Source organism: Melospiza melodia, chromosome 28 (assembly GCF_035770615.1).
Source record: "Melospiza melodia melodia isolate bMelMel2 chromosome 28, bMelMel2.pri, whole genome shotgun sequence".
Lineage (NCBI taxonomy): Eukaryota > Metazoa > Chordata > Aves > Passeriformes > Passerellidae > Melospiza > Melospiza melodia.
In genome coordinates, this window is record NC_086221.1 from 5,451,863 (window position 1) to 5,592,011 (window position 140,149).

At 46.1% G+C, this 140,149-nt stretch overlaps 5 protein-coding genes and 1 long non-coding RNA gene across 8 annotated transcripts; all 6 read left to right on the top strand.

The window, feature by feature from the left end:
• Positions 1 to 444: 444 nt before the first annotated feature.
• SLC26A9 (solute carrier family 26 member 9) lies at positions 445 to 27,549 on the top strand. Its single transcript, XM_063178012.1, has 21 exons — positions 445 to 507; positions 7,538 to 7,664; positions 8,248 to 8,387; positions 8,535 to 8,645; positions 8,809 to 8,984; positions 10,477 to 10,641; positions 11,804 to 11,956; positions 12,278 to 12,360; positions 12,997 to 13,144; positions 13,793 to 13,906; positions 14,308 to 14,385; positions 16,012 to 16,107; positions 18,914 to 19,020; positions 20,778 to 20,847; positions 20,927 to 21,019; positions 21,434 to 21,550; positions 22,353 to 22,697; positions 23,295 to 23,349; positions 23,736 to 23,881; positions 24,669 to 24,746; positions 25,243 to 27,549. The coding sequence occupies exons 2-21, from the start codon at positions 7,540 to 7,542 to the stop codon at positions 25,288 to 25,290; spliced, it is 2,448 nt and encodes an 815-aa protein (XP_063034082.1). The 5' UTR covers positions 445 to 507; positions 7,538 to 7,539; the 3' UTR covers positions 25,291 to 27,549.
• Positions 27,550 to 28,353: 804 nt separating this feature from the next.
• PM20D1 (peptidase M20 domain containing 1) lies at positions 28,354 to 49,232 on the top strand. Its single transcript, XM_063177799.1, has 13 exons — positions 28,354 to 28,549; positions 30,368 to 30,454; positions 31,108 to 31,340; positions 32,685 to 32,771; positions 35,446 to 35,579; positions 36,010 to 36,129; positions 36,885 to 36,960; positions 37,158 to 37,219; positions 37,463 to 37,541; positions 38,548 to 38,619; positions 41,054 to 41,222; positions 44,573 to 44,672; positions 45,879 to 49,232. Exons 1-13 carry the CDS (start codon positions 28,354 to 28,356, stop codon positions 46,006 to 46,008), a joined length of 1,545 nt encoding a protein of 514 aa, XP_063033869.1. The 3' UTR covers positions 46,009 to 49,232.
• A 2,797-nt stretch (positions 49,233 to 52,029) lies between these two features.
• LOC134430269 (uncharacterized) lies at positions 52,030 to 56,194 on the top strand. Its single transcript, XR_010030784.1, has 3 exons — positions 52,030 to 52,246; positions 52,352 to 54,310; positions 55,867 to 56,194. It is a non-coding gene; the product is annotated as an uncharacterized LOC134430269 (long non-coding RNA).
• A 1,070-nt stretch (positions 56,195 to 57,264) lies between these two features.
• SLC41A1 (solute carrier family 41 member 1) lies at positions 57,265 to 77,109 on the top strand. Of its 2 annotated transcripts, XM_063177721.1 has the most exons (11): positions 57,265 to 57,352; positions 57,637 to 58,709; positions 62,981 to 63,088; positions 67,776 to 67,847; positions 68,795 to 68,939; positions 69,032 to 69,178; positions 69,933 to 70,080; positions 70,156 to 70,235; positions 71,060 to 71,194; positions 72,527 to 72,675; positions 74,563 to 77,109. In XM_063177721.1, the coding sequence occupies exons 2-11, from the start codon at positions 58,374 to 58,376 to the stop codon at positions 74,746 to 74,748; spliced, it is 1,506 nt and encodes a 501-aa protein (XP_063033791.1). In that variant the 5' UTR covers positions 57,265 to 57,352; positions 57,637 to 58,373; the 3' UTR covers positions 74,749 to 77,109. The 2 variants fall into 2 exon arrangements, with proteins under 2 accessions (XP_063033791.1, XP_063033792.1); XM_063177722.1 differs by lacking the exons at positions 57,265 to 57,352; positions 57,637 to 58,709 and adding an exon at positions 59,036 to 59,045.
• A 2,555-nt stretch (positions 77,110 to 79,664) lies between these two features.
• Positions 79,665 to 91,156, top strand: LOC134430378 (ras-related protein Rab-7L1-like). Its single transcript, XM_063178003.1, has 5 exons — positions 79,665 to 79,803; positions 82,464 to 82,535; positions 85,826 to 86,007; positions 89,287 to 89,408; positions 90,396 to 91,156. Exons 1-5 carry the CDS (start codon positions 79,680 to 79,682, stop codon positions 90,511 to 90,513), a joined length of 618 nt encoding a protein of 205 aa, XP_063034073.1. The 5' UTR covers positions 79,665 to 79,679; the 3' UTR covers positions 90,514 to 91,156.
• A 10,634-nt stretch (positions 91,157 to 101,790) lies between these two features.
• On the top strand, positions 101,791 to 123,606 carry LOC134430382 (nuclear ubiquitous casein and cyclin-dependent kinase substrate 1-like). Of its 2 annotated transcripts, none has more exons than XM_063178007.1 (8): positions 101,791 to 101,881; positions 110,355 to 110,404; positions 114,356 to 114,461; positions 118,403 to 118,458; positions 118,725 to 118,877; positions 119,690 to 119,842; positions 122,148 to 122,297; positions 122,874 to 123,606. In XM_063178007.1, exons 1-8 carry the CDS (start codon positions 101,865 to 101,867, stop codon positions 123,071 to 123,073), a joined length of 885 nt encoding a protein of 294 aa, XP_063034077.1. In that variant the 5' UTR covers positions 101,791 to 101,864; the 3' UTR covers positions 123,074 to 123,606. The 2 variants fall into 2 exon arrangements, with proteins under 2 accessions (XP_063034077.1, XP_063034078.1); XM_063178008.1 differs by having other exon boundaries at positions 122,151 to 122,297.
• The last annotated feature ends 16,543 nt before the right edge of the window (positions 123,607 to 140,149 follow it).

Here is a 140,149-nt window from a genome sequence, read left to right on the forward strand (position 1 = left end):
GTCCCTTTGAACCTGGGCTCCGCTCGCCGCTGCCCAGCGCTCCCCTCCGGGGCCGGGCGCTGGCACAAAGCGCCCCATTGTCCATCCCGGAGCTCAAAGGCCGGGCAGACGCTGCCCACAGCCCCCACCAAAGCCTGTCCTGCTGCCCCCGGCCCGTGTTAGCCGGGGAAGGTGAATATGGGTTATTGTCACCCCGAGCGCCGAGGGTACCCGCTCAGGGGATCAAACAAGCCAGGCCGGAGCGGGAAGGGGTGGGGTGAGGGGGGACATCCAAAAAAGCTCTTCACCCTCTTCAGATCTCCCCTTATCTCCCCTGGCTATCTCCTGAGCTTAGCCTGGGTGTACCTGCTCGCAATTACCTCCTCAGGCCAATCAGGCGCCGAGCACAGCCCTCGGTCCCCTTGACTGAGGTGATTTATAAATGACTCACGGGCTGCTCTGAGCGCAGACCTCTGCTCGGCTCCTGCAGCACCTCTCCTGCCACATCTGCACCCTCCCGAGGCGCAGGTAACGCCAACAATCGGCCTCTTTGTCTGGGTGGGCGTGGGGGATTTACACTCCGCTTGCACAGCCACTGGGTGTGAAACGCCCTATTTGGAGAACTGGTACTTCTATTTTTTCTCTTTTTATTTTTTTCCCCTTCCTTTTTTTCCCCCCTTCTCTTTCCCTCCCTTCTCTGTCCCTCGCTTCTCTTTCCCTCCCTTCCCTTTCCCTCCCTTCTTTCGCCAGGGGGATTTACAGCGGCAGATTTACTCAGGAATTAGCAACACCAACCATCCAGCAGCTTGATTTACTATGAAGAGAGAGGCTGGAAGAGCCAAACATGTGAATTAATTATTGCCAGAATAAATCCTGCCATCTTACACTGCTGAGATGTGTGGAGGGATTTGCCTGATATAGGGCAGGCAACACTGATGAGAAACACTCGGTTTTTGGACCTTTGTTGTGGCCAGAACTTTCTGTGCATGGGGCTGTGGAAAGTGAGGATGCTGCAGCCCAAATTGGGTGTTGCACATCCCGGGATGGAGGGGAGGGATGTGGAACCCAGAGCCTGTGGTTGGGAAGCACAGGAATCCAGCCCAGGAAAGGGATTTGGCTGCGCAGGGCATCCTGTGCTCGCAGTCAGGTTAGGAGGGAATCATCAAGCTGGGAATGAGGAGTGCTCCCAGACTGAGAGCCGTCACACTGACAGCTGTGAGCCCTGCAGGGTCTCCATCTCCTCCAGTGCCCTTTCAAGGGATGTTTAGCTCCAGTTTGGGCAGGATCCTTTGTATATAAACAAGAGGAAATATCCCCTTAATCTTGCCCCGTGGTGGAAAAGTGCAGCTCCCACAGCTGGGATGCTTTTTGCTCTGCCCTGATTAAATTTGTCCACACCTTGTTTGTAAGCAGGCTGGAACCTGGAGCTGGGGACTGTCCTCCTTTCCCTCAGAGATAAGTGACATTGCAGTCACTTGTGACATTTGTCCTGGTCACGCCGTGTTTCTGCCCTGCCTCAGAGATTCCCAGCACAGAGATTCTGTCCCATCCTCCTCCTCCAGGACAGGACGGACAGGCTGACCCCAGGGGTGTTTTTCCTTCTCCCAGAGTGGATCCACAGGGGAGGGAGCATGAGGAGGAGTGAGCTCTCAGCAGGAATCCCAGATCTGTGCTGGCAGGAACGCTGCAAACTTTGTAATTCCTTCAGATTTGCATTCCCCACCTGCTCTTCGAGGGTCTGTGTCAGAGACAGGTGAAGAGCAGAGACCGTGGCACTGAGGGACAGCAAAGCCTCGCTTCTCCTTCCTCTAAATGCCCTTTCCAGTTCACTCCTGCCCATCCCAGCTGCCTTTTCCATGGGAAGGGATGGACACAGCACTCCCAGGGACTGGGCTGAGAGGCTGTTGGGGTCAGGCACTGCTCTGCACACTCACCAAGGTGGGGACAGCCGGGCAGGGAAGCTTTTGGGATGTCCATACAGACACACAGACCTTGGGATGGACATCCCCCAGCAGCACCCCAGGCCATGTGCCCGATGCCTCACCCCAGCCCAGCCCTTCCTCACAGAGCCACGGAGCTGGGGTGGGGTTGGAACAAGTGGGCAAATCAAACAAATCCCAGGAAAGTGGGTCCAAGCTGGGCTTTGTGCCCTGCTGTCAGTGCGGGGCACATCCCCGTGCCCACAGTTTGCTCCCTGACAGCAAAGCCCGGGAGCTGAGCTGCTGCGTATAAACATTTCACTTAACAAACACCCTGCGAGCCAAACACCTTGGCTTCACCCTCAGGAGCTGGCAGATGCCTGCGGATTTGATTATTCTGGTAACCAGGCACAGAGCTAGTTTGGTTAGAAACTCGTGTGGAGTGGGACATCAAACATTGGCACCGGCCCAGCAGCACAGCACGAGAGCTCTGCCCTCTGCCTGAGCTGGGCCGGGTCACTCCCAAGCAGAAAAGGACCATCTGCTCATGGAAACCACCTTGGAATGCTCCAAATATTGCATCTGAACGGAAAGAAAGCGTTGGTGAAATGGCTGCTGTTCCCTGGTGCAGGTGCAGGAGTGGGGAAGGGGCTGGGGGATGCTGGGGGGCACGGGGATGGGAGGTGGGAGCTGGAGGCAAGCAGAGATGTCTCCTCCTCAGGACCCATTCCCTGCCTGCCCAAGATCCACCAGAGCCCCTCAGCACCTCCCCGCACCCCCTGCCCCCTCTGGCTCTTATTCCACTGTGGTTCCTCCTGGAAAACGGACTGGAACAGCAAAGCTTTGACTGAACTTTATGGATTCTGGCATTCTGCCTTTTCTGAGGCATGGATATTTTTCATAACTGATTTATATTCTGGTGTCTTGCTCTTCTATTTCTAATGGGTAAAGGTTAAGAAAAGGTTAAACCCCAGTGTGTGCTCAGTGCATGGCATCAACCCCCTGAACACAACCCCTGCTTCTTCCCCTTCCCCAGATTACTGAGAACAATTTTTTCCCCCATGCCAGAAATGTGAGACTGTTGATGTGCCTTTATCACAGCCAGATTTTCTTCCTGAATCAGTTCTGTTGTAGGTGAAGCATGTTACCCTCCAGAACCAAAGGTAAAACAGAACTAAATCAAGCAAATTCTAAATGTGAAAAAGAATTTGTGCCCAAGTGGCCCAGCTGAAGGCTCTGGGGTTCCTTGGTGGTCAGTTCTTGGTGAGGTCCATCAGCTGGACTGGGTCCTGAATAAACCCCTCCTTCCTTTCTCCTGCTTCCTCCTCTCCCCACATTGCTGGGAATGATTTTTCCCCCAAAATACTCGTGCCACAAATGTGAGACTGCAGATCACTGCCAGATTTTCTTCCTGAATCACTCAGTTTGGAGGTGAGGCCTGTACCATCCAGAGCCAAAGGTAAAACAGAACTAAATCAAGCAAATTCTAAATGTGAAAAAGAATTTGTGCCCAAGTGGCGCAGCTGAAGGCTCTGGGGTCAGTTCCTGGCGAGGTCCACGAGCTGGACTGGGTTCTGGCACATTCCCAGTGCCAGGAGGCTGCAGGGAGTGACCAGGGAGTGCGGGGGTGGATCTGCCAGTGCCCATGGCAGAGGTGAATTGTACAACATCTCCTGAAACACCTGAGCTGAGTGAGTGGCAGCAGGAGCCTCCTGCTCCTCGGGCACAGGGGAGCTGGTGTGGGGGAGAGTTCAGTCAGGGGGAGCACCTGGGGCTGCAGAGCCTGGCACTGGCACAGCTGGCACTGGCACAGCTGGCACCCAAAGCACAGCTCTGTGCCAGGCAGGTCTCAGGGAGGAGCTGAGGCTTCCCCTGCTGACCCTGCAGGGCCTGGGGGCCCTTTCTCCCCTGTGGCACCTGAAGGCTCCAGTCCAGGGCCATGGGATCAAGACCTTGTCCTGGTGTTGCAACCAAACCCTTGCACCTGCGCCTGTGCTCTGCTGCTCTGGGGGACAGGGGGGAGCTGCTTTTATGGCCCTTTCTTGGGCAATGGGGCCGGGAGGGGGTGTTTGGGATGGAGATTCACACGGGCTTGGGAAGAGCTTGGACCTCTGAACCCAGTCCTGAAGCAAACAGCACCGAGGGCTGGGTGTGCAAGGAGAGGGGGATGGAGAGGGGGCAGGCCAAGGAGGAAGTGTTATTTCTACAGCACTGATTTTTCATCCCTAAAATTAAGAAGCAGCTGGCTGAATGGGATATTTGTCCATGTCCAGCACTGGGATCAGTTTGGGTCACGCCTAAGGCAGGGGTCAGGTGGCTCTGCCACCAAATTTTGACTCATTCCTTGGACTGGAGCTGCTGTTCTGTGCCTACGTCAGTGCAGGAAAGTGGCTTCGTGCCAGGGGCTCCTATCAACACCAGGCAGGAACCTCAATGTGACTTTCCTCTTCCCAAGCACAGCTATCACCAGCACGGGGCAGCAGATAAGGGCTCCCTGAGTGTGTTTGCAGAATGAACTCTGGCAGAAAAGGTCTGGGCCTGGCATGCACAGCCTGGCCTGGGCCTGGCAGGGCTGGGAGCAGCCAGGCCTGGACCCAGGGGACACCCATGTCATGTTGGGACAGTGTTGGTCACCCACATCACGTTGCTGGAGCAGAGCAGCTCTGCTCTCGGGTGTTGTTTGCTCTGATATCACATCCCATTTGTGTACCCAATGAGGTCAAATCTTACATTTCTGAGCATCACTCACTGCAGGGATGGGCAGCCTGAACACTTGTGAGCTCCTGGAGCTCCTCTCCCATACTTTGTCCTTTATTTCCACGCTCAAACTGGATGGGAGATCTGGAAAAACCTGGTCCCTGCAATGCAGCAGCTGTCTGGCACTCCGCTCTCCCCTCCACACTCATGGAATTGCTCTAAACCAGCTCTGCAGCTTGCCTTGGGCTCATCCCAGCAGCTCCAGGCCCAGCTGGATTTGCCTTTTGTTCAAGGAGCAGCTCCTCGTGCTCTTCACTGCCCAAATCTCCGAGGTTTCAGCTGCTGTTTGATCTGGGCAAGGCTGTGATAAGCCAAGTCAAGAACTTGACTCTGTCCGGGACGCTGACATCACGAGCCTGTTTGTTTAAGATGGAGTTTAATCATGGGGATATTTTTTCCCCTCTATACCCGCTCTGTTGATTATTTTTTTCCCCGATTGCCAACACTTTCACTCAGCGGGGGAATTTCATTAAAGAGCTGGGATTTAATTGGCTGCTTGGGTCTGTCTGGTGGCAGAAGGGATGGAGACCAGAGAGACCACCAGGGACTACCAGCCCTCAGAAACTATTGCTGAGTCTGGATTTACAAAATATTCACCAGGGAGAACTGGAAATTCTGAGCAGAGCTGTGGGGCTGGGAGGAAGGCTGGGAACAGCCACAGGATCCTGGGAAATGTGGGAAAACCATGATTATTTATCAGGCAGGCTTTTGGCATGAGGGACAGGGAAAAGCCCAGGACACAGAGTTATTATCCAAAGGCAAAGTTTATCCTTGTTCTTGGAGGGAATCTCCCACTGGGGTGGGATTGTCAGCCCTCAGAAACTATTGCTGAGTCTGGATTTACAAAATATTCACCAAGGAGAACTGGAAATTCTGAGCAGAGCTGCGGGGCTGGGAGGAAAGCTGGGAACAGCCACAGGATCCTGGGAAATGTGGGAAAACCATGATTATTTATCAGAGAGGGCATGAGGAACTGGGAATAGCCCAGGAGACTGGTCAGAGCTGTTATCCAAGGGCAAAGCTTGTCCTGGCTGTTGGAGGGGAATCTCCAGGGGAAAAGGAGCGGCAGGGATGCCCTGCAGAGGGCACTGGATCAGGCACCGGTTCGGGTTTCTCCTTTGGTCCCGAGCCCCGCGGGTGCAGCTCAGAGCTGGAATCTCAAACACCGCACGGCCGGGGCAGTTTTCCAGCAGAGCGCTCCTGATGGCCCCTGTGATCTCTAAAAGGCTTGATGACCTCCCTTTCCAGAGCCATTAGCTGCTATTTGCATAATGATGCTGTTGACCTAAATTCTCCCCAAAGTTTCGGCTCCTGCACCATCCTTTCCTTCCTGCCCTGCTCTCTGCGATCCCCTCCCGTTCCCCACTCCGAGGCACAGCCAGGGCTCTCTCCAGTCCTGTGCAAGGACATTTTGCTCATCCCAGACAGGGGAGGGGAGGCTCTGGCGCATCCAGATCGCTCCGTAACCTCTCAACAACCTGGATGTTGCTTCTCGATGCATTCTCCTGCCTGAATCACCAGCTTTTCCCACCCCCTCTTCTCCTCCCGTGTTGGGCAATGACCCATTTAGATTCACACCAAAACACAAATAATTACCGAGGTGCTGGCTTTGTATCTGACCACATCCTCCCCTCCCAGCCCGGGGTGATTCCCCCTCTCCTGGGCACGGGAAAATCAGGGATGTCTGGGGTTCATCATCCCTTTGCTGAGACCCAGATACCGGGCAGGACAGGTCTGCCGGGATGTTTGGGCATCTCCATCACTGCCCGTGAGTTAGCAGCAGTTATCACCCCGAGCATCGCTTCCTAGAGGAGCCCGGGCTCTCACCCACGGCCGGGAGCGTCGGGAAGGTTCTGGAATGCTGGGCAGCGTGGCAGGAACACCTCGGCAGGGATGCAGCCCTCAATCACCCCCTGTGCCAGTATCAACCAGCCTGGCAAAGCCTCGGTGGTGAAACCGAGCCGTGGGAAAGGTCAAGAGCCCCGCCCGAGGCAAAAAGGCACTGCCGGAGCGGGGAATTAACAGCTCTACCCCTGATCTGGGGTTAACCCTAACCCTAACCGGGGATTAACACCCCTAACCCGGGATTAACAGCCCTAACCCTAACGTGGAATTAATGCCCCTAACCCGGGATTAACAGCCCTAACCCTAACCTGGGACTAACACCCCTAACCCTGATCAGGGGTTAACCCTAACCCTAACCTGGGATTAACGCCCCTAACCCTGATCTGGGGTTAACCCTAACCTGGGATTAACCCTAACCCTAACCTGGGATTAACACCCCTAACCCTGATCTGGGGTTAACTCTAACCCTAACCCTAACCAGGGATTAACCATAACCCCCCTAACCCTAACCTGGGGTTAGCCCTAACCTGGAATTAACACCCCTTACCCTAACCTGGAATTAATGCCCCTAACCCTAACCTGGAATTAACACCCCTAACCCTGATCCGGGGGTAACCCTAACCTGGAATTAACAGCCCCTAACCCTGATCTGGGGTTAACATCCCTAACCCTAACCTGGGATTAACCCTAACCCTGCCCTACCGCCGGGCAATCCAGGGTCCCTTGGCAGGGCACCGCTCATTAACACCGCTCATTAGCACCGCTCATTAACACCGCTCATTAGCCCCGCTCATCAGCATCACCTCCGAGGAGCCGGGAGAGCAGCAGCCCCTGGAGCTGGGAGAGGCCACTCCCAGGACCTGCCTCTCTGCCACGGGGAAACTATTTAGGGTGGAGGAGCAGGGGAGGGCTCCAGACGCTGGAGGTGTCCGCTCTGGGCCAACTCCAGCCGCATTCTTGCCTTTGCTATTTCTATTTTTTTAATTTTTTTTCCTTTTTTTTTTTTCTTTTTTTTTTTAAAAATCCAAATGATGCAGAGATGAGCCAGGCCAGGCCTCGCTATGCCATCGAACGTGCTGCCTACTCTGTCAGCCTCTTTGATGAGGAGTTTGAGAAGAAAACCAGAGCTTACCCCGTCGGGGAGAAACTGAGAAACCTTTTCAGGTAACAGGGAGTGCTTATATTATCATACCTCTCCAATTCCAGATTTAGTCAGGAATTGGAGGGGTATAATTCAGACTGGGAATCCAGATCCCATTTTTATCCTGGGGAACAGTGCTCTTCAGGGGTTTGGTGGATGAAAGGTGTGGGAGAAATGCAAATTGGGCTGAAGAAAATTAAATTAGTGTCTCTTTTTTCAGCACAACTGGGTGCATTTGGGTTTTGGGATCCCGTTTCCCTGTATTTTTAATAATGGGAAAAGCACAATTGGCGATGTAGGCACGTGTGGATTATTTTATTATGTTTTCCAGCTGAGATTTCCTTTTCTCAGCTGTCTGATTGAAGCCAATGCCACCTTAAAGAAAGGCTAATAATTCTGTAAGCAAAGGTTAATAACCCTGCTGATGAGTTCCTTGGAATTCTATCTCCATTCCTCAGAAGAAGGAAGGAAATAATAGAGAAAAGAGAGGGCTCAAAACCTGGTGAGGGAGAAAGGCTGAGACATTCCTGGGCAGATCCTTCCTTATTTCCAGTTCTCCTTTCATTTTCAAATGCTCCCCCTTTCATTTTTGCACCTCCCTTCCAGATGTTCAGCCTCCGGGTTCAGGCTCACCCTCTTCCGCCTGTTCCCCATCCTGGGGTGGCTGCCCAGGTACAGAATCAAGGATTACATCCTGCCTGACGTCCTCGGGGGGCTCAGTGCGGGGACAATCCAGGTGCCACAAGGTGAGTGGGGGCCCAGGAGGGAATGACAGCTCCAGCAAAGCTCTGCAGGTGATGCTGGTGCCCAGTTGGGATGGATTTGTGTTTTACTGGTGACCCCAAGCTCTCCCTCCAGCCTGGAGCTCTCTGTATTCTCCTCGTGTTTTGCAGGGATGGCTTTTGCCCTCCTGGCCAATCTGCCTCCTGTCAACGGCCTCTACTCCTCCTTCTTCCCCCTGCTCCCCTACTTCTTCCTCGGGGGCATCCACCAGATGGTGCCAGGTGAGGAATTGCCCGCTCGGGACAGGGAAATGCTGCCTGGGGGTTTGTGGGGTCGCCGATTCTGTCACCCCGATGACCCTGACCCTGCCAAGGGCCGAGTGGAGCCCAGGAGCTTTCCAGGAATGCCCAGAGGGAGCTCCTGACCTCCCCGTGCTGCCCGCAGGGACCTTTGCTGTCATCAGCATCATCGTTGGCAACGTCTGCAACGAGCTGGCCCCGGAGTCGGACTTCCAGTACTTCAACCAGACCAGCAACGAGAGCAGAGTGAACACCACGGCCCTGGAGGCGGCCAGGCTGGAGATCTCTGCCACCCTGGCCTGCCTGACAGCCGTCATACAGGTGAGGGCCCTGCTGTGTGCCTGGGAGCCAGGCTCTCCATGGAGCAGGGATGGTGGCGGCAGAGGTGCTCAAAGAGGACAAACTTCTGGGTGGATGATGGCTCAGAATAGAGATTTTGGGGGGGGGTTTGGTCTTGGGGTGGAATTCTCCATGTGGACAATCCATTAGCCCTGAGGGGGAGCGGATTATGGCTCAAAGTAGAGATTTTTGGGCATTTTTGGTCTTGGGGTGGGATTCTCCACGTGGACAATCAGAGAAGGGCACTCAGCCCTGAATGCAGGTGGATGATGGCTCAAAATAGAGGTTTTTGGTCTTGGGGTGGAATTCTTTATGTAGACAATCCAAGAATGGCACTCAACCCTCAATGTGGTTGGATGATGCCTCCAAGTAGAGATTTTTGGTCTTGGGATGGAATTCTCCATGTGGAAAATCCAAGAATGGCACTCAACCCTGAGTGGGGGCTCAAAATTGAGATTTTTTTGGGATTTTTGGTCTTTGGGTGGAGTTCTCCATGTGGAGATTCCCAGAATGGCACTCAGCCCTGAGTGAGGGCAGATGATGCCTAAAAATAGAGATTTTGGGGGATTTTTGGTCTTGGGATGGAATTCTCCATGTGGACAATCCAGGAATGGTGCTCAACCCTGATTGGAGGTGGATGATGCCTCAAAGTAGAGATGTTTGGTCTTGGGGTGGAATTCTCTAAGTGGACAATCCATTAGGCCTGAGTGGGAGCGGATTATGCCTCAAAGTAGAGATTTTTGGGCATTTTTGGTCTTGGGGTGGAATTCTTTATGTAGACAATCCAAGAATGGCACTCAACCCTCAATGTGGTTGGATGATGCCTCCAAGTAGAGATTTTTTGGTCTTGAGGTGGAATTCTGCATGTGGACAATCCATGAATGGTACTCTTCGCCCTGAATGGGGGATCAAAATAGGGATTTTGGGGGATTTTTGGTCTTGGGGTGGAATTCCCCATGTGGACAATCCAGGAATGGTGCTCAACCCTGATTGGAGGTGGGTGATGGCTCAAAATAGAGATTTTTTGGGATTTTTGGTCTTGGAGTGGAATTCTCCATGTGGACAATCCAAGAATGACCCTCTTTGCCCTGCATGTGGTTGGATGATGCCTCAAAGTAGAGATTTTTTGGGATTTTTGGTCTTGGGGTGGAATTCTCCATGTGGACAACCCAAGAATGGCACTCTTAGCCCTGAGGCGGGGTGGATTATGCCTCAAAGTAGAGATTTTTGATCTTGGGATGGAATTCTCCATGTGGACAACCCAAGAATGACCCTCTTTGCCCTGAATGTGGTTGGATGATGCCTCAAAGTAGAGATTTTTGATCTTGGGGTGGAATTCTCCATGTGGACAACCCAAGAACGGCACTCTTATCCCTGCTGGGACACCCCTGTGTGTTGTAGACCCGTGTGTGCTCTCCCAGATGATTCCCCCTGCCCCACACGGGCCCTGACCACATCTCCTCTGCCTCTCCAGCTGTGCCTGGGCTTCCTGCAGTTTGGCTTCGTGGCCATCTACCTGTCGGAGTCCTTCATCAGGGGCTTCATGACGGCGGCGGGGCTGCAGATCCTCATCTCCGTGCTCAAGTACGTCTTCGGCTTGACGGTGCCGTCTTACACCGGGCCCTTAGCTATCGTCTACGTAAGTGGGGGCTCTGCACAGCCACCTTCCCCCCCACCCCTGCCCGGGAAACGGGGCCCAGGAGAGCAGGGAAGGGTTGGGGGGAAAGGGGGATCCCTGCCCCAGCAGCGTAGGTTGGGTGGTAAGGGAATGGTTTTTTTACAGAAAGGGTGGTAAAGTTCTGGAATGGTTCTGGAGTCGCCATGCCCGGGGGTGTTTAAAACAAGACTGGGTGCCAGGGTTGAGTTGAGATGTTGGGGCTGGGGTGGTCATGAAGGTCTCTTCCAAGCTGGTGGTTCTGTGATTCTGTGTTCCCCAGCGTTATCTGAGCTTGGATGTGTTTAAAACAGCCTGGATGTGGCACTGGGTGCCAGGGGTGAGTTGAGGTGTTGGGGCTGAGATGGATTTGATGATCTTTAAGGTCTCTTCCAACCCAGTGAGTCTGTGAATTCTGTGAATTCAGGGAATTCTGGGAATTTTGGGAATTCACAGGGACTGAGGATGTGGTGGAGTCCCCATCCCTGGGGGTGTTTAACAAAGCCTGGATGTGGCACTGGGTGCCAGGGGTGAGTTGAGGTGTTGGGGTTGGGTTGGACTGGATGATCTTGAAGGTCTCTTTCAACCTGGTAAATCTGTGATTCTGTGTTCCCTAGCCAGCATTATCTGAGCTTGGGTGTGTTTAAAACAAGCCTGGATGTGGCACCAGGGTTTAGTTGAGGTGTTGAGGCTGGTTTGGACTGGATGATCTTGAAGGTTTCTTCCAACCTGTTCATTCTGTGATTCTGTGAATTCTGTGTTCCCCAGCAGCATTATCTGAGCCCTGCCTGTGGTTTTAGTGAGGATTGATGGAATGGGACTGGGATCTGGGGGCTGTGAGCTGTGTTGATTTGCAGCAGCAGTCTTGCAGAGTTGTCAGCAGCAGGAACATTTCTTCTGAGCAGGTTTGGCCATTTCTGGGATTTCCTGCGTCTTGCATGGGTGCATCCTGTGCTGATGCAGCCAGAACTGCATTAAACCACCAGGCCAGGCCCAGGGCTGGGGGCTGACCCCTCAGCAGAGGCTTTTTAGCACTGCTCACATCTCAGGGTGTTGATTGTGGTAACAAGCGCTGTCCGTTGTTCTGTCCATGTCGTCCAGGGTGTCTGGCTCGCGGTGACCCCTCCTCCTGTTCTCTCCCCTTCAGACATTCATTGACATTTGTAAAGGTCTGCCCCAAACCAACCTGGCCTCCCTGGTCTATGCCCTGGTCAGCTCTGTGCTCCTGATCCTTGTCAAGGAGCTCAACCTGAAGTACATGAAGAAGATCCGGATGCCCATCCCGATGGAGATCATCATTGTAAGTGACACCTGGGCTGTCCCTGGAGCCTCCCCTGGCCTCACAGCCCCTGCTCTCAGCAGGGCCACCATGTAGAGCATCTACACAGTGAGTGTGACATGGTTTGGGGTCACAAACTGGGCCAGCCCCATGCTCATCACTGCCCTGCATCCTGGTGATGCTGATGGTGAAGGAAATAACCCCTACTCGAACTGTCCTCACCTTCCCCAGCCCAAACGTGGTGCTGGTTTTGTTCTGCCAGCTCTGGTAGCGTGGCAGGGTGAATGCCTGGAGCCAGCCCAGCTCTCCCTGCTCACAGCCCTTCGTTCCCTGTCCCTGCAGGTGATCGTGGCCACCGCAATCTCCGGCAGCTTCAACATGCCCGACAAGTACGGGATGCCGATAGTGGGGAAAATCAGCATGGGGTAAGAGCTTGTGCAGCTCTGACTCACCTTCCAGACAGCTTTCCTTCCTCCTCCTCCTCCTGCAGCCTGGAAAACACCTCACTCTTCCCTGCAACCCCAGAATCCCCTTCCTGGAGTGTCAGCATGCCCTGTGACACAACCACCCCCATCCTCTGCAGTGTGGGCAGGGGTTGTGTCACCCCTGAACCCTCCAGCCCTTCAACCAGCACTGTCTTGTGACGGTGTTCACAGGGGTTCTTGGATGAGGGAAGAGATGAGAATGTTGACTCTATGTTCAGAAGGCTTGATTTATTATTTTATGGTATATGTATATGACATTATAACTGTACAAAAAAGAATAAAAGGTTTCTTCAGAAGGCTAGCTAAGAATAGAATAGAAAAGAATGAATAACAAAGATCTGTGGCTCGGACAGAGAGCGAGAGCCAGCTCTGCCGTGAGTGGTCACTGAATCTGAACATCTACAGGAGATTAATCACAGATGCACCTGTTGCATTCCACAGCAGCAGATAACCATTGTTGGCATTTTGTTTCTGAGGCTTCAGCTTCTCAGAAGGGACAAAATCCTAAAGAAAAGGATTTTTCACTAAAGATGTCTGCGACACTGCCACAACCTCTCCCCTGTGCTCTGCGTGCAGGTTCCCAGAGCCCACCCTGCCCCTGGTGAGCAAGTGGAAGGACATGGTGGGCACGGCTTTCTCTCTGGCCATCGTGGGCTACGTGATCAACCTGGCCATGGGGAGGACCCTGGCAGCCAAGCATGGCTACAACGTGGACCCCAACCAGGTACGGCGGGGCTGGGGCAGCCAGGGCCTGCTGCCTTTGCTGTCAGGCGTGAAGGGAAGAGCTCACAAAGACGCTCAGACGTGCCGGGCTCGGAGCAGACGTGCTGCTCCCAAGGAGGCTCCGTGGCTTTGTGCCACGCAGGGGGCGAAAGGACACGGCGGAGCCCCGGCCTGTGTGCTGGAGAGAGGCTGGAAGAGGGAAAGGAGCTTCAGGCTGGGCTCTGTGCCTTGCTCCCCCTCCAGACCGAGTGTTTTGGCAGCTTGAGGTGCGTGCGCTGCTCAGGGAGCAGAGAAAGACCTGGATTCCTGGTGTGTCACCCAGATACTCTGAGAGAGAGGCAGGCCATTAAATAATCCTCTTTTGTCATCCCTGGCACGGTGGCAGCTTTCAACAACAGCCACACATACCACATGGAGCCCTGCCCTGAGTGTGTCAACAGATGACAACGTGTTTATGTGGAATTGTGCTTCCAGGTTTCCCTGCTGCACCAGGGCCTGGCCCAGATCTTACTGGAAGGAAAAAGTCTGGGATGCACTGCAGGAACCCAGAGCCTGCCCTGGCCACATAAACCAGCCTCAGGCCCTCTTGCCATGTGTGTCAGCGGGAAGGGCAGCTGTCCTTTCTGATTCATTCTCCACATCTCCACAGGAAATGCTGGCCCTGGGCTGCAGCAACTTCTTTGGATCCTTCTTCAAAATCCACGTGATCTGCTGTGCCCTCTCTGTCACCCTCGCCGTGGATGGGGCAGGAGCCAAATCCCAAGTTAGTTCCTCTTCCTCCTCCTCCTCCTCCTCCTCCTCTCCTCTCTGCATTCCCTCTGGATCACAAAGTGCTGTAGCTGCCACACGTGCAGCTCTGGAGAAGTTTCACTCACAAGTGCTTCGGGCTGCTGCTGTTAAAGCAGAATTTCCTCCCTCCCCGAGCCCATTTTGAGCCCTGATTTGGGCACAGAAGCAGAGCTCTCAACCTGCAGCCCCACTCTGGACTGGGCAGTGAGGGAAGTTCGGGGTTATCTGTGAGATCTGCAAACCCCCTGCCTGTTTTCAGAGGCAAACATCCTCTCCCATAAAATGCTGCAGTGCCCAGTTGTGCCCCTGACCTCACCCGGGGGAGCTCTGAGAAGCCCTGCTGTTTGCAGAAGTGACTTTCTTCCCTCTTTGCAGGTGGCAAGTTTCTTTGTGGCTCTGGTGGTCATGGTGACAATGCTGTCCCTGGGAATCTACCTGGAGCCTCTTCCAAAGGTAACACAAACATCTGTGCAGGCCGAGCCATTGCAACACCCATCTCCACACCCAAACACGGGCACAGCCTGGCTCCAAAAAAACCCTGATGCAAACAGGAGCACGGGACAGTTTGTTCCTGGCCTGGGGAGCTGTCTGCTGGCTGGAATCACACAATCAGTCACACAGTTCCAGGCTGGTTTGGCTTGGAAGGGACCTTAAACCTCATCCCTGCCATGGGCAGTGACACCTTTCACTGTCCCAGGCTGCTCCAAACCCTGTCCAAGCTGGCCTGAGGCAGGGATGGGGCAGCCACAGCTTCCCTGAGCAAATACAAATGTAAATTATGGTGAAAGAATCATCCAAATGGCCCTGTTCAGATCCAGGTGAGAGCTTTGTCAGCATCACCCTTGTGATGGGGCAAATTAAATTATAGTGAATTAATCGTCCAAATGACCCTGCTCAGATTCAGGTGAGATCTTTGTTAGCATCCTTATACTCTTGTGATGGAGCAAATATAAGTGTAAATTATGGTGAAATAATCATCCAAATGACCATGCTCAGATGCAGGTGAGATCTTTATGAGCATCCTTGCACCCTTGTGATGGGGCAAATACAAGTGAGCAAATAAGAGTAATATATATATATATATATATATATATATATATATAATATATACATATATTACACATAATTTATAATAAGTGTAAATTATGGTGAAAGAATCATCCAAATGACCCTGCTCAGATGCAAGTGGGAGCTTTGGAGCATCACCCTTGTCATGGGGCAAATATAAGTGAGCAAATTGTAAATTATGGTGAAATAATCATCCAAATGCCCCTGCTCAGATGCAAGTGAGATCTTTGTCAGCATCACTCTCGTGATGGAGCAAATATAAGTGAGCAATAAGTGTAATATATATATATAATAAGTGTAAATTATAGTGAAATAATCATCCAAATGACCCTGCTCAGATGCAAGTGAGATCTTTGTCGGCATCACTCTCATGATTGGGCAAATATAAGTGAGCAAACAAGTGTAATATATAATATATATAATATATATAATATATATAATATATATAATATATATAATATATATAATATATATAATATATATAATATATATTATATATAATATATATTATATATAATATATATAATATATATAATATATATAATATATATAATATATATAATATATATAATATATATATAATATATAATATTATATATAACACATATATAATATATAATATATAAGTGTAAATTATAGTGAACTAATCATCCAAATGACCCTGCTCAGATGCAAGTGGGAGCTTTGTGAGCATCACTCTTGTGATGGGGCAAACACAAGTGAGCAAATACAAGTGTAAATTGTGGTGAAAGAATCATCTAAATGACCCTGCTGAGATCCAGGTGAGGTCTTTGTCAGCATCACCCTCGTGATGGGGCAAATATAAGTGAGAAAATTGTAAATTACAGTGAAAATATCAGCCAAATGACCCTGCTCAGGTGCAAGTGGGAGCTTTGTGAGCATCACCCCTGTGATGGGGCTGGCCCAAGGCAGGCAGGTGCTGCAGGAAAGCATCCACTGCCAAACGCGGCACATCCAGGCGTGGCTGACACCTTTCCCTGTCCTCCACAGTCCGTGCTGGGAGCCCTCATCGCTGTGAACCTGAAGAACTCCCTCAAGCAGCTGGCTGACCCCTTCTACCTGTGGAAGAAGAGCAAGCTGGACTGTGTGAGTGCCTGGGCTGGCGGGAGGCATCACCTGGCCAGGGCTGGATGAGCAGGACAAACCCCAGACAGCCTTTAGCGGGGTTTTGGGGGTGTGAGCCCCTCGCAGGAGGAGGGTTTGGCTCTCTGGGTGAGATGGTGCTGCCCAGCTGAGCACGCTGCCGCTCAGGGCACATATCAGAGAGGCCTGAACTCTTACCTGCTGTGTTTAAATGCCAATCAGGAGCGGAGCCTGTTTGCCCAGAACTCGCCAAACCGGCCCTGCTCAATGTCTGCGAGTCACGACTTAAAAACTCACACAATGGCCCTCCAGGGCGAGGAGAGCCCTTCAGAGTGATAAGGACTCCAGGCACTGGTTGATGTATAAACCCAGGCAGGGGGTGGCGGGGGAGTGGGAACGGAATTTGGAAATGTCTGACATAAAAAGAGAGTGTTTGAACAGGACTCCCACGGCTGAGTGCCGTGTGTGGACACGGAGCCAATATCCTGTCAGGGCCCAACAAAACCCCTTATCAGGGCAATCAGGAGGAGTCCATGAAGAGCTTTCCCAAAATCCTGCTCAAACAAGTGCTGGGGAAGAGCTGGGTTATCAATTCGGGCACATCTCTGAATGGGTTTTGCTGCTGTGGGGCTGAGAGGGGAGCTCTGTGGGCTCGGGCAGCTCAGCTGCTGCCCCTTTACCAAGCACAGATGGACCCCACAGGCTTCAGAGACCCCAAAACCTGGGCAGAGCCCTCAACATGGACTGGTGGAGATGGATGGTGCTGCCTGAGGAACATCCTGGCAGATGCCAATGGAGTGAACGGGATTCCCCTGACCTTAATCTCCTTGGAATTTGAACTAGATTCAGTGTCCTGGCCCAAAATGGGGAGCACCATTCCTGGGTGATGTCAGAGCATTGGTGTTTATCACCTCAGTGCTGGTTGTGTTTCAGGACAGCTAATTTCAACCAATTCTAATTATAGATGGATGCATGGATGGATGGATGGATGGACGGACTCATATTCCCATCCAGTTTTCCCATCCACTTTTTCCATCCATTTTCCCCATCCATTTACGCTCAAAATTAACATAAATTAAGATATTTAAGTCATCAAAGTCACCCTAATTCATCCAAGGTCAAAGCTAGTTTTTATTCACGTTGAGGATGGGATTAAAACAAGCTGGTAATGATTTTCAGAGGGGATGTTTCAATGCAGGGCAGGACTGATCTCATGTGGAGTGAGATGCTTGAGTGCTAACAGATAAAAATGAAAAATGGCAGAGCTCTGAGCTGGAGTGGGGCAGATTTTGGTCTCCTCTGTCACTCCAAACCCTCTCTGTGTTCAGGCCATTTCCAGCAGGTGCTCAGGCAGTTTTCAGAGAGAGAATTTCTGATTTTTTCTGAACTGCTCTGGCTGATAGCAGGAGCTGCTCAGGGCTGGAGCAGGGAGCAGCAGATGGTGGGATCTGCAGGAGCCCCTTCCTGAAGAGCCAGAATGATCCTTTTTGGGTAGAATGAGTGGGGTGGGCGCTCGAGCAGCCACGGAGAAACACCCTGGCTGCTTTTGTGGCTGAAAAGGAGCTGGGGCTCCTGGCAAACTGCCCAGCGAGGACGGTTCACTCTAAAACATGCAGCAACGGCAGCGTTAGAACAGCTGCAGAATTCAGGGTTTGGCCTATTCATGTTGAGCTGGGAGGGTCTGAGAGCCCAGGATAGCAGCACAGAACCATTCCCCATCCATTTTTCCCCTCCACATTTTTCCTCTCCATTTTTCCCATCCACATTTTCCCCCTCCACTTTTCCCATTCATATTTTTCCCCTTTACTTTCCCCCTCCATTTCCCCCCCTCCATTTTTCCATCCACCTTCACATCCACTTTTTCCCATCCATTTTTCCATCGGCTTTTCCCATCCATTTTCCCATCCATTTTTCTTATTCATTTTCCCATGCATTTTTTTTCCATCCATTTTCACACCCAGGTTTTCCGTCCGTTTTCACTGTCCATATTTTCCCCGTCCATTTTTTCCATCCACTTCTTATCCACTTTCCCTCCTTTTTCGCATTCCATTTCCCCATCCACTTTTCCCCATCCACTTTTCCCCATTCATTTTTTCCCCTCCACTTTTTCCCCTACCTTCACATCCACTTTTTCCCATCCATTTTTCCATCAGTTTTTCCCATCCATTTTCCCTCCTTTTTCCCATCCATTTTTCCCATTCATTTTCCCATGCATTTTTTTTCACCTAGGTTTTCCCCATCCATATTTTCCCTGTCCATATTTTCCATCCACTTTCCCTCCTTTTCCCCATAAATTTCTTTCCATCCATTTTTTCCCCCCTCCACTTTTCCCCCCTCCACTTTTCCCCCCTCCACTTTTCCCCCTCCACTTTTCCCCCTCCACTTTTCCCCCTCCACTTTTCCCCCTCCACTTTTCCCCCCTCCGTTTTCCCCCCTCCGTTTTCCCCCCTCCGTTTTCCCCCCGCCATTTTTTCCCCCCGCCATTTTTTCCCCCCGCCATTTTTTCCCCCCGCCATTTTTTCCCCCCGCCATTTTTTCCCCCCGCCATTTTTTCCCCCCGCCATTTTTTCCCCCCGCCATTTTTTCCCCCCGCCATTTTTTCCCCCCGCCATTTTTTCCCCCCGCCATTTTTTCCCCCCGCCATTTTTTCCCCCCGCCATTATTTTTCCCCCGCCATTTTTCCCCCGCCATTTTTTCCCCCCATCCATTTTTCCCCCCCATTTTTCCCCATCCATTTTCCCCCCCTTTTCCCATCCATCTCCCTCCACATCCCCACGCTTCATCTCCTCTCTCCCTCCTCTCCCTGCAGCTGGTCTGGCTCGTGAGTTTCCTCTCCGCGTTCTTCCTGAGCCTGCCCTACGGCGTGGCGGTGGGCGTGGGATTCTCCGTGCTCGTCGTGGTTTTCCACACCCAGTTGTGAGTACCTCGAGTACCTCGTGGCCCCCAGAACCACGGCAGGTGTGCCAGGGGCAGGAGGAGGGACGGGTGATTTTTTTAGGAGCGACCTCTGGCCCGCGGAACGCGCGGCAGGAGCCCCGGGGAGTGCAGGTGTCCCGGCCGGAATGCGCAAACAGGAATGGCAGGCGCCAATTTACTGCCTGCATTCCCGCTCCCGTGCGCATCCCAGGGCAAGGGGGAGCCTCGAGGGATTTGCTTCACCCCACACAGTTCCCAGCTCACAAAAGGAATTAGTCCTTGTGGGAACCCAGCGCATTCCTCTGGCTGTCCAGGATGGCCAAGACCCCTGACAGGGGGCTCAGAGACCCTGGCACAGAGCCCAAAGCACCTCTGGTTTGGTTATGACCCATGGAGCAAATTACCAACTTTACATGAAGATCTGCAAGCCACAACAGTTAAGGTAGAATAATAGTGAAGGTATCACGGGGTGGAAAAGTAGATTTTGGGGTTTTTGGTATGGGAGTTCAGGGGGCAAGATGGAAGGAACTGAGTGTGTCCAGCCTTTCTCCTTCTTCTTCTTGGCCTCCATCTTCTGCTGTGATGGTGACACCTTTGGATTGGTTTAGAGTAGAAGCTCACTGTCTAACATGAGTGATAGGTATTGGGAAGTAATTGTAAATATTGTATATGTAGTTTTTAGTATAAAGTCATAAAACCACCCCAAGGGCTGGAAACAATTGCCAGCTTTATTTGACGAGTTACAAGGCAATAGTGAATTAATAACAGGGTGAAAATGTAGAATTCTGGGATTTAGAATGGGGGTTCACGAGGCAAGATGGAGGGATCTGGGTGTGTCCAGCCTTTCTCCTTCTTCTTCTTGGCCTCCATCTTCTGCTGTGATGTTGGCACTTTTGGATTTGTTTAGAGTAGAAGCTTACGGTCTAACATGGGTGATAGGTGTTGGAAAGTAATTGTAAATATTGTACACGTAGTTTTTAGTATAAAGACATAACACCACCCCAAGGGCTGGAAACAATTGCCAGCTTTGTGTGAGAAGTTACAAGCCACAAGAGTTTGAGTAGAATGATAGTGAATTAATCACAGAGTGAAAATGTAGCATTTTGGGGATTTAGAATGGGAGTTCACGAGGCAAGACGGAGGAATCTGGGCATGTCCCGTTCTTCTCCTTCTTCTTCTTGGCCTCCATCTTCTGCTGTGATGGTGGCAATTTTAGATTGGTTTAGAGTAGAAGCTCACTGTGTAACATAGGTGATAGGTATTGGGAAGTAATTGTAAATATTGTACAGGTAGTTTTTAGTATAAAAAGATAACACTGCCCTGGGGGCAGGCAGAATGCCTGGACTGTCTTGCTGGACAGACCTCGGAAGGGCAGGAGAAAATTTTTATAGATTATATACAATAAACAACCTTGAGACAGAGAAATGAAGGGCCCTGACTCCTCCTTCAAGCGCTGGGCTGGGAAAAGAGACTTTCTAAATTTTCTCGGAGTCACTCTGACAAGCTAAAGATCCCAACAAGTCCTGTCTGTGTGCAGGGCCCTGGTGTGAGGTGCTCTCACAACTTTTAATCCATTAAAGCCCTTTCTCAATATTTCCCAGTCTGGCATCTCAAAAGGCTGACACTTTTTTTGCCCTGTAGACTCTGCAGGGGTGAAATGTAAGAGTTTTCACAGAGCAAAATGTTGAAATCCTGGGGTGGAATGTGGAGCAGAAGCAGTTTTCTTTCCCTTAATCCTGATCCCTTCTTTTCTGCAGCCGCAACGGCTCTGCCCTGGGCCAGGTGACTTGCACTGACATCTACAAGAACCCCAAAACCTACAACAAGGTGAGCTGCAGATAAAACCCCCTCAGAGAAAATGCTGCTCTTTGCCACTGTTTGCTCTGAGCTCCTGTCTCTGGTGCAGGTCCATGAAGTTAATGGGATTAAAATCATCACCTACTGCTCGCCGCTGTATTTCGCCAACTCAGAGATATTCCGGGAGAAAATCATAGCCAAGGTGAGCAATCCTCAACAAATCCCTGCCTGAAGCCAGTCCCAAACCACCCCTGCTCTCTCCTGTGTTGCTACACAGGGTTAATTAAGCTGTGGATGATCATGGACAATGGTCACATCCACTCTCCTCAATCCTCTCCCTGATCCCCAGGGCTGTTTGCAGAGCTCATTTTAGAGGTTGTGCCCAAATCCTGGCAGGTTCCTCCTCCAAGCTCTGCCAAAACGGGGACATCCTGCTATTCCACGTCTCTCCCTGCATGTGCAGGTTCCCTGAGTTCCAGGAGATGTTTGGATGCCATCAGGATTGCCCCACTCCAGTGCCCAGCTGGTGCCCCAGGCTGGGAAATGCCAGGGAAGGGACAGCAGCTCCTGACTCTTGGAACAGACATTTTAAGGGAAAAATTTCTCTTTCCCACAGACAGGGGTGGATCCTGGCAAGGTGTACTTGGCCAGGAGGAAATTTGTGAAACAGCAGGGGAAGGGCACAGCGCAAGCACCAGCAAAGCTCCCAAAATTCCTGCTGAAGGAGAACAAGGTAACTCAGCTCTGAGCTCCCAAAAGGGTCCCTGTGTCCATGAGTACAACCCCAAATCCCATCAGACAGCTCCTCTTGACATGGGATTTCCTGCACTGTTTTCCTGGCCACATTTCCCATCTCTCATCCCCTTTCCTCCCCACCTACATCTCCATTCCTCCCCAAACCTGAAGGTGCAAAACTGGGAATGACTGGGAGGCTGGAGAGGAGTCTGGAATGGGAACATGGGGAACAATCTGCAGAAACCAGGCAGCTTTGGCTTCTTTCTCTGGGGCTCTGTCAGCAGTTCAGCCCTTTCAAAGCCCATTTCTCAGTCACCCCATTTGCTTTGCAATTCTGAGCAGTTTTGAAATAAACGAATAATGTAAATTATCCTAAATCCAGCCCCAAGGGACAGCCAAGTGTGACTGTGCTCACAGGGGTTCTTGGATGAGGGAAGAGACGAGGATCTGACTCCGTGTTTCAGAAGGCTGATTTATTATTTTATGATATATATTACATTAAAACTAAACTAAAAGAATGTAATTGGCCATTAATTACAAACATCTAACAAGGGTCAATCACAGATCCACTGTTGCATCCCACAGCAGCAGATAACCATTGTTTACATTTTGTTCCTGAGGCCTCTTAGCTTCTCAGGAGTAAAAATCCTAAAGAAAGGATTTTTCACAAAGGATGTCTGTGACAGCCAGGCTGGAGTTAGTCCAGATTAAAACCCTTCATATCAGCGGGCAGAGGTGCAGTCACCTGCCAGGACCCCACCTGTGCCCTGCCCTGACTCTGCCCCTCTGCTCTGCCTCAGACCTTGTCTTTGCAAGAGCTCCAGAAGGACTTTGAGAGCGCCTCTCCAACAGACACCAACAACAACCAGACCACTGCCAACGGCGCCAGCATCTCCTACATCACATTCCGCCCTCCTGGCCCCGGGGCTGGGCCAGGGCAGAGCCCTGGGGAGCTGGGCAGCAGCAGCAGCGCCCTGCAGGGCACCAGCACCACCCTGCAGGGTGGCAGCACCCTCAGCGTCCTGCCCGCAGCAGACACCGACCCTGTGCTGGCGGCACCGCCCTACGTCAGCTTCCACACCATCATCCTGGACATGAGTGGGGTGTGCTTTGTGGACCTGATGGGCACAAAGGCTCTGAGCAAGGTGAGTTCTGCGCAGGGACCTTCTGCTGTCTCACATAAAGGTGTTTGTGTGACTCAATTCACAGAACTCACAGAATCAACGGGTTGGAAGAGTCCTTAAAGATCGAGTCCAACCCAGCCCCAGCTGAACCTCAGCTGAACCCTGGCACCCAGTGCCACATCCAGGCTTGTTTTAAATACACCCAGGGATGGTGACTCCACCACCTCCCTGGGCAGAACATTCCAGAACTTTATCACCCTTTCTGTGAAAAACTTTTTCCTGATATCCAACCCAAATTTCCCTTGGTGCAGCTGGAGGCTGTGTGCTCTGGCTGTGTCAGTTCCTGCAGACAGAGCCCAGCCCCAGCTGAGCACGGGCACCTTTCAGGAGCTGCACAGTGATGGGGGCACCCCTGAGTCTCCTTTTCTCCAGGATAAACACCCCCAGCTCCCTCAGTCATTCCCCACAGGGTTTGTGTTCCCATTGTGTGGCTTTTCCTCTTCTACACCTCTGATTTTCTCCTTCAGCCCCAGCACTGATAAAAGTCTTTATTCATAAACACAAAGCTGGAGCAGCCGTGTTTTTAATCCTCTCTCTCTCCCATCTCATCCCTTCCAGTTGTGTTCCAGTTACCAGAAGATTGGGATCAAAGTGTTCTTGGCAAACGTGCATGGTAAGAATCCCCAAAAAACACATTTCCATGGGATCTCCCCCCATTTCTGAGCTGCTGACAAACAGCAAATCCTTTTCTGTTCTTTATTCAAACTGTGAGATGTCAGTCCTTTGCTGCACCAGCCCAGAACAGATAAAAAGAGAAAACAGAAGAAAGGAAAGAGAATCATTGTTCTCTCTGTGTGTGAAATCAATGCTTTCATTTGGGAGGTGACAAAGCTGGAACATCTCCACACTCAGCATGCAGGAAAACAGCTCCCCACACTCATTTCTGCTGCAAAGCTGCTCCTTCTGAGCCTTGCCTTGGCTTAGAGGACCCCAGACCAGCCACACACACCTCCAGAATTCCTTCTGTGCTTTCTTCATTCAGCTGTCTCCTTTCTCCAGCCCAGGTGTACGACGACATCAGCACAGGGGGAGTCTTTGAGGAAGGAGGTCTGGACCCAAGTCACATCTTCCTGACCATCCACGATGCTGTTTTGTTTGCACTGGCCAGTATCAGAGAATTTGTCCACCCACCCATCTTGGAAGAGGTAAATTTGCTCCCCAGCCCACAGGATTCTCCTGTTTGGCTTCCAGGCTGTGTCAGCACAATGAAAAAAATAACATTTTATTGCCTAAAATAACATTTTATTACCTAAAGAAGCTTCATGTTTATCTCAAGTGGTAAAGGCCTAAATCCAGGACATTATTTAATATTCCAGTTGTGTATGGGCCAAGCACCTTGGGATGGAATGGATTTCCATGGGAATTCAGAAGTGTCAATATTTTAGTGCCAATTTGTTGTACACAAACCTTTGGCTGAGAGATGAGTGCTGTGCCAGCCTGGAAGAGCCAGAGGAGCTGTTCCAGCACTGTGCCCTCAGTTTGGTGCTGGGTGGAACAGGCAAAGGCAGAATTTGGCCCCCAGTGATGAAGAAATGAAGGCAAAGCTCGTGCAGCTGGAATAGTCCTGGCATCCATGAGTGCTCCACAGGTGGGAGGAGAACAGGAGGAATTCTGAGGCAGGAATGTGGCCCATGCTGGTGGCACAGTGTCAGACAGGCTCTGTCCCCAAACAGGGGTTGGTTTATTGTGTGCCACCTGGAGCTGGCACCAGTGGCACCAGTTATCTCCCCGGGAGGAGTTCAGGTATCTCCTATCAAAGCAGAGCAATAGGAAATGCAGATAAACACCTGGAGATCAGGACTCCTCCTGTGTCCCTTCTCCTGGCATTTCCCTCAGACCATGGGTCACCTTCTAGGCCTGGCTTAATCATTGTTTTCACTCCTTCTGACCCTGCACTCTGCTAATTTGTGGAATCAACTCTTCCCTGCACAGAGGCCGACGCAGACAGAGCTCTCCATCTACGATGAGTCTGTGGATGAGGGCAGTGCAGAGTACAAGAACCTGGAGGAGGTGAGTTGTGGTGCCAGGGGTCCCTGCAGCCATGGGAAAGGGGCAGAAATTAATTGGGATTGATTAGATGGGAAATCATCTGGAAAGCACTGCAGTGCTTTGGAAAGCTAATTGCAAACAGAATTTTAAATCCCTGTCTTGAGGAGCTCTGGAAGGCAGCAGGATGAGGAGCAGGTAGGTCACCCCACTGGGGAGCCCTTCAATCATTCTGGGCCACACAGCTCAGGTTCAGCCAGACCTGAGGGGAACTCAGGGAACCAAATTTGGTTCATGCTCAAAAGAAGAGTCATCAGTGAAGATTTTCAGCACAGGCTTTGTAAATGCTGCAGCATTTTCACCCATGTGTGGGCCTTGGGAGGAGCTCCCCTCCCTTCCCCATGCTGTCCATGCCCAGCTGGAAGCTGGAGAAGGGCCGGAGCTCCTGGGGGTGTTTGTGTGACAATGACACCGAGCTGTGGCACCAGCCCTGACCCTGCTCATCCTCTGTGCCTTTTAGGAGATGTTTGGGAGCATGTTCCACTCAGAGACCCAGACAGCTCTGTGAGTTCAGCCAGCACTGGGCAGACCCTCCAGAGGAGACTCCTCCAGACCCTCCAGAGGAGATCCCTCTCTCTCACGTCTCCATGGAGAGCTGTGCTTCTACCTGGGGATGCAACAGGTTTGCAACGAGGCCATCACCCTCCAGAACTGCCAGAACCTCTCCTCTCCCTGCTCTTCTCAAGGCAAACTCTCCAGAGGAGACTTTTCCAGAGGAGAATCCTCTCTCCCACCTCTCTGTGGAGAGCCGTGCTTCTGCCTGGGCTTACAACAGGTTTGCAATGAGGCCATCACCCTCCAGAACTGCCAAATGCTCGCTGCTCTGCTCGTGGCAAACCCTCCAGAGGAGAATCCTCTCTCCCACCCCTCCATGGAGAACTGTGCTTCTACTTGGGGTTACAACAGGTTTGCAATGAGACCATCACCCTCCAGAACTGCCAAATCTTCTCTCCTCCATGCTCTGCTCATGGCAGACCCACCAGAGGAGACTTCTCCAGACCTTCCAGAGAAGAATCCTCTCTCCCATCTCTCCATGGAGAGCTGTGCTTCTGCCTAGGGTTACAACAGGTCTGACACGAGGCCATCACCCTCTAGAACTACCAAATCCTCCCCGCTCTGCTCGTGGCACTCAGAGCAGAGGACTCTGAGCAGGCAGAGCCGGCTGGGGCAGCAGGAGCTCAGCAGATGCCATCTGATGGATTCTCAGCTGGAGGGGACATTCAGCCACGCCTTTGCCCCTCACCATCCTCCTGCCCACCTGGAATTGCATCCCCTGGCCGTCCTGCTCCTCACCTTTCCCTCCTCCCTGTTTCCCCCACCGAGTAAAACACAAGCAAACCCTGAGAGCCTTTCAGGAGGTGTGGCAGGGCAGCTGTGCCAGCTGCTGCTGCTCTCTGATGTGCACTGACCCCCGAATTCCCCTGCGTGTCTCTGCAGCCTCTGCCTCTCCTCCTCTGAGTCCCGGCGTCCCAAAAAACACTGCCTCGGACCAGTGGCACCCCAAAGACCTCAGGACTCTCTCAGCAGGGCTAAATTCTGAAATATATATATATTTTTCTTACTAATAGCACAGGTTTGTACTCAGAAATAAGAATTATGTGCACGTTGTCCTGCCTGCCCAGTGGGTTGCATACATGAAAACAGATTTTATTTTAAAATGCTATTTCTGTTTTAACACTCTAAAATATTACAAACATAAGCGAGTTTTAGTGTATGGTTTTGAAGTACACAGATGTTATTGAGCTGATTGCTGAAGGCTTCCTGGGCCTTTCCTGCAGCTCCCAGATGTCTCATTTTTAAGGAAAATAGATTTTCCTGAACCATCCTTGCTAGACAGCCACTGAAGGAAACAACAGCAGCAGCCTGCCAGTTTGGTTTTATGTAACATCTCAATAACCAAGCCACCATTTCTCTACCTCAATTTCTGACTATGTGGTGCAGGAGAGTAATAAAACCAAAGGAGGGCAGAAAACCCCACTAGCTGATGGTGATTACTTATTTTAATCTTAGACAACTCTGGTTTCTCCAGAAATCTCCATGTATAGCTTGTTTTACAAGGTAAAAGCAAGAGATGAAGTCTCTTAAATATCTTTGAGGGTGATTCCTCATGGCGTTTTGTATTGCCTGAGTGCTCCTTTTAAAAAGTGCTGATTTGGAAAGAAATTGGTGCAGAGCAACAAGAAACTGCCCTGATCAATGTTTTTGGGTCTCTGAGGTGGCATCAAATTAAAAGAGGGAAATTCCAGTTCCCAGCTCTACATTCAGGATTCATTACCGCAGGTTGATTTCCCAGCCTGGGGTCTGACAGGAAAATGCAGGAATCCTCAGAGCAGAGGCATGAAACAGATTGTATTTCCTGAACTTCCTACAAAAATGGGATGGGATGTCATGAGAAATGGTTTGGAAAGAGCAGAGGTGGCTCTCCTGCAAATCATGACCCAGGCAGAAGGAAACAGAATTTCTGTGGCCAAATTCTGGGTCAGTTCTGGCAATAAATGTCACACCAGCAGGTAAATGGCACTGCTGGAGGCAATATGTGGCCAAAGTCATAATTCCCAAGTGCCTGGGCAGAGAATTAGGGGAGCTCAAAGTCACACTCGTGAAATATTTTCACTTCCAGTAAAATATTCCTTTTATTGCTCTTAAGTAACAGTGAGGCTGATGTGTTTTGGCTCTGAAGCCTTACTTGGTAAGTGCATGATGTATAACCAGCTCAGAAATGTTTGTAATTTATTTAATTTAATGTTGGTTTTGTTCTTTTTTCCTTTTTTTTTTCTTTTTTTTTTCTTTTTTTTTTTTTTTTTTTTTTTGATAATAAAGAATGTGTGAACAATCATTGTCATCTTCTGCTGACTCAGGGGCAGGATTACCATGGCTGGTCCCATCTGGTATTTGGCATCCTGGGACAGTTTATGCCATGGGATAAATCTTCACATTCTGTTCAGAACAGCTGTAAAGAAGGGAATAAGAAGAGTTCCATCTTGCTAGCTGGTGGAATCAAGGGAAGAATGAGATATTTTGAAAAGCAGGATTTAAAGTTTGTCAGGAGTGGAACTGCACAACACAGAGATTCCCTGGGCCAGTCCTGGCATCCTTCTGCCTCACTTGTGGCCCCAGTGAGCCTCGGGTGGTTATTCCCCACAAGAATTCCTTTTATCCCCATCTTTTGGGAGCAGCTCGCCAAAATATTGGGAAGAAATTCTTCCCTGTGAGGGTGGTCAGGCCCTGGCACAGGGTGCCCAGAGCAGCTGTGGCTGCCCCACCACTGGAATTGTCCAAGGCCAGGTTGGAAAGGGCTTGGAGCACCCAGGGACAGTGGAAGGTGTCCCTGACAAGGCAGGGAAGGAAGGAGATGGGATTTATGATCCTTTCCAATGCAAACCATTCCCTAACCAGAGCTTCGCTCAGCCGCCACCACATGCGCTGCAAACTACATCTCCCAGCAGCCCCCGCGAGAGCAACCGGTTAATCCCGCCCCTGCCCCAATCCCATTGGTCGCTATGCTGACGGGTCGGGTGGTGATTGGCTCTCGGTAACGCCAATCAGCCGCGGGGGCGCGGCGGTGTCAGTGATGGCGGGCGGGCGGCGGGCGGTGACGGTGGCGCTGCTGGCGCTGGGCTCGGTGGTGCTGGCCCTGGCGGCCGCCGTCCTGCTCCGCGCCTTCGTCCTGCGGCCCCCGGCCGGGGTGCCGCGGCTGTGGGCACGGAGCGCCGGCACCGCCGCCCTCAGCGCCAGCGAGCGGCGGGAGCTTAAGGAGGCGCTGCGAGGTGAGGGGGCCCGAGCGCTGCGAGCCCCCCTCGCCCCTCCTGAGGGGGGACCCAGGGCACGGCGGGCGGGTGTGGAGGCGGCCTCTCCCCAGGTGCTTTCCCTGGAAGGAACCGGGTGTTGGCTGCCAGCAGGACTAAGAAAGTGATTGAAAATCTGTGCTGGGCACTGCTGAGGCCACGCCTCGAGCGCCCTGTTCAACTCTGGGCGCTGCAGTTCAGGAAGGGCTGGAGCGAGTCCAGGGAAGGGAGTGGAGAAACCTGAGGGAGCTGGGAAGGGAATGGAGGAACCTGAGGGAGCTGGGAAGGGAATGGAGGAGCTGAGGGAGCTGGGAAGGGTCTGGAGAGTCCTGAAGAGTTTGGAGAATCCTGAGGGAGCTGGGAAGGGAATGGAGGAGCTGAGAAGGATTTGGAGAGTCCTGAGGGAGCTGGGGAAGGGTTTGGAGAGTCCTGAGGGAGCTGGGGAAGGGTTTGGAGAGTCCTGAGGGAGCTGGGCAGGGGCTCAGCCTGGAGCAAAGGAGGCTCAGGGGGAATTTCTGGCTCTGCACAACTCCTGCCAGGAGGGCACAGCCGGGGGGGATTTGGGATCTTATCCCAGGGAACAGGGACGGGAGGAGAGGGAACGGCCTCAGGCTGGGCTGGGGAGGCTCAGGTTGGACATGAGCAGGAATTTCCTCATGGAAAGGGCTGGAAAGGGCTGCCCAGGGGGGTTTGGAGCGCCCATCCCTGGAGGTGGCACTGAGTGCTCAGGGTGGGGATCGGGCACAGCCTGGACTCGATGATCCCACAGGGATTTTCCAGCCTCAGCGTTCCTGAGCTTCTCCTGAGCCAGCTTTTGCCCTGTGTTGATTTTCTCCACCATTTCCTGCTTGTACACACAGAATTTTGCCAGACACCCGTGAAGGCGTTTCCAGACATCCCTTTGTCCCCTGGATAAGTCACCGTCGGGATTTTCTCCCTTTCTTGTTCTTGCTCACCACTGCTGTGCCCAGTGCTGGGCTCCTTGTGCTGTCTGACGTAGAACATTGGAGGGCTTTAGCTCTCAGCAGGGCTGGCACTGTGCAGGAAACCACAATCTGGCACCAAGTGATAAAACCCTGTGTGCAAACCTCATACCTCGCTGGTTTGGAGGATTTATTGCCTAGCAAATTGTGTTTGCATTCTTCTTTAATGGGAAAATGAAGGCTCACAGTAGATTTTTGTGCTAATTCATGAATCACACCACCTCAAAAGAATCCATAACCTCTGCTGGGAGCTGCTGTTTGGAAAGGCAGCTGGGGTTGAGTTGCTCCATGTTCTGCAGGACAGGGACGGGATGTTGGAGAGCCTGTTTAAATGACAGTGCAGACCAAAAGGGCCAACAAAAGCCCTGTGTGTTTATAAAGGTTCATTCATAAAGGTTCATTTTTATAGGTTAATTTACAAAGCACTATGGGGGTGTAATAACCATCACAACCTGCTTAACTCTTGAGAAAGAGCCTTGGAGTGCCAGCCCAGCTGCCTGTGGCTCTGGGCAATCAGCTCACCCAAGCAAATTGCAGCTGCTCCTGGGCAGGAGCATTTCTAAGGAGATCATTCAACACTTCAGCATGAAAAGTGGAGTCAAATTGTCTGGGGAGATGCCTTGGCTGAGCTCTCAGGAAATGCTGGTGGCTGCAGCTGAAGCACATCAGTCTCTTTTTGATCATGGCAGCTCGTGCTGTGCTGTGAAATGATGTTTAAAGCCCAGAAAACCTCTCAGGAACATAAATGTGCTTCCAGTTTTGAAGTGCTTTGTTTGGTTTTGGTGCTGAGTGATTTCTGTTCTGTGTTTCTTTGAAGGGGCCATTAAAATCCCAACTGTGTCCTGGTCTCCAGAGGATTTGAACACAACTGCCATGGCAGAATTTGGGAGTTACATTCAGAAAGGTACTGAGCTTTCAGTCTTGGCAATTTCTGCTGCTCTGTTTTCATAGACAAATTGAAGAGAGCATGTATCATTCCTGAATATAAGAGATTTTTATATTTTTCCTGAAGAAATGTCCTGTCAGACATGAATGAAGAAATTTCCTGTCAGAAATGTCACATGTGTCACCTCTGTAGCAGTGATATCAATGGCCTCAAAAGGTTCAAAAGACTTTTTGTAATGATGGTTTTTGATCCTTGAGATGCTTAAATGCCTTAAAAAATTAAAAGAGGATGACTGCTGCTGCTTCAACCTAATTTTTGGCAGTTCCTTCATTGTGCCCTGCAAAAGAGCTGCAGCACTGCTGAGCAAGAATTGTGGTTTTGTTTAGGAGGCTTTTAAATCCCAAGTGAGATAGATTGGTAAAAGTGTGAGAAATTCTACTGCTGAGCAAGAATTCTGGTTTTGTTTAGGTGGCTTTTAAATCCCAAGTGAGATGGATTGGTAGAAGTGTGAGAACTTCTGTGCCCAGTCTTACTTACAGTTCCTGATGATTTACAGTTCCTTATTTACACCCCCCCTGCTGCTCCCTACCTGACAGCTATGCAATAATGCTAAAATTTGCCATTATTGTTAATTTTTCTTTCACGTGTACCTTTAATTTTCTTTTCAACAGTCTTCCCAGCTGTATTTTCTTCAAAGTTCATCCAACATGAAATTGTTGGCCAATACAGCCACCTGTTTACAGTGCAGGGCTCTGCCCCTGGCCTGCTGCCCTACATGCTGCTGGCACACATGGATGTGGTGCCTGCTCCCCCTGAGGGCTGGGATTTCCCTCCTTTCTCAGCTGCAGAGCACCAGGGATTCATCTACGGCCGAGGAACGCTGGACAACAAAAACTCTGCCATGGTATGTGGGCCTGCTAATGTCCTTCCACACAGAGCCAGCCTGGCAAGGCAGAGGGAGCTGCCCATCCTCTGGAATTCTCTGTGCTGTCTTCTGTCTCTCACTCCTCTCTCTGTCAGGGATAAACTCCTAGTTTGGATAAATTCCAGGTTTTTCCTGAAGATGGGGTGTTTTCACTCATTGTTCAGTGTTACTGGAGAAAAGGAGAATCATACTGACACATACAGATGGATTTGGTTAAATGCCAGGTTAAAGTTTTAGGCCAGAGAATCCATGGCTGCCCCATCCCTGGGAGTGTCCAAGGCACTTGGAATTCACTGTGGGGTCTCTCTCTCACTCCTCTTTCTGCCAGGGATAAATTCCTAGTTTGGATAATTCCAAGTTTTTCCTAAAGATGGGGTGTTTTCACTCATTGTACACTGTTACTGGAGAAAAGAGGGTTAAAACTCCCAAAGAATCAGGAGAATCACACATACAGATGTATTGGGTTAAATGCCAGGTTAAAGTTTTAGGCCAGAGAGTCCATGGCTGCCCCATCCCTGGGAGTGTCCAAGGCACTTGGAATTCCCTGTGGGGTCTCTCTCTCACCCCTCTTTCTGTCAGGGATAAGTTCCTAGTTTGGAATTTATTCATCTTTTTCCTAAAGATGGGGTGTTTTCACTCATTGTTCACTGTTACTGAAGAAGAGATGGTTAAAACTCCCAAAGAATCAGGAGAATCATACTGACACATACAGATGTATTGGGTTAAATGCCAGGTTAAAGTTTTAGGCCAGAGAATCCATGGCTGCCCCATCCCTGGGAGTGTCCAAGGCACAGGGAATTCACTGTGGTGTCTCTTTCTCACCCCTCTTTCTGTCAGGGATAAATTCCAAGTTTTTCCTAAAGATGGGGTTTTTCACTCATTGTTCACTGCTAACTGGAGAAAAGATGGTTAAAACTCCCAAAGAATCAGGAGAATCACACATACAGATGTATTGGGTTAAATGCCAGGTTAAATTTTTATGGCAGAAAATCTGTGGCTGCCCCATCCCTGGGAGTGTCCAAGGCACAGGGAATTCCCTGTGGCTCTGGGGGCTCCTGTGCAGTTTGTCCCTGACCCAGCTGCTCTGGATTTCATGTCCCTACCCTGGCTCCTGTCACAGCATTACTGAGCAAAACCCCTGCAGGGACTTTTCCAAGGAATGGGAATGGGAATATCCCAGTGGGAACTGTAGGGATCAAAGCTTAGCAGTGAACAGCACAAGGGTATGAAAACATTGAATTCTCTTCCATCACTCTGCATTCTGTTGCATTTATTCTCCTGATCACCCCCGGGGATGGTTCAGCAGTTCTGCTTTTCCTGCAGGGCATTCTGCAAGCTCTGGAGTTCCTGCTCAGGAGGAATTACCGACCCCAGCGCTCCTTCTACATCGGCATTGGCCACGATGAGGAGGTATTGCCTTTCCTCTCCTTGCCACCACACACTCCTGGGGGTTTTTCCTTAGAAAGCCCTAAGAACTTGAAGTGACACCTTCCATTGCATTTCTGCTCTACAGAAATAATTTGGGTATTTGGAGGCATGATTCTCTGCCCTCTCTAGAATTCCAGACCCCACCTCTCCTTCTCTATTGGCACTGGCCACCATGAGGAGGTATTGTCTTTCCTCTCCTTGCCACAACACACTCCTGGGGGTTTTCCTTAGCCCTAAGAATTTGAAGTGACACCCTCCATTGCATTTCTGCTCTAAACAAATAATTTGGCTGTTGAGGGCCATGCTTCTCTGCCCTCTCTGGAATTCCAGACTCCACCACCCCTTCTCTGTTGGCATTGGCCACCATGAGGAGGTATTGTCTTTCCTTTCCTTGCCACAACACACTCCTGAGGGTTTTTCCTTAGAAAGCCCTAAGGAAATTTGAGCTGAGGCTGATTCCCACTCCCTTTGCTGTGGAAGATCCTTGACTGTAACATTTTCCTCTCTCCCTGTGATGGGATTTGGTTGGGTCAGTGCAGTTTTCCCTCCTTGCAGCCCCTCATTGTGGGGGCAGGACCCAGCATCTCCTCATTGCATTTTATTATGGGCTGTTTTCACTTGGAGCCTGCTTTGGGAGGGGGGCTCTGCTTTCTCCAATGGATCTCCATTTTCATTCTACTGCCAAAGCTTGCAGCCAAAACTGACAGCATTTCAGTGCAGGCCTCAATTGCAAACTATTTGTGCTCTACAGAAATAATTTGGGTATTTGGAGGCATGATTCTCTGCCCTCCGTAGAATTCCCTGCCCTGCCTTTCCTTTTGTGTTGGCACTGGCCACCATGAGGAGGTATTGTCTTTCCTTTCCTTGCCACAACACACTCCTGGGGGTTTTCCTTAGCCCTAAGAATTTGAAGTGACACCCTCCATTGCATTTCTGCTCTAAACAAATAACTTGGCTGTTGAGGGCCATGATTCCCTGCCTTCTCTGGAATTCCAGACCCCACCTCTCCTTCTCTATTGGCATTGGCCACCATGAGGAGGTATTGTCTTTCCTCTCCTTGCCACAACACACTCCTGAGGGTTTTTCCTTAGAAAGCCCTAAGGAAATTTGAGCTGAAGCTGATTCCCACTCCCTTTGCTGTGTCTTCCTTCCCTGTGGAAGGGCTGAAGGTCCCTGACTGTAACATTTTCCCCTCTCCCTGTGATGGGATTTGGTTGTGAGGGCTCCTTGCAGCCCCTCATTGTGGGGGCAGGACCCAGCATCTCCTCATTGCATTTTATTTTGGGCTGTTGCACTTGGAGCCTGCTTTGGGAGGGGTGGCTCTGCTTTCTCCAATGGATCTCCATTTTCATTCTCCATTTTCATTCTACTGCCAAAGCTTGCAGCCAAAACTGACAGCATTTCAGTGCAGGCCTAAATTGCAAACTATTTGTGCTCTACAGAAATAATTTGGCTATTTAGGGTCCTGATTCTCTGCCCTCTCTGTTCAGTGCAGGCTGAATTTGCAAAGTGCAAATCCATCTGTGCTCCACACAAATAATTTGGCTTTTTAGGGCCATGATTCTCTGCCCTCTCTGGAATTCCAGATCCCACCACTCCTTCTGTGTTGGCCACCATGAGCAGGTATTTTCTTTCCTTTTCTTTGCCACAACAAGCTGTTTGCATTGTTCCTCTAAGTAACAGGGCTTCATTTTGAAACATTGTTTAGCTGGAAGGTCTTTCCTGTTTTTCTTGGTTCTGTGGGGAGATAATGTGTCAGGCCCCAGGTCACGGTTCTGGATTGATTGTTTGGCTTGGAGTGACATTCACAAAGGGTTTGGTGTGATGGGCAAAGGGAAGAGAACATTGGAGGTGTCACTTCAGATTCTTTTCTTCAAGAAAGGTGCAGCAGGAATCCCATTTTGGAGACAGGAAAAGCTGGGTTGAGTTTCACATGGTTGTAGGAAACGTTCAGGAAGAACTGGCAAATACATTCCAGTGGTACAGAGAGACAGGAGAGGTGGGTTTGGTTAGGCACTGTCAAAATATAAAGACAAAGAATTATTAGCAGTTGAAATAAATAGATCTGCAGTTGCTAATCTGTGAGTTTACAGCTCAGATATCAAAATGAAAGCAGCAGTCACTGCTTCACAAAGGGTTTGGTGTGATGGGCAAAGGGAAAAGAGCATTGGAGGTGTCACTTCAAATTCTTTTCTGCAAGGAAGGTGCAGCAGGAATCCCATTTTGGAGACAGGAAAAGCTGGGCTGAGTTTCACATGGTTGTGCCAGGAAGAACTGGCAAATATGTTCCAGTGGTACAGAGAGACAGGGGAGGTGGATTTGGTTAGGCAAATATAAAGACAAAGAATTATTAATAGTTGAAATAAATAGCTCTGCAGTTGCTAATCAGTGAGTTTACAGCTCAGATATCAAAATGAAAGCAGCAGCCAGTGACTCATCAATAAATGCACTTCTCATCATGGCTATAAATTCATCTGCTATCAGGCCATTAACAATCTCCAATTAATTTTCCTGGAAGATTCTTTTATGTTGCTCTGGAGCTGTTCCCCGGGGGATTTCATGCATTCCTTGTGCTGTAGCCAACAGCAAGGTGCTTTCCAGTTTTCCTGCCAGTGTTTTGGCTGGATGTGATCAGTTCTGTGCCTGGATTGCACAGGTGTCTGGGCTGAAGGGAGCAAAGAGAATTGCAGCTCTGCTGGAAGCCAGAGGAGTGGAACTCTCCTTCCTGCTGGACGAGGGGAGTGCAGTGCTGGACGGCATCATTGCAGGGGTGAAGAAGCCAGTGGCCATGTAAGAGTTGTGATTATTTTATTCCTTAATTCACACCAGAATGTGATTCATTTTCAGTCATTAATTAGTGCTAAATGACATTGTTGATATCACTGCAGAATGTTTTCAGGATGTTGGTGCTGCTGGAGCTGCAGCAGAGGCACAAAGTGCAAGGCAGGGACCTTCAGCCTCTCCTGCTGTCCATCACACTCGTGCTGACAGAGGCACAAAGTTCCTCTGAGCATTGGAATTCACTGCAGAATCAGCCCAGCCATCAGTCCTGCAGGGATCTAAACACTGTGTTAATGATTTGTTGTTGCTGCTTGAGTGGTTTTTATCATACTAAAACTATGCAGAGTAGTTGTTTTTATCTACAGTCTGTGTGTGTGTGTGTTTGGAATGACATTAGTCATTTATTTGTTAATTAATTGATTAATTTATCATTGTCCAGGATTGCTGTCACAGAAAAAGGTTCAATGACACTGAACTTCACAGTGGAAAAGGAGCCAGGGCATTCATCCTTTCCCCCTAAGGAGACAAGTATTGGCATTCTGGCAGCAGCCATGTCCAGGTGAGAATTTCCCTGTCACCCACTGCCAAAAACAGTCAAAAAAACCTCCTGAATCACTGATATGTGACTTCTTAAATATTTGTGTCCAGTCTTTTTCAAACTGCTGTTCTATATTTGCAATTGCAGTTTGGAGCTCACTTTGAAGGGCAGGAATGAAACTCCCAGCCAAGGGACAATTGCCAGGTGTCTGCAGAGTCTTTGCACTTCAGCTGTTCCAAGTGTCAGCCAATTCTTTAAAAGCAAGACAAATGCTGTCTGCCCTGATTTCCTCTGTAGCAACAGAGATTCCTTTGTTTGGGTGGCAGGATTTCTCTGGAATTTGTTCCTACCTCAGCTGGGAATTCTCCAAGCCAATGAGCACAGAACAGAGTCATAACCTGACTGCAGAAATCACCTCTCTGCATCTCTGTGTGGATACCAAATTGGCTAAGAAATACATATTTTAGGAAAACTGAGTTTGTCCAGACCTGGTGGGATTTGTGTGCTATTTTTCTGGATTTCCATGTATTTATAGCAGCCAGGTTTTGGGATTTTTGCTGCTGTTTCTCGAAGGAAATCTTTGCATGTGACTGGAATGCCCAGAAATCTGTGGAGCTGTGCTTGCAGTCATTACCAGGAGAGCAGAGTGTGATTGCATCTCCAATAACAGACACATTTCACAAATCAAATTCCTGACATCCTTCTGGAGCAACAGCAGCCAGAGAGTTGTTTTTTAACCTTTTCAGTGGTGCAAACTTTAACAATTTGTTTTGTAGGCTGGAGCAGAATCCCTTGCCCAACCTGTTTGGCCACGGCCCAGAGCTCATGACCATGGAGCACCTTGCAGCAGAGGTGAGGAGCCAGCCAGGTTTCATTCCCAAATTTCCATAAGAAATTGAAGAATTTAGTTGTGTAAAAAGGATACAAAAGCTGGTTTTCCTCCCAGATTATTGTTCCTGCTGGAATTGTTTTGTGTATATTCAAGTGACTCCACTGTGCTCTTGGCAAATAAAAACTTTCTGATTTTTGGTTTTGTTTCTTCCCTTTAGTTCAACTTTCCTCTCAACATCATCATGAGCAATTTGTGGCTGTTCTCACCTATTGTCAGCAGGTAAGAAAAGAGATCCTTGATAAACATCCCCAGCCTCTCACCCTTAAAAGATGAAGCCATTTCTAATCTTGCAGGAAATCAGCTATTTTATGGTTTAGATAATTCAGTGGTTTCCTGTTAATAACCACTTTGTTAATTGAATAAGCCATCATTCAGCTGTGAAATAAATTCTGGTGTTTAATTTTTAGCGATTTTTAAGTTATTAAGTTAAAAATTGTGTTTGTTTGTTTCTGTTTTTTGTAGAGTCCTTGCCTGGAAACCTTCCACCAACGCCTTGATCCGAACAACCACTGCAGTCACCCTGTTTAATGCAGGAATCAAGGTGCTTCCATTTGGGTTTTTCTCCATGTAATTATGATGAGACAATTAGGACATTTAATTTCCACCCCTTTAAATCCAGTTCTAAGATCAGTGTTGGCCCTGTGTGGTGTCTAATTCTTATTTCAGATATAGCTTGGACTTGAAAATCAGTTGAAAATCTTTCAGAATTATCTGATCTCTGTCCACCTCTGATAAAATTGTTAATATTTCAGCATAGACAATAAAATGTGGTTTGTGCATAATCCTACAAAGTATCAGAGGCAAGATTTGAAACTGTCACAGTCACAAACACTTCCCTGACCCAGACATCTGCACCACAGCTCTGGGGTTTGCCTGAAGTGTGTTAAATGTGCACCTTGGACTGAGAGATAACAGCCAGATCCTGCCCTGATAAGGAGGTGGAGCTGTCCAAAAATCCTGGAGCCCTGAAACACGGCCAGGATGTGTTTGGTGTGTCCCTGAAAAATCTGTGAGTGAAAAGGGCAGGAAAGGATGCAGTGGCTGAACAGTGACACGGAGTGGCCAGGAGGGAAGTGACACCCTGGCTCCTTGGCGTTTTTTCTAAAGATTTCATATGGTTTTGTTTAGCAAAGTTTTAAATATTCAGTCTGTAGATAAGAAGAATTATGTGTTCAATAAAAATCAGTTGTTAAGCAACTTATATGTACCTAAATATGAAGCATGTAGTGTGACAATGAGATGAAAATATCACTTAAAAAATCCAATTTCAGAATTTCTCAGTATAAATTTTCAGAAGGGAGGGAGCTTAGCTCAAGATAAAAACTTCTACAGAAGTAACAAATAACTTAATTTCTGTTGATTTCATGAATATTTCTTTGTGTATTTATCTGCATTTTAGATAGAATTTACAGTGTAAGAGACATCACACTTGGTGGAAACACTGGAGCACCTGAGGCCTGAAGTTGTTTGAGCAGTTCTGAGTTTTCAGCTGGCATTTTATTCTGATTTTCACTTCCTTTTAAACTTTGACCTTTCCTTTTTTCCAGGTGAATGTCATCCCTTCCTCTGCCAGAGCCACAGTGAACTTCAGGATCCACTCAGCTGAGACAGCTGCTGAGGTAGCCCTGGGCAGAGCTCAGATCTCAGCCCTTGTACCCCAGGGAATGTGGATCCTCTGGGATATTTTTGTGCCCCAGGGATTGTGGATCCTCTGGGATATTTTATACCCCAGGGAATGTGGATCCTCTGGGATATTTTGTACCTCAGGGATTGTGGATCCTCTGGGATATTTTGTACCCCAGGGATTGTGGATCCTCTGGGATATTTTTGTGCCCCATAGCATGTGGATCCTCTGGGATATTTTGTGCCCAGAGCACGTGGATCCTCTGGGATGTGGGATGGGTTTGTGACCTGGGACATTCTGGGGATCTTGCACACCTCAGGGGATCCTCTGGGATATTTTGTGCCCCAGGGAATGTGGATCCTCTGGGATATTTTGTGCCCCAGAGATTGTGGATCCTCTGGGATATTTTGTGCCCCAGGGAATGTGGATCCTCTGGGATATTTTGTACCCCAGGGAATGTGGATCCTCTGGGATATTTTTGTGCCCCATAGCATGTGGATCCTCTGGGATATTTTGTGCCCAGAGCACGTGGATCCTCTGGGATGTGGGATGGGTTTGTGACCTGGGACATTCTGGGGATCTTGCACACCTCAGGGGATCCTCTGGGGTATTTTTGTGCCCAGAGCATGTGGATCCTCTGGGATATTTTTGTACCCCAGGGATTGTGGATCCTCTGGGATATTTTTGTACCCCAGGGATTGTGGATCCTCTGGGATATTTTTGTGCCCCAGAGCATGTGGATCCTCTGGGATGTGGGATGGGTTTGTGACCTGGGACATTTTGGGGATATTGCACACCTCAGGGGATCCTCTGGGGTATTTTTATGCTCAGAGCATGTGGATCCTCTGGGATATTTTGTGCCTCAGGGATTGTGGATCCTCTGGGCTATCTTTGTGCCCTAGGGAATGTGGATCCTCTGGGATATTTTGTACCCCAGGGATTGTGGATCCTCTGGGATATTTTGTGCCCCAGAGCACGTGGATCCTCTGGGATATTTTTGTGCCCCAGGGAATGTGGATCCTCTGGGATATTTTGTGCCCCAGAGCATGTGGATCCTCTGGGATGTGGGATGGGTTTGTGACCTGGGACAGTTTGGGGATCTTGCACACCTCAGGGGATCCTCTGGGATATTTTGTACCCCAGGGATTGTGGATCCTCTGGGATATTTTTACGCCCAGAGCATGTGGATCCTCTGGGATATTTTTGTACCCCAGGGAATGTGGATCCTCTGGGATATTTTTACGCCCAGAGCACGTGGATCCTCTGGGATGTGGGATGGGTTTGTGACCTGGGACATTTTGGGGATATTGCACACCTCAGGGGATCCTCTGGGATATTTTTATGCTCAGAGCATGTGGATCCTCTGGGATATTTTGTGTCCCAGAGAACGTGGGTCCTCTGGGATATTTTGTGCCCAGAGCATGTGGATCCTCTGGGATATTTTGTGCCCCAGGGAATGTGGATCCTCTGGGATGTGGTATGGGTTTGTGACCTGGGACAGTTTGGGGATCTTGCACACCTCAGGGGATCCTCTGGGATATTTTTGTACCCCAGGGATTGTGGATCCTCTGGGATATCTTTGTGCCCCAGGGAATGTGGATCCTCTGGGATATTTTGTACCCCAGGGAATGTGGATCCTCTGGGATATTTTGTACCCCAGGGAATGTGGATCCTCTGGGATATTTTTGTACCCCAGGGATTGTGGATCCTCTGGGATATCTTTGTGCCCCAGGGAATGTGGATCCTCTGGGATATTTTGTGCCCCAGAGCATGTGGATCCTCTGGGATATCTTTGTACCCCAGGGAATGTGGATCCTCTGGGATATCTTTGTGCCCCAGAGCATGTGGATCCTCTGGGATATTTTGTGCCCCAGGGAATGTGGATCCTCTGGGATATTTTGTGCCCCAGAGCATGTGGATCCTCTGGGATATTTTGTACCCCAGGGAATGTGGATCCTCTGGGATATTTTGTGCCCCAGGGAATGTGGATCCTCTGGGATGTGCAATGGGTTTGTGACCTGGGACACTTTGGGGACCTTGCACACCTCAGGATGTCTGACAGGCCTGTCCAGCCCAGAGCAGCTGGGAAATGTTGTCATTACAAAACCTCTTCCCTCCCCAAGCCTTTGCTGGAAGTTTCTCTCTCTGGGAGCTTTTCTGGGTTATTTGGGTGCCATAATCCCCCAGAGCAGCAGGCTGAGCTCCTGCCTGCCAGGGCTGAAGCAGTTCAGGAGCACCTGGAGACAGAGATTTAAAAACCCAGCTGAAGTGTCAGAAGAGGAGCTGACACACACTTCCAGGCTGTGTTTGCAGCCACAACCTGACAGTGCACAGACAGATGTTTTCTGGAGAGCTGAACATCTGCAGATGTCTCTGAGGGCTGGTTTCTCATTTCTTGTGCTCCTTTGGTGTGTGTGTTTCACCCCCAGGTGCTGGAGGCCGTCAGGAGCACCATTGCTGATGACAGAGTGAAGATTGATGTGGTGGAGGCCTTTGACCCCCTGCCCATCAGCCCTTGGGATGAGCAGACATTTGCAATCCACATTTTTCAAAAAACCATCCTGGACATTTTCCCAGATGTGGACAGTGTGGTCCCAGGTGACAGCAGGCACATGATGATTGTTGTTTCCTCTTCTGCTTTTCCCTTCTTTCCATTTGCTGTGTCCTCCTCCACCCCAGCTGTTAACTGCTGGAAACAGCTGCTTTTTCCTCTTTTTATTCCCTTCCCTCTCCATGCTTGAAAAGTTGTAATGTTGTTTTTGAGTAGTGGAAGTAAAAAAGCAAACAGGAAGCTGCCAGAAACAATGAGCCTTGAATTGGGTTTTCTACACATACAAAGGGATCTCTTCAGGGAAGAAAGGAATTGTGAGGGAGAGGAGGAGGTCTTGCTTCAGTTCTTCTTTTATTTTCATAGCTGCCAAAGCCATTCCTGCTTTTCTGCATTGTTCCTTATGGTCCCAGCCCCTTCCCTTTCTGCAGCTCCTTCCCAGCTCTGCAGTTGTTGGGTTGAAATTTGAAGTTTGCATTTTTGGGGAGGTTTGAAGTTTGCATTTTTGGGGGAGTTTGGAGTTTGCATTTTTGGGGAAGTTTGAAGTTTAGATTTTTGGGGAGGTTGAAGTTTAGATTTTTGGGGAAGTTTGAAGTTTGCATTTTTGGGGAGGTTGAAGTTTGCATTTTTGGAGAAGTTGAAGTTTGTATTTTTGGAGAAGTTGAAGTTTGCATTTTTGGGGAAGGTTGAAGTTTGCATTTTTGGAGAGGTTGAAATTTGAAGTTTGCATTTTTGGGAAGTTTGAAGTTTGCGTTTTTGGGGAGGTTGAAGTTTGCGTTTTTGGGGGAGTTTGGAGTTTGCATTTTTGGGGAGGCTGAAGTTTGCATTTTTAGGAAGTTTGCATTTTTGGGGAGATAGAAGATTGCATTTTTGGGGAGGCTGAAGTTTGCATTTTTGGGAAGTTTGCATTTTTGGGGAGGTTGAAGTTTGCATTTTTGGAGAGGCTGAAATTTGCATTTTTTGGAAGTTTGAAGTTTGCATTTTTGGGGAAGGTTGAAGTTTGCATTTTGGGAGAGGTTGAAATTTGAAGTTTGCATTTTTGGGAAGTTTGCATTTTTGGGGAGTTGGAAGTTTGCATTTTTGGGAAGTTTGAAGTTTAGATTTTTGGGGAAGTTTGAAGTTTGCATTTTTGGGGAGGTTGAAGTTTGCATTTTTGGGGAGTTGGAAGTTTGCATTTTTGGGGAGGCTGAAGTTTGGGGAGGTTGAAGTTTGGGGTGGTTGAAGTTTGTATTTTTGGGGAGGTTGAAGTTTGTATTTTTGGAGAAGTTGAAGTTTGCATTTTTGAGGAAAGTTTGAAGTTTGCATTTTTGGGGAGTTTGAAGTTTGCATTTTTGGGGAGGTTGTGTCAAAGCATTCTTGTGTTGAGTTGTGTGTTCAGCTCCTGGAGGACAGAATGTTCTCCAGCATGCACCAATCACTGTTTCCAGTGATGCTTTTGGTGCAGGACTGTTATAATTTGCTTTTCCTCTCTCCTGGGGAAAGGTGGGGCACTTTTTACACCTCACTCGTTCCTCCCCTGTCTTTATATGCATATCTACCTGTATATCTGGATTAAAGCTTTTAAGAAAATGCAGATTCTCCCACAGGGATGCAGAATGTAAATGATTTTGCCATTTAATAGAGTTATGAACTTTGCAGCAGTTTAGTGGAGACTGAAGCAGACTTGCAGCAAGTTAGCAAAGTTAACAAGTGCATGCTTGTGTGTACATCCAGTATTCCAAATATTCCACACTGCAGCCACTGAGGTCAGCCCAGCATTTTTTATCCATTGCAGTGTGTGAATTAATTAATCTGAATTCTCCATCTGCCTCAGATTTAGCAGCAGTGGTTTATTACAGCGACTTGATGAGGTCTTCATGGTGAGAGAGAAGGATGAGAATCTTGTTTGATGATCAGAAGGCAAGGCTGGATTTATTGATATATGATATATAATACATTATAACTGTACTAAAAAGAATAAAGAAGAGAAGTTTCAGAGGCTGCTAAGCTAAGGATAGCATAGAAAAGGATCTAAAAACAAGAGAGTTCTCTGTCGTTGTGTTCCAGAGAGCTTGCTGCCCTTAATTGTACACATGGAACATGGACCAGTCACAGGTGCATCTTATAATCATTGTTTATATTCTCTTCCTGGGGCCTCAGCTTCCCAGAAGATGAACAAGTCTCAAAGAAAGGATTTCTATGAAAAAATGTCTGCGACACTTGTGTGTACATCCAGTATTCCAAATATTCCACCCTGCAGCCACTGAGGTCAGCCCAGCATTTTTTATCCATTGCAGTGTGTGAATTAATCTGAATTCCCCATGTACTTCAGATTTAGCAGCAGTGGTTTATTACAGTGACTTGATGAGGTCTTCATGGTGAGAGAGAAGGATGAGAATCTTGTTTGATGATCAGAAGGCTGGATTTATTGATATATGATATATAATACATTATAACTGTACTAAAAAGAATAAAGAAGAGAAGTTGCAGAGGCTGCTAAGCTAAGAATAGCATAGAAAAGGATCTAAAAACAAGAGAGTTCTCTGTCGCTGTGTTCCAGAGAGCTTGCTGCCCTTAATTGTACAAATGGAACATGGACCAGTCACAGGTGCATCTCATTGTATGCCACAGCAGCTGATAATCATTGTTTATATTCTCTTCCTGGGGCCTCAGCTTCCCAGAAGATGAACAAGTCTCAAAGAAAGGATTTCTGTGAAAAAATGTCTGCGACACTTGTGTGTACATCCAGTATTCCAAATATTCCACCCTGCAGCCACTGAGGTCAGCCCAGCATTTTTTATCCATTGCAGTGTGTGAATTAATTAATCTGAATTCCCCATCTGCCTCAGATTTAGCAGCAGTGGTTTATTACAGCGACTTGATGAGGTCTTCATGGTGAGAGAGAAGGATGAGAATCTTGTTTGATGATCAGAAGGCAAGGCTGGATTTATTGATATGTGATATATAATACATTGTTGGAGATTTTCCCTCAGACATGGCTTGAAGGAAAAAGGCCATGAAAAAATACAGCAGATGGAAAAGTAAAAGGCAGCTGTGAGGAGCAAATTCTCAAAGCCTGTTTCTGTGAACAACAAGATTCTCAGGCATGTTTATGTAAACAACAGAAGTTCTCAGGTTGTTTTTAATAACAAGTAAATGTCTTGTCCTTGGATAAGGTATGGGAAAGCAAAAGTGACAAACATGAAGGCCTTGAGAACCTTTCATACCAGGGTTCTCAGGCAGTTTTCTCATAACAGGTGAACATTGCTGCTTCAGATTTAGCAGCAATGGCTCAGTGAAGTCATTACATTCATTTCCTAAAATTATTTTCATAAGGTGGGATTTTTAGACCTGAAGTCTTTGATGGCAGCAATAAACCTTTGATGGCAGCAGACCAACCCTGAGCTTTGTTTTTTTGCAGGCACGTGCATTGGGAACACGGACAGCAGGCACTTCAGCAACGTCACCAAGGCCATCTACAGGTTCAACCCTCTGCTCCTGGCACAGGATGATCTCCCCAGGTACTGAGCTCTGCACCTGGGGCTGGGCCCAGGCAAAGAGGAGATCCATGAGCAGAACAAACCCAGCCTTGTGAACCTCCCATGCCACCATTTCCTGCGGATTTTGGGGATGGGAATTCCCTTGGGATTGTGTCAGCTGGCTCTTTATTCCTTCAAATTCAGGCAGGACACATTGAGGTTTGATTCTGTGGTGCTTTGCATCCTTTGTGTGCTGTTCTGGTAGGTGGCCTTGTCCTGCAGATTTATCACTGAATTGATTTGAAATTTCCTGAAGTTACGTGATAACAACATCACCATGCAAAGGATTGTTTGCTTATTTAGATTTCTCATTTTATTGAGGTGCAGATTTCTCATTTTATTGAGGTGCAGGAGTGGAGTGTTCTGGCTGTGCAGCAATGGCCAAGAAATGGATTTTTTCAAGATTAGATTTTTAGATTTTTTCCAAAGTTAGCTGTTGAGCTCTGAGCCTTTGAATCAGAACATTTGGGTTGGTTACAGTGCAGTTTTGGGCTATATTTCTGTTTTTCTGTTGGTTACAGTGCAGTTTTGGGCTGTTTTTCTGTTGGTTACAGTGCAATTTTTGGTCTCTATTTCTGTGTTTTTCTGTTGGTTACAGTGCAGTTTTGGTCTATATTTCTGTGATTTTTCTGTTGGTTACAGTGCAGTTTTTGGGCTATATTTCTGTATTTTTCTGTTGGTTACAGTGCAGTTTTGGGCTGTTTTTCTGTTGGTTACAGTGCAGTTTTTGGGCTATATTTCTGTGATTTTTCTATTGGTTACAGTGCAATTTTTGGGCTATATTTCTGTATTTTTCTGTTGGTTACAGTGCAGTTTTTGGGTTATATTTCTGTGATTTTTCTGTTACAGTGCAGTTTTTGGGCTATATTTCTGTTTTTCTATTGGTTACAGTGCAGTTTTGGACTGTTTTTCTATTGGTTACAGTGCAAATTTTGGGCTATATTTCTGTATTTTTCTGTTGGTTACAGTGCAATTTTTGGGATATATTTCTGTGATTTTTCTATTGGTTACAGTGCAATTTTTGGTCTCTATTTCTGTGTTTTTCTGATGGTTACAGTGCAGTTTTTGGTCTCTATTGCTGCATTTTTCTGTTTTTCTTTATGAAGCCAACAGCCAAGCAAGGTGCTGCCTTTGTGCAATTGTGTCAGAAATTCCACCTGACCTAAAAAATGTCTTTTTTCCTTTCAGGATCCATGGCTTGAATGAGAGAATCTCCATTGAGAATTATGAGAGGCAGGTGGAGTTCCTCTTTCAGCTGATCAAGAACTGTGACATTGAGACCCTTCCAGAGCCCCACGCCAACTCCCACGAGCTCTGAGAGATTTTTGGGAGGAGCAGCTGCAGGTGGACTCTGGGACAGGGCCTGAAGATGGAATTTTGGAATTTTGGGTTTTGTTATATTGTGGTTTAAATACAGATGGGATAAGTGCAGGTTGTGTGATAGGAATGTGGCCAAATACAACAACTAACCCTGATTTCTGCTCTCTGTGCTCTGATGTGCAGCCATTAATCTGGCACTAATTTTTTTCAGCTCTTTAAACCTCTAAAATTGGTAATCACTAAAAATCTGAGCTATGCCCAGCAGCCACTCACACTAGAAGCTGACTCACCCTGTGTGCCTCTGACAAACTCCTTTTTGATGGTGAATGGATCTTTCCCAGGTGAGGATTTTTCCAGAAGGCCACAGGGAGGGTTTGTGGTGTGCTGAAATGTTCCTGTCACTGCTGCAGCCACACTGAGGAGTTCTGGCACTGCTGCTGGGCTCTGCTGCTTCCCAGGGCATTCTCCCTTGGCTGCACTGATTCCTGGCTCTATTTTCAGGTACTCCAGAACTTCTGTGTTGTTGTGACTGAGGAGGTGCTGAAAACTTTCCTGTCCATCATTTTAGTGCTGATTTTTGTTCCCTCTGTGACTCAGGGTGTGTTGTTCAACTGGGTGTCAGATTAAGGGATTGCAGCTTTGAATGAGGAATTAAATCCCTCGTCTGCTCCTCTCTTTTCTCACTTTGTGCTTCTCCTTTGTTCTTCTGAAAACTTAATTTTGAAAGATTTGAAACCTTTCAGTTTTTCCCAGTTTAGTGTTCACTCCCATGGCTGCACTGATTCCTGACTCTATTTTCAGGTACTCCAGAACTTCTGTGTTGTTGTGACTGAGGAGGTGCTGAAAACTTTCCTGTCCATCATTTTAGTGCTGATTTTTGCTCCCTCTGTGACTCAGGGTGTGGCTCAGGGTTTGTTGTACAGCTGGATGTCAGAATAAGGGATTGCAGCTTTAAATCCCTCTTGTCTGCTCCTCTCTTTTCTCACTTTGTGCTTCTCCTTTGCTATTCTGAGAACTTAATTTTGAAAGATTTGAAACCTTTCAGTTTTTCCCAGTTCAGTGTTCACTCCCATGGCTCCACTGATTCCTGTACTCCAGAACTTCTGTGTTGTTGTGACTGAGGAGGTGCTGAAAACTTTCCTGTCCATCATTTTAGTGCTGATTTTTGTTCCCTCTGTGACTCAGGGTGTGTTGTTCAACTGGGTGTCAGATTAAGGGATTGCAGCTTTGAATGAGGAATTAAATCCCTCGTCTGCTCCTCTCTTTTCTCACTTTGTGCTTCTCCTTTGTTCTTCTGAAAACTTAATTTTGAAAGATTTGAAACCTTTCAGTTTCTCCCAGTTCAGTGTTCACTCCCTTGGCTGCACTGATCCCTGGCTCTATTTTCAGGTACTCCAGAACTTCTGTGTTGTTGTGACTGAGGAGGTGCTGAAAACTTTCCTGTCCATCATTTTAGTGCTGATTTTTGTTCCCTCCATGACTCAGGGTGTGGCTCAGGGTTTGTTGTACGGCTGTGTGTCAGAATAAGGGATTGCAGCTTTGAATGAGGAATTAAATCCCTGTTTTCTGCTTGTCTCTTTTCTCACTTTATCCTTCTCCTTTGCTCTTCTGAGAACTTGATTGTGAAGGATGTGAAGCCCTTCAGTTTCTCCCAGTTCAGAGGGCTCTCAGGTTTGTTCCTTCACTGCCAGTGCCAGCAATTTCCACTTTCCTGCTCAGTTTTTTGGGAATCCTGGGGAAGGCAGGCCACAGATGCTGACTCTGCTTCATCTTGCACTTCTATGTCAGCACTGAAGGCTTCAGCATTCCTTTGGCCTTGATAATTGGGGTTACCAGTATTAGTTAGACAAATAATTTATTTAATCAGTTAAAATTAAATTAATTTTATCAATAAATAGTTAGCAAAGTTATGTTAGGCAAGGAAAAGCCTGAATCCTGGGGAAGGCAATCCTTGGATTCATCTTGCACTTCTTGCCTGCCTATGTCAGCACTGAAGGCTTCAGCATTCCTTTGGCCTTGATAATTGAGGTTACCAGTATTAGTTAGAGAAATAATTTATTTAATTAAATTAATTTTATCAATAAATAGCTAACAAAGTGTTGTTAGCCAAAGAAAAGCCTGAATCCTGGGGAAGGCAGGCCATGGATTCATCTTGCACTTCTTGCCTACCTATGTCAGCACTGAAGGGTTCAGCATTATTTTGGCCTTAATAGTTGGGGTTACCAGTATTAATTAGACAAATAATTTATTTAATTAAGTTAATTTTATCAATAAAAGTGATGTTAGCCAAAGAAAAGCCTGAAGCCTGGGGAAGGCAGTCCTTGGGTTCATCTTGGACTTCTTCTATGACAGCACTGAAGGGTTCAGCATTCCTTTGGCCTTGGCAGTTGGGGTTACCAGTATTAATTAGACAAATTATTTATTTAATTATTTAAAATTAAATTAATTTTATCAATAAATAGCTAACAAAGTGATGTTAGCCAAGGAAAAGCTTGGATCCTGGGGAAGGCAGGCCATGGATGTTGGCTCTGCTTCATCTTGCACTTCCTGCCTGCCTATGACAGCACTGAAGGGTTCAGCATTCCTTTGGCTTTGACAGTTTGGGTTACCAGTATTAATTAGACAAACAATTTATTTAATTAGTTTAAATTAAATTAATTTTATCAATAAAAGTGATGTTAGCCAAGGAAAAGCCTGGATCCTGGGGAAGGCAGGCCATGGATTCATCTTGCACTTCTTGCCTGCCTATGACAGCACTGAAGGGTTCAGCATTCCTTTGGCCTTTACAGTTGGGGTTACCAGTATTAATTTAGACAAATACCAGTAATTTAGACAAGTAATTTATTTAATTAAATTAATTTTATTAATAAATAGTTACCAAAGTGATGTTAGCCAAAGAAAAGCCTGGAAGTGTGCCAGTGCCTTGCTGCAGGGACCAGTGCAGCACCTCCTGCACAGATGTGGCTGTTTTTCAGAGCTTCAGTAATGCACTTCAATGGGTGGATGTTCTGCTCTGAATTCATACTGTGAAATGTGCTGGAATGTACAGGAAATCCCCTGAAATGTGTCCTGAAAAACACTGATGGAACTGTGATCCCAATTCTTTCCATTCACTTATTTGTTTGTGTTTGATCTTATCACTGTGGCCAGAGGGCTCCAACTGTATCACTGAATAATTGAAACAAAACTGACAGTTTCATCTAATAAAATGAGGAATGGGAATTCTTTTCTGGTGATCATTTCTTCTTTTTATGTAGCTGTGAAGTCATTTCCACACCTGAGCAATCCATAAAGTTTCCATCCAAACAAACCCACCTATTTTCCAGCCAGATTTAATCTTTGCTGCCTTTTCTGCACACAATCAGCTCACCCTGGGCAGGCATTGTTGGGCAGTAAATAGTTTGCATCTTTTCTGCTTTGCTGCACTCTGTGATTTGTTCAGGCACGTGTCTGTGGCTCTTTTGTGGAGGTGTCACTGCTCCTGTGAATAAAAATCAGTTGTTAAGCAACTTCCATTTACCTAAATATAATGTGACAATGAGGTAAAAATATCACTTAAAAAAATCCAGAGTCTCAGAATTTCTCACTATAAATATTCTAAAGGGAGAGAGCTTAGCTCAAGATAAAAACTTCTATAGAAGTTACCTGTTAACTTCATTTCTGTTGATTTGACAAATATTTCTTTGTGTATTCCATTGTGCAGGCCCAGCAGAAGTGATGTGTCAGGGCACAGCACTGAATAAAACACAGCCCTGGCAGTGGGAGGTGCACAGAAGGGTTTGGTGTTGTTTTTTCTCTGGCAAATCTCTGTAAAACTCAGTTTAAATCCTTTGCTTTGCCTGTGGCTGTAGGGGGGCAATAACAGCTGATGGTTGTGCTGCCAGGCAGAGGGAAAACAGGGAGAAAATGGGAAAAAATCCCATGAGAGAGCACAGGTTGTGAAAATCCTGACCTGGGTCATGCTGTTGAGGTGTGGAAGGAGGAATTTCTTGCCTGTTGTGTCCTAAAGACACAAAGCATCTTTATATTCTGTAATTTTCCCCCAGCCAAAACCCCCTTACCTCTGTTTTTGTGAGGATTGTTTCTTTAAAGGAAGAAAATTCATTTTGCTGCTGGAGGAGCAGCGAAGGGCAGAGGGTGCTGGGAGGGCAGGGCTGGGTTTGGCAGCTCCTGTGTGAGTGTGAGCCCTGAGATTTGGCTGGGGCAGCTCCTGTGTGAGTGTGAGCCTGGGATTTGGCTGGGGCAGCTCCTGTGTGAGTGTGAGCTTTGAGATTTGGCTGGGCAGCTCCTGTGTGAGTGTGAGCCTGAGATTTGGCTGGGGCAGCTCCTGTGTGAGTGTGAGCTTTGAGATTTGGCTGAGGCAGCTCCTGTGTGAGTGTGAGCTTTGAGATTTGGCTGAGGCAGCTCCTGTGTGAGTGTGAGCTTTGAGATTTGGCTGAGGCAGCTCCTGTGTGAGTGTGAGCCATGGATTTGGCTGGGGCAGCTCCTGTGTGAGTGTGAACATGAGATTTGGCTGGGGCAGCTCCTGTGTGAGTGTGAGCTTTGAGATTTGGCTGGGGCAGCTCCTGTGTGAGTGTGAACATGAGATTTGGCTGGGGCAGCTCCTGTGTGAGTGTGAGCCTGGGATTTGGCTGGGGCAGCTCCTGTGTGAGTGTGAGCTTTCAGATTTGTCTGGGGCAGCTCCTGTGTGAGTGTGAGCTCTGAGATTTGGCTGGGGCAGCTCCTGTGTGAGTGTGAGCCTCGAGATTTGGCTGAGGCAGCTCCTGTGTGAGTGTGAACATGAGATTTGGCTGGGGCAGCTCCTGTGTGAGTGTGAGCCTCCTGTGTGAGTGTGAACATGGGATTTGGCTGGGAAAGCTCCTGTGTGAGTGTGAGCCTGGGATTTGGCTCCTTGCAGAGCTCATTAAGGGCAGCTCCTCAGCCAGGCCTGGCACCTTGCAGTGCTCTGCAGAATTTCAGTGGTCCCTGAGGTTGCAGCAAAGTGCTTTAAACACCCCCTGTTCCTGCAGGATCCACTGGGAAACGCCACATTCCCATCTTTGCCCATCTCCCCATCCCTCCTGATGATTATCCCTGCTTTTTCCACGGGGCAGCTTTGCCTTTGTGCTCTTTAAGCCTCTTTATTTTATCACATTTGTGCCAGCTCGTGGCTGTGTGATTGTTCCAGGGAGTCACTCAGTGCTTGGTGTCTGCACAGATCCCTTCCCACCCCATTTCCCTGTTCAGGAGATGTTTCTGAAAATGTCACTTTTCCCAAGTGGAGTGTGAAATTCCCAGCAATAACAACAATAACATGAATGATACATTTGCTGTAAGATCACCTCCAAGCTTGCATGGCGTGAGCATAAAAATCTTTTCATAAAAATCCTTTCTTTAGGATTTTTCCCCCTTCTGGGAAGCTGAGGCCCCAGAGAAAGAATGCAAACATTGATTATCTGCTGCTGTGGAATGCAACAGGTGCATCTGTGATTGGCCCATGTACAATTAAGGCCCATACACAATTAATTGTGTACAATTAAGGGCCCATCAAAGACTGAGCTCTGTCTGGGAGAATCAGGGAGAGCTCCTTTGTTGATTCATTCTTTTTCTATTCTTAGCTTAGCAGCTTTTCTCTTTATTCCTTTTAGCATAGTCTTAATGTATAAGACTATACTAATTATTAGACGAGAATCTTGACTTCATGATCAGAAGGCTGGTTTTATTAATTTATGATATTATATTAATTTATTATTAATTTATCTATTATTTTAAAATTTTATTATTTTTATTTATTTATTTATTTTTTATTTTAAAATAAATTTTATTTTATAAAATAAATTTTTTATTTAATTTTTTTTATTTTTCATTTAAATAAATTTTATTTTAAAATAAAATTTTATTTAAATTTTTGAATTTTTATTTATTAATTTTTAAATTTTTAGTTATTAATTTTAAAAGTTCATTAAATAAAAATTTTATTTTTAATTTATGATATTATTATGATATAAAAATTAATAAATCCAGCCTTCTGATCATGAAGTCAGGATTCTCATCTGTCTCTTCACCCCTGAGGAAGCCTTGCAAGGCCAGCAACAAGCAGTTACTGGAGAGAGCCAAGCACATGATGAAAACACAGATTAATGACTGCAGGAGCTGTTCTTTTTGTGTTGCAGTGAGTCACCGTGCCTGGAGCAGGGGGAGCAATTACTCTGACTCAGAGAGGGGAGGAAGAGCCTGAATTTCTGCTCTGAGTTCAGGTAACTCCGTCATAATCAACTGAGATATTATTGGAGCACTGTGTTAGCCCAATTCCAATGTTTATTACATCCATAACAACTTCATTTTTGCCCTGTTTTCCCCAGATCTGCACAGTTGATGTTTTTGTGCCAGCACTGACTCCGGGTGAGCCGTGTGAGGCTGTCAGAGTGCTGAGGGCCAGCAGAGCCGGGCCCTGGGGAGGAGGCCACGTCCCACACCTGCATTTCTAAAGAAAGCTCTGTTGCTGGGCTCTCTGTCACACAGCTTGGGTTATTTTCAGCCCCAGGTGGCCGCGGGGAGCTGAGGCTCAGAGCTGCAGGAACAAGGTGTTTACAGAGTTGTTTCCTCCAGCTTTGCATTTGACACTTGCAGTCTTGGCTCCTCTTCTGCTGTTCCATGGAGCTGCTGAAATCCATTTTCTGCAGCAGGTGCAGTGCAAATTCCCCTGTCTCAGTGCTGTGGAGTGAGGCCTGCCCTGAGAACCTGCTCGGCCACACCCTGTGCTGACAGAGAGGAGCATTCCTCACCTGCAGCTCAACCCGCGGCCCTGGATTCTCTCATTTTCAGCGCTCTTTGTGCTGCTGCACAAATTCCTGCCGACCTCTTCGCTCCTTGCTGGTGCTCTGGAACTTTTTGAGTATTTTTGTCCCTTCAGTCCTAAATTCAAGCTCTTGAAATGAACCCTTTGCAGACGTGCTGCTGTGAGCTCTCTGCAGCGTGTGCCACCATCTGAGGGTGCAGCAGTGCTGCCCGGGGGTTGATTTTCCTGGCCGGGCAGCCTGGGGAGGGCTGTGTGACACCGGAGCAGGGGCTGGGCTCAGCTTTCCGCTCCCACCGAGATAAAGGGCTCGGGCTGCTGGGGAAGGGAGGGCCCTGCTCCCTGCAGATCCCTGTGCTGATTGCAGGGCTCGGAGCTGGGCTGGGGGGCCCAGAGGAAGCTGCAGTCACTCCTCAGCAGGAAGGAAAATGACCACATGGAAGGGTGGTTAGAGCAAGGGGGCAGGGGACAAAGGGAAAATGCTCTTTGCCACTCCGGGGTTGCTCACAGGGCAGGAGGGGTCTTAAAAGTGACATTCAAGCCATGCAGCTTTTCCCAGGGTGCTTTTCATGCCTCTCTTAATGGGTGTTTTTAACCCAGCACAATGGTGTGGTTTATTGCAGCCCTTTGTGTGGTTTATCTGAGCCCAGTAAATGCTCAGATCACTTGAGCACTGTGCCTGGCCTTGCACTACAGAGATGATCCCATGGAGAGGCCTGGCTCAGATATTCTGGATCTGATATTCTGATATCCTGACATCCTGATATCCTGATATCCTGATATCCTGATATTCTGATATCCTGATATCCTGATATTCTGATATCCAGATATTCTGATATCCAGATATCCTGATATTCTGATATCCTGATATTCTGATATCCAGATATCCTGATATTCTGATATCCTGATATCCTGATATCCTTCCACTTGGATTTTTAAATGTTGGTACTGCAGGACTGCCTTGTTGTATCTAAACATGTTAATCCAAAATCCTCTTTGGGATTTTGGGAAGTGAGAGTGTCTTGGAGCAGGAAATAGGGGGAATTAAGAGATTATTGTGTATTTTTTAATCATGAATCTCTGACCTGGCCAGCTTTGTGCTATCAGTGTTTTCTTCAGGCTAATTCTGACTATAAATGAATTCTCTCTCAGCCCATAAGTGGAACAAAGCTGCCATGTGAGGCACATCCCCAGGTGTCCCTGTCCCTGCTGCCCCAGCGGATCTGCTGACCTTGTGCAGCACAGGAAGGCCAGGCCCAGGTGCTCTCACATGGTCCCACCCCAGGGGCTGCCCCGTGTTTGTCACAGCAGCCCCAGCACGTGGGGGACACAGGAACACAGCTGGGACCTTGGAAAAAGGGATGGAGATGGGTTTGTTTGCTTCCAGGCTGGCAGAACAGGAATTCCTGAGCTGCATTTGTGCCCCAGCCCAGGGCCAGCTGCTGACGTGGTTCCCTGTCCTGGTGAGCTGCTCCTGCCCTGCAGTGACATCTGAAGGGACAATCCTGCTCCCTGACCTGCTCAGGTTTGTTTTCTGATGAGATTCTCCTGCTCCCTGACCTGCTCAGGTTTGTTTCCTGATGAGATTCTCCTGCTCCATGACCTGCTCAGGTTTGTTTCCTGATGAGATTCTCCTGCTCCACGACCTGCTCAGGTTTGTTTTCTGATGAGATTCTGGCAAGGAATTAAGGACCCAGTTCCTGTTGCCCTGATTTTTTAAGATTTTTCTAAGCCTTCTGATGTTGACATTCTTGTAGCAAAGTTCCTCACACCCTTTCTGTAAATAACTCATTGCTTTGCATTCTTTTATAGGAGAGGAAAAATTTGATGGACTGTTGGTTTGTCCAGTGTCATTGGAGAGGTGGCACTGCCACCCTCCAATCCTCTGTCAGTTTTAGCAAACTATAAGTGTTAGTCAGAAAATAAACTTTCCCTTTTCTTCACCCTGAGAGCAGCAGTGTGTGCTCGTGTTGTTTGGTGTCCTACAGTGACAATTCCCTCAGGATCCTTGCTGGGGCTCCACTGAGGCTGTGGTGGAGCCAGGACAGGCAGCAAAGGCACCTCTCAGGGCACTGACACTTCTCTGTCAGGATTTTTTAAGTGATTTTGGCCCAAACTGGATTTTCCTGTGAATCCCTGAGGCCATTCCTGAGTGCTGGGCACTTCAGCAGTGCCAGCACCACGTGGGCACCACATTCCAGGAGACATTCCAGCCTCCAGCACAGCTCAGTGCTCAACTCCTTCCTTTCCAAAGGTTTTTTTGTTGCTTTTGCTACCTGCTCCCTGCAATTGGAAACCCAATTTCCTGCCCTTTCATCCTCTGCTTTTTTTTTTTTTTTTTTTTTTTTTTTTTTTTTTTTTTTTTGATCTCAGCCTCGCTGGGGGAGGTTTTTATCTATTTCTGTTTGCTTGTCTCAGGCAGCTTTTGTCCCCACAATTTCCACTTCCTGATCCGCAGCTGGGGAGCAGTGAGGTCACATTTGGGTGCATTTGTTGTTTTTGGGGAGGTGAGGGAGGAACTGGAGGCTCCATCCTGGGGGAGGGATGGATTTTCTGAGTCAGGAAGGAAAGGTGAAGGTGGAAGCAGAGCCTTGCAGCCAGGTTTGGACAGAGGAGGATGGAGGGAGGGTTTGGAGCTGCGTGGAAGTTGGCTGTGGCTGGAGTTGTGGCTGTGGATGTCTCCAGTTTTCCATGAGGTTTCTTTGGTGCTGGGAATGAGTGAAATGACCCCAAAGGCTCCTCATCCCTGAAATCCCAGAATCCCTGGATGGTTTGGGTTGGAAGGGACTTTACACTCCTTCCTTTCCAGGGAAGGAGTTTTTCTAGACCCCTTTTGGGGTCTATTCCACCCCTGCCATGGCAGGGACACCTCCCACTATCCCAGGGTGTTCCAAACCCTGTTCAGCCTGGACTTGGGGTGCAGGGACAGCCCCAGCTGCTCTGGGCACCTCCCAGGGAGGAATTCCTTCCCAAATCCCATCTAACCCTGCCTCTGGCAGTGGGAATCCATTCCCCTTGTCCTGTCAGTATAAAAAATCCCTTCTCAGTGCTGCTCTCTCTCTGTGCTGTTCTGCTCCACAGGTTTCTCTCACCCTCTTCTCCAAAAGCACCAGATCTTCCAGGAGAACACCTCGCTGTGCCCAGTTTGTGATGGGAGCCGACAGAACTGGAGCAGCTCTGGGTCACAACAAATCCTGCCTCTGTTTCCTTGAGGAATGAGTGAAGCCAGCAGCTCCAGGCCGTGTCCCCGTGTCCATGTGGGATTGTGCCCTCCCCTTGCCCCCGACATTTCCAGTGTCCCTCATTGGCCCAGGTTGTGTCCCCAAGGCCCCAGGCTGGGCTCACATCATCCCCCTGAGCAATAACTCGCTGCTGCCTGTTTCCTGGGAGGAAAGGAAAGGCAGGAAGGAAAAACAACGGCTCAAAATTTCCACTCATGACAAGAAAAAAAAAAAAAAAAAAAAAAAAAAAAAAAAAAAAAAGAAATAAAAGGAAAGCATGAATCAGAGGAGCTGGTTCATTCAGGAACACAGAACTACACAGAGCAACAAGGACCTGACCTCTGTAGCAGGAGTTTTTGTGCTCTTTATTTATTTGTTGTGGGACAGTTTGGCATAAACAGAGGCTGAGTACGTGACAATATTGCTGAGCTTCTGTTCAGAGCCTGGCAGAGACCTGGGACCCAGGGGTGCTCCTTGGGCTGGATCCAGCTGTGTGTCCCTGGAACGGGGTCCCTGGAAGCGGCCCTGGGGGTGGCATTGTCGGGGTGCCACCTGTGAGCTCCCTGTCCCCAGAGGGGCACAACGAGGCTTCCCCAGAGAGGGATCCACGGAGGTGAGAGCAGGGAAAACATTGGGGGATGGATGGAGGGATGGATGGATGGACGGACAGATGGACGGATGGACGGATGGATGGAGGGATGGATGGATCCATGGATGGACGGATGGATGGATGGATGGATCCATGGATGGATGGATGGAGGGATGGATGGATGGATGGATGGATGGATCCATGGATGGATCCATGGATGGATGGATGGATGGATCCATGGATGGATGGATGGATGGATGGATCTCTGGATAGAGGGATAGATGGACGCATAGAGGGATGGACAGATAGACAGACAGAAGGATGGATGGATGGAAGAATGGACGGCATGGTGGATGGAAGGACGGCAGCACAGACGGACGGACAGACTGACAGACAGACGCACGGACAGACGGACGGACGGACAGACGGACGGACAGACTGACCGCTCCCGCCCGGGTGTGGGCTCAGCCGCACGTGACCCACAGGCCCCGCCCCCGCGCCGACAAAGGGGCGTGGTCTATCCGCACAGCGGGGACGCGCTCCGCGCCGGGGGCGGGGCCAGACGTGACGCCACGCGGGTCGGACCAATGGGAGCGCGGCGCGGCGGGGCGGGCGCGGCCGCCATTGGCCGGCGGTGATGTCAGGGCGGCGCGGGGCGGGGCCCGGCGGGGCAGAGCGCGGGGCGGCGGGGGAGCCGCGGGTGCGCAGCGGGAGCGGAGCGAGCGGCACCGGGCGGTACCGGCACGGCGGGGACTCGGTACCCGCACCGCGGGGCACGGCGGGGACACGGGCGGCGGTACCGTGGGGACCGGCCGGGGCAGCCCCGCTCCGCATCTCCGCGGCTCGCGGGGCGCTGCGGGAGGCGGGAGGAGCCCCGGGCGCGGGGATCGCCCTGCGGGTCCCTCCCGGTGCCCGCACCCCCCGGCTCAGCCGCTGAGGGTGCCCGGGGGAGAGGTGGGGGTACGGCGAAGGTTGGAGGGAAGGGATGGAGCGGCTGCCCCGGGACCCCCCGAATATCGGCTCTCCCCCCGTGTGTTCCAGGTGACGGGCGAGCTGTCGGAAACGCGCGTTGTGTGCCAGGCTGCCCCGATGCCAGCCCCCACCCTGCAGCCCGGCCGGCTCCGTGAGTAACCAACCCTCGCTGGGCGCTGCTGTTGGTGCGAGTAACAGGAACTGTGCTGGCCTCGTGCTGCTGAGGAAGGAGCAGGAGGAGGAGGAGGGCGGCAGTGACACTCGCAGCCTGCTGGAAGCGCTGGCTGTGCTGGCAGAAAGCCGCAGGAGCCTTCGGAGGGGAATCCTGCAGAGGGACGGTGCTGCTGGCAAAGCCCTGGCAGCAAGAAGAGCCTGAGTGGGATCATGTCTGAAAGCCAGTCCTCTCCTTCAGTGTTCCTTTAAGTTTCTACATCCTTTACTTCATCTGTTTTTCCCTCTGCCCCGTCACATCTGCTGGAAGACATCTGGGAGGAGATGCGCTAAGGCATCACACATCTGGGGAGGAGAGCTCGGATCGTGCACAGGGCGCTGGGAAGGAGCAGAACAGGGGGAACCGAGCCATTCCCAGCTGCTGCCGTGTCCCCTGCGCTCCGCGTCCCTGCTTGATGGGGATCGCTGCCGCAGCAGCAGGCTCCGCACTCCCGGGCGGGCGAGCAGCGCTGGCACAGCTCCCTCCTGGATGCTGGCAAGGCCGTGTGGATAAGCTGCTGGCAGAAGATCCCTCCTGGAGCAGCTGCTGGCTGTAGGCCCAGCGAGCCAAGGGTCGGGAGAGCGTGTCCTGCAGCATGACATCCACGCTGGAGCCCAAGGATCCCCCCCAGGCCAACGGGGACTGCGGGCAGCCCGCGGGGCCCGAGCATTTCCTGCGGCCCGAGGGCACCGCCGTGGACCTGGTGGTGCTGGAGTCCCGAGCCAACGCCAAAGGGGTGAGGGAGGAGGATGCTCTGCTGGAGAACGGCAGCCAGAGCAACGAGAGCGATGACACCAGCACGGAGCGGGGGCCTGAGCCCCCCTCGCCCCTCAAGGAGACCTCGTTTTCCATCGGGCTGCAGGTGCTGTTCCCCTTCCTGCTGGCTGGATTTGGCACGGTGGCTGCTGGGATGGTGCTGGACATTGTGCAGGTATGGCTGGGGTGGGGCTGGACATGGTGCAGGTATGGCTGGGGTGGTGCAGGTGGTGCTGGACATGGTGTAGGTAGGGCTGGGGTGGTGCAGGTGGTGCTGGACATGGTGCAGGTGGGGCTGGACATCGTGCAGGTATGACTAGGATGGTGCTGGACATGGTGCAGGTAGGGCTGGGGTGGTGCAGGTAGGGCTGGGGTGGTGCTGGATGTTGTGCAGGTAGGGTTGGGGTGGGGCTGGACATGGTGCAGGTGGGGCTGGACATGGTGCAGGTAGGGCTGGGGTGGTGCTGGATGTTGTGCAGGTAGGGTTGGGGTGGGGCTGGACATTGTGCAGGTGAGGCTGGGATGGTGCTGGACATGGTGCAGGTGGGGCTGGGGTGGTGCAGGTGAGGCTGGGGTGGTGCTGGATGTTGTGCAGGTAGGGTTGGGGTGGTTCTGGACCTGGTGCAGGTGGGGCTGGACATGGTGCAGGTGGGGCTGGGATGGTGCAGGTGGGGCTGGACATGGTGCAGGTAGGGCTGGGGTGGTTCTGGACCTCGTGCAGTTATGCCTGGACATGGTGCAGGTGGGGCTGGTGCTCCCCTGGCACTCTGCAGGGCCGGGTGGGATAAAGGAATAATAAAGGAATAGCCAAGGAATGCCAAGGCTGCAATGAAGGAATGCCAGGGCTGCCTCAGCAGCAGGGAGAGGGAGAACAGTTTATCCCTGGTGTGCTGGGTGGGGAGGGGGAGATGGGGGAAGCCTCCAGCTCCTTGTCCCAGCCCTGGCTTTGTAAATTCAGCTCAGTTAAATTAATGAGATGGAAGAGAAGTGAGGAATGAAGGAAGGAGAGGGCGCTCAAAGGAGAAGGTGCAGCCTGGGAGCTGAGACAGCTGGAGACAAAACCCTTCCCTGCTGCTGCTGCCTGGTGCCACCCCAGCCCTGGGACACCCCAGGTGCCACCCCAGCCCTGGGACTGGCTCCTTTGTCCCTTTCCCACTCAGGTGCTGGCTCTGCCAGGTTAACGCTTCCCTGTGTGTGTGCCAGGCTCATTCCAGATCTTCCTGCGCCATTCCTTGTGCCCTGGAGCCACCCAGACGTGACAGGGGTGCTCCTAGGAAAGGCTCCTAGGAAAGGCCAGCAGGGAGCTGGCAGCTGCCCCTGGATGGAAACCGAGGTGTTCCCTGTGGGAATGTGCCAGCCTGGCTGTGTTTGCATGTGGGAACGCCGCCTCTGCAGCCTGAGCTGCTCCCACCACGTCCCCCAGGCGTGCCTGGCAGCAGAGCAGCTTCTCCTGGGCAGAGCCTCCCATCTCTGGGGCACAAAACTGGGCTTTGAGATGGGGACACATCCATTTGGGCAGCACAAAACTGGGCTTTGGGATAGGGACACATCCATTTGGGCAGCACAAAACTGGGCTTTGAGGTGGGGACACATCCATTTGGGCAGCACAAAACTGGGCTTTGGGATGGGATGGGGACACATCCGTTTGGGCAGCACAAAACTGGGCTTTGAGATGGGGACACATCCATTTGGGCAGCACAAAACTGGGCTTTGGGATGGGGACACATCCATTTGGGCAGCACAAAACTGGGCTTTGGGATGGGGACACATCCATTTGGGCAGCACAAAACTGGGCTTTGGGATGGGGACACATCCATTTGGGCAGCACAAAACTGGGCTTTGGGATAGGGACACATCCATTTGGGCAGCACAAAACTGGGCTTTGGGATGGGGACACATCCATTTGGGCAGCACAAAACTGGGCTTTGGGATGGGATGGGGACACATCCGTTTGGGCAGCACAAAACTGGGCTTTGAGGTGGGGACACATCCATTTGGGCAGCACAAAACTGGGCTTTGAGGTGGGGACACATCCATTTGGGCAGCACAAAACTGGGCTTTGGGATGGGGACACATCCACTTGGGCAGCACAAACATCTCAGCTTGGGGCTGCTGGGCTCTGGGCAGACAAGGCCTGGTGGTGTGGGCAGCACGAGGCTCCGGTGCCAGCCCCGGTGCCAGGAGGGCAGAGGGTTTGTTTGGGGTTTGTGGGTGCTGTCCTGCCCATTTGTGGGTGCTGTCCTGCCCACAGCAGCAGTTTCCCCGCGTGCCTTTGAGCTCTGCTCATCGTGGTGGGACAGCTGGGAAGTGACTCCAAACAGGAAAGGCTGGACGGGGGAAATCATTCCAGAATAGCTTTACTGGAATCGTTTTCTGAGGAAAAAAAAAAAAAAAAAGAAAAAAAAAAAGGGTATTTCAAGCGTGTTTTCCCTTCATAAGGTCCCTGCCTGGCTCTGCTGGAAGTTCCCCAAAGTGATTTGAGCCCAAGCTAAAGTTTTTCCTGGAGCAGGCGCTGCCCTTGTGGGCAGTGTTGACACATGGTGTTCATAATGTCACGTCTCATCTTTCATACTCCAAACTGCGCTGAACTCTTCAGCACTTTCACAGTTTTTGTCAGCAGTTATTTGCAGTTCAATCAGTTACACAATTAATTATTCCTTGATAAAGTTCGCCTTCAGGATGCCCTTTTAGAAAATCAGGATTTGAAGGAACAACAGAAATTTGGGAGCTACAATAGAAGGGGCTGGGAGGCTCTGGCTCAGCCCTGTGTTCTGGTTCCTGTGGCCTTTAGGAGTAAAACTTTGTAATTCCTGTGGAATTCCCACAGCAGCTCAGCCTGTGCTGCCAGCAGCTCCAACTCCCTTTAGCCTTGGAATTCAATTCCCATGGCTGGGAAGGGGGATGGAGGATTTTTCCAGAACCTCCCAGGTCCAGCTCACCCCTCCAGTGCTGCATGGGATCCTGGGCAGATCCTGAAGAATTATTTATGATTATGATTATGTCATTATTATAATCATTATTAGTATAACAATACTAGTAATATTATTTTATTATTATTTTATTGTTATATTGTGTTATTATGTTATATTATTATTTAATTATTGTGTTATATAAAGGCTATGAGCCTTTGCTGTGTCTTGCAAAAATATATATAATATTATATTATTATACTATATAATAAATATATAATTATATATTATATATAATTATATAATGTATATTATTATGTTATAAATATAAAATATATATTTTATATGTAAAAATTCTATATTATATATAGAACATATATTTATATATAACATATATATAATGTTATATTATATAGATAAAATATATATAAAATATATATTTTCTATATCAAATTTTATATAGAAAAATTTCATATATTTAATTTTATTATTCTGCTTTATTATATTAATATATTATTTTATCAATATTAGATATTATATATAATTCCATATGTGTATAATTATATATATAATTTCACATGTAATTTTTTTATATTTATAAAATTTTATTATACTATATCGTTAGTATATGAATATATTATTTTTAAATAATATATAGTTCTATAATGTATATAATTATATATATAGTTTAAATATATATATATAAAGCTTTTTAATATATATATCTGTATATATCTATATATCTATATCTATATATCTATATCTATATCTATATAAATATATATATATAAAGTTTATATCTATATATATATATAGATATATAGATATATAGATATATAGATATATATGTTTTTATTGAATGTACCTTGGGTGGGATTTGCTGGTGTTATTGAATGTGCTTTAATGTGAGATTGGCTGGTTTTATTGAATGTAATTTGGTGAGATTGGCTGGTTTTATTGAGTGTACTTTGATCAGAGATTTGCTCATTTTATTGAATGTGCTTTGGTAAGATTTTCTGGTTTTATTGAATGTGCTTTAATGTGAGATTGGCTGGTTTTATTGAATGTAATTTGGTGAGATTTGCTGGTTTTATTGAGTGTGCTTTGGTCAGAGATTTCCTGGTTTTATTGAATGTATCTTGGGTGGGATTTGCTGGTTTTATTGAATGTGCTTTGGTCAGAGATGAGCTGAATTTATTGAATGTGCTTTGGTAAGATTGGCTTGTTTTATTGAGTGTGCTTTGATGAGATTTGCTGGTTTTATTGAGTGTGCTTTGGTCAGAGATTTGCTGGTTTTACTGAGTGTGCTTTGATGAGATTTGCTGGTTTTACTGAGTGTGGTGAGATGTGCTGGTTTTATTGAATGTCCTTTGCTGGTTTTGTTCAGTGTGCTTGGGTGAGATTTGCTTGAATGTGCTTTGGTGAGATGTGCTGGTTTTGGTGAGATTTCCTGGTTTCATTGAACGTCCTTTGCTGGTTTTATTGAATTGCTTTTGTGAAATTTCCTGGTTTTACTGAGTGTGCTTTAACCTTGCAGCACTGGGACGTCTTCAAGCAGGTCACTGAGGTGTTCATCTTGGTCCCTGCTCTGCTGGGGCTGAAGGGGAACCTGGAGATGACGCTGGCATCGCGCCTGTCCACAGCTGTGAGTGCCCAGGAGCTGGGGAGGGACAGGGACACCTCCTCTGTGTGTGTGTGAGGGTAAAATCCCCAAATTTCCCCGTGTGGGTGACCCCAGGCACCAGAGCCGGGGTCCAGCTGTGCTGGGGAGGTGTTCACACCCTGCTGGCTGATGGGGTGTGAGGGGTTAATGGTGCTGGAGCTTTGCTGCCAGCTCAGGGGCTGTGCTGGGGCTGTGATCCAGCTGTTCCAGCAGGAGCTGGGCACAGGAATGTCCCCCCAGGGGCTGGGATCCAGCTGTTCCAGCAGCAGCTGGCACAGGAATGTCCCCCCAGGGGCTGGGATCCAGCTGTTCCAGCAGGAGCTGGGCACAGGAATGTCCCCCCAGGTGTTGTGATCCAGCTGTTCCAGCAGGAGCTGGCACAGGAATGTCCCCCCAGGGGCTGGGATCCAGCTGTTCCAGCAGCAGCTGGCACAGGAATGTCACCAGGGCAGGAGGGGACAGCTGGGAGTGACAGGGTCTGCAAGGATGGAGGTCACAGCTGGGTGTTTGTCCTGCTGGGATTCACCCTGGCCATGGAGATTAATCAAAAATTGGGTTGAATCCAATATAGGGTTGAATCAAATATTTGGTTTAATCAAATATAGGGTTGAATCAAATACAGAATTGAATCAAATATTGGGTTTAACCAAATACAGGGTTGAATCCAATGATCTATTAGCACTTGTTTGTTTTATTTACTTCCTTTTGCCATGCAGATTTGCCTGTAGATCAACCAAAAATCAATGTTTGAGTTGCTTTAGCCAAGTCAGCAGGCTCCAACGTCATGTTTTTAACCAACTGTAGCCCAGACAAGCCCTTTGTGGCCTGTTTGGTCAATGTGCCAGTGGCAGGCAAGCAGTGGCCATTACCAAGCTGTGACAATTATTGGTGTGAGGCTGCCAAGGACACAAATCCCATAACCAAGTTCTGCTGGGCTCATTCCCTTCCTCTGAGCCTGCCCTTGCTGCAGGAGAAGGCCCAGCAGAGCTGCACTGGGTGATGTCTGGATCTCTGGTAGAGGAAGATCTCCCCCTCCTCTTTCCTCTTTTTCCTCCTCCCTTTTCCTCCTCCTCCTTCTGCAGGGACAGAGGCTGAGCTTTGTTCACCCCTTCTCTCTGAAACAAACAATCCAACAAACAATTCCCTTTGTTTGTGTCCCTCTCCATTGTTGGCATCCTTGCTCTCCTGGCCACAGGGCCCCTCTCCCTGCTGGGCTGCTCAAGGCAGCGCTTGGGCACTTTGTGTGTCCCCTCCTGGGGCACTTTTGGGGCAGTTTTGGCACAGGAAATGCAGAATTTTGCCCCACCTGCCCTGGGGACACCAGCGCAGGCTCCTGTCCCATCCCCAGGCTGACCCACCGAGGCTTTGGCCTCTGCCTTCCCCTCCTGTGCTCCTCAAATCCTGGAATCAAAGCTGCAGGAGCCTCCCCAGGCCTGGTGGCACAGGAGGGTCTCTGCTCCCAGGTGGGTGTAGGGAGCTCCTCCCTGCCCACAGCTCCTGCGGTTGGTCCCAAAAAAAATTTCCAAAGAAAAATCTCCTTGTTTAAGATTTTTCTTCTAAGAAGCTGAGAAGCTTCAGAGAAAAAAAAAAGGAAAACAATAATTATCTGATTTGCTTCTCCTGTGTTTTGCTCCTTTGGAATGTGTTTGGAGATTGAAATTCGCACGAAACCAACAATTCACATGAAACCAGCTACAGGTGATTGTTTCATTGGTTTAATGTGAATTATTTTGACTTATTGGCCAATTAATGCCAAGCTGTGTCAGACTCTGGAAAGAGTCACAAGTTTTCATTGTTATCTTTTTAAGCTTTTGTAAGTATCCTCTCTGTATTCTTTAATATAGTTTAGGATAGTATTCTTTAATATAATATTAAAAAATAATAAATCAGCCTTCTGAAAACACATAGTCAGATTTATCATTCCTTCCCTCATCTGGGCACCCCACAAATACAATACAAGTGTTACATTCATATTTTCCAAAAAATCTCTTTGTTGAAGATTTTTCTTCTAAGAAGCTTCAGAGAAAAAGGAAAACAGTTATTTCATTGTTTTTTTCTTTGGGACGTGTTTGAAGATTGTTTATCTAACAGGTGATTGTTTAATTAGTTTAATGTGAATTGTTTTGATTTATTGGTCAATCAGGGCCAATCTGTGTCAGACTCTTTCCAGAGTCGCAAGTTTTTATTATTATCTTTTTAACCTTCTGTAAATATCCTTTCTGTGTTTCTTTAGGATAGTTTAGTATAGCATTCTTTAATATAATATTAAAAAACAATAAATTAGCCCTCTGAAAAGAGTCAGATTTATCATTCCTTCCTTTGTCTGGGCACAAATACAATCCCAAACTCTCTCCACAGCCTGGAGCCCTTTCTCAGGCTTTGGGTTCCTAATTAGTGCTGCCTTAAGGCACCTCAGAAATCCCTTTCACAATTAAGAGGCAGAACTCCCCCATCAGTTAAAGGATTAAGGGAGGTTATGCTAATCCCAGCCTAATTGCCATGGCGCTGGAATTTTAAGGTCAGGCTTCTCATGGAGCTCAGATTCCTCTGCTGGATCTGCTGCTCCACTTTTTGTTGGTTTTCCCCCCATTCCTTCCTCCTCTGTGCCCAGAATTTGCCCCCAGAGGTGGGAGCGTCTCAGCAAAGCACATCCAGCAAGGAGAGCAGGGGATTAATTAATCAATTAATTAATCAATTTCTGGATTTCTTGTTTTATTTTCCACCTGAGAGGAGGGAAATTGCTGCTGTTTTGCACAAGTTTAGGATGCAGTTCTGTAGGTTTTTGTGTCACAGCGTTATTAGCTAAGAAAGCTCACACTGTAGCATGAGTCCATAAGATGAAATATTTAAAGATTGGGTCAAAAAGCACAAATACCCTTGTTGGCAATGTTTTATTGGTCAATAAATCCTTAAAAGGTTTTGTAACTAAGGGGTTTGAGACCTTCTGAGCCATGCAGTGAAGACGTGAGCTGAATTCACCCTTCCTGTAAAAAATAAGAAAAATAAATCCCATCATCTAAAAAACTCAGAGGTTCCCTCTCTAATTCATTCAAAATGTATTCCTTCAAAATGCATTTCCCACTCCAGTGTTTGAGCCTCTCCCTTGTTTCCTGAGTTCCTCAGCTTCTAATGATGCAAATTGGGTATAAATTTACCCAATCTGGTATAAATTTACCCATCCTCCCCATAAAGACCCCGGAGGTGGCAGGAGGAGCAGAGCTCACGCCCTGCAGCGATTCCTCTGCCTTATTTTGGACCCTGCACCAGGGATTAAAGCCCTTTGCACCTCCTGTCCTGGCTGGTGTCCCCCACAGTGATGTTTACTGGGTTATTTTTCAATCCTGCTCACCCTGCTCAGGCTCTCCCCGTGCCAGGTGCCCCCTGTGCCAGGGCTGGCGGCTCCTCTGTGTCCCCACGTGTCCCCAGCCTTGTTTGCTCAGCTTCTCCTGGAGCAGGAGCTTGCCCTGGCTGCGCTGCTGACCTGGGGCAGCCTGACCCGGGGCCGGCAGAGAGAAATGCGGTTTGTGGCTGCAGGGGTGTCGCTGACATTTTATGGAAAATCCTTTCCTTGGGAGTTTTCCTCCTGAGAAGCTGAGAGGCCTCAGGAACGAAGTGCAAACAATGGTTATCTGCTGCTGTGGGATGCAACAGGTGCATCTGGGATTGGATCATGTGGTTGTTTTTTAATTAAAAATGGTTTTAATTAATGGCCAGTCACAGTCCAGCTGTCTCACGAGATTTTATTATCATTCTTTTCCTTTCCTTTCAAGCCTTCTGATGACATCCTTTCTTCTATTCTTTTAGTATAGTTTTAGTATCTCGATAGAATAGAATAGAATAGAATTACAATATAATAGAATAGAATTACAATATAATAGAATTACAATATAAAATGTAATATAAATACAATATAAAATGTAATATAAATACAATGTATAATGTAATATAAATACAATATATAATGTACAATAAATACAATATAATAAATATACAATATATAATATATATACAATATAGAATATAAATACAATACAAAATATAATATATATACAATGTGATATATATTATAATGCAATTATAATATATTACAATGTAATATATATTATAATGTAATGTATTATATAAAATGTAATATAATTATAATGTATATTTAAATATATATAATAATACATATTATAATGTAATTATGATATAATATAATATAATGGAATGTAAATATAATATCATAGATAACATAATATAAAATATGTAATATGTAGTATATAATATAATATAGTATTATATATTATATATTATAATATAGTATATAATATATAATATATAATATATAATATATAATATATAATATATAATATATAATATATAATATATAATATATAATATATATTATCAGCCTTCTGAAACATGGAGTCAAGATTCTCATCTCTTCCCTCATCCTGTGAACACCACCACGCAGGGGCACAGAGAGATCTTGTTGATTTTGCAGCATTCCCATCAGATTTTTGGTTTTGGTGACACCAAAATTTTTGGATTTTTGGTTGGTGTTGATTCCCCCTCACACTCCCTTTTCTGCTGAATTGTTCTCCTGAGGGTTTGAGTCCCCTCCTGCTCCTGGCAGGCAGGGATTTGGCTGTTGGCAGGTGTAATGGTGTCTGGTTTTCTCTTACAGGCTAATATTGGCCAAATGGATTCACACAAAGAGCTCTGGAAGATGATTACAGGGAACATGGCTCTGATACAGGTGAGCAGAGGGAAGGGGAATATTCACGGCATTTCCAGGGATGAGGCAGCCGCAGCTTCTCTGGGCAAGCTCTCACAGAATTCACAGAATGACCAGGTTGGGAGAGACCTTGCAGATCCTCGAGTCCAACCCAGCCCCAACACCTCAACTCAACCCTGGCACCCAGTGCCACATCCAGGCTTTGTTAAACACCCCCAGGGATGGGGGCTCCACCACCTCCCTGGGCAGAACATTCCAGAACTTTATCACTCTTTCCATGAAAAACTTTTCCCTGCTCTCCAGCCTGTATTTCCCTTGGTGCAGCTGGAGGCTGTGTGCCCTGGCTGTGTCAGTTCCTGCAGACAGAGCCCAGCCCCAGCTGAGCACGGGCACCTTTCAGGAGCTGCACAGTGATGGGGGCACCCCTGAGTCTCCTTTTCTCCAGGCTGAGCACCCCCAGCTCCCTCAGGGCTTCCCCACAGGGTTTGTGTTCCAAACCCATCTCCAGCCTCGTGGATGTGCTCAAGCTCTCCCCAACCCCTGGGACTGTCCTGGTGACCCTGTGCTTTCTATTTCCAGGTCCAGGCCACCATGGTGGGACTGTCTTGGTGACTCTGTGCTTTTTATTTTCAAGTGCAGGCCATGGTGGGACTGTCCTGGTGTCCTGGTGACCCTGTGCTTCCATTTCCATGTCCAGTCCATGGTGGGACTGTCCTGGTGTCCTGGTGACCCTGTGCTTTTTATTTCCAAGTCCAGGCCACCATGGTGGGACTGTCCTGGTGACCCTGTGCTTTCCTTTCCACATCCAGGCCACCATGGTGGGACTGTCCTGGTGACCCTGTGCTTTCCTTTCCACATCCAGGCCACCATGGTGGGACTGTTCTGGTGACCCTGTGCTTCCATTTCCAGGTCCAGTCCATGGTGGGACTCTCCTGGTGTCTTGGTGACCCTGTGCTTTCCATTTCCAGGTCCAGGCCACCGTGGTTGGTTTCCTGGCCTCAATTGCAGCCGTGGTGTTTGGGTGGATCCCAGATGGGCACTTCAGCATGGACCACGCTGTCCTGCTGTGTGCCAGCAGCGTGGCCACTGCCTTCATCGCTTCCCTGGTCCTGGGTGAGAGTCCCCCCTCTGCTGTGCCCCTCCTCCTGAAATATCAACCTCCCCTTGGCCTTATTTTGGTTTTTTTGGCCTCTTTCTGGCTGCAGGCATGATTATGATCGGGGTGATCATTGGCTCCAAGAAGATGGGGATCAATCCTGACAACGTGGCCACGCCGATCGCTGCCAGCCTGGGGGACCTCATCACCCTGGCCCTGCTCTCAGGGATCAGCTGGGGGCTCTACAAGGAGCTGGGTGAGCACCAGCACAAAGCTCAGGCTCTGCCTGCTCCTTGCTGTGTCCCCCTCTCGTTTCTTCACCCTCTTCCTCTGGAATCTTCCTCGGGGTGTGTGGGGTTCCTGCTCTGGAGCTCCCTCAGTTGGGCCTGGTTCAGGTTAGGGGAGGGGATGGAGCTTCTCACTGCCTTGAACTCCTCCTCTCCAGGTGAGGTGTCAGGGAGAGCTCTTTTTTCCTCCCTTTTCCTTTGCTTTTCCTTTGCTTTTCTTTTCCTTTCCCTTTCCCTTTTCCCTTTCCCTTTTCCCTTTCCCTTTTCCCTTTCCCTTTTCCCTTTTCCCTTTTCCCTTTTCCCTTTTCCCTTTTCCCTTTTCCCTTTTCCCTTTTCCCTTTTCCCTTTTCCCTTTTCCTTTCCCTTTTCCTTTTCCTTTCCCTTTCCCTTTCCCTTTCCCTTTCCCTTTCCCTTCCTCCCTCCCTGGTGCTCAGCCAGGTCCATCCAGGGCTGAAGGGATCAGCACTGGGAGATGCTGCCCGAGAGTGGGAAGCAGGGATGAGAGCTGGAATTGCAGAGATCTCACTGAGATCTGCTGGTGAACCCATCCAGGTGTTTCACAAGGGACAGCTGTGACGAGGAGCCACCACATCCTGCAGACTCCAGGATGCACCACATCTGCAGACTCCAGGCTGCCCTGGGCTGTCCCTGCTCCTCCTGGAGCTCCTGAGGGACGTGGCCTTGATTTTTCTGCTTCTTTTTCTCCTTCTCCCCCCTGCGCAGACAGCAGAGCCTACGTGAACCCCTTGGTGTGCGCCTTCTTCCTGTCGCTGCTGCCCATCTGGATCATCATTGCCAGGAGGAATTCTGCCACCAGGGAGGTGCTGTACTCGGGCTGGGAGCCTGTCATCATCGCCATGGCCATCAGCAGGTGAGCCTGGCCCTGGCCCTGTGCCCAGAGCCCCCCGGGTGAGCCCAGCACTGACTGCCCCTCTCTGCCCTGCAGCGTCGGGGGGCTCATTCTGGACAGGACAGTGTCGGACCCCAACTTTGCTGGCATGGCAGTGTTCACCCCAGTCATCAACGGTGAGTCCTGCCTGCCCTGGGCTGCAGCTCTTGGCAAACTGGGGTTGGGTGGGATTTCAGGACACTCATTCTCTCCTGGGGCACACCCGGTGCCACCCTGTCACCCTCTGCTCTTGGAAAACTGGGGTTGGGTGGGATTTCAGGACACTCATTCTCCTCTGGGGCACCCTCTTTTCCCCTCCTTCCTTCCTTTCTTTTTCCTCCTTTCCTTTCTTTTCCCCTCTTCTTTCTTTTCCCCTCTTCTTTCTTTTCCCCTTTCCTCTTTCCTCTTTCCCCTTTCCTCTTTCCTTTCCTCTTTCCTTTCCTCTTTTCTTCTCTTTTCTCTTTTCTTTTCTTTTCCCCACTTCCTTCTTTTCTTTTTCCCCTATTCTTTCTTTCTTGGTTTCTATGTCAACAACCTTGGTGGGAAATTCTTTCAGGGGAAAACATGGATCCTTCTCCTCCCTTCCTTCTTTTTCTCCCCCCTTTCCTTCTTTTTCCTCCCCTTCCTTCTTTTTCCCCCCCTTTCCTTCTTTTTCCCCCCCTTTCCTTCTTTTTCCTCCCCTTTCCTTCTTTTTCCCCCCCTTTCCTTCTTTTTCCCCCCCTTCCTTCTTTTCCCCCTTTCCTTCTTTTCCCCCCTTCCTTCTTTTTCCCCCCCTTCCTTCTTTTCCCCCCTTCTTTTCTTCTTTTTCCCCCTATTCTTTCTTTCTTGCTTTCTACATCAACAGCCTTGGTGGGAAATTCTTCCAGGGTTAAACATGGAAGAGCTCCAGGGGGTAAACATGGGGACAAAAACTCTTCCCAGACTTCTCTGTGGCTCACAGAAATTCCCCCTTGTCCCACAGGTGTGGGTGGCAACCTGGTGGCAGTGCAGGCCAGCCGCATCTCCACCTACCTGCACATGAGTGGGGAGCCTGGAGAAGGCCCTGGCACGGCCCCTCGCAAGTGCCCCAGCCCCTGCAGCACCTTCTGCAGCTCAGGTACAGCCTGGGGGCAAGCCTGGGTGCCAGCTGGGCACAGCAAAGCGGGCACAGCCTTGCCCAGGTCAGGCTGGGGCTGCCCTGCCCCATCCAGGGCTCTGCTGTGGGGGAAATGTGGCTGTGGGATGGCCTGGGCTGCAAGGGGATTTGTAGGTGTCTTGGTTTGAACACACAGGTTCTGCTAAGGAAGGCAGGAAATGGGAAATGTAAATGCCCTCCCTCTGAATTATTATTGTTATAAATTTGAAAATAAGAGGCTCTCAGGCAAAGATATGGGAATAGGAATAACAGTTCTTTATTTAATCTTGAGCTGGAAGGGGATTTGTGGGTGTCTTGGTTGGAGCAGACTAAGGAAGGCAGGAGCCTCCCCTCCTCTGAATTGTTATAATTTTGAAATTTGGGGCTCTCAGGCAAAGATATGGGACCAGGAATAACAATTCTTTATTATCCTGAGCTGGAAGGGGATTTGTGGGTGTCGTGGTTTGAACAGACAGATTCTGCTAAGAAAGGCAGGAAATGGGAAATGTAAACCCCCTCCCTCCAAATTGTTATAAATTTGAAATTAAGGGGCTCTCATGCAAAGATATGGGAATAGGAATAACAGTTCTTTATTTAATCTTGAGCTGGAAGGGGATTTGTGGATGTCTTGGTTTGCACAGACAGGTTCTGTTCAGGAAGGCAGGAGGTCCCCCTGAAATGGGAAATGTAAACCCCCTCTGTCCAGATTATTATAATTTTAAAATTAAGAGGTTCTCAGGCAAAGATATGGGAATAGGAATGACAGTTCTTTATTATCCTGAGCTGGAAGGTGAATTGTGGATGTCTTGGTTTGAACAGACAGGTGTGTGCTAAGGGAGGCAGGAGGCCCCCCCCTGAAATAAGAAATGTAAACCCATATATTTATATATTTATATTGTATAAAAGATATTAAATATTTTCTTTATTTTATATTAAAATATATTTTACAATAATTTACAATTATTTACAATGAGTTATTTTTACAATAATTTATAATTTATAAATATAATTTCTTTATATATTATATTTTATAAATATAATCATATTGTTATATATTTATATATTATATAAATATGTAAAATATGCAAACTGATATATGTATATTTATATATTTTTATATATTTTTATTTTATATAATATATAAAATATATATATTTTATATTAAGAATTTAAAATATATTTTACAATAATTTACAATGAGTTATTTTCGCTACAAGAACGTAAACATCAGAAGGTGTAGAAAATCTTAAAAAGTCAAGGTGTGACACTTGGGCACTTGCAGGGTGTGAATGTGCCCTTCTGTGCCCTCTGCAGACGTGAACTCCCGCTCTGCCCGCGTGCTGTTCCTGCTAGTGGTGCCCGGGCACCTGGTGTTCCTCTACACCATCCACTCCATGCAGGGGGGACACACCACGCTCACCCTCATCTTCATCGTCTTCTACATGACAGCAGCACTGCTCCAGGTGAGCTGGGAGCCTCAGGGGCACACGGGTGGCACCTGCTCAGGTGTGCCTGTCCCTGCCCAGAGATCCTATGCTGGGCAGAGGGATCCCTCAGGAATTCCTTCGTGGGCACCTGAGCACACAATTCTTCCATCCTGCCATTCCTGGGGAGTTTAAAATCTGCCTTTTGTCTCTTTTTAAAATCTTTTTGCTAGCCAAAGTGTCCTAATCTGTCCTGAGGGGCGATTTGGCAATTTGGAAAGCCCTGGTGATGAAGAGGATGTGGAATTTTGCAGGAATGTGTGCCCTGTGCTGCCCTTTGCCCTGGCATTCCCTGGGGCTGGGGGAGCCCACAGGGCTGTGAGGGACACACAGGCCCAAAGCTTGGGAGGACCCACTGCAGATTTTGTTGTGCCCATGGGGTTAATTGTGCCCATGGGGTTGTTATCCCTGTGGGGTTAATTGTGGCCATGGGTTTAATTATGACCAGGGGGTTAATTGTGGCCCATGGGGTTAACTGTGGCCTGTGGGATTGTTGTGGCCATGGGGTTGTTGTTAATGTGGGGTTGTTGTGTGCGCACGGGGTTAATTGTGGTCCATGGAGTTGCTGTGGGGTTAATTGTGGCCATGGGGTTGTTGTGGGGTTGTTGTGGCCCACGGAGTTAATTGTGCCCACCGGGTTAATTGTGGCCTGTGGGGTTGTTGTGGGCTGTGGGGCTGTTGTGGCCTGTGGGGTTAAATGTGGCTATGGGGTTGTCGTGGGGTTAATTGTGGCCTGTGGGGTTAATTGTGCCCATGAGGTGGTTGTGGGGTTGCTGTAGCCCATGGGGTTAATTGTGCCCGTAGTGTTAATTGTGGCCATGGAGTTGTTGTGACCTTTGGGGTTGTTGTGGCCACAGGGTTGTTTTGTTCTGCTCCTGGGATTGTTGTGGCCCATGGGGTTAATTGTGGCCATGAGGTGGTTGTGGCCATGGATTAATTGTGGCCGTGAGGTGGTTGTGGCCATGGGGTTGTTATGAGATTAATTGTGGCCCATGGGGTTGCTGTGGCCTTTGGGGTTGTTGTGGCCCATGGGGTTAATGGAGCCCACGGGTTTGTTGTGCCCATGGGGTTATTGTGGCCCACGGGGTTAACTGTAGCCATGGGGTGGCCTTTGGGGTGGTTGTGGCCACAGGGTTGCTGTTTCCACAGGGTGGATGTGGCCCATGGGGTTACTTTGGCTCACGGGGTTGTTATTCCCATGGGGTTGTGCTCCCCAGGCCAGGCAGGGCTGCGGTGTGGGGCTGCAGGGCCACAGTGTGGGATATTCAGGGCCACAGTGTGGGATATTCAGGGCCGCAGTGGGGTCACAAGGCCGCAGTGTGGGGCTGCAGGGCCGCAGTGTGGGGCTGCAGGGCCGCAGTGTGGGATATTCAGGGCCGCAGTGTGGGATATTCAGGGCCGCAGCGTGGGATATTCAGGGCCGCAGTGTGGGATATTCAGGGCCGCAGCGTGGGATATTCAGGGCCGCAGCGTGGGATATTCAGGGCCGCTGTGGGATATTCAGGGCCGCTGTGGGATATTCAGGGCCGCAGTGGGGTCACAGGGCCGCAGTGTGGGGCTGCAGGGCTGCTGTGGGATATTCAGGGCCGCAGTGTGGGATATTCAGGGCCGCAGTGTGGGGCTGCAGGGCTGCTGTGGGGTTTGCAGGGTTGCTATGGGGTTTGCAGGGCCGCAGTGTGGGATATTCAGGGCCGCTGTGGGATATTCGGGGCCGCAGTGTGGGGCTGCAGGGCTGCTGTGGGATATTCAGGGCCGCAGTGTGGGGCTGCAGGGCTGCTGTGGGATATTCAGGGCCGCAGCGTGGGGCTGCAGGGCTGCTGTGGGGTCACACAGGGGCTCAGGGCTGTGCTGCTGTGGCTCTTGCAGGTGCTGATCCTGCTCTACATCGCAGACTGGATGGTGCACTGGATGTGGGGCAGGCACCTGGACCCCGACAACTTCTCCATCCCGTACCTGACAGCCCTGGGGGACCTCATTGGGACGGGGCTGCTGGCCCTCAGCTTCCACGTGCTCTGGCTCATCGGGGACAGGGACTCCGATGTTGGGGATTAAACCTCCCTGCTCCTCCCTTCCCACAGCTCTCCTCCTTCCATTTGTTGTTTCTTTGCTTCTCCCCCTCCTGTTCTGCCACCCCCCACCCCCTGGAAGATTTCACCTTTGATACTGGATTCTCATTATTTTCAATGGGAATTTTACCTGGTTTATATTTCAAGCCAAGTTTGTAAAAAAAAGAAAAATCTTATCTAGTTTTGGGAAGGACAGACAAACAAACAAAAAGTGTAACGAGACAATCACTAAGTGCAATTTTTGTAGCAGTTGTGTCCGAACCAAGGTTCCAGTTAAGTTCCTGCTCGATCAGGTCATGCAGGGAGCCCCCCCTGCCTCCTCCCTCGAGGTTCAGGGCTGCTTTTTTCGCTTCATAAGCGTTTTTTAAACCCTGCAGGTGGAGCTCAGGTCTGCCCAGCTGAGCTGGCACCTTCCAGCCAAGCACAACCTCACAGCCCAGGGCACGGGGTACCCCTGAAAGGAGGATCCAGCCTGGGCCCACACCCAGAAATGGGGAGTGTCTGTGAGGGGGGATGAGGAGGATGGTGAGGAAGGCTCCTGTGTTCAGCACAGGAATGTGAGTGAGCAGGCTGGGCTCTGCTGGCAGCTCCAGGCTCCTTTTTGCCACCCACCCCAGAGTGCAGCATGCTGCTCCTGCCTTGGCTCTGAGCCTGGCCTAGAGGGACTGAGGACCCTCCTCACCCATCACCATCACCATCCTCCTGCCCAGAGATCCCTCCTGGTGCTGCTCCATTCCCTGGCTGACCTTCCCAGAGGGGTGGATGGACAAACAGCTCCAGGGTTTTGTGCCCAGGTTTCCTTTTGTGCTGCTGAGGGGCTCCTTGCAGGCAGGAAAAGCCACCCAGCATCTCCCCAAGCTGAGCCTGGGCTCTCCCAGCTGGGCAGGAGCATTTTGCTGCTGGTGTCTGTCAGGGAAGGACATCCATGGGATTATTCTGCCAGCTGGAAATGCAGATCACACACAGGGGCCTGGCTCTTGGAGCAGGAACAGGAACCGACCCCCTGCCCTTGCGTAAAATCTGGGATTTCTGGGGCAGGGTTCCCTCCTCTGCTGCTTCCCCTCCTGCTTTTTGTGGAATTCCTGCTCTTCCCCTTAAGCCATGCTGGGAGGGCAGGAAAAACCCACAGCAAGTGCAGCCAGAGGGGCAAACCAAGACCAAAGTTAGGCCAGGCTCAATGGGCCAGGCCAGAGCTGGGCCTGGCTCCAGATCATGCTGATGGAAAGGAGGATGAGGATGAAGGAGTTCTGGATTTTTGGAAAGGAGGGTCAGGATGAAGGAGTTCTGGATTGCTGGAAAACAGGGTCAGGATGGAATTCTGGAAATCCACGGAGCAGATGGAGCCAAACCAGAGCTCCAGGCTGCTCCAGGCCCTCTCTGGAGCTCTGCAAGCTGCTCCAAGCTGCTCCTCCTGAGCAGGTATATTTATTTTTGAGGTGATTTCCCCCTTTTTTCTCTTGCTAATCCAGCATCAGGCTCAGTTTCCCTCCTCCTGTGCTCCATGTCCTGTGTGGGAGCAGCTCTGATCCTCCTTTTGTCCCCTCTGGTGACATTTCTCAGTTTTCCTTTGGCCAAAACTGTGCCCAAAGGAAAAAACCCAACCACAAAACAAACCCTGTCCCTGCTGTGCTGAGCTCTCAGCCCAGGGAATCCTGGAATATATAATTTTCCTGGAATATATAATTTTCCTGGAATATTATATTTCCTGGAATATTTTTTGAATATTAATTTTCCTGGAATATTAATTTTCCTGGAATATCAGATTTCCTGGAATATCAGATTTCCCGGAATATTATTTTCCTGGAATATTATATTTTTTGGAATAATATTTTCTGAAATATTTCCTGGAATATTCTCAGCTGTTCACCTGATTTCTCTGCCTGATGTCAAGGAATATAAATGCAAGATTTCCTTCTATTAACACTTCAGCTTTTATGGATACAAAGAGAAGCTCTGCTGGCTTTTTTTTTTGGTGTCACATCACCACTTAATCCCCCAGGAAAAAATTCCCTAGAGGAGGAATCTGCCTCTCATGGTGGGGCTGGGGGGGTCTGTACATTAAATATGATCAAAGGTTTGCTTGGGGAATGGTCAGGGAAGAATTTCATTTAAAACTGAGGAATATTGATGGAAAAACAAAAACAAAAACGAACCAAACTCTTCCCACTGGTTGCACTCCAATGCATGCCTACTCTACAGCTGCCTGCAGATGAAAATCCTGGTTTACTCTTTTATTAAAGGAAAGAAAAAAAAAAATACTGTCTTAATTATTTATAGTTCCTATAACTGACAGATGTCGACCTAATGGATAAATTATATTTGGTTAAATAAAGATGACATTTATTTATGTGGACTGTGGTGTTTTTTTTTTTTTTTTTCCATCAGGTTGAAGGCCCCGCTCAGGTTTTGAGGTTTATTTGAGCTCAGGGTGAGTTTGAGGTTTATTTGAGCTCTTTTTTGATAGGAGAGTTACGAAAATCAAATAAAGTGCTGGGCATGAGGCAAACTGGGATTAGTGAGAGTGCCAGGTGACCTTGGGCAGGTCCTGGCAGCCCCTGGGGGCTCCCAGCAGGAATTCAGGTGTTTGCTCAGCATCCAGGCCCTGCTGCCACGTGGCCTTTGCCTTTTCCTGCTGACTTTGTGGTATAAAAGGGAATGTAAAAGGGTAAATAAGAGTTCTGCCCCTTCTGGGGTGCGGAGAAACCTCTGGAGTTGCAGGAATTGGTGTTTTGTTGCAGGAATTGGTGTTTCCCTGCAGGGCTGTGCCTCCAGAGCAGGGTCTTGGTGCAGAATCCTGTGGGGTTTGTGAGGTTTTTAGGATGAGGAGAGAGAATGTGATTTTAAGTTTTCAGAAGGCTGATTTATTTTATATTTTATGATGTTTTATATTAAATTATTATGTTTATAATGTTATATTGAAAGAAATTATATACTAAAACTATACTAAAGGAAGGATGCATCAGAAGGCCAGAAAAGAATAAATAATAAAAACCTGTGACAGGCCCAGAGAGTTTGACACAGCTGGCTGTGATTGGCCATTAAATTAAAACAATTCACATGCTGGGTAAACAATTTTCTAAATTGGGGGTGTATGGGGCTGGGGCTGGGGGTGCACAGAGCAGGATCTGGGGGCGCAGGATGTGCAGGGCTGGGTCTGGGGGTGCACAGAGCAGGATCTGGGGGCACAGGATGTGCAGGGCTGGGTCTGGGGGTGCACAGAGCAGGATCTGGGGGCACAGGATGTGCAGGGCTGGGTTTTGGGGTGCACAGAGCAGGATCTGGGGGCACGGGATGTGCAGGCTGGGTCTGGGGGTGCACAGACCAGGATCTGGGGGCACAGGATGTGCAGGGCTGGGTTTTGGGGTGCACAGAGCAGGATCTGGGGGCACAGGATGTGCAGGGCTGGGTTTTGGGGTGCACAGAGCAGGATCTGGGGGCACAGGGGTGCATGGGGCTGCCTCTGGGACTACATGGGGCTGGGTCTGGGGGTGCACAGAGCAGGATCTGGGGGCATGGGGGTGCAGGGCTGGGTCTGGGGGTGCACAGAGCAGGATCTGGGCGCACAGGATGTGCAGGGCTGGGTTTTGGGGTGCACAGAGCAGGATCTGGGGGCACAGGGGTGCATGGGGCTGCCTCTGGGACTACATGGGGCTGGATTTGGGGGTGCACAGAGCAGGATCTGGGAGTGCACGAGGCTGGGGGTGCAGGGGGTTGGATCTGGGGGTGCATGCACAGAGCAGGATCTGCTGCCACAGGAAGTGCACAGAGCAGATCTGGGGGTGCACAGAGCAGATCTGGGGGTGCACAGAGCAGATCTGGGGGTGCACAGGGGATGTGCAGGGCTGGATCTGGGGGTGCACAAAGTAGGTCTGGGAACACAGGATGTGCAGGGCTGGGTCTGGGGGCGCACAGAGCAGGATCTGCTGCCACAGGGGGTGCAGGGAGCAGATCTGGGGGCGCACAGAGCAGGGTTTGGGGGTGCAGGGGGGCTGGATCTGGGGATACACAGAGCTCAGGGCTCATCCTGTCTGGGGTTGCACAGAGCAGATTTGGGGGCGCACACAGTAGGATCTGCTGCCACAGGACGTGCAGGGCTGAACCTGCACACAGCAGGATCTGGGGGTGCACACAGCAGGATCTGGGGGTGCACAGAGCAGGATCTGTGGGTGCACAGAGCAGGATCTGAGGGTGCACAGAGCTGGAGATGTGCAGGGCTGGATCTGGGGGTGCACGGAGTGGATCGGGGGGCGCACACAGCAGGATCTGCTGCCACAGGATGTGCAGGGCTGAACCTGGGGGCACACAGAGCGGATGTGGGGGCGCACACAGCAGGATGTGGGGGTGCACAGAGCCGGAGATGTGCAGGGCTGGATCTGGGGGTGCACGGAGTGGATCTGTGGGTGCACAGAGCAGGATCTGAGGGTGCACAGGGCTGGAGATGTGCAGGGCTGGATCTGGGGGTGCATGGAGTGGATCGGGGGGTGCACACAGCAGGATCTGGGGGTGCACGGAGTGGATCTGTGGGTGCACACAGCAGGATCTGTGGGTGCACAGAGCAGGATCTGTGGGTGCACAGAGCTGGAGATGTGCAGGGCTGGATCTGGGGGTGCATGGAGTGGATCGGGGGGTGTACACAGCAGGATCTGGGGGTGCACAGAGCAGGATCTGTGGGTGCACAGAGCTGGAGATGTGCAGGGCTGGATCTGGGGTTGCACAGAACAGATCTGGGGGTGCACCGCACAGATTTGGGGGCCCCCCAGAACAGGATCCGCTGCCACAGGGGATGTTCCGGGCTCCATCCGGCGCCGGCCCCGGCGGAAGGCACCGAACTACAGCTCCCGGCAGCCCCGGCGCTGCCCCGGCTGAGGCTCACATGAGCGAGCGGGGCCGAGCCGAGCCGGGCCGGGCCGGGCCGGGATGGGGCAGCGCGATCGGATGTTCAAGGTGCTCGTGGTGGGCGACGCCACGGTGGGCAAGACCTCGCTGGTGCAGCGCTACGCCAACGACAGCTTCAACCGGCACTACAAATCCACCGTGGGCGGTGAGCGCGCCGGGCTAACGGGGACACCGGGGGTTATCGGGGCTACCGGGAGCTTGCCGAGTGGTTACCGGGGGTAACCAGAGGGTTCCCTGTGGGTTACTGGTAGGGGCTCCCTGTGGGTTACCGGGGGATTCTTGGGGTTCCTTGGGGGTTTCCTGGGGTTCTCGGGGGGTTACCGGGGGGTCCTTGGGGTTACCCGGGGTTCTCGGGGGGTTTCCGGGTGGTTACCGGGGGTCCTTGGGGCTTGCTGAGGGGTTACGGGGGGGTTCCCTGGGGTTACCGGGTGGTTCTCGGGGTTTCTTGGGGGTTCTCGGGTGTTACCGGGTGGTTTTCGGGGGGTCCTTGGGGGTTACCGGGGAGTTACGGGGGGGTTCCCTGGGGGTGCTCGGAGGTTACCGGGGGTTCCCTGGGGGTTATCGGGGGTTACCGAGCGGTTCTCGGGGCTCCTGGGGGTTCTCGGGGGGTTTCCGGGTGGTTATCGGGGGTAACCGGAGAGTCCTTGGGGTTTTCTGGGGTTCTCGGGGGGTTACCGGGGGGTCCTTGGGGTTACCGAGTGGTTTCCGGGTGGTTATTGGGGGGTTCTCGGGTGTTACCGGGGGGTCCTTGGGGGTTACCGGGCCGTTATCGGGGTTTCTTGGGGGTTATCGGAGGGTCCTTGGTGGTTACCGGGGTGTCACTGGGGGTGCTCGGGGGTTACCGAGCGGTTCCCGGGGTTCCTGGGGGTTCTCGGAGGGTTTTCGGGGGGTCCTTGGGGGTTACCGGGGGGTTCTCGGTGGTTACCAGGGCATTACTGGGGGGTTCTCTGGGCTTTTTCGGGGGTTACCGAGTGGCTTTCGGGGGTTCCTTGGGGGTTCCCGGGATCCGGCACCATTCCCATCCCGGTGCGCATCCCCAGCCCGCACCGCGCCCCTCGTCCCGCCAGAGCTCTCCCCTTTCCCCCCTCTCCCTCCGTCCTCCCCGGGCTCTGGGGATGGGAGTTTGGATGGGAACAGCCGTGTACCTTCTCTGGTTTATGGGGTGTTAACTCGCAGACCCTCAGGGATTCTGTCCCCTCTGCCCGGCTCATTTGGGGTGCCCCTATCCCTGGAATAACCACCCCAGGAGCTGTAAGATGGATAGGCTGAGGTTATGGACTCAGTTTATCCCAGTAAAACCATCAGCAATGCTAGTTTGGCATTAATTATACAGCCTTGAGGCCCTCAGGATCATTTGTCCCTCTGCCAGGATTATTTGGGATGTCCCATCCTTCTCCCAACTCTTGGAATAACCACCCCAGGAGCTGTAAGATGGATAGGCTGAGTTTATAGGTTCAGCTTATCCCAGTAAAAACCATCAGCAGTGCTGGTTTGGCATTAATTGAACAGCCCTGAAGCCTCCAGGAGCTTCTGCCTGCTCATTTGGGGTGTTCCATCCTTCTCCCAGCCCTTGGAATAACCATCCCGGAGCTGTAGGATGGATAGGCTGAGTTTATAGGCTCAGTTTATCCCAGTAAAACCATCAGCAGTGCTGGTTTGGCATTAATTGAACAGCCCTGAAGCCCTCAGGAGCTTCTGTCCCTCTGCCTGGCTCATTTGGGGTGCCCCTACCCCTCGGAATAACCACCCCAGGAGCTGTAGGATGGATAATCTGAGGTTCCAGGCTCAGTTTATCCCAGTAAAACCATCAGCAGCACTGGTTTGGCTTTAGTGAAACAGCCTGGCCTCATTGCTGAGGGGTCAGCAGCTCTTGGAAGCTCTGGGAGAAGGAGGCTGGGGAATGGGGCTGAGCAGGATTTGGGTTCTTTGTGTGAATGAATAACCTGGAAGGAGCAGGAGCTGCCAAGGGTTTACCCAGGAAATCTTCCAAGGACCCAAAATCGAGCACAGCTGTTTAAATCTTCTTATTCCTGAGCTGAGAGGGGATGGATTAGAGGTGCAAACTCCAGAGAGGCACAGAGCTCTGCTCTCTCCCAGCAGGAAACGCTGCAGGCTGCTTCCTGGACTTTTCCTTTTGTGCTTTCTTCTGCTTTTGGTCAGTTCCAGCCCAGCTGGGTCTGGCTGCCAGGTTGAAGCCCTGACACATCCGAGAACAGCACAGGGCTTCCCCTTGTGACTCACTGGTGACAGCAAAGATGGGGTGATTCAGCTTGGAAGGGACCTCACATCTCTGACCCCATAAACAGGGACACCTTTCCCTGTCCCAGGTTAATTTGGGGTGATTCAGCTTGGAGAGGACCTCACATCTCTGACCCATAAACAGAGACACCTTTCTCTGTCCCAGGTTATTATGGGGTGATTCAGCTTGGAATAAACCTCACAGCTCCTCTGACCCCATAAACAGGGACACCTTTCCATATCCCAAATTAATATGGGGTGATTCAGCTCAGAAGGGACCTCACATCTCCTCTGACCCCATAAACAGGGGCACCTTTCCATATCCTAGGTTAATTTGGGGTGATTCAGCTTGGAAGGGACCTCACATCTCCTCTGACCCCATAAACAGGGGCACCTTTCCCTGTCCCAGGTTGCTCCAAGCCCGTCCAGCCTGGAGCTGTGCTTGGGCTGCTGACCCTGGTGCAGGATTTGGGAGGGCTCTGGGAGGTGCAGGAGCAGCCCTGTGGTGCAGAATGGCCCTGGGCAGCTTTCCTTCCTTTCCTCCCTGCTCTTTTGGGAATTCTCCAGTGGATTTTGCCCTGAAGGTGGTTCAGTGGTCGGAGTCGGAGACGGTTCGGCTGCAGCTTTGGGACATTGCAGGTATTTGCAAGGTTTTTTCCATGTTCTCAGTGTTTTGGCCTTTTTTTGCCTTTCCTTTCCCTCGCCTTTTTAACCTTTTCCCTCCTTTCCTTTCCTTTCCTTTCCTTTCCTTTCCTTTCCTTTCCTTTCCTTTCCTTTCCTTTCCTTTCCTTTCCTTTCCTTTCCTTTCCTTTCCTTTCCTTTCCTTTCCTTTCCTTTCCTTTCCTTTCCTTTCCTTTCCTTTCCTTTCCTTTCCTTTCCTTTCCTTTCTTTCCTTTCCTTTCTTTCCTTTCCTTTCCTTTCCTTTCCTTTCCTTTCCTTTCCTTTCCTTTTCCTTTCCTTTCCTTTCCTTTCCTTTCCTTTCCTTTCCTTTCCTTTCCTTTCCTCTCCCCTTTCTTCCCATTCCCTTTCCCCTTTCTTTCCCCCTTTCTCTTCCTTTTCCTTCTCTCCAAAAATAACTCCCAGCTGCCCATGGATTCCAGGGCCAGGAATCCCTGCTCTGGCTTTGCTGCCTCCAGCCTGCTGCACTAATTTAAATATTTAATTAAAAATCCACCTGCAAGGAATGCCCACAGTAGTTCCTGCTGGCCTTTCCCCTCTGTTCCAGAGCAGAGGGAATGTGGAACTGGCTGGATCATGAGACTGCTCAGCTCCAAATTTTGGGTTAAAACCCAAATTTCTGGCACGGGACACGCTCTGAGTGACAGAATTGTAAAAGCTGGAGTGACAAGGAGCTGGAGAGGGGCAGAGAGAGGAATTTCCCAAACTCCCTGGCTCCAGGAGAGCTGTGGGCAGCAGCAGCAGCTCTGAAATGGCCCCTGTGGATGTGGAGCAGGGAGGAGAACAGGGCTGTGGTTTCCTCTGCCCGGGGTCCTTAAAATGGCATCAGGAAGGAGAGTTGGCAGAGTCAGCAGTGCAGCAAGAAACTTTCGGTTTTGGCCCCAAAAAGGAGCTGGAGGTGGGGGAGCAGAGCTGGCATTGTGCCCTTGTGGTGCCCAGGGGGGCTCAGGGCACTGGGATACGGAGGAAATAATGCAAATATTGGGGCACGGGGTTATATGGGAATAATGGAGATATTGGGGTGCCCCATCCCTGGGGATACCCTAGTTCCATGGGAATAATGCAAATATTGGGGCACTGGGTTTTATGGGAATAATGGAGATATTGGGGTGCCCCATCCCTGGGCAGTGGGTTACAGGGGAATACTGCAAATATTGGGGCACTGGGTTTTAGGGGAATAATGGAAATATTGGGGGTGTCCATCCCTGGGGACACCTGAGTTCCATGGGAATAATGCAAATATTGGGGCACAGGGTTATATGGGAATAATGGAGATATTGGGGCACGGGGGTATATGGGAATAATGGAGATATTGGGGTGTCCATCCCTGGGCACTGGATTATAGGGAATAATGCAGATATTGGGGCACAGGGTTATATGGGAATAATGGAGATATTGGGGGTGCCCCATCCCTGAGGATACCCTAGTTCCATGGGAATAATGCAAATATTGGGGCACGGGGTTTTATGGGAATGATGGAAATATTGGGGTGTCCATCCTGGGGACACCCTGAGTTCCATGTCAGTAATGCAAATATTGGGGCACAGGGTTATATGGGAATAATGGAGATATTGGGGGTGTCCATCCCTGGGGACACCCTGAGTTCCATGGAATAATGCAAATAATGGGCACTGGTTTACAGGAGAATAATGCAAATATTGGGGTGCCCCATCTCTGGGTTCCATGGGAATAATGCAAATATTGGGGTGTCCCATCCCTGGGGCACTGGGTTATAGGGGAATAATGGAAATATTTGGGTGTCCATCCCTGGGCACTGGGTTATAGGGGAATAATGCAAATTTTGGGGTGTCCTATCTCTGGGGACACCCTGAGTTCCATGGGAATAATGCAAATATTGGGGTGCCCCATCCCTGGGGGTGTCCCAGAGCACTGGGACAGGGGAAGGGGCCCTGCCTGTTGGGTGATCTTTGGTCACTTTTAACCCAAACAAACTTGGTGTGTGTTTTGTGGGTTTCTCTGCGGGTTTGTCTGTATTTAGCGTGGTTTTGTGTGTTTCTGTGTGTGTTTTTGTGTGTATTTTGTGTGTTTCTCTGTGGGTTTGTATGTTTTTTGTGTGTATTTTGTGTGTTTCTCTGTGGGTTTGTATGGTTTTTGTGTGTTTCTCTGTCTTTCTGTGTGTGTTTTTGTGTGTTTCTCTGTGGGTGTTTTTGTGTGTTTCTGTGTGTTTCTATATGGTTTTTTGTGTGTTTCTGTGGGTTTGTACAGGTTTTGTGTATTTCTCTGTGGATTTGTATGGTTTTTGTGTGGTTTTGTGTGTTTGTGTGTGTGCTTGTGTGTTTCTCCATGGGGTTTTGTGGGATTCTCTGTGGATATGTGTGGATTTTGTGTGGTTTTGTGTATTTCTCTGTGGGTTTGTGTGTGTTTCTGTGTGGGGTTTTGTGTGTTTCTATGTGTTTCTCTGTGGGGTTTTGTGTGTTTTTGTGTGTTTCTGTGTGGGGTTTTGTGTGTTTCTGTGTAGGTTTGTATGGTTTTGTGTGTTTCTGTGTGGGTTTTGTGTGTTTCTGTGTAGGTTTGTATGGTTTTGTGTGTTTCTCTGTGGGTTTGTGTGTTTCTATGTGTGGTTTTATGTGTTTCTCTGTGGAGTTTTGTGTGTTTTTGTGTGTTTCTCTGTGGGGTTTTGTGTGTTTCTGTGTGGGGTTTTGTGGGGTTTTGTGTGTTTCTGTGTGGGGTTTTGTGGGGTTTTGTGTGTTTCTGTGTGGGGTTTTGTGTGTTTTTGTGTGTTTCTGTGTGGGGTTTTATGTGTTTCTCTGTGGGGTTTTGTGTGTTTCTCTGTGGGGTTTTGTGTGTTTTTTGTGTGTTTCTCTGTGGGGTTTTGTGTGTTTTTGTGTGTTTCTCTGTGGGGTTTTGTGTGTTTCTGTGTAGGTTTGTATGGGTTTGTGTGTTTCTCTGTGGGGTTTTGTGTGTTTTTGTGTGTTTCTGTGTAGGTTTGTATGGTTTTGTGTGTTTCTGTGTGGGGTTTTGGGTGGTTTTGGGTGTTTCTCTGTGTGTTCCCCTGTGGGTTTGTACAGTTTTCCTGTGTTTCTCTGTGGCTTTTCCACGATTCCATGACCTGACCCCTGCCCAGCCCACACCCCAAATCCCCCCACTAACCAGAAATCCTCACTGCCAGCTGCAAAACCACCCCCCAAACACCCCATCTACCTAGATAACACCCCCCAAACACCCAATCCACTTGCACAACCCCCCAAATTACCAACCCTGGCTGGGTTTCTCTCTGGTTCTGACCCAAGGGCAGGAACGTTTCACCTCCATGACCCGCCTGTACTACAGGGAGGCCTCAGGCTGTGTCATCATGTTTGATGTCACCAACAGCAGCACCTTCAGCAACAGCCACAAGTGGAAGCAGGACCTGGACAGCAAACTGGTGCTGCCAGATGGGAGCCCCGTGCCCTGCCTGCTGCTGGCCAACAAGGTGGGCACCCTGCCCGGGATGGCGTTTTTGGGGGTTTTTTGGGGGGGTTTTTGTGTGGTTTTCTGTGGGCTTCTATGGTTTTTGTGTGTTTTTCTGTGGGTTTGTTTGGGTTTTGTGTGTTTCTCTGTGGGTTTGTATGGGTTTTGTGTGTTTCTCTGTGTGTTTTTGTATGGTTTTTGTGTGTTTCTCTGTGGGTTTGTATGGGTTTTGTGTGTTTCCCTGTGGGTTTGTATGTTTTTTGTGTGTTTCTCTGTGGGTTTGTACGGTTTCTGTGTGTTTCTATGTGTGTTTTTGTATGGCTTTTGTGTGTTTCTCTGTGTGTTTTTGTATGGCTTTTGTGTGTTTCTCTGTGGGTTTGTATGGGTTTTGTGTGTTTCTCTGTGGGTTTGTATGGGTTTTGTGTGTTTCTCTTTGTGTTTTTGTGTGCTTGTGTGTTTGTTTCTCTGTGTTTCTCTACAGATTTGTATGGGTTTTGTGTGTTTCTCTGTGGGTTTGTATGGGTTTTGTGTGTTTCTCTGTGGGTTTGTGAGGGTTTTTTTGTGTTTTTGTACGTTTCTCTGTGGTTTTGTACAGTTTCTGTGTGTTTCTATGTGGGTTTTTGTGTGTTTTTTTGTGTTTCTCTGTGTGTTTTTGTATGGTTTTTGTGTGTTTCCCTGTGGGTTTGTATGGGTTTTGTGTGTTTCCCTGTGGGTTTGTATGGGTTTTGTGTGTTTCCCTGTGGGTTTGTATGGTTTTTGTGTGTTTCTCTTTGTGTTTTTGTGTGCTTGTGTGTTTGTTTCTCTGTGTTTCTCTATGGATTTGTATGGGTTTCGTGTGTTTCTCTGTGGGTTTGTGTGGGTTTTGTGTGTTTCTCTGTGGGTTTCTATGGTTTTTGTGGTTTTCTCTGTGGGTTTGTGTGGGTTTTTTTGTGTTTTTGTATGTTTCTCTGTAGGTTTGTATGGTTTCTGTGTGTTTCTATGTGGGTTTTTGTATGGTTTTTGTGTGTTTCCCTGTGGGTTTGTATGGTTTTTGTGTGTTTCACTCCATGCTTGTGTGCTTCTCTTTGAGTTTGTACATTTTTTGTGTGTTTCTCTGTAGGTTTGTGTGTTTTGTATGTTTCTCTGTGTGGCTTGGCATGGTTTTTGTGTGTTTCTCTTTGTGTTTTTGTGTGTTTGTTTCTCTGTGTTTCTCTATGGATTTGTATGGGTTTTGGTGTGTTTCTCTGTGGGTTTGTGTGTTTCTCTGTGGGTTTCTATGGTTTTTGTGGTTTTCTCTGTGGGTTTGTGTGTGGTTTTTTGTGTTTTGGTATGTTTCTCTGTGGGTTTGTACGGTTTCTGTGTGTTTCTATGTGGGTTTTTGTGTGGTTTTTTGTGTTTCTCTGTGTGTTTTTTGTATGGTTTTTGTGTGTTTCCCTGTGGGTTTGTTTGGTTTTTGTGTGTCTCTCTTTGTGTTTTTGTGTGCTTGTGTGTTTGTTTCTCTGTGTTTCTCTGTGGGTTTGTATGGGTTTTGGTGTGTTTCTCTGTGGGTTTGTGTGTTTCTCTGTGGGTTTCTATGGTTTTTGTGGTTTTCTCTGTGGGTTTCTGTGGGTTTTTTTTTTGTGTTTTGGTATGTTTCTCTGTGGGTTTGTACGGTTTCTGTGTGTTTCTATGTGGGTTTTTGTGTGGTTTTTTGTGTTTCCCTGTGTGTTTTTGTATGGTTTTTGTGTGTTTCTCTTTGTGTTTTTGTGTGCTTGTGTGTTTGTTTCTCTGTGTTTCTCTATGGATTTGTATGGGTTTTGGTGTGTTTCTCTGTGGGTTTGTATGGTTTTTGTGGTTTTCTCTATGGGTTTGTGTGGGGTTTTTTGTGTTTTTGTATGTTTCTCTGTGGGTTTGTACGGTTTCTGTGTGTTTCTATGTGTGTTTTTGTATGGCTTTTGTGTGTTTCTCTGTAGGTTTGTGTGTTTTGTATGTTTCTCTGTGTGGCTTGGCATGGTTTTTGTGTGTTTCTCTTTGTGTTTTTGTGTGTTTGTTTCTCTGTGTTTCTCTATGGATTTGTATGGGTTTTGGTGTGTTTCTCTGTGGGGTTTGGGTGTTTGTATGGTTTTATGGGTGTTTCTCAGTGTGTTTGTGTGTTTCTCTGTGGGTTTTTGTGTTTCTGTGTGGGGTTTTTGTGTGTTTCTATGGGTTTTGTGTGTTTATTTTGTGCGTTTGGAGTGCCCATCCCTGGAGGTGGCACTGAGTGCTCAGGGTGGGGATTGGGCACAGCCTGGACTCGATGATCCCACAGGGATTTTCCTGGAATTCTGTTCTGAGGCAACAGCTTTGCCTCAAAGCATCAGGAAATCCTGGAGAGCTCTGGGCCAGGCTCTGCCTCCGTGTCCATCTTGTTGGCATCAGTGCCACCATGGTGCCACCACACCTGTGCCACCTCCCCCAGGCAGGGAGCCTGGGCAGGTTTGGGATGTAATGGGGTTGGGGAGGCAGATTTGGGATGAGGGATGAGTTTGAGGAGGTAGCTTTTGGATGGGATGAGGTTGGAGAGGCAGATTTGGGATTTGATGAGGCTGGGGAGGCAGATTTGGGATGAGGGGTGACCTTGGGGAGGCAAGTTTGGGATTTGATGAGGTTGGGGAGGCAGATTTGGAATGAGATGAGTTTGGGGAGGCAGATTTGGGATGGGAGATGAGCTTGAGGAGGCAGATTTGGGATTTGATGAGGCTGAGGAGGCAGATTTGGGATGAGGGGTGAGGCTGGGGAAGCAAATTTGGGATTTGATGAGCTTGGGGAAGCAGATTTGGATTTGATGAGGTTGGGGAGGCAGATTTGGGATGAGGGATGAGTTTGAGGAGGCAGATTTGGGATTTGATGAGGTTGAGGAGGCAGATTTGGGATGAGGGATTAGGCTAGGGAGGCAGATTTGGGATTTGATGAGGTTGGGGAGGCAGATTTGGGATGTGATGAGCTTGGAGAGGCAGATTTGAGATGGGACAAGGTTGGAATCTCCATTCCAGGCGTGCCTGACCGAGGGTGTGTCAGCACCTGAGATATCAGATAAAGAAATTTCTGCTTGCAACACCCCAGGGAGAGCCTTGCCCTGGGAGCTGGCAGGGCTGAGCTGCCTCCCAGGGCCCTCCCAGCTGCAAAACTGGGGAGAAATTCCCAATTCCCAAAGAATCCATGGCCGCCCCATCCCTGGGGGTGTCCCGGGCCGTATTTATTTAATTTATAAATTATTTAATTTATAAATTAAATTCAAATTCCTCCAACTCAGACCATTGTGGGATTTTGTGCCCCTAAAACTCCCCGTTTTTCTGCCTTGCAGTGTGACCTTTCCCCGTGGGCAGTGACCAGGGAGGAAATCGACAGGTTCAGCAAAGAAAATGGATTTTCAGGGTGGGTGGAGACGTCTGTGAAGGAAAACAAAAACATCAACGAGTCCATGAGGTAGGAGCAGGGCCTGGGGCTGCGGCCTGTGCTGTTTGAGGGTCCCCAGGGTGAGGGAATGGATGAAAATCTTCACTCCATGTTTCAGAAGGCTGATTTATTATTTAATGATATTATATATTGTAGTATATTTATGATATATTATGGTAATATATTATGGTAATATATTATGGTAATATATTATGGTAATATATTATGGTAATATATTATATTATATTATACTATATTATACTATATTATATTATACTAATAGTATGTTATGTTATAATATTACATTATAATGTTATATTATGTATAATTATATTTTTATAATATTTATAATTATATGATTTAATTGTATATAATATAATGTAATGTAATGTAATATAATATGAAAATATTATATTATATTATACTATACTATACTGTATTATACTATATTATACTATATTATACTAATAGTATGTTATGTTATAATATTGCATTATAATGTTATGTTATATTATGTATAATTATATTTTTATAATATTTATAATTATATGATTTATTTATATATAATATAATGTAATGTAATATAGTGTAATATAATGTAATGTAATATAATATGAGAATATGATATTATGTTATATTATATTATATTATATTATATTATATTATATTATATTATATTATATTATATTATATTATATTATATTATATTATATTATATACTATATTATACTATTATACTATATTATACTATATTATACTATACTATATTATACTATATTATACTATATTTGCTTTTTATTTATTTCTTTTCTGCACTGCCCCGACTCTACAAATGCATTCCCCACACTTCTGAGCTTTGCTTTTTTTCTTTTTGTTTTTAATTTTTAATTTCTTTTCTGCACTGCCCAGTGCTGCCGATTCAAAAAAAAAAAAAAACCCAGAAAACCAAAATAAAAACAAAACAAAACACCCCAAAAAAAAGCCCCAAATCCAACTCAGTAATTTTTTTTTCCCCAGGGTTCTGATTGAGAAGATGATGTCCTCTCCCTCGGGCGATGGCAGCTCCTGCTCTGCTGGCTCTGGGGATTACATCAACATCAAGGAGACCTCTCCTCCAGGCTGGGCCTGCTGCTGAGGCTGCTGGCACGCTGTGCCCTCATCATCATCATCATCATCATCATCATCATCATCATCATCGTCATGGTCGCCTCTCCCTGGACTCTCCCTGGTTTGGGGTTTTTTCCTGGGATTTTGAACTCTTCAGTGCTGTTTGCTCAGCACAGCCCTGAGCAGCGCCTTGGAGCGAGGGGTGGAGGAGGAGGAGGGGGAATGTTCCTGATTTGGGAATGTTCCTCACTTGGGAATATTGCTCATTTATTAATATCCCCGATTTGGGAATGTTCCTCACTTGGGAATATTGCTCATTTATTAATATCCCCGATTTGGGAATGTTCCTCACTTGGGAATATTGCTCATTTATTAATATCCCTGATTTGGGAATGTTCCTCATTTGGGAATATTGCTCATTTATTAATATCCCTGATTTGGGAATGTTCCTCATTTGGGAATATTGCTCATTTATTAATATCCCTGATTTGGGAATGTTCCTCATTTGGAAATGTTCCTCATTTGGGAATATTGCTCATTTATAAATATTCCTGATTTGGGAATATTCTTCGTTGAGAATATTCCTCATTTGGGATATTCCTCATTGGGAGTATTGCTAATTTGGGAATATTCCTCATTTGAGAATATTCTTCATCTGGGATTATTCCTAATTTGGGAATGTTCCTCTTTTTGGGAATATTCTTCATTTGGGAATATTCCTCATTTTGAATATTCCTCGTTGGGAATATTCCTAATTTTGGGACTAACCCTCATTGGGAATATTCCTTATTTGGATTATTCCTGATTTGGGAATATTCCCTATTTGGGAATAGTTCTCTTTTTGAATATTCCTCATTTGGGAATATTCCTCATTTATGAATATTCCTGATTTGGGAATGTTCCTGATTTGGGAATAATCCTCATTTGGGAATATTCCTCATTGGAAATATTCCTCATTTTGAATATTCCTCATTGGGAATATTCCTCTTTCTTAATATTCCTCATTTATGAATATTCCTCATTGGGAACATTCCTCATTTTGAATATCCCTCATTTGGGAATATTCCCCATTTCCTGTGCTGCTCTCATGGAGCACAATCCATGTCCAAGCAGTGCCTTGGATTACACTGAATTTTTTTTTTTTTTTTTTTTTTTTTTTTTTAATTTTGAGCACTTCCCCTCCTGGCAGGGCTGTCAGAGGGATTTTTTTAACTTTGTGCACCTTTACCCCCTCCCTTTTGGGGACATTGCAGCAATTTCCTCCCTCCCTGCTCTGGGCTGGAGGGAGCAGCACGTCCCAGCACGTCCCAGCACGTCCCAGCACGTCCCAGCACATCCCAGTTCATCCCAGCACGTCCCAGTTCATCCCAGCCCGTCCCAGCACGTCCCAGCACGTCCCAGCCCATCCTAGCCCATCCCAGCACGTCCCACCAGCCCGTCCCAGCCCATCCCAGCAGGTCCCAGCACGTCCCAGCCCGTCCCAGCACGTCCCAGTTCATCCCAGCACGTCCCAGCACAACCCAGCACGTCCCAGTTCATCCCAGCACGTCCCAGCACAACCCAGCACGTCCCAGCCCATCCCAGCACGTCCCATCACATCCCAGTTCATCCCAGCAGGTCCCAGCACATCCCAGCCCGTCCCAGCACGTCCCAGTTCATCCCAGCACGTCCCAGCCCATCCCAGCCCGTCCCAGCCCATCCCAGTTCATCCCAGCACGTCCCAGCCCATCCCAGCACGTCCCAGCACGTCCCAGTTCATCCCAGTACATCCCAGTACATCCAGCCCGTCCCAGCAGAGCCCCCGAGCTGCTGAGGATGAGGAGCTGGGTGTGCATCAGCACTGTGCAATTCTGGGGGTGACCCCAAAACTTGGTCAGGAGTTGCTGGGTCCTCCCTGTGGAGCAGAGACCCCAAAATTTGGTCAGGAATTGCTCTCACCCTTTCTGGACCAGAACAATCCCCACTCCCCTGGGTTCTCCCTTTGGAGCAAGAGCTCAAAATTTGGTCAGGAATTGCTCTGCCCTCTTTGGACCAGCACAACCCTCAGTCTCCTGTGGAGAAAAGACCCCAAAATTAGGCCAAGAGTTGCTCCTGCCCTTCCTGACTCAGCTGGGTTCTCTCTGTGGAGCAGAGACCCCAAAATTTGGTCAGGAGCTCCTGCCCTTCCTGGACCTGAACAACCCTCACTAATTGGGTTCTTCCTGTGGAACAAAACCCCAAAATTTGGTCAGGACTTGATCCTGCCCTCTCTGGACCAGCTGGGTTCTGCCTGTGGAGCAGAAACCCCAAAATTTGGTCAGGAGTTGCTGGGTTCTCCCTTTGGAGCAGAAACCCCAAAATTCGGTCAGGATTTTCTCCCGCCCTTCCTGGAGCAGCACAACCCTCACTATTTGGGTTCTCCCTGTAGAGCAGAAACCCCAAAATTTGGTCAAGAATTGCTCTGCCCTTCCTGGACCAGAACAATCCCCAGTCCCTTGTGAGCAGAGACCCCAAAATTTGGTCAGGAGTTGCTGGGTCTTCCCTGGTAAAGCAGAAACCCCAAAATTTGGTCAGGAACTGCTCCTGCCTGGACCAGAACAATCCCCACTGCCCTGTAGAGCAGAAACCACAAAATTTGGTCAGGAGCTTCTCTGCCCTTCCTGGACCAGCAAAATCCTCACTATTTGGATTCTCTCTGTGGAGCAGAGACCCAAAAATTTGGTCAGGAACTGCTCTGCCCTTTTTGATCCAGCACAACCCTGTGGAGCAGAGATCCAAAAATTTGGTCAGGAATTGATCCTGCCCTTCCTGGACCAGAACAACCATCACTGTTTGGGTTCTCCCAGGTGAGCAGAAACCCCAAAATTTGGTCAGGAGTTGCTGGGTCCTCCCTGTGGGGCAGAGACCCCAAAATTAGGCCAAGAGTTGCTCCTGCCCTTCCTGACTCAGCTGGGTTCTCTCTGTGGAGCAGAGACCCCAAAAAATCTGGTCAGGAATTTCTCTGCCCTTCCAGTACCAGCACAATCCTCATTCCCCTGTGGAGCAGAAACCCCAAAATTTGGTCAGGAACTCCTGCCCTTCCTGGACCTGAACAACCCTCACTAATTGGGTTCTTCCTGTGGAACAAAACCCCAAAATTTGGTCAGGAATTGATCCTGCCCTCCCTGGACCAGCTGGGTTCTCCCTTTGGAGCAGAAACCCCAAAATTTGGTCAGGATTTTCTCCTGCCCTGCCTGGACCAGCACAATCCTCATTATTTGGGTTCTTCCTGTGGAGCAGAGACCCCAAAATTTGGTCAGGAGTTGCTGGGTTCTCCATGTAGAGCAGAAACCCCAAAATTTGGTCAGGAGTTGCTCCTGCCCTACCTGGACCAGCACAGTCCCCAGTCCCCTGTGGAGCTGGGACCCCAAAATTTGGTCAGGATTTTCTCCTGCCCTTCCTGGAGCAGCACAGCCCTCACAATTTGGGTTCTCCCTGTGGAGCAGAAACCCCAAAATTTGGTCAAGAATTGCTCTGCCCTTCCTGGACCAGAACAATCCCCCGTCCCTTGTGAGCAGAGACCCCAAAATTTGGTCAGGAATTGCTCTCGCCCTCCCTGGACCAGAACAATCCCCACTCCCCTGTGGAGCAGAAACCCCAAAATTTGGTCAGGAACTGCTCTGCCCTTCCTGGAGCAGCACAACCCTCACTAATTGGGTTCTCCCTGTGGAACAAAACCCCAAAATTTGGTCAGGAATTGCTGGGTTCTCCCTGTGGGGCAGAACCCCAAAATTTGGTCAGGAACTCCTGCCCTTCCTGGAGCAGCACAACCCTCACTAATTGGGTTCTTCCTGTGGAACAAAACCCCAAAATTTGGTCAGGAATTGATCCTGCCCTCCCTGGACCAGCTGGGTTCTCCCTTTGGAGCAGAAACCCCAAAATTTGGTCAGGATTTTCTCCCGCCCTTCCTGGAGCAGCACAACCCTCACTATTTGGGTTCTCCCTGTAGAGCAGAAACCCCAAAATTTGGTCAAGAATTGCTCTGACCTTCCTGGACCAGAACAATCCCCAGTCCCTTGTGAGCAGAGACCCCAAAATTTGGTCAGGAGTTTCTGGGTCTTCCCTGGTAAAGCAGAAACCCCAAAATTTGGTCAGGAACTGCTCCTGCCTGGACCAGAACAATCCCCACTGCCCTGTAGAGCAGAAACCACAAAATTTGGTCAGGAGCTTCTCTGCCCTTCCTGGACCAGCAAAATCCTCACTATTTGGATTCTCTCTGTGGAGCAGAGACGCAAAAATTTGGTCAGGAACTGCTCTGCCCTTTTTGATCCAGCACAACCCTGTGGAGCAGAGATCCCAAAGTTTGGTCAGGAGTTGATCCTGCCCTTCCTGGACCAGAACAACCATCACTATTTGGGTTCTCCCAGGTGAGCAGAAACCCCAAAATTTGGTCAGGAGTTGCTGGGTCCTCCCTGTGGGGCAGAGACCCCAAAATTAGGCCAAGAGTTGCTCCTGCCCTTCCTGACTCAGCTGGGTTCTTTGTGTGGAGCAGAGACCCCAAAAAATCTGGTCAGGAATTTCTCTGCCCTTCCAGTACCAGCACAATCCTCATTCCCCTGTGGAGCAGAAACCCCAAAATTTGGTCAGGAGTTGCTGGGTTCTCCCTGTGGGGCAGAACCCCAAAATTTGGTCAGGATTTTCTCCTGCCCTTCCTGGACCAGAACAACCCTCACTAATTGGGTTCTTCCTGTGGAACAAAACCCCAAAATTTGGTCAGGAATTGATCCTGCCCTCCCTGGACCAGCTGGGTTCTCCCTTTGGAGCAGAAACCCCAAAATTTGGTCAGGATTTTCTGCTGCCCCCGCTCTGGGCTGTAATTCCCTTTTTGTGGCCCCACAAGGGCCTTTTTTGGGCCATCCAAAAAGTGATTTTGGCAAGTGCTGCTCAATTGCCTTGCCAGGAAACAGCTCCCTAAAAAACCCCCCTGCTGCTTTATGGGCTGGAAAAGAGGAGGGAAAAAGGATTTTATGGGATAAACGGAAATTCCCATTTCCCTCTGCTGCCACATTCCCCCCAAATATTGAGGGTGGAGAGCAGTTCTGCCCAAAAAATTGGTAAAAAAATTCAGGAGAATGTGTAGGAAATCCACTGTATTTTCTGTTCCATGATTTTCTGAGGGAACACAATCACCCTGCTCGTGTTTTGGGTTTGGATTTTAGCAAAAACCCTTCGATAATTTGGAATTTTTTACCTCCTTAACTGGGAATCAGGAGTAGAAATTGTTCTGGTTTTGCTGAATTAGGATTGCTTTGCTCTGGTAAATTATTTTTTCTGTTTTATATAAATGAAGGAGTTTGTAAAACAGGCACTCATCACCCTCAGCTTTAGTGGGCCTGAGGAAGAGGAGGAGGAAGAAAAACACAGATTTTATGGGATAAAAGGAAATTCCCATTTCCCTCTGCTGCCACATTCCCCCAATATTGAGGGTGGAGAGCAGTTCTGGCCAAAAATTTTATATTAATTGAGGAGAATTTATAGGAAATTCACACTTCAGGAATGGAATTTTGTGTGTTTAATTCTGTATTTTCTGTTCCATGATTTTCTGAGGGAACACGATCACCCTGCTCGTGTTTTGGGTTTGGATTTTAGCAAAAAACCTTCAATAATTGGGGTTTTTTGCCTCCTTAACTGGGAGTCAGGACTGGAAATTGTTCTGGTTTTGAATTAGAATCCTGAATTAGGATTGCTTTGCTCTGGTAAATTATTTTTTCTGTTTTATATAAATGGAGGAGTTTGTAAAACAGGCACTCATCACCCTCAGCTTTAGTGGGCCTGAGGAAGAGGAGGAGGAAGAAAAACACAGATTTTATGGGATAAAAGGAAATTCCCATTTCCCTCTCCTGCCACATCCCCCAAATATTGAGGGTGGAGAGCAGTTCTGGCCAAAAAATTGGTAAAAAATTGAGGAGAATTTATAGGAAATTCACACATCAGGAATGGAATTTTGTGTGTTTAATTCTGTATTTTCTGTTCCATGATTTTCTGAGGGAACACAATCACCCTGCTCGTGTTTTGGGTTTGGATTTTAGCAAAACCCCTTCAATAATTTTGAATTTTTTACCTCCTTAACTGGGAGTCAGGACTAGAAATGGTCCTGGTTTTGCTGAATTAGGTAAATTATTTTTGTTGTTGTTGTTTTATATAAATGGAGGAGTTTGTAAAACAGGCCCTCATCACCCTCACTAAAAAAAAATCAGAATTTTCAAATCTCTGGAGCTGAAAAGAATTTCAAACTGAACAATGAGGGTTCAAAAAATTTAGAATTATTTCTGCTTAACTATTTCAATGCAAAGCTGGAATACCTGGGCTGTGCAAATATTGCAAAATTTAGGGTTAGAGGTGTTTAAAAATCTCATTTTTTGCACAAAACGTCATTTTCTCCACAGGGAGAAGTGGTTTGCAACAAAATGGAAGTGCCTTGATGAATTTTACTTCATTGTCTTAAATATCAACAAAAAAAAACAACACAAAAAACCCCCAAAAAAGAATAAAAAATGGCTTTTAATCCTAGAAATATTTAATCCTAGAAATATTTCTATTTCTTTTTAGAACACAAGAGAAGTGCCTAATTTTTAATTTTTTTTTTCTTTTAGATTCAGGTGTTATTTCTGGATTTTTGTATTTGAAATATTTCAGCCAAGAGCAGCTGAAAATTCCCAATTCCTGCTCCATCCATGGAGCTCAAGCAGAGAATGAAATAATCCTAAATTTTTTGTAATTTTTTAATAATTTTTCCTACGTTTTTTTGGAAATTTATATGAAATATCCTAATTATTTTGTATTTTTTCCTACAATTTTTGGTAGGAAATATCCTAAATTTTTTTGTGATTTTTCCTACAATTTTTTGGTAGGAAATTTATATGAAATATACTAAATTTTTTTGTAATTTTTCTTACAAATCTGACATTATTTGTATCCTCAATTATTATATATCAATTATAACATTTTAAGGGATTCAGGATAAAATTGTACATTTCTGTGGATAAATTTTTTTTTTTTTAGCAAAAAAATTTCTATTTTTAAATTTATTTCACAGCATTTCTGTGGTTCCCTTTGGTTTCCAGTCCCAGCTGTGCCTTGGGGAGGTTTTCAATTTAAACCCCAGAATTAATTTTTAAATTATCATTAGATTTAAAATTTTAAAACCCAGAATTATTAAGAATATTATTAGAAAATTATTATTATCTTAAAAACATTAAAACAGTTATGTGAAAGTTATTATTTAAAAATTACATTTAAAAAGTTTTAAACCCCAGAATAATTTTTAAAATGAATTTTTAAATTATTATTATATTTAAAATTTTAACCCAGAATTATTAAGAATTTTATTACAATTATTATAATATTAAAAATTTGAAACCCAGAATTATTTAAAAGCTATTATTAAAAATGTTATATTTAAATTTTTTAAACCCAAAATTATTTTTAAAATTATCATTATTTTTAAAAATTTCAAAACCCTGAATTGTTAAGAATATTATTAGAAAATTATTATTATATTTTAAAAATTAAACCCCTGAATTATTTAAAAGTTATTATTAAAATATTATTATATTTAAAAATTTTAAACCCAGAATTCTTTTTAAAATTATTATTTTAAAATTTTATTATATTCAAAATTTTAAAAACCCATAATTATTTACATTACTTTTAAAGAATTATCATTATATTTTAAAATTTTAAACCCCAGAATTCTTTTAAAAATTATTATCATATTTAACATTTTAAACCTCAAACTTATTTAAAAATTATTATGAAAAATTATTATATTTAAACATTTTAAACCCCAGAATTATTTTAAAAATTATTATTTCTCCTGGAAAGGAAAAGCTTTAATTTTTAATTAAAACAAATGTTTTAATTTAACTTTTGTTGATGTAGGTGGGTAAAAATCTGAATACTGAAATTTCAATTTTTGACCCAAAACTCCACAAATTTCCAGGTGAATTTTGTGCCTTGGTTTCTTCAAAAATATCAAAATTCAGCTTTTTTTTTTTAATTTTTATTTTTTAATTGCTTTTTTCTTTTAATGTTTAAAAAGCTTCAAAGCTTTTTATTTCTTTGTTTTTTTCTGTTTCATTTTGAAGTATTTTCAAGGCAGGCTCCTGAGCATTGGAATTCAGTTTTTTTTATGGTCATGGAAAGAGGAAAAAAAAAAAAAAAAATTGGATTTTAATCCACGTGAATCAGTCCCTGGTGCAGCATTGCAAGGTTGGAAATGAAAATTGGTTTTTAGAATAAAAATGGGGTTTTAGAATAAAAATTGGTTTTTAGAATAAAAATTGGGTTTTATAATAAAAAATGTTTTTAGAATAAAAATTGGGTTTTATAATAAAAATTGGTTTTTAGAATAAAAATTGGGTTTTATAATGAAAATTGGGTTTATAATGAAAATTGGGTTTTATAATAAAAAATGGTTTTTAGAATAAAAATTGGGTTTTATAATGAAAATTGGATTTTAGAATGAAAATTGGTTTTTAGAATGAAAATTGGTTTTTAGAATGAAAATTGGGTTTATAATAAAAATTGGGCATTGCTGGGCTGGGGGTTGTTGTTCTGGTGTGTCAACAGTGCTAAGAAATGAGTTTCTATGTTGAAATTAGAATAAAAATAATAAAAATAATGTAAAATCTGTGGTGTGGAGTGCCCTGCGTTGCCAGGAAAAGAAATTCCTGTGAAATATCCAAAAAACAAACAAAAAAACAACAAAAACCCCAAACAAACAAACAAAAACAGAAAAAAACCCCAACAAAACAAAACCAATACAATTGCAAAAAAAAATCCAAATGCACACCCAAAAATCCCAAATAAAAACACAAATACACACCCAAAAAAAATCCCAAATACACATCCAGAAAACTTAAATATACACCCAAAAAAATTCAAATTGTACACCCAAAAACCCCAACTAAAAACCCAAATCTGCACCCAGAAAAACCGAATAAAAAACCCAAATTCATACCCAAAAAATCCCAAATACAGACCTAAAAACCCCAAATAAAAAACCCAAATACAGACCCAAAAAATCCCAAATAAAAAACCGAAATTCACAGCCAAAAAATCCAAATACACGCCCGAATAAAATCCAAATACACACCCCAAAAACCAAATAAAAAACCAAAATACACCACCAAAACATCCCAAATGCACACCCAATAAATCCCATATACACACCCAAAAAAAACCAAATAAAAAACCCAAATAATCCCAAATACACATCCAAAAACCCCAAAGAAAAAAATCCAAAAAACCCAAATAAAAACGCAAATACGCAGCCAAAAAATCCCAAATGTACCCTCAAAAAACCCAAATCCACACCCAAAAATATCCCAAAAAAACCCAAATCCACACCCAAAAAACTCAATAAAATCCCAAATCCACACCCCACAAAAATCCCCAAACAAACAAACAAAACCAAAGAAAACCCAATTTAAAAAAACCCCAAAAATCAAATTAATTCCTCAGAAATATCCTCGATTATTTTGTTTTTATTCTATTTATTTATTCTTTTGTTTTTATTATATTTATTTTATTTAATTCTTTTGTGCCGCAGGTGGGACAGAAAAATGCAAAATTGTCAGCCCCAGTGGGGTTTAATTCAGAATTAATTAATAAATTCAGTATTAATTCATTAATTCTATGTTAATTAATTCATTTTTAATTAATTTAATATTATTGAATATTAATTAATTAATATTTCAGCAAGGAATTCCTTGATATGGTTTCTGCTCCTTCCTCCTCTGGCTCCTCAATTCAGTGTCTCAATTTAAATTTTAATAAATTAAATTTTAATTTTAATTTAAATTCTCTTCATTTTGGCCCTCTTCACTCCACAATCCGCCGGAATTCCAAAGGAATTCCAAAGAAAGCTCAAGCAGGGCATGGAATTGAAAAAAATGATCCAAAAATTGAATTTTTCCCATAAATCTGACCATGTTTGTACCGTCAAATGCAGAATAAAATGTATAAAAATGGGATTTAAATGCATAAAAATAGGATTTAAATGTTATTTTTATTCAAATGGAGGGATGAATAGCCAAAGACCACAATGCAAAGCAAAAGTGAGGAGCTGCATATTAATGAATATGGAATAATCTTAATTTTTTCATGGTTTTTTAATGTATTTTTTCCAACAAAAATGAGGAATTTTAGGGGTTTAAATGGAATTTCAAGTGTAAAATTAATATATTCATTGGGATTTGCACGAATGGTGCTGGTGAAAAAAAACCCCAAAATTAAAATTTCTCCTATAAATCTGATCATATTTGTACCATCAAACCATCTCTCACTTCATAAAAATAGGATTTAAATGGATTTTAAACTAGGATTTAAATGTTATTTTTATTCAATGGAGGGATGAATCTGCAAAGACCAAAATGCAAGGCAAAAGTGAGAAGCTGCCATTTTAATGCTGGTGAATATTTTAATTTTTCCATGGTTAAATCATCTCCTTTTCTAACCAAAATGAGGAATTTGGGATTTCTGGCGAGTTTAAAGTGCAAAAAAATCCAAAATTTTCACTGGACTTTGCAGAATTGCGCATGGATTAACAGCTGACATGCACAGGGAGAAAAGGCGATGTTGATGTCAGTGCTGGTGTCAGAATTTGCCGCTGACACCGAATTTTTATATTTTTAAATAATTAAAATTAACGCCACCGAACCCGCGCCCGGGGCCGCCTTTTCCCTCCAAAACCGCGCCGGGCCCGCGCGGCGAATCTGCGGATCGGGCCTTGAGGCGCCGCAGCGCCCTGAAAAATCACCGGAGAAACGGGAAAAAATTCCAGCCTGCTGCGGTGCCGGAAGGACGCGGCGGGCGCGGCGGGAGCGGCGGGACGGGGCGCGGAGGCGCCGCGGTAACACCGGGAGCCCGTGGCGAATCTGCCGCCGGGGCTCTCCCGCGTGCGGGCCGCGCTGCCCGCCCTCCCCGCGGGGACAGTGGGCGGGACCTGCGCGCCGTGATGGTTCGAACGAACCAATGGGGTGCGAGCTCTCGCTGTTTATAACCAATCAGCGGCGGAGGGGGGCGTGGCCGGCGGGGTCGGCGGTACCGCCCCCCCGCTCGCATCCTCTCGGCGGGGCGAGCGCGACCATTTTGCGGGGGGGAGCGGCGGGAGCGGGTCCGGCACCGACACCGCCAGCGGGATCGGGGAGCGACACCGCCATCGGCGCCGGGGCCGGCATCGGGGAGCGCACCGGGGGCGGCGGCGGCGCCTGACGGGGGAGCGGCGGCTCCGCAGGCGCGGCCTGAGGCGCTGGGCCCAGCGCTCCCGCTCGCTCCGGGCGGCCTCAGCGGCCCCGGCGGCCTCAGCGTCCCCGTTAGCTCCGCGCCCAGCCCCGCGCGGCCCGCAGCGCCGGGAGGATGTCGCGGCCCGTCAGGTGAGTGCCGGCGGGCCGAACCCGCGCCAGGGCAGGGCGGGCAGGCCTCGCTCGGGGCAGCCGTGCGGGTTTCTCCTCTATTTCCCCTTGTTTCCCCCCCGCTAACTTGGCACGGCCACCGCCATCCCCGCCGCATTTCTCCCCGCGCCGCTCTCCCGCAGCCGGGCGAGGGGGGGGGCCGCGGCGGGGCTGCCCCGCGGCCGCTGTCCCACATTTTGTAACGGGGAAAAGCGAATTTTTTTTTCATCGCCGCCGCCGCCGTGACCCCACTTGGCGCGGGGCGGGCGCCGCTCTGGCCGCCATCCGCGGCCCCCCTCCGGGCGGCGGGGGCCGGGCCGAGCACGCTGCCGGGGGAGGGGACGCGGTGCCATCCGGCGAGGGTCCGGGCACGGGGGCTGTGCATGGGGAACCACGCGTAGGGGAGGAGCCGCCGGGAGCCGCCCCCTCGGTGCGAGCCGCCGCTCCTCACGCCCTGCTCCGCCCGCTGCGCGCTCCGCCATCGCCTTCCCGCCGCTGTTTTCCGTCTTTTTGGTTGTATTTCTGAGCGTTTGGCAGCCGGGCTGTGCTGGCGAAGTGGGTGTGGGGTGTTGGTGGGGTGGGATGGGAGCGGGGGTGGGTTTGGGGATGTGCGGCGTGGGGAGGAAAGGGCTGGAGCTGTCTCAGGGTGGGTATTTGGGGAATATTCCCTCAGTATTTGGGATATTTTTTTCCTCAGAGAGTGCTGGGCACTGTCCGAGCTCCCCGGGGAACGGGCACAGCCACAGAGCTCCGGGAGAGTTTTGACAACGCTGGGTGTGGGCTCGGATGGAGCGGGGTGGTTTGGGGATGCGGTGCCCGAGGGAAGGGCTGGAGCGGTGTCAGGGTGTGTATTTGGGGAATATTTGGAAGAAATATTCCCTCAGGATTTGAGGTATTTCTTCCCTCAGAGATTGAGGAAACTGCCCAGGGAATGGGCACAGCCACAGAGCTCCAGCAGAGTTTGGACATTGCTGAGTGTGGGCTCGGATGAGGATGGAGCGTGGTGGGTTTGGGGATGCGGTGCCTGAGGGAAGGGCTGGAGCTGTGTCAGGGTGGGTATTTGGGGACTATTTGGAAGAAATATTCCTTCTGTTTATTCCCTCAGCGTTTGGGATGATATTTGTTCCCTCAGAGGGTGCTGGGCACTGCCCAGGGATTGGGCACAGGCACAGAGCTCCAGGAGAGTTTGGGCGGGCTCTGTGGGTAGGATGGATCGTGGTGGATGTGGGGATGTGTGGCATGGGAAAGGGAAGGGGTGGAGCTGTGTCAGGGTGGATATTTGGGGACCATTTGGAAGAAATATTCCCTCAGGATTTGAGGTATTTCTTCCCTCAGAGGGTGAGGAAACTGCCCAGGCTGCCCAGGGAATGGGCACAGGCACAGAGCTCCGGGAGAGTTTGGACAACGCTGGGTGTGGGCTCGGATGGAGCGGGGTGGGTTTGGGGATGCGGTGCCTGAGGGAAGGGCTGGAGCTGTGTCAGGGTGGGTATTTGGGGACTATTTGGAAGAAATATTCCCTCTGTTTATTCCCTCAGCGTTTGGGGTATTTGTTCCCTCAGAGGGTGCTGGGCACAGCCACAGAGCTGCAGGAGAGTTTGGGCGGGCTCTGTGGGTAGGATGGATCGTGGTGGATGTGGGGATGGGTGGCATGGAAAGGGAAGGGGTGGAGCTATGTCAGGGTGGATATTTGGGGACTATTTGGAAGAAATATTCCCTCAGGATTTGAGGTATTTCTTCCCTCAGAGATTAAGGAAACTGCCCAGGGAATGGGCACAACCACAGAGCTCCAGCAGAGTTTGGACAGCACTTGGTGGGGTGGGATGGAGCGTGGTGGTTTTGAGGAGTGGGTGCTGAGGGAAGGGCTAGAGCTGTGTCAGGGTGGGTATTTGTGGAATATTTGGGATATTTCTTCCCTCAGAGGGTGCTGGCACTGCCCAGGTTCCCCGGGGAATGGGCACAGGCACAGAGCTCCGGGAGAGTTTGGACAACGCTGGGTGTGGGCTCGGATGGAGCGGGGTGGGTTTGGGGATGCGGTGCCTGAGGGAAGGGCTGGAGCTGTGTCAGGGTGTGTATTTGGGGAATATTTAGAAGAAATATTCCCTCAGGATTTGAGGTATTTCTTCCCTCAGAGATTGAGGAAACTGCCCAGGGAATGGGCACGGCCGCAGAGCTCCAGCAGAGTTTGGACATTGCTGGGTGTGGGCTCGGATGGAGCGGGGTGGTTTTGAGGAGTGGGTGCTGAGGGAAGGGCTAGAGCTGTGTCACGGTGGGTATTTGGGGAATATTTGGGACATTTCTTATCTCAGAAGGTGCTGGCACTGCCCAGGTTCCCCAGGGATTGGGCACAGGCACAGAGCTCCGGGAGAGTTTGGGCGGGCTCTGTGGGTAGGATGGATCGTGGTGGATGTGGGGATGGGTGGCATGGGAAAGGGAAGGGGTGGAGCTGTGTCAGGGTGGGTATTTGGGGAATATTTGGAAGAAATATTCCCTCAGGATTTGAGGTACTTCTTCCCTCAGAGGGTGAGGAAACTGCCCAGGCTGCCCAGGGAATGGGCACAGGCACAGAGCTCCGGGAGAGTTTTGACAACGCTGGGTGTGGGCTCGGATGGAGCGGGGTGGGTTTGGGGATGCGGTGCCTGAGGGAGGGGCTGGAGCTGTGTCAGGGTGGGTATTTGGGGAATATTTGGGATATTTCCTCTCCCAGAAGGTGCTGGCACTGCCCAGGTTCCCCAGGGACTGGGCACAGCCCCAGAGCTCCAGCACAGTTTGGACATTGCTGCCAGGGGTGCCCAGGATGGGATTTTGGGGTGTCTGTGCAGAGCCAGGAGCTGCTCTGGATGATCCCTGGGAGTTTTTCCCCTCTCAGATATTCTGTGATTCCCTTGAGTGTCAAACCTTTACCAAAGAGGTGACAAAAAGTGAACTCTGATTTCAATTGGCTTTAGAGCAGAGGTGTGAGGTTTCCCACGGTGTTCTTGTCATGCTTTGGAATTTCCTCATTCTCAAGTGATTGCTTGGGGTTTGATTCCATTCCCAGTTGAGGTTTGATTCTATTCCCAGTTTTATTTTATTTTATTTTATTTTATTTTATTTTATTTTATTTTATTTTATTTTATTTTATTTTATTTTATTTTATTTTATTTTATTTTATTTTATTTTATTTTATTTTATTTTATTCCCAGTTGGAGTTTGATTTTATTCCCAGTTGGGGTTGGATTTTATTCCCAGTTGGATTTTTATTCCCAGTTGGGCTGGGCTGTGGATGTTTGGTGTCTTGGCTAATTTAACTAAAAAGTACAAATTACTAATTTAACTATAAAGTACTAATTGACAGTGGTGCATATATATATATATATATATATATATATATATATATATATATATATATATGGAGATGCCAGCATTTGTATTTAAATAATATGTCCCAAAATACAGAATTTAAAATAAAAATCAGACCCAGGAGTGGCTCAGGGCTGGGTGAGCTCCCAAATCAATCTTTAAAATTCTTTAAAAGCAGAGCCTCTGAGCTTGCTGGAATTAAGTATTTTTGTGAAAGTTTCAAAAAAAAAATTCAAATAAAACACTCCTGGAATGTTGTGAGAGGTCTCCCTGCTCTCAGGCTCTGCTCTACAGGAAAATAAACCTGGCACAGGGCAGGACAGATGGAGCAGTGCCTTATCTCCTGGATTTGATAACCCTTGCAGGGCACAAAAGGGAAATATTCAGTAAATATTCAATAGAAATAGATTATATTGCTCTGCTGGCCAGAAAACCCTGCCTAGAGATTGAAATCCATTCAGAAATCAATGCTGGAATGAAGGTTTTTCTGCCTGATTTTTGGTGAAATGGAAAAGTGAAAAATTCTTTAATGCAGAGTTTTCCTCCAGTCAGTGCTCTTGGAATTAATTGGTATTTTCTGCTGGTTTTGGTGGAATTTGTGTGCACCTGAAGCAGTGAAATTCATCAAATCCATCCTAAATCCCAAGTTTTTACTCTGCTTGTTGAGAAAATGGACCTGAGACTGTTGGAAAAGGCAAGGAGTGAAAACTAAAGAAAGCTGAAATTATTGAATTTCTGCAGCTCTTGTGGAACTCTGCTGAAGTTCTGCAGAAAGAGGTGGGGCTGTTTATAGGGAAAAATTAAATTAAATTCAATATTTGGAGCCACTATTTATATATTTATATATATATATTTAATATATATTTATTTATATTGTATATATTTTAATATATTTATTTATATTTTATATTTTTAGATATTTTTATATTTTTACTACTATACTTTATGTATATACTTTATGTATATACTTTATACACTTTATGTATACACTTTATATACACTTTATGTATACACTTTATCTATACTTTATATACACACTTTATATACACACTTTATATATATACTTTATATACACTTTATATATATACACTTTATATATATATACACTTATACACTTTATGTACACTTTATGTACACTTTATGTACACTTTATGTACACTTTATGTACACTTTATGTACACTTTATGTACAATTTATATGCACTTTATATGCACTTTATATGCACTTTATATACACTTTATCTATACACTTTATCTATACACTTTATCTATACTTTATATATATACACACTTTATATACACACTTTATATACACACTTTATATATATACACACTTTATATATATACACACTTTATATATATACACACTTTATATATATATACACTTATATACTTTATGTACACTTTATGTACACTTTATGTACACTTTATGTACACTTTATGTACACTTTATGTACACTTTATGTACACTTTATATACACTTTATATACACTTTATATACACTTTATCTATACACTTTATATACACTTTATCTATACACTTTATACACTTTATCTATACACTTTATCTATACACTTTATCTATACACTTTATCTATACACTATCTATACACTTTATCTATACTTTATATATATATACACTTTATATGCACACTTTATATGCACACTTTATATGCACACTTTATATATATACACTTATATACACTTATATACACTTATATACACTTATATACACTTATATACACTTATATACACTTATATACACTTATATACACTTATATACACTTTATATATATATACTTTATATATACACTCTGTATATACTTTATATATTCTTTATATATATACACTTTATCTCTACACTTTATATATATACTTTATGTATACTATATATACACTTTATATATATACTTGATATATACACTTTATATATACTTTATATATACTATATATACACTTTATATATGCACTTTATATACACTTTATATATATACTTTATATGCACTTTATATATATATACTTTATATATACACTTTATATACACTTTATATGTACTTTATATATACGCTTTATACACACTTTATATACACACTTTATATACACACTTTATATACACACTTCATATACACTTAATATACACTTAATATATATACTTAATATATATATACTTAATATATATATACTTAATATATATATACTTAATATACACTTTATCTCTACACTTTATCTCTACACTTTATCTCTACACTTTATCTCTACACTTTATCTCTACACTTTATCTATACACTTTATCTATACACTTTATCTATACACTTTATCTATACACTTTATATATATATACTTTATATATCCTTTATATACACACTTTATATATACTATATATACACTTTATATATATATACTTTATATACACTTTATCTATACACTTTATCTATATACTTTATATGCACTTTATATACATACTTTATATGTGTACCTCATGTATACCTCATGTATACTTCATGTATACGTCATGTATACTTCATGTATACTTCATATATATTTTTATATTGGTGTATATTTATATATATATTTATATAATTTTTATATGTGTTTTTATATATTTTTTATATTTTCAGCCCAGACCCAAATCTGTCTCTGTGCTGAGTCCTGAGTCCAATTTTTACCCAAATTTAACCCCAAACTTTGGGTTTGGGTCCCTTTCTGTCCCCAGGTGCCACCTCCTGGTGCTGCTTTGAAATCAATGCCCGTGGAAATTTAATTATTATTTAATTATTCTTGAACTGCTTTAATGATTGCTGCAGAAATCATTTCGTTGTTCAAAATCCTGAAATGCTGAAATCCTTTCAGAGCTGGAGTGAGGAGTCAGCCCAGACCCAAATCTCTGCAGTGGGACCCTCTCAGTCCTGACTCCTGGCTTTGGGCTGTCTGAACTGACTGCCTTGATCAGCAATTAATTAATGCTAATTAATTAATTGCCAGTGAACGCAGTGTGAATGTGCTGAGAGCAGGAGAAAGGGAGGAGGAGGATGAGGAAGGATCCTGGTGCTGGAGGGAGTTTCCAGCTGAAGAACTGAGCAAAATCCCATTTTCCCTTGCTTTTGCAGGAAAAAGGAACTTTGGGAATTTCTGGATTTCCAACTCCTCCCAGGAGCTGTTTGGAGCTGACTTGGAGGAATTATCAATTGAAATTAAATTGAATTATTGCCTGCCTTGATTTCCTTTGGTTGGTGTTTTATGGGGCACATACCTCGTAATAAAACAGCTGGATTTGATATTTTATCAAATTCCAACTCTTTTATTGATAAAGTATCAAATTCCACCTCTTTTATTGATACCTTGTCAGTAAAACAGCTGGGATTTGATATTTTTATCAATAAAGAGCTGGGATTTGATACTTTATCAGTAAAAAGAGTTGGGATTTTCTACTTTGTCAATAAAAAGTTGGGATTTGATACTTTGTCAGTAAAAGAGTTGGGATTTGATACTTTATCAATAAAAAGTTTGGATTTTTATGCCCTGTCAATAAAAACAGCTGGGATTTGATATTTTATCAATAAAAGAGCTGGGATTTGATATTTTATCAATAAATCAGGTGGGATTTGATACTTTATCAATAAGAGCACTGGGATTTGATATCAATAAAAACATTGGGATTTGATATTTTATCAATAAAAGAGCTGGGATTTGGTATTTTATCAATAAATCAGCTGGGATTTTTATACTTTATCAATAAAAAGAGTTGGGATTTTTATACCTTGACAATAAAAAGCATTGAGATTTTTATATCTTGTCAATAAATGAGTTGGGATTTGATATTTTATCAATAAAATAGTTGGGATTTGCTATCTTGTCAATTAAGCAGATGGGATTTGATACCTTGACAATAAGAGTTGGGATTTGATACTTTATCAGTAAAAAGAGTTGGGATTTTTATACTTTGTCAATAAAAAGTGTTGGGATTTGATACTTTCTCAATAAAGCAGCTGGGATTTGATATCTTGTTAATAAAAGGAGTTTGGGATTTTTGTATCTTGTTCATAAAGCAGCTGGGATTTGATATTTTGTCAATACAAAGAGTAGGGATTTTTATACTTTGTTAATTATAGAGTTGGGATTTGATAGTTTATCAGTAAAAGAGCTGGGATTTGATATTTTGTCAGTAAGAGTTGGGATTTGAGACTTTATCAGTAAAAAGAGTTGGGATTTTTCTACTTGGTCAATAAAAAGTTTGGATTCAATATTTTGTCAATAAATCAGCTGGGATTTGATATCTTGTCAGTAAAACAGCTGGAATTTGATACTTTATCAATAAAAGAGTTGGGATTTGATACTTTATCAATAAAAGAGTTGGGATTTGATAGTTTATCAAAATAATTGGGATTTGATACTTTATCAATACAAAGAGTTGGGATTTTTGTACCTTGTCAATAAATCAGCTGGGATTTGATATTTTGTCAATAAGAGCATTGGGATTTGATATCAATAAAAACATTGGGATTTGATACTTTATCAATAAAAGAGTTGGGATTTGGTATTTTATCAATAAATCAGCTGGGATTTTTATACTTTATCAATAAAAAGAGTTGGGATCAATAAAAAGAGTTGGATTTTTATACCTTGACAATAAAAAGCATTGGGATTTTTATATCTTGTCAATAAATGAGTTGGGATTTGATACTTTATCAATAAAAGAGTTGGGATTTGATATTTTATCAAAAGAATTGGGATTGATACTTTATCAGTAAAAAGAGTTGAGATTTTTATACCTTGACAATAAAAAGCATTGGGATTTTTATGTCTTTTCAATAAATGAGTTGGGATTTGATATTTTATCAATAAAAGAGCTGGGATTTGATGCTTTAATATACTTATTAAATGCTATTTGTGCTTTAATATATTTATTAAAGTAAATTAATACTTATTAATTAATTATTAATTACACATATCCTTTGTGTTCATTCTGGCTGCAGAGGTGCCTGAATTACCAAAGTTTTTTTGGAATATTTTTGGGCTCCAAATGCAGCTCTAAATAAAATAATGTAACATTTCTTTCTTATTCCTTAAAACTTTATTAACCCTGAAGGAATTAATTCCTGATTTTTTCTCCTTTTGCAGGAACAGGAAGGTGGTGGATTACTCCCAGTTTCAGGAATCAGATGATGCTGGTAAATTCAATTTTTTTTGCTTAATTTCCTCATTATTCCCATGCATATTAATGAATGTTCTGTTCTAATCCCACCCTCAGCTGCAGCTCTGAGGAGTTTCTGTTCTTCACAGCCTGAACTCTTAATGAGCATTTGGAAATGGGATTATTCTCATATGATTAAATTAAATTAAATTAAATTTTTAAATTTTTTAAAATTAAATTTAAAAATTCAATTTTTTCCTTAATTTCCTCATTATTCCATGCATATTAATGAATGTTCTGTTCTAATCCCATCCTCAGCTGCAGCTCTGAGGAGTTTCTGTTCTTCACAGCCTGAGCTGTTCATGAGCATTTGGAAATGGAATTATTCTCATATGGTTAAATTAAATTAAATTAAATTAAATTAAATTAAATTAAATTTTTAAATTTTTTTAAAATTAAATTTTAAAAATTAATTTTTTTTTGCTTAATTTCCTCATTATTCCATGCATATTAATGAATGTTCTGCTTCTAATCCCACCCTCAGCTGCAGCTCTAAGGAGTTTCTGTTCTTCACAGCGTGGACTCTTAATGAACATTTGAAAATGGAATTATTCTCATATGATTAAATTAAATTTTTAATTTTTTTAAAAATTGAATTAAAAAATTATTTTTTTCCTTTATTTCCTCATTATTCCATGCATATTAAAGAATGTTGTGTTCTAATCCCACCCTCAGCTGCAGCTCTGAGGAGTTTCTGTTCTTCACAGCCTGAGCTGTTCATGAGCATTTGGAAATGGAATTATTCTCATATGGTTAAATTAAATTAAATTAATTTTTAATTTTTTTTAATTAAATTAAAAAATTAATTTTTTCCCCTTAACTTCCTCTTTATTCCCATGCATATTAATGAATGTTCTGTTCTAATCCCACCCTCAACTGCAGCTCTGAGGAGTTTCTGTTCTTCACAGCCTGGACTCTTAAAGAACATTTGAAAATGAAATTATTCTCATATGGTTAAATTAAATTAAATGAAATTTTTAAAATTTTTTAATTAAATTAAATTTTTTTTTCCTTAATTTCCTCATTATTCCCTGCATATTAATGAATGAGGAGTTGCTGTTCTGCACAGCCTGAGCTGTTAGTGAGCATTTGAAAATAGAATTATTCTCATATGCTTAAATTAAATTAAATTAAATTTTAAAAAAATTTAATTAAATAAAAACATTCAAATTTTTTCCTTAATTTCCTCGTTATTCCCATGCATATTAATGAATGTTCTGTTCTAATCCCACCCTCAGCTGCAGCTCTGAGGAGTTTCTGTTGTGCACAGCCTGAGCTGTTCATGAGCATTTGAAAATGGAATTATTCTCACATGGTTTGTGTTAAACAAACAATGGGGATAGAAATGTTTTTATTTTTATTTAATTCTGGGGTTGTTGTGGTGCCTGGGGCTGCTGGCAGCTCCTTGCTCTGTTCTGGGCTCCTTGGTGCCACTTTTTGCACAGAAAAATGTGGTTTGTATTTATTTTATGGCTCTGGTTGAGCCCACATCATCAGGGATTTAGGGGGGATTGGAGTTTAAAAAAAATTAATGTGTGTGAATTAAAATAGTGCTGGGTCACATTTGGAAAAAATGGGAATTAAAATTCTGGATCCCATTGTAAAATAATGTAATCTGTGTGAATTAATAAAATATTGCTGGGTCACATTTGGAAAAAAATGGGAATTAAAATTCTGGATCTCATTTCTAAAATAATATAATCTGTATGAATTATCAAAGTAGTGCTGATCACATTTGGAAAAAATTAAATTTCTGAATTAAAATTCTTGATACTATTCTAAAGTAATGTAATCTGTGGGAATTAATAAAATATTGCTGGATCACATTTGGTTAAAATGGGAATTAAAATTCTGGATCCCATTTCTAAAATAATGTGTGTGAATTATGAAAATATTGCTGGGTCACATTTGGTTAAAATGGGAATTAAAATTCTGGATCTCGTTTTTAAAATAATAGAATCTGTGTGAATTAAGATTTCTGGATCCCATTTCTAAAATAATCTAGTCTGTGTGAATTAACAAATTATTGTTGGATCACATTTGGAAAAAATGGGAATTAAAATTCCAGATCCCATTCTAAAGTAATGTAATCTGTGTGAATTAATGAAATAGTGCTGGATCACATTTGGAAAAAAATGAAATTTCTGAATTAAAAATTCTGGATCCCATTTCTAAAATAATGTGTGTGAATTATGAAAATATTGCTGGATCACATTTGGAAAAAATTGAAGCGCTGAATTCAAATTCTGAAACCCATTTCTAAATAATAGAATTTGTGTGAATTAACATTTTTGGATCCCATTTCTAAAATAATGCAATCTGTATGAATTGATAAAATATTGCTGGATCACGTTTGAAAAAAAAGTGAATTAAAATTCTGGATCTCATTTCTAAAACAATATAATCTGTGTGAATTAAAATTCTGGAACTCATTTGTAAAATAATATAATGTGTATGAATTATCAAAGTAGTGCTGATCACATTTGGAAAAAATGGAATATCTGAATTAAAATTCTGGATCCCATTTCTAAAATAATGGAATCTGTGTGGATTAACATTTCTGATTCCCATGTGTGAAATAATACAATCTGTGTGAATTAATAAAATATTGCTGGATCACATTTGGTAAAAATGGAATTTCTGAATTAAAATACTGGATCCCATTACTAAAATAATATAATTGTGCAGATTAACATTTCTGGATCTCATTTCTAAAATAATCTAGTTTGTATGAATTTACAAAATATTGCTGGATCACATTTGGAAAAAATGTAATTTCTGAATTATAAATTCTGGATCTCATTTGTAAAATAATATAATCTGTGTGAGTTAACATTTCTGAATCCCCTTTCTAAAAAATGGGATTTCTAAAATAATCTGTGTGAATTACCAAAATATTGCTGGATGACATTTGGAAAAAATGTAATCTCTGAATGAAAATTCTGAAACACATTTCTAAAAAATGAATATAATCTGTGTGAATTAACAGAATAGTGCTGGATCACATTTGGTAAAAATGTAGTTTCTGAATTAAATTCTGGATCCCATTCTAAAACAATATAAACTGTAAGAATTAATAAAATATTGCTGGATCACATTTGGAAAAAAATTGAATCTCTGAATTAAAATACTGGATCCCATTTGTAAAAAAATAATATAATCTGTGTGAGTTAACATTTCTGGATCCCCTTTCTAAACAATGGGATTTCTAAAACAATCTGTGTGAATTACCAAAATATTGCTGGATGACATTTGGAAAAAATGTAATCTCTGAATGAAAATTCTGAAACATTTCTAAAATATTAATATAATCTGTGTGAATTAACAAGATAGTGCTGGATCACATTTGGAAAAAATTGAATATCTGAGCTAAAATTCTGGATCCCATTAAAAACAATCTAATCTGTGTGAATTAACAAAAATTTTCTGCAATGTTTTGAGTTCTTGGAAGATCAACTCAATCTGGGTTTGCATTGATGATTAAAATGATACAAAGATGCAGAATTGTTAATTGCAGTGGTTTTATTCATTAAATAAAGTATTGTGTGAGAGTTGTAAATTCCTATTTCATGGCTTCCTTTATCCCCTCCCAGCACAGTGAGCAGTGGGTGCTGTTAGAGCCATGCAGAAATAAATATAAATACATTTTTTAATGAATTTATAAAAGAACTAAATGCAAAATAAATCCTGTGTCCTTTTTCTGTGACATTTTGCTGTACACAACATTTCCATGGTGCTGTGACAAGCAAAGCTCAAATCAGTGATTTCACCCAGGACTTTGCTTCTCTCAACATTTTCTTGAAATTTTATGAAATTTTTCCTTTTGCTGTGCATGAAATGCTGAGTTTGAGCTGTATCTGAGCTGAGCAGAGTTTGCAGGGGCTGAGTTTTACCCAAACCCCAAATTTTTGCTGTCTGTCCTGTGCAGATGATGATTATGGAAGAGATTCAGGCCCCCCATCCAAGAAAATCCGCTCATCTCCCCGAGAGGCCAAAAACAAGAGGAGATCTGGCAAGAATTCTCAGGAGGACAGGTAAAAAATGGCAAATTTTATTTCTTGGCAACGTTTCCTGTGTGTGGGGAGTGGGATTGCAGTGACATTGGGGGCTGAGACACTGAGGTGAGACAGAAATCGTGTGGAAAACTCTTGTCCATCAGTCCATCACTCCAGAGGCAGGTTGGAAATGGGATTTAGGCACAAAAATTGGCATCCTCAGGTGGGTCAGGGTCAGGGGCAGCCTCTCAGGGCATCCCTCAGGTGCTCATCTCCGTGAGAGGATAAAAACAAGAGGAGATCTGGCAAGAACTCTCAGGAGAAAAGGTAAAAAAATACAGTTTTCATTTCTTGGCAACGTTTCCTGTGTGTGGGGAGAGGGATTGCAGTGAGACTGGGGGCTGAGACACTGAGGGTGAGACAGAAATCGTGTGGGAAACTCTTGTCCATCAACTGCAGAGGCAGCTGGAGGGGCAGGGAATGGGATTTAGGCACAAAAATTGGCACCCTCAGATGGGTCAGGGCCAGGGGCAGCTCCTGCAGCCTCTCAGGGCATCCCTCAGGTGCTCATCTCCATGAGAAGATAAAATTTCAGTTTCTGTTTCTGGGAAGGAGATTTGGGAAGAACTCTCAGGAGGACAGGTAAAAAATGGCAAATTTTATTTCTTGGCAACATTTCCTGTGTGTGGGGAGTGGGATTGCAGTGACATTGGGGGCTGAGACACTGAGGTGAGACAGAAATCGTGTGGGAAACTCTTGTCCATCACTGGGAATGGAATTTAGGCACAAAAATTGGCACCCTCAGGTGGGTCAGGGTCAGGGGCAGCTCCTGCAGCCTCTCAGGGCATCGCTGGGCTGCTCATCTCCATGAGAGGAGATCTGGGAAGAACTCTCAGGAGGACAGGTAAAAAAATACAGTTTTTATTTCTTGGTAACATTTCTCAGAGCTTGTCCTGTGTGTGGGGAGGAGCCATCTTGAGGAGGAGTGGGATTGCAGTGAGATTGGGGGCTGAGACACTGAGGTGAGACAGAAATCGTGTGGAAAACTCTTGTCCATCAGTCCATCACTCCAGAGGCAGGTTGGAAATGGGATTTAGGCACAAAAATTGGCACCCTCAGGTGGGTCAGGGTCAGGTGCAGCTCCTGCAGCCTCTCAGGGCATCCCTGAGGTGCTCATCTCCCCGAGAGGCCAAAAACAAGAGGAGATCTGGCAAGAACTCTCAGTAGGACAGGTAAAAAATGGCAAATTTTATTTCTTGGCAACATTTCCTGTGTGTGGGGAGTGGGATTGCAGTGAGACTGGGGGCTGAGACACTGAGGTGAGACAGAAATCGTGTGGGAAACTCTTGTCCATCAGTCCATCACTCCAGAGGCAGGTTGGAAATGGATTTAGGCACAAAAATTGGCACCCTCAGGTGGGTCAGGGCCAGGGGCAGCTCCTGCAGCCTCTCAGGGCATCCCTGAGGTGCTCATCTCCATGAGAAGATAAAATTTCAATTTCTATTTCTGGGAAGAATTCTCAGGAGGACAGGTAAAAATACAGTTTTTATTTCTTGGCAACATTTCCTGTGTGTGGGGAGTGGGATTGCAGTGACATTGGGGGCTGAGACACTGAGGTGAGACAGAAATCGTGTGGGAAACTCTTGTCCATCAGTCCATCACTCCAGAGGCAGGTTGGAAATGGATTTAGGCACAAAAATTGGCATCCTCAGGTGGGTCAGGGCCAGGGGCAGCTCCTGCAGCCTCTCAGGGCATCCCTGAGGTGCTCATCTCCATGAGAAGATAAAATTTCAATTTCTATTTCTGGAAGAATTCTCAGGAGGACAGGTAAAAAATGGCAAATTTTATTTCTTGGCAACGTTTCCTGTGTGTGGGAAGAGGGATTGCAGTGACATTGGGGGCTGAGACACTGAGGTGAGACAGAAATCGTGTGGAAAACTCTTGTCCATCAGTCCATCACTCCAGAGGCAGGTTGGAAATGGGATTTAGGCACAAAAATTGGCATCCTCAGGTGGGTCAGGGCCAGGTGCAGCCTCTCAGGGCATCCCTCAGGTGCTCATCTCCGTGAGAGGATAAAAACAAGAGGAGATCTGGCAAGAACTCTCAGGAGAAAAGGTAAAAAAATACAGTTTTCATTTCTTGGCAACGTTTCCTGTGTGTGGGGAGAGGGATTGCAGTGACATTGGGGGCTGAGACACTGAGGTGAGACAGAAATCGTGTGGGAAACTCTTGTCCATCAACTGCAGAGGCAGCTGGAGGGCAGGGAATGGGATTTAGGCACAAAAATTGGCACCCTCAGATGGGTCAGGGCCAGGGGCAGCTCCTGCAGCCTCTCAGGGCATCCCTCAGGTGCTCATCTCCATGAGAAGATAAAATTTCAGTTTCTGTTTCTGGGAAGGAGATTTGGGAAGAACTCTCAGGAGGACAGGTAAAAAATGGCAAATTTTATTTCTTGGTAACGTTTCCTGTGTGTGGGGAGTGGGATTGCAGTGACATTGGGGGCTGAGACACTGAGGTGAGACAGAAATCGTGTGGGAAACTCTTGTCCATCAGTCCATCACTCCAGAGGCAGGTTGGAAATGGATTTAGGCACAAAAATTGGCATCCTCAGGTGGGTCAGGGCCAGGGGCAGCTCCTGCAGCCTCTCAGGGCATCCCTGAGGTGTTCATCTCCCCGAGAGGCCAAAAACAAGAGGAGATCTGGCAAGAACTCTCAGGAGGACAGGTAAAAAATGGCAAATTTTATTTCTTGGTAACATTTGCTGTGTGTGGGGAGAGGGATTGCAGTGACATTGGGGGCTGAGACACTGAGGTGAGACAGAAATCGTGTGGGAAACTCTTGTCCATCAGTCCATCACTGGGAATGGAATTTAGGCACAAAAATTGGCATCCTCAGGTGGGTCAGGGTCAGGTGCAGCTCCTGCAACCTCTCAGGGCATCCCTGAGCTGCTCATCTCCCTGAGGGGATAAAATTTCAATTTCTATTTCTGGGAAGTAGATCTGGCAAGAATTCTCAGGAGGACAGGTAAAAAAAAGCAAATTTTTTTGGCAACATTTCTCAGAGCTTGTCCTGTGTATGGGGAGTGAAATTCCAGTGAGATTGAGGGCTGAGGCAGGGCTGAGACAGAATTCATGGGTAAAACTCTTGTCCATCAGTCCATCACTCCAGAGGCAGGTTGGAAATGGGATTTAGGCACAAAAATTGGCATCCTCAGGTGGGTCAGGGCCAGGGGCAGCTCCTGCAGCCTCTCAGGGCATCCCTGAGGTGCCAGGGATTGGGGACATCTGTCAATTTTCTGGCTCTTTGTTCCTCATTTTGGGTCATCCATAAACAGAACCTGCTCTGGGAGCTGAGTTGCTGCCCTGCTGAAAAGTGAAATTTTCCTGTGGAATCTCCATTTTGCAATGCTCCCAATGATTGCCACAAGAGCCTTGAAATAATTTTTTTTTGTTTTTTATGACAAATTTCAGCTTCAGGGATGCTGGTTCTGAAGGTCCTTGAAGGTTCTGCCTGCTGGTTCTTGTTCTATCACCCCAAAATGTCTTTTATTTTCTAAATGAATTAAATTATCAAATCATTTGAGAAAGCTTAGGTCAGACTTATGTCAATTAAGAGCAAGAATTTAAACAATGACATGAAGACAAGTGCTGACTTACAATCTGTCAGGATAAAGCTTTATTTCATTTATAGAATCCACATAAACCATCAGAATTGTAACTAAACTGGAAACCTCGTGGGTTGCTTCACCTCAATCTGATTATTTCCTGGTTTAACTTTTTTTTGTGATTCACAATTTGAATTTTATCTTCCCAACCATGACAACTCCACAGCCAGCTGAGTAATCCTGAAGCATGTCCAGAAAAAGTGAAAATTCTCAGCTTGGACATCATTTTCTCTTTAAAATTTTTTATTTTCCACACAAGAGGGACTGAAATCAAAGCTGGGACAAACACTCAGATTTCTCCTTGTGTTGTTTGCAGTGAGGACTCAGAAGACAAAGATGTGAAGACCAAGAAAGATGATTCACACTCAGCAGGTAACTGCCAGCATTATCCTGATTTTGTACCTTTAAATCATGTCTGTGAGAGCTCAGGAGTAGAATTTGAGACAGAAATTCAATTATTCTGATTTATTTTTGATTTATTTCAAGTCACACGTTGCTTCTTCTGCTGTTACTTCCCACCTTGCTTTGGGATAATTTTTTTTTGTGTGTGTTATGTGCTTGATCCTATAAAATTTGGATAAATTGATGCTTTCCCTGCAGTTTTTATCCAGAAAAATCCAAAAATCTTTTGCTTGCAGATGAAGATTTTGGCAGTGAGGACGACGACGTGGGAGCCGACGACGGCAAAGCCGACAGCGACTACGAGAGCTCCCAAAAAAGCAAAAAAGGAAAAAAGGCCAAACCAGACAAGAACAAGAGAGCAGCCTCCAAATCCAGGAAAAGGCCTGCAGGTAAGAAGGAAAAAAAAAAAAAAATGAGGAAAAAAGGGGGGGAAAAATGAGGAAAAATGGGGGAAAAAATGAGGAAAAATGGGGAAAAATATGAGGAAAAAGGGGGAAAAAATGAGGAAAAATGGGGGGAAAAAATGAGGAAAAATGGGGAAAAAATGAGGAAAAATGGGGAAAAAATGAAAAAATGAGGAAAAAAGGGGAAAAAAAAGGAGGAAAAAAAGAAAAAAAATTAAGAAAAAAATGAGGGAAAAAAGGAAAAAAATGAAGAAAAAAATGGAAAAAAAGGAGGAAGAAAGGAGGAAAAAAGGGAAAAAATTAAGAAAAAAGGGGAAAAGAAAAGAGGGGAAAAGGAAAAAGTAGGAAAAATGAGGGAAAAAGGGAAAAAAGAGAAAAAAAGGTGAAAAAAAAAGAGGAAGAAAAAGGAAGGAAAAAAAAGAGGTAAAAAGGAGGAAAAAAGAGGAAAGAAGAGAAAAAAAGAGGAAAAAAAGAGGAAAAAAGGAAGAAAATGAAAAAAGAAAAAAAAGAGGAGGAAAAAAGGGGAAAAAAAGGAAGAAAGAGGGAAAAAAGGAAGGAAAAAAAAGAGGATAAAAGGGGGAAAGAGGGAAAAAAAAGGAAAAAAATGAGGAAAAAAAGCAAAAATTCACTTATTTTGCAGAGGATCTTTGTTGGGTGGGTATTGATGAGGTTGAATTCTCCCCACAGTACCTCAGTGAGTGTTTTATCCCCCTGATAAAAGCCCTAAAAATATTTTGCTGCCTCATGGGGAGTTTTCTGCTCTTTACTCAGCCCAGTTTGGGGTTGTTTTCCTGCAGAGGACAGCGAGGATGAGAAGGAAGATCACAAAAATGTTCGTCAGCAGCGGCAGGCGGCCTCCAAAGCAGCCTCCAAACAGAGGGAGATGCTGATGGAGGATGTGGGCAGTGAGGAGGAGGAGCAGGAGGATGATGAGGCACAGTTCCAGGAGAGTGAGTAAATGGGATTGGAAAATGGGACAGCAAAGGAGCACACAAAGTTTGATTTTGGCTGGGACCCTGAGGGTAGAAATTGTGCTCCTCATTTTTATTGTTGTGCTCCAGGTTTGCAGCAAAGGTTTGTGTGTGTTCCACAAAATTTATCTTCACAAGTGGGTAAATCTGTTAATCCCATCCCTGCTTCTTAATCCAGAATGAGATTTAAGTCACCAAATACTTAAATGATAGAAATTTGAAAGTTGGAACCCCTCATGAATTTGCACCATTTATTGTCCCACAAGCTTGTTTGGTGGGAGATTACCCAGTGCTTCTAAAGTGCTGTGGAATTATTGCAGTCAAAAGTTTTTAAGCTTCAATGACAGATTTTAGGATGTAAACTGAGAATTTAAATAATTGAAGAGTTCATTCACTAAATCTGGAAGAATCTGTGAGACAAAGCAGCCTCCAAACAGAGGGAGATGCTGATGGAGGATGTGGGCAGTGAGGAGGAGGAGCAGGAGGATGATGAGGCACAGAGTGAGTAAATGGGATTGGAAAATGGGACAGCAAAGGAGCACACAGAGTTTGATTTTTTCTGGGACCCTGAGGGTGGAAATTGTGCTCCTCATTTTTATTGCGTGTGGAATTTGTGCTCCAGGTTTGCAGCAAAGGTTTGTGTGTGTGTCCCACAAAATTTATCTTCGCAAACGGGTAAAATTTGAAGATTTAAGTAATTGAATACTTCAATTATATTAATGTGGCTGTGGCAATTTTCTGTGATTTGAAAGTTGGAATCTGTCATGAATTTGCACCATTTATTGTTCCTCCAAGCTTGGTTGGTGGGAGATTACCCAGTGCTTCAGAAGTGCTGTGGAATTTTTGCAGTCACACAAAATTTGTGTCCCACAAAATTTATCTTCACAAACGGGTAAATCTGTTAATCCCATCCCTGCTTCTTAATCCAGAATGAGATTTAAGTCATCAAATAACTTAAATGATAGAAATTTGAAAGTTGGAACCCCTCATGAATTTGCACCATTTATTGTCCCACAAGCTGGTTTGGTCATGTTCACTGGGAGATAAACCAGTGCTTCAAAAGTGATCTGGAATTTTTGCAATCAAAAGTTTTTAAGCTTCAATGACAGATTTTAGGATATAAATTGAAAATTTAAACAATTGAAGAGTTCATTCACTAAATCTGGAAGAATCTGTGAGACAAAGCAGCCTCCAAACAGAGGGAGATGCTGATGGAGGATGTGGGCAGTGAGGAGGAGGAGCAGGAGGATGATGAGGCACAGAGTGAGTAAATGGGATTGGAAAATGGGACAGCAAAGGGGACACAGTTTGATTTTTGCTGGGACCCTGAGGGTGGAAATTGTGCTCCTCATTTTTATTGTGTGTGGAATTTGTGCTCCAGGTTTGCAGCAAAGGTTTGTGTGTGTCCCACAAAATTTATCTTCGCAAACGGGTAAAATTTGAAGATTTAAGTAATTGAATACTTCAATTATATTAATGTGGCTGTGGCAATTTTCTGTGATTTGAAAGTTGGAATCTGTCATGAATTTGCACCATTTATTGTTCCTCCAAGCTTGGTTGGTGGGAGATTACCCAGTGCTTCAAACGTGCTGTGGAATTTTTGCAGTCTCAAAATTTGTGTCCCACAAAATTTATCTTCACAAACTGGTAAATCTGTTAATTCCATCCCTGCTTTTGAATCCAGGATGAGATTTAAGTCACCAAATACTTAAATGATAGAAATTTGAAAGTTGGAACCCCTCATGAATTTGCACCATTTATTGTTCCACAATCTTGTTTGGTCATGTTCAGTGGGAGATAAACCAATGCTTCAAAAGTGCTGTGCAATTTTTGCAGCCAAAAGTTTTTAAGGTTTAATGACAGATTTTAGGGTATAAACTGAAAATTTAAATAACTGAAGAGTTCACTCAATGAATCTGTAAGACAAGAAACTTCATCTTGGTGCCTTTTCCTTGCAGATTTTTTTTTTTATTCCAGGGATGTGTGTTTGTGTTTTCCAGAGATCTCTTTCTTTTTCTCCTTAATTTTTTTTTTAAATTTTCTAGATCTATTAAGCAGCCCTAAAGTTTAATTGTTAACTTCTCAATTATTTTTTCTGCTTTTTTTCTGTCTCTGTGGCATTGCTGATGTAAAACCCCCTCGGATTTTAGCCCAGCAGATAAAAGGAAACCCACAAAGTCTCAGAGTTTATCCACAATTTCACTGGCAGATCTCAGCTGTATTTTCCCTTCCTTTTTGGGTTTTTTTTCCCCCAAAAAAACCTGAAATTTCCTTCTGCTTCCAGCAGATTCAGGAAGTGATGAAGACTTCCTCATGGAAGATGATGATGACAGTGACTATGGCAGTTCAAAAAAGAAAAACAAGAAAGTCTCCAAGAAATCCAAGCCAGAGAGGAAAGAAAAGAAAATGCCCAAGCCCAGGCTAAAGGCTACAGGTGAGTCTGTGCAAATTCAATTCCTCAAGTTCAAATCCTCATTTTCTTTTTGCTCCAGAGGTTTGGTTGAAATCTTGAGGTCCACAAAAATATTGGAAATGCCATGATTGAAAGCAGCAGGATGGAATAATGAGCTGGCTTTAATTCTTCATTTAGAGGTTGATTTGGTATCTGTGCCTCTAAATCAACCTCTAAATGAAGAATTAAAAATATGAGTAAAAAAAGTAAAAACATTCCCTGCTGAGGGGCTGCATTCTGACTTTTTGTGTCTCACAGCCAAATAACAATTTGTGACTTTGTGAAATGGGAGCCAGAGGAAAACTGGGTGCATTTCTGCAAGGAAATTCAAATTACAGCAATGTTGGGCCAGAGCTGTGTCCATTTCTGATGTCACATCCAGCAATTAACCACCTTTAAAATCTCATTAAATTGCTCTTCAGCTTAATTAAGAGTGCTAAAACTAAAACCTCTGTGGCTATGGCCAAATTCTGAATTATTTAAAAATCTCATTTTTTTGGGGGGGGAGTTTTTTTGCCTTTTCTGCTTCTGAATTTTACAAAGTTTTTCTTTTTCCAGTGACCCCCAGCCCAGTGAAAGGCAAAGGGAAGGCAGGTCGCCCCACAGCTTCCAAGGCAACAAAAGAAAAAACCCCATCCCCAAAAGAAGAGGATGAAGAACCTGAAAGTCCCCCAGAAAAGAAAAAATCAGCCAGCCCTCCACCAGAAAAATCAGGGGATGAGGGCTCTGAAGATGAAGCACCCTCTGGTGAAGATTAAAAGGCAGTTGAGAGGAAAAAAAATCTTTGTTTAAAAAAAAAAAAGAGGAAAAAAAAAAGAAAAAGGAAAAGAAAACAACACTTAGGGGTAGAACACGGTTTTGGCTGTGGCTTGACTCATGGGCTTTGAATGCTATCTTTATTTTCAGCTGGTTAATCCAGTGAAATTCTTTTTTAATAAGAGAAAAACCCTTCTCTACAGTGAGATTTTCAAGTCAGAATGTTCTCTGTTGGTCATTCTGTTCTCCCTCCCCTGCCAAATCTGAAAAGCCATTTGAGACAAATTAGAACAAACCATTGGATTTCTGTTCAATATTGGATTTCTGTTCAATATTGGATTTCTATTCAATATTGGATTTCTGTTCAATATTGGATTTTTATTCAATATTTGATTTCTTTCCAATATATGATTTTTTTTTCAATATATGATTTTTTTCCAATATTTTATTTTATTTTTTTTTCCCAAGGGATACTGCAGTTGTGAAGCAATAAGGTTTGAGACTGATCTGTGGAAAAAAACCATACTTAAAAATCCTCAAGTAGAATTAGATTTTTTTCCCCAGTGCTGGTAAGAGCTATTTAAAATTATTCTTCTATATTTGGAATATGTGGAGAAAAAAAATAATCAAGTTTTGTTTGAACAGATTTAAGATGAGTTTAGTCTCAGCAAAAATAATTCCAGAGGAGGAGGAGGATGGAGCACAGGGAGGAATCCTATGTTTTTTGGATTTAGGCACGTTTTTAATGGAAAACAATCAAGAAATTCTGAGATGCTCCAGTGTCTTTGATTTTTTGTAAAAAATCCTTCAGATGTTTTGTCTCTGCTGGATAGAAAACTCTTAATTGCAGCCCATTCCAGAGAAATTCAGATTTTCAGCCTTCAGCTTCCCCATGTCCACTCACCCTTTTATTCCTTCTCTAGAGGGGCAGAACAGGGAGGAGAAATTGGAAAATCCTTTTGAAACCTGCTGTCCATTGGGTATGGTGGGAAATGGTTTTATTATGGATTTTTTGCAAGGAAAAAAAAAAAACCCAAAATAACAGATAATGTAACGTGAGATTGTTGGGGTGAGCAGAGGATTGCCCTGAGCCAGCCCTGGGTGTTCCTTCCCTTCCCTTCCCTCCCTCCTGTGCCCTCACAGAGCCCCAGGGATCATGGCTGGCATGGGGGGCACAGCGGGCACTGCCTGTGCCCACCCTGCTGCTGTGGGCTCTGTGGGGTCAGCTCCCCATCCTTCCTGTGGGCTCTGTGGGGTCAGCTGCCCTCATACCTGTGGGGTCAGCTCCCCTTTTTCCTGTAGGGTCTGTAGGATCAGCTCCCCACCCTTCCTGTGGGATCTGTAGGGTCAGCTGCCCTCGTACTTGTAGGGTCTGTGGGGAAAGCTGCCCTTATACCTGTAGGTTCAGCTCTTCATCCCTCCTGTAGGGTCTGTGGGGTCAGCTCCCCTTCTGCCTGTAGGATCAGCTCCTCCTCCTATAGGATCTGTGGGGTCAGCTCCTCAACCCTGCCTGTGGGATCTGCCCCTCTTCTGCCTGTAGGATCAACTCTCCACCCTTCCTGTGGGGTCTGTGGGGTCAGCTCCCCTGCTCCTGTGGGGTCTGTGGGGTCAGCTGCCCTCATACCTGTGGAGTCTGTGGGGTCAGCTCCTCTTTTTCCTGTAGGATCTGTGGGATCTGCTCCCCTTCTGCCTGTAGGGTCAGCTCCCCTGCTCCTGTAGGGTCTGTGGGGTCAGCTGCCCTCATACTTGTAGGGTCTGTGGGGAAAGCTGCCCTTATACCTGTAGGTTCAGCTCTTCATCCCTCCTGTAGGATCTGTGAGATCTGCCCCTCTTCTGCCTGTAGGATCAACTCTCCACCCTTCCTGTGGGCTCTGTGGGGTCAGCTGCCCTCATACCTGTGGGGTCAGCTCCCCTTTTTCCTGTAGGATCTGTGGGATCTGCTCGCCTTCTGCCTTTAGGATCAGCTCCCCACCCCTCCTGTGGGATCTGTAGGGTCAGCTGCCCTCCCTGCCTGTGGGGTCTGTGGGGTCAGCTGCCCTCATACTTGTAGGGTCTGTGGGGAAAGCTCCCCTTATACCTGTAGGTTCAGCTCTTCATCCCTCCTGTGGGATCTGTGGGATCAGCTTCCCTTGTGCCTGTAGGATCAGCTCCTGCTCTGTGGGGTCAGCTCCTCAACCCTGCCTGTGGGATCTGCCCCTCTTCTGCCTGTAGGATCAACTCTCCACCCTTCCTGTGGGGTCTGTGGGGTCAGCTCCCCTGCTCCTGTGGGGACTGTGGGGTCAGCTGCCCTCATACCTGTGGAGTCTGTGGGGTCAGCTCCTCTTTTTCCTGTAGGATCTGTGGGATCTGCTCACCTTCTGCCTGTAGGATCAGCTCCCCACCCCTCCTGTAGGGTCTGTGGGGTCAGCTCCCCCTTATTACCTGTGGGCTTCGTGGGGTCCAGCTCCCCTTTTACCTGTAGGGTCTGTGGGGTCAGCTCCCCTTCTGCCTGTAGGATCAGCTGCTCCTCCTATGGGATCTGTGGCATCAGCTCCTCATCCTTCCTGTAGGGTCTGTGGGGTCAGTTCCCCTTCTGCCTGTAGGATCAGCTGCTCCTCCTATGGGATCTGTGGCATCAGCTCTTCATCCTTCCTGTAGGGTCTGTGGGGTCAGTTCCCCTTATTACTTGTAGGGTCAGTGGGATCAGCTCCTCTTCTGCCTGTAGGATCAGCTCTCCACCTCTCCTGTGGGATTTGTAGGATCTGCTCCTCACCTCTTCTGTGGGATCAGCTCCTCACCCTTGCTGTGGGATCAGCTCCCCTTATACCTGTAGGATCAGCTCCTCACCCCTCCTGTGGGATCTGTGGGATCAGCTCCTTACTTCTCCTGTGGGGTCTGAGGGATGTGTAGGATCAGCTCCCCAACCCTCTTGTGGGATCAGCTCCTCACCCTCCCTGTGGGGTCTGAGGGATCTGTTCCCCTCCTACTTGTGGGGTTTCTCCTCAGCCCTGTCTGTGGGATCTGCTCCCACCTCTCCTGTGGGATCTGTAGGATCAGCTCCCCACCCTGTCTATGGGTTCTGTAGGATCAGCTCCTCGCCCCTCTTGTGGGCTCTGTGGGGTCAGCTTCTCACTTCTCCTGTGGGATCTGCTCCCCTTCTGCAGTGTTTGCTGTAGGATCAGCTCCCCAACCCTCCTGTGTGGGGTGAGGAATCTCTTCCCCGCTTGCCTGTGGGATTTTCTCCTCACCCCTGTCTGTGGGATGTGTGGGGTCAGCTCCTCACCCTTCCTGTGGGATCTGCTCCCCTTCTGCCTGTAGGATCAGCTGCTCATCCTTCTTGTGGGGTCTGAGGGATCTCTTCCCCTCTTGCCTATGGGATTTTCTCCTCACCCCTGTCTGTATGATCTGCTCCCACCCTGCTTCTGGGATCTGTGGGATCAGCTCCCCAGGTTCCTGTGGGATCTGTGGGATCAGCTCCTCACTGTGGATCCTCTGGGATCTGTGGGATCAGCTCCCCCATGTTCCTGTGGGATCTGTGGGATCAGCTCCCCCACATTCCTCTGGGATCTGTGGGATCAGCTCCCCATGTTCCTGTGGGATCTGTGGGATCAGCTCCCCCATGTTCCTGTGGGATCAGCTCCCCCGTGTTCCTGTGGGATCTGTGGGATCAGCTCCCCCATGTTCCTGTGGGATTTGTGGGATCAGCTCCTCACCCTTCCTGTGGGATCAGTTCCCCCCATTTCTGTGGCATTTGTGGGGTCTGTAGGATCAGCTCCCTCCTCTCTGTAGGATCAGCTCCCCACTGCTCCTGTGGGATTTGTCTGTGGGGTCTGAGGGATATTTTACAGGGATATTTTTTGCAGGGATATTTCACAGTGGGGCTGTCCCTGTGTCCCATTTTGTGCTGCCATTTTAATTTACTTTCACCCAAGCAGCCAAACCCTTTCCTTCATTTTTAAATTTTTTTATTTTCTGCACTTGATGAACCTCCACAAACCTCAATTTCCACACCCTCAGCCGCTTTCCCGCCACATTTGTTGGTGGAAACATTGAAAACTGGACCTGCCATTTTTATTTTTATTTTTTTCCTTAAACCCTCTGTGCTTTTGTCTGTTGCTCAATTTCCCTTCCAGCTTTGCATCTTTCTTGGTTATTTTTATTTTTATTTTTTATTCTTTTGTCCCAGAATTCCCCGTTATTAACCAGGTGACATAAGGCAGCTAATCCATGAATTTGGGATTTCTGGTGGCAGCAGATCCTGAATCCTTTTGGGATTTTGGACATTTCCTAAAGTTCTACACTAAAAATGATGGAATAATCCTACAGAACTCAGTGATTGTCCTGTGGGATTCCCTGGCTTTTGTTGAGGCTGGTAAATTCCTTTTTCTTCTAAAATTAAATTTCTTTAACATTCTTAACTCTCATGGAATTCCTGTTGCAGTTACAATAAAGATGATGTTTCATTGTAAATCTATTTTTATTTTTTTGAAATATTTTTATTTTCCACAACAGCATCAGGCTGCAGGGAAATCTTAAAAAAGAAATTAAAATTCCTTCTCTTTTCCCTCAGCTCTGCTGGATTGCTGGGAGAGCAGAAATTCCTCGACTTTTTGAGGGAATTTTTGGGTAATTCTGAGAAATTCTGGATACATTTAAAAAATAAAAATTTGGGAGTAGCAAACATTTGTGCTACTTCAACTTTTTGGGTAATTCTGGGAAATTTATTTTAAAAATAAATCCATTTGGGGGTAGCAAATATTTGTGCGAATCTCTGATTCCCAGAGTTGTTCCCCAAAATAATTCAAAAATAAAATCAATTTCAAGCTGCTTTTCTGCATTGGATTTTTTAGGATTTTCTTTAAATTCACTGTACAGGGAGAATTTAAGGAGATCTGGTTCTCCACCTGATATTTTCTGAAGTTTATTTTGAATTTCTCAAATTTATTTTGTGATTTTCACCTCAAATTTATTTTGCTTGCTTCATTTATTTTTCCTAACATGGTTAAGAAAAATTAAGGCTGTGAAAATTCCATTTTCTGTTATTTCAGTTCAATTTTTGGGTTATTTTATCCTTTGGCCCTTTCATTTCTGATGAAATTCAGTTCAGAATTTTCATTTGAGGTTCCCTGATGCTTTTTTCTCTCTCACAACCCAAACCCCATAAAAGTCTCAAATTTTCAGGATTTTGCAACTTTTCCAAACCTGTTTTGCTGATTGGTACAAACACTTTGATCTCTGGTAGAAATTTCCCATTTTTACAGCCAGGAGCAAATTATCAAGGTGAATATTTCTATTATTTTGAATATTTTAATTTTAAAATACATAATTTTTTTTATTTTAACATACATAATTTTTTTAGTTTAAAATACATCATTTTGCAGCAGATTTCACCTTTTAAATTACCAATTTAATGGAATTAATTTATATTAAACATTCTGGAAGGAAAATCGGGAAAAATTCCTTTCTTTAGGAGCACCAAGAGATTTTTTCAGAGCAGAAATTTTCATTTACAGGAGGAGGATTTAAAAAGATTTTAAAAGATTCTTTGTAATTTTAAAAAGATTCTCTGTAATTCTGGAGCTTTTGCAGAGAGGTAAAATGGATTGATTCCAAAATTAATTCATTTTCCAGTTTCCAAGGTTCTCCTGGTCTTGCTTTGAAAATTCCAGAAAATTTCAGAATTTCCATCCTGAATCCACAGCAGCACTTCCAGCTTTGGTTTCTGCCTTGAATTTCTCAAAATCAGGCAAAATCTGCAATTTTTTGAAATTTTTCAAAAAATTTCAGCTGAAATTTTGTGCTAAAAATGATTTGGTTCAGTTCCAGGGGGGTCAGGTCAGCAGGAGAATGAAAATTGAATTAAGGGGCTCAGGAAGGGCTTAAAAATGAGGAACTGAGGAGCTGTGAATTAATTTTCAATTTTTCAAGGCAGAGTGCAAAAATCTGCAATTCCTGGGAGGTTTTTCTTTCCTTTTTTTCCCTTTTTAAAAAAATTTTTCCCTCACAAAGGTACAAGAAACCCCTGAGGTGAGGGAGGGAAGGAGTCTGAACCATGCTGGAAGCTTCTGGAACTGTAGAAAAAAATAACAAAAAAAAACCCCACAAAAATGGTTTTTTGCTTTTCTCTCCTTTTGTTTGTGAAGTTTTTATTTTTCCTTTTTTTCCCTTTTTTAAAAAAAATTTTTCCCTCACAAAAGGTACAAGAAACCCCTGAGGTGTGAGGGCGGGAAGGAATCTGAACAATGCTGGAAGCTTCTGGAACTGTAGAAAAAAATAACAAAAAAACCCCACAAAAAACCCACAAAAACGGTGCTTTGCTTTTCTCTCCTTTTGTTTGTGAAGTTTTATTTTTCCATTTTTCCCTTTTTTTTAAAATTTTTCCCTCACAAAGGTGCAAGAAACCCCTGAGGTGAGGGAGGGAAGGAATCTGAACCGTGCTGGAAGCTTCTGGAACTGTAGAAAAAAATAACAAAAAAAAACCCCCACAAAAATGGTTTTTTGCTTTTCTCTCCTTTTGTTTGTGAAGTTTTTATTTTTCCTTTTTTTCCCTTTTTTAAAAAAATTTTTCCCTCACAAAAGGTACAAGAAACCCCTGAGGTGTGAGGGCGGGAAGGAATCTGAACCGTGCTGGAAGCTTCTGGAACTGTAGAAAAAAATAACAAAAAAAACCCCCCACAAAAATGGTTTTTTGCTTTTCTCTCCTTTTGTTTGTGAAGTTTTTATTTTTCTAACAGATCCTAAAATGCTGAAAATGACCCCAGAATTTTGAGATTTGAAGGAGAATTCATTCACCTCTTGGAGAGAGGGGAGGAACTGGAGCAGATTTGGAGGGACACAAAGGTGCTGGGTGGAATTTTGGATGTGTGAGTTTGGGGAGGGTTTTCTGTCACTTTTATCGCCTAAAAATGATAAAATTTTGTGTTTATCTGACCAAAACAAATCTGTGAGCTGCACTTTTAGGAGGCAAATCCCAGAAATTGTCCTGAAGGAATTTTTTGGGCTTTTTTGAGCCTTTCAGAGACCTCCCCAAGCCCAGTTTAGCTCTGAATTAAATCTCACTTTTATCACCTCAAAATGATCAATTTTGTGTTTATCTCACCAAGATAAATCTGTGAGCTGCAGATTTAGGAGGTAAATCCCAGAATTGATAGAACAGAAATGGTCCTGGAGGAATTTTTGGGCTTTTTTGAGCCTTACTGAGCCCAGTTTAGCTCTGAATTAAATCCCTTCCAACTTGAGCAGCTGAGTGACTTTGGGGAGAGGTTTTCTGTCACTTTTATCACCTAAAAATGATAAAATTTTGTGTTTATCTGACCAAAATCAATCTGTGAGCTGCAGTTTTTGAGGTAAATCCCATTGCTGATAGAACAGAAATCGTCTGTGAGGAATTTTTGGGCTCTTTTGGGCCTTTCTGAGCCCAGCTCAGCTCTGAATTCAATCCCACCTTTCCCTCTTGAGTACTGAATGGTTTTTCATGGAACTCTTGAGTTTGGGGAGAGGTTTTCTGTCACTTTTATCACCTAAAAATGATAAAATTTTGTGTTTACCTGACCAAAATCAATCTGTGAGCTGCAGTTTTTGAGGTAAATCCCATTGTTGATAGAACAGAAATGGTCCTGGAGGAATTTTTGGGCTTTTTTGAGCCTTTCTGAGCCCAGCTCAGCTCTGAATTCAATCCCACCCTTCCAACTCGATCAGCTGGATGGTTTTTCATGGAAAACTCTTGCTGTGTGAATTTGGGGAGAGGTTTTCTGTCACATGAAATTTGTGTTTATCTGACCAAAATCAATCTGTGAGCTGCAGTTTTTGAGGTAAATCCCATTGCTGATAGAACAGAAATTGTCCTTGAGGGATTTTTGGGCTTTTTGGAGCCTTTGGGAGCCCAGCCCAGCCCTGAATTCAGTCCCACCTTGCCCCCTCGAGCACTGAATGGTTTTTCATGGAACTCTTGAGTTTGGGGAGAGGTTTTCTGTCACTTTTATTCTGTGTTTCTTTGACCAAAATCAATCTGTGAGCTGCAGTTTTCGGAGGCAAACCCCAGTGTTGGTAGAACAGAACCATGAGGGATTTTGGGGCTTTTTGGAGCCTTTCTGAGCCCAGTTCAGCTCTGAATTCAGTCCCACCTTGCCCCCTCGAGCACTGAATGGTTTTTCTGTCGCTCTTGCCCAGCCCGTGGTGGATTTTGGGGAGCCCAGCCCAGCCCCAGCGCGCTCAGTGTGGCTGCAAACGCTCTGTACAGTGGGGCCGGGGTTTTTTATAAATCTATTTTGGGGTGAGGGGAGGGAGGAGGGAGGGTGCAGATCCTCAAATCAGCTTAAGCCAGACTTAAATGTGTGTAAAAAAAAAACAAAAAAAAAAAGAAAAACCCCCAAATTTTCAATTTTCGGTGTGTGAGTGCGCGAGCGGGAGCGTCTGCCATCCCTTTGTGTTCTCGGCGTTTGTGAGGTTTTATTTTCTTTTTTCTTCTTTTTTTTTTTTTCTTTTTCTTCTTCCCCGCCCTCCCTCCCCTCCTCTCTCCCCTTCCTGCAGAAGCAATTGTTACAAAAAAAAAACAAAAAAAAAGAAAATTGTAAATAAGAGCTACGTAATTTTTTTGTTGTTGTGTCGCAGCAAACCCTGAGTGAAGGTGGAGGAGGAGACTTGGCAGCAATTTCTGGTATGCAAAGGAATATTTTTTTGTCTTGAGTATCTGCAATCCTTGTGGAGCTTTTAGAAAAACAAAATAGTAAAAAAAAAATCTTTGCAGTTCCCCTCCTCGTCCTTTTTGGTTTTTTTTTGTTTTTTTTAAATTTTTATTATTAATTTTTTGTTTCCTTTTGAAAAGGGGCAGCTGCGAACACACCTGGTGAGCTTTTAGAATTAAAAAAAAAATACAAAACGAAAAAATCATCAGGCTCTTTGCAGTCCCCTCCTTATCCTTTTTTTTTTTTTTTTTTAATTATTATTAATTTTTAGTTTAATTTTTAAAAAAGCAGGAAAAAAGGGGCAGCTGCAAACAAATCTGTGGGGTTGGGAACTCTTGACAACACTGAGATCTAGCATGGTACTAGGAGCTAAGTCTGAATGTAACATTAATGCTTTATTTAAAATTAAAACCACAACAAAACCGCCTTTTTTATTTTGTTTTATTTTGATTTTTTTAAAAAAACAAAAAAAAGGGGTTGAAGTGAACATGAGTGTCCACCATGTTCGTGGATTTCTAGCTACAAAAACCATTCATTGGTATAGAATCGTGTGCTGGTCTTTTCGTGCTGATTAATTTGGAATTATCCCCCAGTCTCTGTATGTACCTGCAAAGAAAGAAAAAACAAAAACAAAAAAAATTAATAAAATAACAAAAAATTCCTGCTTTGCTTTGATTGAAAAAGGGTTCCTGGGACTGCATACCTGCTCCTGAGCTCTGTTTTAAGTCTGTGTATCCTTCGCTTGTATTTTGTATTAAAAAAAAAGAACCACGAGATAAAAAAACAAAAAAATAATGAACCCTTTATTGTTCAGCATGTTGGAATTGTGTCCCCCCCCCCTCTTTTATTTTTTTTTCTCCTTTTTGGAATATATTAAGCAAACTCATTCTTCTGTATCTTTTATTTTCTTTTGTAAACTTTTTGGTTTTGTTTAAAAATGGCTTTATAAAAGGGCTTTTATAACCCACGGGCACGGCTGCTGTCGTTTCTGTGCTGCTCCAAGAGGGGAAAATTGTTCATTTTCCACATTTCTGAGGGATCTGGGGGGAAATCCTGGGAATTCTCTGGGGAGGTGAAGGTGCTTTGGGCCAGGTGTGACTTTTGAGAAATAATCCAGAAAATTCTGCTTTCCCCAGGATCTTCTGGAGTTAAAAAATTGAGATTTTAAGGTCCAAAACTGAGATGAGAGGAAGGACAAAGCCTTTGGAATGTAATTTTCCAGGATTTCTGAGAGTTTTGGGGTGAAATCCTTGGAATTCCCTGAGGAGGTGAAGCTGCTTTGGGCCAGGTGTGACCTAAAACGGGAGAATTAAATAATCCAGAATTAAATAATTAAATAACTAATTAAATAAAAGGGGACAATTAAATAATCCCTGCTTTCCCCAGGCTCTTCTGGAGTTAAAAAATTGAGATTTTAAGGTCCAAAACAGATGAGATGAGATGAGGGACGAAGCCTTTGGAATGTCATTTTCCAGGATTTCTGAGAGTTTTGGGGTGAATTCCTGGGAATTCCCTGAGGAGGTGAAGCTGCTTTGGGCCGACTTTGCCATCATTGAGAACTGAAGGGGGAGAATTAAATAATCCAGAATTGATTAATTAAATAAAAGGGGAGAATTAAATAATCCCTGCTTTCCCCAGACTCATTTTGGAGTTAAAATTGAGATTTCAAAGTCCAAAACAGATGAGAGGAAGGACAAAACCTTTGGAATGTCATTTTCCAGAATTTCTGAGAGTTCTGGGATGAATTCCTTGGAATTCCCTGAGGAGCTGAAGCTGCTTTGGGCCAGGTGAGATTTTGGATTTTGGATTTTCCCGATTTTGGCTCTTTTTGATGCCCGCTCTGTGCCAGCAGGGGGCGCTGGAGGGCGAGGTGAGACCTCGGAAATGGGATTTAAAAAATCCCTGGAATGGGATAAAAAAATCTCAGGAATGCGATCTAAAACCCCTGGAATGAGATTAAAACCTCTGGAACGGGATAAAAACATCTAGAATGGGATAAAAAACCTTTGGAAATGGGGTAAAAACCTCACTGGAATGGGATAAATCCTCTGGATGGGATAAAAAAAAATCTCTGAAATGGGATTAAAAAATCTCAGGAATGGGATAAAACCCCCTGGAGTGGGATTAAAATCTCCGGAATGGGATGAAAACTTCTGGAATGGGATAAAAAAATCTCAGGAATGGGACAAAAAAAAAATCTCTGGGATTGGATAAAAACATTTGGAATGGGATAAAACCACCTGGAAAAATAAAAAATCTCAGGAATTGGATCAAAATCTCTGGAATGAGGTGAAAATCTCTGGAATTCCATCCAAAACTGGCGCTGGGCACCTCCTGTGCCACGTGCTGGGGTTAATTCCTGTTCTGTGTTTGTGGAAAAATCGGAATTTTGCCTCTGGGATGAGCACCTGGCAGTGCTGATTGCTCTGGGCTGAGGCGGGAGCTGCTCTGGGATTTTTTTAGCCATTTTTAGCCCATTTTTAGCCCGTTTTTAGCTCATTCTTAGCCCATTTTAGCCCATTTTTAGCCCATTTTTAGCTCATTTTAAGCCCACTTTAGCTCATTTTTAGCCCATTTTTAGCCCATTTAAACTCATTTTTAGCCCATTTTTAGTTCATTTTTAGCCCATCTTTAGCCCATTTAAAGCCCATCTTTAGCTCATTTTAAGCCCATTTTAGCCCATTTTTAGCCCGTCTTTAGCTCATTTTAGCCCATTTTTAGCTCATTTTTAGCCCATTTTAAGCCCATTTTTAGCCCATTTTTGGCCATTTTTAGCTCATTTTTATCTCATTTTTTTCTCTCCTTTTTCCTGCTCGATTTTTGGGGAGATTTTGAGTAGATTTTGGGGTTTTATTATCAACAACTGCCAGTCCTGCCCACAGGGCTCTGGGTTTGCTCGTTACAACCCTCAGATATTTTGATTAATTGGGACCCTCTGCCATGAGGGATTTTACTCCATTTTAAGCCCATTTTTAGCTCATTTTAAGCCCATTTTTAGCCCATTTTACTCCATTTTAGCCCATTTTTAGCTCATTTTTAGTTCATTTTTAGCCCATTTTAGCCCATTTTTGGCCATTTTTAGCCCATTTTTAGTTCATTTTTAGCCCATTTTTGGCCATTTTTAGCCCATTTTTAGCTCATTTTTTTCTCTCCTTCGTCCTGCTCCGTTTTTGGGGAGATTTTGAGTAGATTTTGGGGTTTTATTATCAACAACTGCCAGTCCTGCCCACAGGGCTCTGGTTTTGCTCGTTACAACCCTCAGATATTTTGATTAATTGCAGTGGTTTAGGTTTAAATTTCTCTTTTCCTCCTCTCAACATCAAGCCAGCGCTGAATTTTTTCTTATTTTTTAAAAAATTCTGGTGGATTTTATTTAGGCTAAATGCATTTCTGGAGGTGAGATTATTGTGGTGTTTCTGCTTCACTGAAGGAATCATTTCTCCATAATCCAATTTACCACACTCAGCTGTCATTTCTGAGCCAACAGCGGAATAAAGGAGCCCAGAAAAAAATCAACATTATAATCCTCTGGGGTTTCACAGGGAATCCTCCCTGCTGGACCGCTCTGACCAGAAATGCCTTTTCCTGCACCTGGAATATTTTATTTTAATATTTTATTTTAATATTTTATTTTAATATTTTATTTTAATATTTTATTTTAATATTTGATTTGTGCTTTGCTGCCTTGGCCAGCAGTGGGGGTTTGGGGCTGTGGGAGCAAAATTGGCCCCGAATTGTGCACGGGAATGGTTGGGAAATGAGAGGGTGGGGAGGGGAAAGGGGAAGGGGAAGGGGAAAAAAGGGGAAAAAGGGGAAAGGGAAAGGGGGAGAGGGAAAAAAGGGAAAGGGGGAAAGGGGGAAGGGGAAAAGGAGAAAGGGAAAAAAGGGGAAAGGAAAAGGGGGAAGAAGGGAAAGGGGAAAAAGGGGAAAGGGAAAGGGGGGAAAGTGGAAAGGGAAAGGAAAAGAAGGAAAAGGGGAAAGGGAAAAAAGGGAAAAGGAGAAAGGGAAAAAAGGGAAAGGGGGAAGGGGAAAAATGGGAAAGGGAAAGGGGAAAAGGAGAAGGGGAAAAAAGGGAAAGGGGGAAAGGGAAAGGGGAAAAGGATAAAGGGAAAAAAGGGGAAAGGAAAAGGGGGGAAAGGGGAAAAGGAGAAAGGGATAAAAGGGGAAACGGGAAACGGGGAATGGGAAAAAAGGAAAAGGGGGAAAGGGAAAGGTTTGTGGCACTGGGTGCCAGGGTGAGTTGAGGTGTTCGGGAGCAGGTTGGGCTCGATGATCTCTGAGGTCTCTCCCAACCCAGTGGCTCTGTGATTCTGTGCGTGGGTTCAGTGTCCCCTGCGTGTCCCCAGGCTGTCCCGGGGTTCAGGGGGTTCAGGAGCTCCCCAGGCTGTCCCGGGGGGTTCAGGAGCTCCCCAGGCTGTCCCGGGGGTTCAGGGGGTTCAGGAGCTCCCCAGGCTGTCCCGGGGTTCAGGAGCTCCCCAGGCTGTCAGGGGGTTCAGGGGGTGCAGGAGCTCCCCAGGCTGTCCCGGGGTTCAGGAGCTGCCCAGGCTGATGTGGGGGTTCAGGGGGTTCAGAGCCGCAGCCCCCCCCGAGCTCCCCTTGCAGGCCGGAACTCGGGGGCGCAGCAGAGGTGACAGTGACAAAACCGGCGCGGGGGAGGGGACAGGGCTGGGCTCGGAACCTCCCGAGCCTCCCCGGGCTGGGGCCCTGCGGGTTCCTGCCCTCTGTGGTCGGCAGTTCCTGCTCGTGCAGACGTGGCAGGGCCGCCCCTCCCTGAGGGCTTCACACACAGCTCTGGGGACACCTCACAGCTCTGGGGACACCTGCCAGAGCCCGGGGACAGACACAGCTCTGGGGACACCTCTCAGAGCTTTGGGGACAGACACAGCCCTGGGGACAGACATAGGTCTGGGGACACTTCTCCAAACCCTGGGGACACCTTTCAGAACTCTGTGTCAGCCACAGATCTGGAGACACCTCTCACAGCTCTGGGGACACCTGCCAGAGCCCTGGGACAGACACAGCTCTGGGGACACCTCTCAGAACCCTGGGGACACCTCTCAGAACTCTGTGTCAGCCGCAGCTTTGGGGACACCTTGTGAGGCTGTGCTGGGACAAGAAAAAAATGATCCCTTTTTAAGCTTTTTAAGCCCACGACTGGGTCTAGTTGCACTAGACTGGGTCTAGTGTAAATTAGGCCAGGCTCTTGTTTGGGTGTCCAGGTTTAGGCTCCCTGCACTCTGAGCTCCTCCTGGAGCAGAAGAAAATGAGGAAATAAAATCTGAGAGTGCAAATTCCTCTCTGGAGAGGGAGGACAGAGCTGCAGCTCCATCCCGCAGCTGCTTTCCACAGAGGAACCTGGAACTTCAAGGGATTTTCAAGCGCCTGGCTGGAATTTCAAGGGATTTTTGCCATAAAATTCCTTTATCAGCCCAGAGTGGGGGTCAGCAGCTTGGTGGAATCTGGGGTGGGGATGCTCTGCTCCCGGGAAAAAGGGACAGGACGGGTGGAAATCAGGAATTTCCTCATGGAAAGGGGCTCAGGCCTGGGAACAGCCCAGGGAGGTCGGGAGAGCCCATCCCTGGGTGTGCGAGAAATTCCTGCACTGATTTCCCACCTAAATAATTCTGGGAAACCCTGTTTGGTTTCCCACTTAAAGAATTCTGATTTTCCCGCCTAAACAATTCTGATTTTCTCACCTAAAGAATTCTGATTTTCCCACCTGAATAATTCTGACTTTCCCACTTAAAAAATTCTGATTTTCCCACCTAAATAATTCTAATTTTTCCACCTAAATAATTCTGATTTTACCACCTGAATAATTCTGATTTTCCCACCTAAATAATTCTAATTTTCACACCGAAAGAATTCTAATTTTCACACTTAAAAAATTCTGATTTTCTCACCTAAATAATTCTGATTTTCCCACCTAAATAATTCTGATTCCCCACCTAAATAATTCTAATTTTCTCACCTAAATAATTCTGATTTTCCCACCTGAATAATTCTGATTTTCACACCTAAATAATTCTGATTTTCCCACCTGAATAATTCTGATTTTCACACCTAAAGAATTCTAATTTTCACACCTGAATAATTCTGATTCCCCACCTAAATAATTCTGATTTTCCCACCTAAATAATTCTGATTTTCCCACCTGAATAATTCTGATTTTCCCACCTAAATAATTCTAATTTTCACACCTGAATAATTCTGGGAAACCCTATTTGGTTTCCCACTTAAATAATTCTGATTTTCCCACCTAAATAACTCTGATTTTCCCACCTCAATAATTCTGATTTTCCCACCTAATAACTCCTGACCCGCAGCAAACCCCGTGTAAGAGATTTCAGCCTTCTCTACTGGCGTGAACTAATAAATATTAATTTATTATTTTTGAGGGAAATTGTTGAGCTTTCTGTGGCCTCCGTCCCCACGTCGTGGTGCTGCTGCCGATGTCCCTGGCGCCGTCACTCCCTCTTGGCCTGTGCCACCCTCTCAGGGACACCCAGGAGAGCCCAGGCTGTAATTCTGTAATAATTCTGTAATTCTGTAATTTCTGTAATTTCTGCTTCCAAACTGCCTCAACCAACATCCCCCAGTGACTCAGAGCCCGGAAGAGAAGAGTGGAAATTGAAATTCACTCCGGCCACCGAGCTCTGTGTGGGCACAACGTTTGGGAGACTCGTTTGCTCCAGTGCTAAAGAGAAAAAATAGAAAAAAAATTAGAAAAAAACACCCAAAACCAAAAAAAAAAAAAACAAAAAACAAAAAACCCCCCCCCCAAAAAAAAAAACAAAACAAAAAAAAACCCCCAAAACCCTGAGCACTCATAGCTATTTAATTGCTTGTGGACTCCTCTGACTAAAAAACAGGGGCAGCTCTGCCCACCCAAATTTGGATTCTGGCCCTTTCCCAGCTGAAGTCACAGCCCAGCTCTCCAGCGTTTTTTTGTTGGGTTTGGGGTTTTTATTATCCAGTTCCTTTCAGCATCTGGGCTGCCAAAAATGCCTTTTTTCCCCCCCAGGAAACAGCAGTGAGGTTTGTCCTCATCAGCCACCCCAGTGAGAGAGTTCTCATCAGCTCAAGTGACAACAAATGCAGGTGCTCCTCTGCTTTTCTCTGTCCTTCCAGCAAACTCGGGGAGGGAACAGCTGTTTCCAGTGGAAAAAAAAAAAACAACAACAAAAAAAAAAATAAAACCACCATCCTGCTGACCCAAGCTGAAAAGTGACGTGGAAATGGGATTTTTGACCTTGAGAGCTGCAAAGTTGCTCCAAAGGAGGGACCCTGTGAAGATTAAAAACAACGAATCTTTGCAATGCTGAGTGGAGCTGAGTGAATTCATCCCAAAGCAAAGGGCCAAGGCTTTAAATAGCACCGGGGTTTTGATGACTTTTTGAAGTCCTCAGCTGAAGAACTCGCCCCAGCATTTGCAAACATTCATTTGAGGAGCAGCTGGTTTCCTCAACTGCATTCTTGTCTCATTTTTCCTCTCGTTTTCCTCACAAAATAAGATTTTTGTTGCTGCAGATGTTCAGGGGAGGCTGCTCTGTTCTCATCTCTCACAAGGCTGTGTGGATGAATAGAACGTTGATTTTTCCTCATTTTAGGGCTCTGTTTAGCCCCTGTTTTTTGAGTTAGGTGCTGATACAATGCTTAGCTCTCTCTCTGTATAAATGTATATATTTCGTGTCCCTCTCCCTTGCACGCCATGTGGGTTTAGGCACTCATCCACCATGAATAATGTCCAGGGCCAGGTCACAAACTTCCCATAGCAGGGGCCCTGTTTGCATCCTCTCCAGGCCATTGCAGGGAACTCGGAAAACCCAAACAAACCCAGAAACTGCTCCTGCTGCGGAGGATGGGAAGGGGGAAAGAGAAAAAGGGGTTTTTTTTATAGAAAGGTGGGGTATTTGGGGTGGACGGTGCTGTGGGATGGGGCTGGTGGCAGCGGGGAGGGCTCGGGAATGGGGCTGAGGGAAAATGGGGCTGAGGGAAAATGGGGCTGAGGGAAAATGGGGCTGAGGGAAAAATGGGCTGAGGGAAAATGGGGCTGAGAGAAAATGGGGCTGAGGGAAAATGGGGCTGATGGAATGGGGCTGAGGGAATGGGGCTGTTATCCCAGAGGGATCTGCGGGAATTTGGGGCTGCAGGGACGGATCTGTGGGGGATGAGGATGTGGGAATGGGGCTGAGGGAACGGGGCTGAGGGAACGGGGCTGAGAGAACGGGGCTGAGAGAATGGGGCCGAGGGAATGGGGCTGAGGGAAAATGGGGCTGAGGGAAAAATGGGCTGAGGGAAAATGGGGCTGAGGGAACAGGGCTGCTCTGCCAGAGGGAGCTGTGAGAGTTTGGGGCTGCAGGGATGGATCTGTGGGGGATGAGGATGCGGGAACGGGGCTGAGGGAAAATGGGG

Bases quoted from the DNA above. Each gene is read 5' to 3' on its own strand.
- PM20D1 (XM_063177799.1), top strand. From the start codon at position 28,354: ATGGCGGGCGGGCGGCGGGCGGTGACGGTGGCGCTGCTGGCGCTGGGC. The intron at 31,341-32,684 runs GTATGTGGGCCT...CTTTTCCTGCAG, and splicing joins ACAACAAAAACTCTGCCATG to GGCATTCTGCAAGCTCTGGA. The intron at 32,772-35,445 runs GTATTGCCTTTC...TGGATTGCACAG, and splicing joins GCATTGGCCACGATGAGGAG to GTGTCTGGGCTGAAGGGAGC.
- SLC41A1 (XM_063177721.1), top strand. From the start codon at position 58,374: ATGACATCCACGCTGGAGCCCAAGGATCCCCCCCAGGCCAACGGGGAC. The intron at 67,848-68,794 runs GTGAGCAGAGGG...TTCCATTTCCAG, and splicing joins GGAACATGGCTCTGATACAG to GTCCAGGCCACCGTGGTTGG. The intron at 69,179-69,932 runs GTGAGCACCAGC...CCCCCTGCGCAG, and splicing joins GGGGCTCTACAAGGAGCTGG to ACAGCAGAGCCTACGTGAAC.
- LOC134430378 (XM_063178003.1), top strand. From the start codon at position 79,680: ATGGGGCAGCGCGATCGGATGTTCAAGGTGCTCGTGGTGGGCGACGCC. The intron at 79,804-82,463 runs GTGAGCGCGCCG...GGAATTCTCCAG, and splicing joins CTACAAATCCACCGTGGGCG to TGGATTTTGCCCTGAAGGTG. The intron at 82,536-85,825 runs GTATTTGCAAGG...TTCTGACCCAAG, and splicing joins GCAGCTTTGGGACATTGCAG to GGCAGGAACGTTTCACCTCC.
- SLC26A9 (XM_063178012.1), top strand. From the start codon at position 7,540: ATGAGCCAGGCCAGGCCTCGCTATGCCATCGAACGTGCTGCCTACTCT. The intron at 19,021-20,777 runs GTGAGTACCTCG...TCTTTTCTGCAG, and splicing joins GTGGTTTTCCACACCCAGTT to CCGCAACGGCTCTGCCCTGG. The intron at 21,551-22,352 runs GTAACTCAGCTC...GCTCTGCCTCAG, and splicing joins TCCTGCTGAAGGAGAACAAG to ACCTTGTCTTTGCAAGAGCT.
- LOC134430382 (XM_063178007.1), top strand. The intron at 118,459-118,724 runs GTAACTGCCAGC...TTTTGCTTGCAG, and splicing joins AGATGATTCACACTCAGCAG to ATGAAGATTTTGGCAGTGAG. The intron at 118,878-119,689 runs GTAAGAAGGAAA...GTTTTCCTGCAG, and splicing joins ATCCAGGAAAAGGCCTGCAG to AGGACAGCGAGGATGAGAAG.